The sequence below is a fragment of the Lipophrys pholis genome (genome assembly GCF_963383615.2).
Source record: "Lipophrys pholis genome assembly, chromosome: 11".
In the NCBI taxonomy this organism is placed as follows: domain Eukaryota; kingdom Metazoa; phylum Chordata; class Actinopteri; order Blenniiformes; family Blenniidae; genus Lipophrys; species Lipophrys pholis.
In genome coordinates, this window is record NC_137631.1 from 6,860,569 (window position 1) to 6,982,595 (window position 122,027).

The window sequence follows — 122,027 nt, forward strand, 5'->3', positions numbered from 1 at the left end:
TTAAATGCTCCTTCTCCGTGGAAACACTGTAGGTTTCCTATGTTTGCTCATGTGAATTTTCTGTTTTCTACACATTTTTCTTGAATGATTAGTGTAGTGGGAAAACAAATCTGTGCAATAGAAATAAGTGAATGTAGTTGAAAATCCAGGAAACACTTTCACACTTTATTTCACAGTCATTTATAAAGAGAAACACTTTGTTCCTTTTAGACAGATGCTGAAACCCCTTTTACAACAAAAGAGGAGTCCATGTAGTTAAAATATGCAGCGTAGGCAAGAGGCAAAGTCCAAACAGTCTCCAACAAGTTGCCAAAAAAAGGCAACTGACGTGCTACCTTTCACATCCTGCACAGAAGTAAGATGGAGTGAGTGTAAGTGTATCTTTGGGGGAGGGGCGTGCTGAACCCAACGTGTGGTGCACATTTTACGTTTGCGTTTTGTTTTTTAATTTTATGAAATGAAGCCCTCTTTGTCCTCCGTAGCTTTGGCCCTGAAGTTTGATCAAAATCTCACGTTGAAGCAGGAAAATATGAACGGATTTAATTCACATCTCAACAGAATTCCACGTTATAATTTATTTTCACTGTCTTTTGACACTTTTATAATTTGATTATTATTCACATTTTATTGAAATAAATAACTTACCGAACACTCCGATTACGTACATGTATGACGTCATCACCTGGCGCCCTACGGAGCTCTCTATAGCTGTTCGAGGTAAATACTTACATGTTCTTTTTAAGAAAATGCAGATGTTTCTTATTTCACCTGAATCTTTCCTCTATCTGCTTGATAGTGAATGGTTTTAGTAAAGTTACGAGGTGTGTGAAAGAGTAAAAGGCGGCTGCTGGCTGAAAATGTGTTGAATCATCGCGGTTTGTTATGGAGTTAGCTGTTAGCCGAGCTGTGCTAAATAAACACATTTAATCGACAATAATGACTTTGTATGGCATTAGCCTCTGTTTGAATGATTAAAGTGTTGTAATACTAGCTTCTCAATCTGTTTTTAAAGACATTTGGGTGATTTTGTCTCCACAGTGTGACTTCCGTCTGTAAGAATGGTGAGTTTATGGAATAAAAAACAAACACACTACTGTACCTTGGTAAAGTTAACATTCCCATCATTCAAGACCATCCATCCATCCTGAGTCTCATAACGATGTGAAACAGTGTTGTCTCAATGCCCAGCTCTACATGTAAATACAAAACCTTATAGGTTTTTCATTTACTGATCAGTTTCATCTTTCTTTGTTTTGCTTGCAGTCGCGTCGATATGATTCTCGAACAACCATCTTCTCACCGGAAGGTAAAAAATCACTCTTGGTCCGCCGTGTTTACGTTTTCATCTCCTACTTTTCTCATGTGTGTAACTTTTATGCATTTTATATGAAGATCAAAGAAACCTTGAAGGGCGAGGATACAGTTAGAAGGAAACATTTATGATTGGAGCTCTGCTTCTGACTCAGTCAAATAATATGACTGTCACTACAGTGATGATCACAATAATGACACTTAAAGCATTCACAGAACAAGAACCCCATTAATGAGGCATATATTGTCATTATCAAACTTTTCAAATCAATATGGGAAAAAAATGACCTCACACAAGTAATTTTGGCCATAAATGTTCTTCCTGCATCCCGACTTGCAGAGCGTTGTGTCTGTGTCTTCGCCTCAGTGACACTCTTTCGTCTGCAGGCCGCCTCTACCAGGTGGAGTACGCCATGGAGGCCATCGGGCACGCCGGCACATGCCTCGGAATATTGGCCAAGGACGGCGTGCTGCTGGCCGCCGAGAGGAGGAACATCCACAAGCTGCTGGATGAAGTATTTTTCTCAGAGAAAATCTACAAGCTGAATGAGTGAGTGTCTGCCTGACGTGTTGGAGGAGGTACCGGCACCCTGCGAGTCCACTGATAGCCTGTCCGCTGTCGTTTTCCACCATCTCACAGGGACATGGCGTGCAGCGTGGCGGGAATCACATCCGATGCCAACGTACTGACCAACGAGCTGAGGCTGATCGCACAGAGGTGAGCTCCAGCCGAACCAAGAGATATTGATGCATACCTGCATCAGAGGGAGGTTTTTAATGGACATCGGTGCTGATTAAAAATGGTCTACAATTAGTGCAACATAAAAACTGATGAAGAGGAGGAGAGAGTAGCAGTAGAATCTCTGGGTGACTGTTCAGTTCTTCTCAAATGTTTGTTCTGGACCAAAGCTGCTTTGTATTTGTTTGACTACACAGTATTGAGAGTCTCCTGGTGTCTGTGCCGGTCTTCATTAAGTCTCGTATACCTGGAAATATGTCCATTTTCATGGGATATCTATCTGAGTGCTTCCCTGCTTTGCAAAATGATTTCAGATCAAACATTTTTGATTTTCATGCCTATATTTTACATCAAACTATCCATCTATAAGTTGATCTGATCATAGCTTGATTCTGCCACATCAGACATTTTTGTGGAAATAAGTTGATGTCTTAATATCGACCAAGAAAAGAGTAAAGAGCACAAATAGTGCAGTTTTGTGCATTGTTGGAGACCTGCTCACTTAAATGTAGTCAAATGTTGTTTCCCACTGGAACCGAAGCCAAGAGTCTTGTCTTCTGCAGGTACCTGCTGCAGTACCAGGAGCCGATCCCCTGTGAGCAGCTGGTCACGACACTCTGCGACATCAAACAGGCCTACACGCAGTTCGGAGGTAGGAAACGTCTCACGCCGAAGGGAGGGATTCTAAAAGGGCTTTAGTCACGTGGTTTCATTTTGCAGTCTCAGTGAATTGACATCATCTGTAACCCGCAGCTGTGGAAGCACATGCGGCTCTTTGGTCCTCCTGCAGTGGCTCCCCAAGCCTTTCACAGAATCATCCCTAAATAAACATTTTATCTTGTTTTTATTTATGCACACAGAAGGACTTTAAACTCTTGGCAAAAAAAAAAGGGGGGGGGGGGGGCGATGCTAAAATAGCTTTTAAAAAAGCCTAAAATTACTAGGATTTCTAATAGAAGAAAAGCTTAAAAATGGAAGGGAAAAACTCCTAAAACAGCTTAAAATAAATGAGTAAAATAAAACACTACTGGGTACGACAGGCTTCTGGCCCAGAACAGACAAAAGTGATGATCCTTGGCTGCTGCCCTACATGGGACTGACTGACTGACTGACTGACTGACTGACTGACTGACTGACTGACTGTAGAAATGACTGACAAAATAGGCAAATGTTGTTGGACCCGTGTCAGTTCGTTTGATGAGCCAGCAGGGGGCAGAAGCCGCTCATAATCCTCCTTTTCCCTGAAGGTGCAGTCTTGTTTGGGGTGTCACTTTAATGTTGCTGGCCTTTTGTTAATCAGCTCATTTAACTTAAACTCCACTACCTCTATCAAATTAATTTAATATATTAGACGTTTCAACGTGTTTATTATAATGTAGATCGGAGGTGTTAAACAAAAGGCCTGTGAGCCAAAACCGGTCGAACCACCAAGAAAATGGTCAATGAAAATAAAGTTTTTTTTTAAGAGTAGCAGACACAACACAGCGCTGAGATCCGAGCTGAGATATCAGTGCTGCTGCCATGAAAGATATCTACCTCGTTGCTATCAAAGTTTGTAAAGACACCCATAATGCAACACTATAGGAGATGTTTTTTTGGACATTCCACTGTATCATTGTATTTCATTAGAATAGTTTTGATGTTGAGATTGTTGTCGGTTTCTTTTCTTTAATTATAGGCATTTTCATCTTGAATACTCTTCACTACAACAAAGACAAATGTCCAAATTTTAATTTAAAGGTTCTTACGGCACTGTTTTACCAGTCCGACCCACACAAGGTGAATCTTGGCTGTATGTGACTCCTGAACTAAAATGCGTTTGACCTCCCTGATGGAGAGCTTCATCTCTTCATGTCCAACGTCCTCTGTCCCGTCAATCCACCACTTGTCGACCTCAGCTGACCACACACACACACACACACACACACACACACACACACACACACACACACACACACACACACACACAGACATTTACATTTTGATAAGTAACACATATGACATACATCAGGATAAAAGTTCCTGACAGTGTTTTTTTGCAACGCCTCAGCTGAGTGAAGGTTTGTTTCCTCTCTCGCAGGGAAGCGTCCGTTCGGAGTCTCGCTCCTCTACATGGGCTGGGACAAACACTACGGCTTCCAGCTCTACCAGAGCGACCCCAGCGGGAACTACGGAGGCTGGAAGGCCACGTGCATCGGAAACAACAGCGCCGTGAGTCCCTTGCGGCTCCGCAGCCGCTCATACGGCTCAAACGGTCGTTCCACTTTGTGCCACTAGAAGGCGGAAGCTGCACTAGAGCCAGCCAATGACGCTCCCTCACAATAAACACATTGACTGGCCTACTTTACACAGCCTCTCAAGAGACACGCTAATTGTGTAACTCTGAATTTACACGGGTTTTTTTGCTTATCTCGGCAGGTCTGCACACAAAGCATTGTGGGTAACTGAAGCTCTTCTGAGCATTGTGATCCCTTCTTTTTATTTTTTTTGTCCTTGTGGAAACATGAGTAGGGAGGAAACCACACACCTGATCCTGACAGCGGGGCTGTTGTTTCTGAACACAGCGGGGCTTGTAGCAGATTAAAAGACTGTAAAAAAAAAACAAACTCAGTATATGTTGATTCATTGGTGGACAACAAGGACGAGGCCTGTTCCCGGAGCGGGCCCAGATGACTTTGTGTTGAAACGTTGTGTTTGTGCCTCCCAGGCGGCCGTCTCCATGCTGAAGCAGGACTACAAGGAGGGAGAGATGAGCCTGTCCTCGGCGCTCGCCCTCGCCGTCAAAGTCCTCAATAAAACCATGGACGTCAGCAAGCTGTCTGCTGAGAAAGGTTGGGGTCCCCCACACCGGAACATTTCTAATCACGGCAGATGAACGACACACCCGGGCCGTGTTTACACCACACCACGTTTCGAGTGAAAGCGCATCGTTGTTGCGTTTTTGTTTCAGAAAAGTTTCACGTTTACACGGCAGCGTTTTGAAGACGATGTCCGTTTATACAGAGACACTGGAAACTATGCAGTAACTATGTTGTTTGTTTTTGTAATGAAACCACACGTGTGGAGACAACAATACGCTCTAAACATAAACAATGGCGAGCGCACACACGTTTTCATGGACAGACGACGAAGTTGGATCGTTATTACGACGACTTCCAAACATAAAACGACCAAGACCCAGGAGAATATGGCCTGGGGGGGGGAGTCATGACACTCGGGACGCCGCCATTGTTTTTACTTTCCTGCGTGTGCAGGAGAACTACAGTATTTACTAAGCATTCGCAGTAGCAGCGTTTCTGCCGCCTACACGGCAACGGAGCGGGAGCGTTTTTCAATAGTTCCGCCGTTGTGCGAACAGACACCAGAAACAGTTTAGCGTTGTCACTTTAAATGGTTTCCGTGTAAACTGGGCCTCGACCCCTCGGTGTTTCCCCTCGTCTGAAGCCTCGTGACGTCGTCGCATTCGTTCGGCGCCTCCGGCCGCCCGTTTCATCTACTTTGTTTTTGTATTTTCTTGTGCGCAGCTCGTCTCCCCCCCCCCCCCCCCCCCCCCCCCCCCCAAGCCTTTTAAGCCTCTTTCACGTCAGAGCCAGGACACTTTTATGACACAAAATAACTGTCTGTGAAATATCGTCACACATAATCAGAAACAAAAGTTCCGTTCAACATGCGGACGGATTTTTACGAGCACATTTTTTTGAGTTCAAAACAAAACAGTTGAGGTTATTAAGGGTGGACGATCTTGTTTAAGGCTTAGATCATGTTTTATTTAATATGTTTGGAGTGGAGAATCTGAGTTTGGAGGTCTTGTAGTAGACAGACATTATAGCCTTATAGAAGGCCAGTCCAGTCTTGGGAATGAACATTTTGAAATTCACCGCATCACAAAAAACAGAAATTACAACAATTAACAGGTGAGACTGAGCAACGTCGAGATTAACCAAAAGTGGACAAAAGTATAACGTTGTCTCCTGGTAGCATTTTCTAAAGGGTTAAAAAACATGGAGATGAAAGCAGATTTAAGACAAAAAAAGTTACGTAAAGACAAAAAAAATTTTTTCCCCAAGTACGATTACCTTGTGTGGTATCGGACCGATAACTGATACTGTTATCGGTATCGGTACGTCTCTCAGTCATAATGAAGCACTAATACTGCTTTAAAATGGATTTTCAAAGAAATGCTAACTTCAGATAAAACAGCTCCAGCTAAAGTCACTTTATCTTTCGGAATATAACTTGCATGTCGCATTCTAAAGAGTGAACAATAGCGTGTTGAACCTCAGTCGATGCTGCTTCCAGAGCTCATTCTGAAGGGTTTGAGAAATAAAGGGTTAAATAATGCTTAAACGGCAGTGTTCCAGTCAGTAGGTCACATTTGACATGTTTGTAAAGCGTCCCAACACTCCGAGGTGTAACGACGGATCGGCACGTCAAAACCTGAAACGCTGGCAGGAGGCCAAGCCCGGCGCCTGGTAGCGTAGTCGGACTTGTTTGTACTGGAGGGCGGGGGCGGGAAGACGGGGGCGGGAGGACGGGGGCGGGGGGGCTGGGGGCAGGGCGGCCGCCGGCTTTCAACCGGCCGAGTTGCCTGGAGGCTTCTGGCATCGTGACCCGGTCTCTGTGCTTTCAGTGGAGATCGCCACGCTGACGCGCAAGAGCGGAAAGACCTGCATCAAGGTGCTGAAGCTGAAGGAGGTGGAGGAGCTGATCAAGAAGCACGAGGCGGAGGAGGCCAAGGTGGAGAAGGACAAGAAGGAGAAGGAGCAGAAGGAGAAAGACAAGCAGTGAGCGTGTATGCGTGTGTTTGTGTGTGTTTTCTTTCAAATAAACCTGCGTCATGAACCACACAGTCTGATTCAAGGTGTTTTTTCATTATTTGTTATATGAAATGGTTTGAGTAGTGAATATTGGTCACAGTACAACACGTTGGTTTTTTTTTTATATTATTCTGGACAGTTTTTACATTTCTTTGTAGTCTGAACCAGAATTAGTTCCTCAGTGTATTTATTCCTAACATTGTCTCTCTGTTGGTTTATAATGGAAGTTTAACAACCAACAATGCCACAATTTGTGCTTTTTTCATTGTACTAAAGCCAAAGATATTAAAAGATATTTGATCCAATATTGTAACTAGAGCTACACTCGGTAGAGCGCAGGCCTCCGCCAATGCCACATTTGTTTGCCGGATCGGAGTTACCATCGCGAGCAATACAGCCGTTAGCTCATAGCGATGCTAACTAGCCTGTCAGGCTACATCCCTGTGAAACACTGAGCAGGGAGCGTCTCCATGGTAACAGGCGCTGATCTCCCATGATCTCCATGAGGTGCCTCTCTCATCCACTTTGGATGGGACATTTTCTTTCGCAGTTTTGGGGGATTTATTCGGAAGCGGTTTGTCGTTAACGCCCCTAAATCTAATAACTTGGTTCTTGGATGATGAGAAATCTTCCCTGAAAGTTTCATGGCAATTCGGGTGAGTAGTTTTTGCGAAAGGTTTGGTGAAATACACACAAACCAATACATAAAAACCTTCTCAACCAGGTCACCGAAAGTTGTTGGTCGGTAATAATATTTTTGCCTATAATGTATTAACTTATTACATGATTGAAGTAACTTAAAAAGTCCTTTAAAAATCTAATAAATGCAGCCAATAATGTCATAATATAGAAATAAAACTGCATTTCTGGGAAATAAATTTAAATTGCACAAGAAATTATAAAGGATTCTTTTTCTTGAAATGACCTCTTTCTTTTTTATTATGTTTCTACTCGATTTACAGGCGGACTGCATGCGTGCCTGGGGGATTAGAGATAAACATGTTCTAATGTATCCTGCATTAAGTGTGTGAAACATCCTGTTATGAAAGTGGAGAATTACAGCTCCGCCTGGTGTGGGTCAGTCCTGTAAAGAAACAAACTGTATTCATGTTATTTAATGACATCTGGTCTCTTTTTCTGTGTTAAATAGTTCTATAGGCTGCCGTCGTTAAATATGGTGGAACGCTTCGGATGTGATTTGACATCTTAAGATATTAATGTTGAAATAACGCCCACCTGCACTGCAACCCATGATTGTTTTGTATATTCTGGATATGAGCTCCTTCCAGCAGTCACATGCACACAGACAGGCGGTTTCTCTTGACCAATCAACCTCAAATTCAGTTTTTTTTGGGATCTAACATTCCTGCTGTGACGTGGGCGTCCTTTCCACTTCACTACCATCACGTAAAGTGCAGGTAAATGGTCTAATGTTTATCGTTTGGTATCAAATTAGAGTAATTCTGAAGAAGAAAGCTTCAAAATCATAATAATTCAATCCAACATCATTAATACCTTTGTTTATTTTTCATGTTGTTTATTGAGAAGAGCTCCAAAAACTGTATTTTCCTGAAAACGTACTTCATTTAAGAAAAAAAAATGTATTTTTTTTCTTATGTTAGAAACCTTAATGAGAATATTAACTTTTCTATGAAGTTGATCAGCAGATTTATTGAAAATAGACTTTGAGGATACCGTCGGTTTGAATCCCTGAAACTTTCAAAATAGGTTATGTAAATATCCATTTTGTTTATTAATAATAATAATAATAATAATAATAATATTTCATGAAAAATGTAAAAATAAAAGGGAAAATTTTAAATAAAAGGAAATGTTTATTTAAAAAATGAAGAAAATAATGCTAGATAGCTAAAACTCCTCGTACAGTTAGGAAACACAGCAGCTTTTGTTTGTTTTTGTATTTTTCTTCATATCAGGTAAATAGCATGTTTTCTCCACACATTTCATTTGAAGTCAAATGTTGAAAATGGCTCTTTTGATCATAACAGTAACAAACCCTTGGTCTGGATGAAGTTGTACAGAAGACGGATGAAAGTCTCAAACCATCAAAAGAATCACAGTAACTTTGGTATAGAAACGTTGGTAGAAAATCTACGATCCATCTACCCTGACCCCCGTCAGCCGCTAACAACGGTGCCTTTTTAATTCATGTTGACACGTTTGTGGATTCCCTCCCAGTAAAGGATAACAACATCACAGGATAACTTCTGCTCCAACAGTCTCCAGAACTTTCTCCACATGTTCGAACAAGTTTAATTTCTTTGTATTTTTACATATCATCCTCCCATCTCTCCTCTGAACATGAAAACATGCTTCCTGTTTTGTGCAGCTGGAGGGATTGTGAGTGGATTGAGGGAGTGGTTGTTATCTGTGGCCTGTCGATTCGAGGGTTCCTGGAGACTTCTGAGAAAAGACTGACGTAACGGCTTCATCGGCCTCCGTCTGACATCTGAGGTGAGTTTATGTAAAGTCACCGTCAGATTAAGGCCAGGAGGAGACTATCCCGGGGATTAGTGACACGGCTTCGCTTTTTCAACCACGCTGACAGAAACGATCCTGCTGGTTAGAGGAGACCCCCCCCCCCCCCCACACACACACACACACACACACACACACACACACACACACACACACACACACAGAGCCACCCCCCAGCAGGTCCATCTATCCCCTCTTTTAAACTGGAAACACCTGGTCAGGTAACTCTGGAACCCCGCCCCTTTCCTCCATCAACCAATCACTGCAAAGCACACGACCGCGCCTACGGTGGATTAAGAGGTTTAAATAAAAATCGAATACAGAAAAGTGCAGTATCATTTAAGTTACTGGATTATATATTCTGACATACATATGACACGACTTCAATCCTCCATTCGTTTTTTTAAATATTTTTTTTTTTATCAGGATTACTTAGATTTATTATCCAGCCGACCTGAGGCCAACAATGGAGAGAATCTAACTTAACATGAGCGACAAACAGATCTTGAGAAACTGAGTAATAACTGGCGTGTTTACATGCAACATACCTTCGATTATTTTACCGACCAAACAGACGGAATCTGACTCCATGTGAAATTCACCCAGTAAAGTAGAACACACTTCTGTGATAAATAGTTAAAAAGTGGTAAATATTCAGCTTTTTGTAAATGTTTTGATACATATTTGGTTGCACTGTGTTCCATGCTGAGCATATAACAAATAAACCATTTTTAGGATGTGTGTTTTTTTAGTTTAATAAGTAATTTTACAAATAATTTGACATTATTGTGGTAAGATATTAATTTTTGCTGTTTTTAGTGCGCTGTGACTGTTTTTGTTTTGTCTTCTGGTGCTTGCACAGTATTAATGCTCTCTGCTATTGAAGCAGCATCGGATCCAAACTGTGGATCTGCAAGAACATGCGTGTTAAAAGCTGCAAAATGAAATGATAGGAGGACCCGATTTTTTTTTGAGATTTCACCATATTCTACAGCAGATGAACAGATGACAACTATTCACCACAAATGTATTTAAAGGTTGTTGCTGATGCAGCCTCATCGATATCCAATGAGAACAAGGTACAAGCAATGTGAGCATTTCTCTGGCAGCATTCGGGCCCAAGAATATTCACAGAAGTCAAAGAAATACATTCAAACAAAGCGAATAAAAACAGCATGAAAAGGAGGAAAAAATAAAAACTAAGGTAAATGAATTAAGTCACATCTATTGTTTACTGGAAAGTCTGAGTTAATGTTAGTGTTTTGAGTCCTGATTTAGAAGAAGTGAGTGCATCAGCAGGAAGTTTGTTCCACAGGTGAGGAGCGTAGGAACTAAAAGCTGCTTCACCTTGTTTCTTCTGACTCCGGGAAGGTTTAGTAAACGTCTTCCTGAGGAGCTCAGGGGTCTGAATGAAGTCAATCTGAGACGTATCGAGACTGAAGTTCAGGTTCCACTCGTTAATTTCATTGATCCACTCGCGCGGCTGGTAGACGAGGCCGCGGTCATTCACTCACGCTGATGTGAGGCTTCGTTTCTTTTCCTCCTCAGGATTCAACTCATCTGAAAGCTGGTGCAGGAACAAGGAGTTTTTTTTCCTTCTTCCTCCAGTGGACAAAGGTTTTAAAAACAGGCCTCCGCTGTATTAGTGAGCCTGATTTAGGGCAGCTGAGCTGAGAATAGACATGAATAGATGAACCGAGCCGGGAGCTGGCTGCCGTGTTTGGCCTGAGGCCAGCGGCATGATGAGCTGCTGGGAGATTAACGCCCGACAGAGCTGCTGATTTTATTTATTTTTTAATCAAGTCATCACCACCGCTGTCGCTTCCTGATTGTTTTTAGTGAAACTAAACTAAGACTTTGTCACAACTTCATGTTTTAGTAAAAGAATGAAAAAGAAATGTGTTCAAAACTGTGTTAAACTTCATGTAATGAAGTTCATGCAAATCGAGAATTCAACCGTAACAAGTGGAGTTTAGAGATGGACCCTGTTCACGCGACACTGTTTCAAGTGAAAACGCATCGTTTTTGTTTCGGAAAAGTTTCCGCGGCAACATTGTCCGTTTACATGGAAACGATAGAAACGCTGAACAAGATGCAGTTAGCATGTTGGGCCACTAGGGTGGGGGTGGGGGGGGGGTGCTGCTTGTTTTTGTTATGAAACCAGACACGTTGAGAACAACACGGTGTAGACATTATGGACTGGGGCGTCATGACACGCCCAGTGTTTCCAGAAAGTGTCATTTTCGCCTGTTTACATGAGTGTTTTCGAAAAGCAGTTTCCGCAAAAATTGTCTTCAGTGGCTCTGAGTAACGTCGTGTAAACCGACCCCCAAAACACGGCCAAAGTTGAGCATTTTTTCCACTCGAAATCGTTTCAGAAGCCACAGTGTCATTCCACAAATGACTGAACTTCTCCTCTAATCACGAGCTGCAGCAGCATTTTCATCGAAGCCACACGACACCAAAGCAGTTTCAGTTAGCAACCTTTATTGATTTCCTCATTCCCCGAGACATAGACAACAAAATGTGAATATACATGTATGGATTGTCACTGAAATGTTGCTAAACTAAAATCCAAAAAAAAAAATCCCCATCCCGCCCGCTTTTAACTATCACAATACACAATAGAGAAATATATGTACAGAAAAATAGACCTCTGAAAAACTTCATATAATGACATAATTTCCTAACAGCTTATAGTCGGGGCTCCGTCAGACTGGTTGGACCTGCACGCATGCAAGCAGCAGGAGGAGAAGAAAAACCCTCAGTGGTGGAACAGTAAGTACGGCCGGCACGGGGAATGTAGGCTAATATTGCTTTTACACACCGAGACTGGGACGAGCTGGAGGCGGGTTCTTTGGCGTATTGGTTGAAGAACTTTAAAATAAGAAATCAAGCTCTGCTTTGCATAATAAAATCAGCTGAATCTGATGAAAACATTCGTCCAATAAGACTCACCAGTACAGAAGAGCGGGGGGGGGGGGGGGGGGTTAAATTGCACTCCTCTCCATTTTAGGCACAAGATGCCAGGTTTTACCCACTGCTGAAGGCTTTACCTGCAGAGAAACATGCGGTGACGCTCATTACTCCTCACTATCAGGGTATTTGTGTGAAGAGAAAACAAATCAAACTGGAATGATACCTCTAACACTAAGTTTACGCTGGTGGAGTGTGTTAAAGAGCAACCATCGTCTCGTACGGAGTGGATCGCAGCTCGTTTTTTTTAAGCCGGACAAGGATGTCGGTGCGGTAGGCACGCCGACTGTCTTCTGAGAAAAAAAAACCCCCCACAAACAAAACAAAAAGGTGGAGATATGCTGCAGAAGCCATATGTTCAAACTCCTCCTGGATGTGCAGCTGCTCTCTTTGTCCTGTTTGTCGCAGCCCAAACAAACGAGAGAGAAAAACCAAAAGGAGGAGAAATTGAGTCTCCTGATGTCTGTAAGGAGAAGTAGGTGACACCTCCAGAGTCTGGTGAGGGGAGGAGGGGGAGGAGGAGAGGGGTGGGGGGGTGGGGGGTGGGAGAGGGAGGCGTCAGTCACTCCTCATCTGAGCTGCTGGTGTCCAGAGAGTAGACCATGAAGGCCAGATCGGACCGGGCCGGAACCAGAGGGTTACCCGGCTTCACCATCTCAAAGCCCATGTAGTGGAAGGTCCTGATGATGGACACTGAGGGGGAGAGAGAGAGAGACAGAGAGAGAGAGCGAGAGATCAGAAACAAACCTGTATTCACCCACTTCCATCACCAGGTTTACTCCCGAGTGCTTTCACGCAGCCATGTGGGAAAATCATTTAATAAGTCAAATATCTTCTACATCAGTGTACGAATACGTCGACATATTCATCCATCCCTTTGTCGACTCAACTTTTATTTCCCTTCCAAAGAAGTCTCCGTCCAAAGCATTTTTAGGTCTAATTTTCTCCAACGTGCACATGTCCCCCGTCAGTCTCATATGCAGCGACGCACCGATACTAAACACTAGGCCGATACTGATAACCGATATTTACCGATATCGATGTGTATTAAAAAAAAAAAAAAAGCTGCTCCTATAATCAGCTTGTGTAGAAACTGAAAATGAGACACAAGCAGTGAATTTGAAAAATCTCTGTTTTTCTTCGTGCAAAACATGTCTTTTTTTTTTTTTTTTTTTTTTTTAACATCTACAAAATGTGTAAATTGAGATATTCCCCGACTATATCCATGTCTTATCCACCCACCACTCATTCAATTCCTTCTACATAATGAGCGTGTTAAGCATAAAGAAATCTCACTTTTGCTTCTCGGGCAAGACACATCTCAAACTGGTGGATTACGACATGATGGGTGACACATATGATGGTCCCTGGTCCAGCTGGACAAAAGTCCTGATTTGAGGACAAACTGACGCTTCTCTTCAGGTAACGGATTCAATCGGCTGCACCACGACAGACGGTTTAAAGTCAAGACAATGGACTTATTCTTCCGCTGCAACAACGACAAGTCGAGGTGACTTTTTTTTAACCTTCACGTCAAATCAAATCAAATTTAGCTGCTTTAAATCATTTTCAGCCTCATTTGCTCGGCGAGTTGATGTTTGACCTTGAACTGCTGAAACTTTCTGCTCAAGTTTCTTCTGTTTCCATTCAAAAGCTGAACAAACAGAAACATCTGATCGTTTTCATTGCCATGTCGCGTCCAGGAGAGTGGAGACGGGAGCTCTTACATCGATCCTCTCTGTTTTTCTGGAACCACAGGATGATGTAGTTAACCTTGAGCTTCTCTTCGGCAAACTCCAGCAGAGCGGTGAGCCTGCGAAGGACACAAACACAGAGAGCGAGAGAGAGAGAGAGAGAGAGAGAGAGAGAGAGAGAGAGTTGATGAGGGGAGAGGAAAGAGGAGTGATGGTGACACACTATGTTTTTTTTTTTTACATAAGTGCTGCAACTTTACATAATAATGCAGTGGCAGCTGTAAAGCTGGCTGGACGCCTGCAGCAGACGAGGTTACTCTGTCCTGATATTGATTTTACCCACACACACTGACAATGTGGACTCATTTGCATCCTCTTCAGCTCTGCACGCTTTGAAGGGTCGGGATTACTTTTTTTAAAAGACGGCATCTTTGATGCTGAAGACAATCGGGATGTTCCAAGTCCAGCTCAAGCCGGAGCTGCAACATCCCACATTCCCGCTCTGCTTCAGTCCAGCTACAATATGCGACAACGCCGTCGCTTTCAGTGCGACGTTCCCGCGGGGAACGAGCCAAAAAATGTCATCCACTCAGGCGAGCTCAGGTAGCATCGTGACATTATTCATTCTGTATTCAAATCATGCCAAGTATGACACCTGGCTCATGTAAAGGATGAACATTAAAAACTAGAGTTATCAGTTTTTGTCAGCACGTAGCATGTAGCACGGCTCGGAGTAAAAACCTCCTGATCCACTGAGCAGTTAAAACTAATGAGTGACATCAGAGTGACTCTGCTGCTCCGAATGTCTCTGGTGATTAAGTTGCTGCTGTTTTACAAACTCTTTCTCCTCCTCTTTCTCCCTAGTACGAATACGAGTACGAATCCTCATGCGGTATCGAACCTGATTAATAAAACTACTAACTGCTATTCTTAATTTGTCCACACGGTATCTCAATTTGTTCACAATGTCTTTGTATTGATGTTCTCTTTTAAGTGAAAGCCACTAAACAAATAGTTTTTGACTCCTTTTTCCTTGATTTGGAAACGGATTACTGAAGTTCAGTCGGTCTCAAGTCAACATTTGTGACATACTGTACACGTGGCGACGAGATGGAATACTCTCGTCTTCTTTAGTTTTCCTGAGCCCGTGGTTGAACCTACCCCTCCTTGCTCCCCTCGGCCAGCAGCCCTCCGGGGATCCCCAGGAAGAGGCTGCCTGCCGTCAGCGCCGTGTCCCAGGAGACGGAGCGCCGCTCGCTCAGCTGGTAGCGGAAGTGGAGAAACGACGGGCTCCCGCTCGGTGGAGCGGCCTGCGTCACGGTTAACTGGTCATCCTGCGGGGAGAGCGCGTGCAACGTTAGTCAGCTCTGCAGATCAATTCTTCACCGGCTGCTGCCTGACTGCACCACTGAAGCACAAACTGAAGCGAAGAGGAAGCGCCTGCAGTCTGCTTTGACCATCGGGAACTCTCTGTGGCGGGACGCCGCCTCCTTTGCGAATACTGATCCGTGTCGTCGCCGCCACACACGGAGCCGGTTTTTCTGCGTGACTTGTGTAAACCGGCCTGAAAGCAAATCAACACTCTGGGCCTTGTGACCGCGTCTGCTGAACCGGTAACGTCAGAGAGGAGAGAGGGTTTTTTTTTTTTTTATTCGCCGTAGACAAATGAGGACGGAAATATGGCCGTTGAGCCGTCTGACCCTAAATCTTTAATCTGGCTGGAACACTCAAGACACATGGAATTCAAACTGAGGCGTTTATCCGTCCCAGAGGAAAACCAGCTGATTTAGTAAACTCACATGCAGGTGATGAGCGAGATTAAAGGATTTATTTATTTATTTTTCTTTTGTAAAATGAGGGTACGAGTCATTAATGCGGCAGAAAGGTCCTGGAGGGACGAAGCACTGAACACAATTACGAACCAAAGTGCTTAGAGTGAATTAGAGCAACACGTGCCGACTCTTTATTCTGACTCATGGCTCTTTACAAGCATTTAGCTCCTTTTAAACTGTGAGCAAAAAGCCTCTAGAACCATCCGGGACAAAGACAGAGTCACTTCTTTTAATAAAAGGTGCAGTTTGAAAATCACTCGCTGTCGCCCAGCTGCCAACCAGCAGTCACTGGGAAAGTTGCAGTTTCAGAAAAAGGAGAATAAAAAAAACAAAAAAAAAAAAACACGTGACAGCAAAGGAAGTTAAACCTTATTTTGGAACATAAGTTCCAGTTCTCTCCCCATTTCGTTTGACTGTTTGTTAGCTGTTTTGTTATTTTATTAGATTTCAGTAGGATTTTGTTTAGCACTACAGTTAGAATTTCACTTTGCATTTTAATGGAAATATCAGTAACGTCTGTATATCAGCAATATTGTGTGTGTGTGTGTGTGTGTGTGGACCTTCACCTTGTGCAGTAGCACACTGAGGGAGTGATCCCTGACCGTCCCTCGCCCACCCGGGATCTTCAGCTGTGGGTGAGGGGCATCAGGAGCACCACAGAGGCCCTGGAGACTGAGGGGTGGAGCTGGGCAGCAGGGTGGGCAGCAGGGTGGGCAGCAGGGACCCTGTTAACCAGGAACTGGAGGAGGCAGAGACAGGAACTGGTTAGTGATGCGGCGTAGACAAGTGGCCAGAGTAAATCTTTCTAGTCACCGACACATAAAAGCAACTCAATCTAGAAGACGTCTGCAGCCTGGAGCTGCTGCACCAACACACAGATACACAAAGCAAACGGCTGAGGTGTGCAAAAGCTAACAGTGCTGACGACTTCTGGATCATTCAAGAGTCCACACGCTAGATTAGAGGTTCTGCCCTCAGACTGCAGGTACTAATCAACAAATTCTGCATTCTGCAGGGAAGCGCATCGTTTTTATGCTTTCGTTCCAGAAAGGTTTCAAGTTTACATAGTAATGTTCTGAAAAAGATTACATGAAACATCAGGAACACTGAAAACTATGGAGTTTGCATGCCAGGTCATGAGTTGGCGGTGTTGGTTGTTTTTGTAAGAAAAGCACACACACACATGCTGAGAACAATGCGCTAGGAACATTAACAATGGCGAGTACACAGACATTCGTATGGACATTACAGGTGACTGTTCACACCAGAATGCCGGTTCACGTAAACAAGCCGTTTTTGCTCCCTGTCTTCTTCTGCTTTTTTGGTGTATTTGGTGAGTCACAGCGCCTCTAAAGGCCTGACGTATGTACTACATGCCCTGAAGCCTCATGTTGAGCCGTGTTCATAGAGAACCCCAGGGAGAAAAAAAGATCATTTTGGCTCGTAGGGGCAAGGCCTCAGGTATGAAACTACCAAGTTCCAGGAGAATCTGGACTGGGAGTCATGACACTCTGGAGGCAAACGTTGTTATTGTTCCTCTACTTCATGTATGTGCAGAATTATTAACTACGACCGTGGTGTGCATGCACGGTAGCAGTGCTTCTACCGTCTGTCACGACAGAGCCTGAGCACTTCCAGAAAGTCTCATTTTCGCCCGTCTGTACGGTGACGGAGTGCGAGCGTTTTCAAAAAGTTCCACCTTGGGAGCCATTTTCAAAAAGGAAAATTTTCAGTGGCTTCGAGCGCCGCTGTCAAGTGAATCCTCATCCAAAACGCAACGAAGGTTTGGCATTTTCACTTGAACTGGTTGCCTGGTAAACAGGGCCGTTATCAATCATGTTTGATATGAGACAGAAATGCAGCACACACACATCCACACACACACACACCCTCTTCATTAACGACCTCTCAGTCTTGAGTCAGCTTCAAGCAGCTGCAGCAACACGTTCCTCCTCCTCGGCGTACTCGGGCTGCCGGAGGGATTTCACATAATTACATCGTTTGCTCATGCGTTGGATCCCACTTTACGCAACCAAAAGTTTCGTTTGCGTAACACTGTAGGATCCTCCACGCAAGCTTCACCCATCGGGAGACATTTCGATGAGCAGCTCTCAGCAGAATGCATCCACAAAGACCAGCGCGGGCACGCGACTTCGACGAGCACCGCGCAGCGATCTAATTTCATTGCACTCTCCCGTTTGCAGCCAAGCCGACAGAATTAAAGCCTGTGATTAATGGCGGCCTTCAAACGGGTCCTGATGGGTTGTGCGTGTGGAGAAGGAAGGGCACATATCATAAACAAGCGCGTGGTGTGTAAACACCTCTGCAAATAGCTCGTCGGGCTGCCGGGAACACGCAGCGTCTGCGGTTTGAGTTTCGCTCATGTTGAAGCTCAGCTTGAGCCGGGAGCGATGGCAGGGCCGAGGTCTGTTCCGGTCTGCCAGCTCGGGTTTGGGCTTTGAAGCTGCGCTGGCGACCTGCCACTATCACACATTCACCTGCGAGTGCTGCAGGTGGGCCGACGTGCCTGTGCAGACATGGCGTATCTAAACCCGGCTCCATCGGGGAGCACCGGCCCGTTTCCCTGCCGACCAGACAGGTAACCTGCACGACCTGATCTGCATAGCTCCGAGCCAGGAGAGGGAGCAGTGGAAAACACGGCGCTTCATTCACTGCTCCTCAGCTTTATTTTGAAGATAATGTTGTACAGATTGCATTTGAGTGAATTAAAGCACTTACAAGGGTCTCGAGCAGTTTAGCTCAGGAGCCACAGACGGCCTCATATGATCTCAGCTGGACTGAACCAGCAAAAATATGAAATGGTGCCGTGGGAAACGCCATCTGGCTGAACCAGAATGGAAACGAGGAAGCATGTAGGGCATGCCCCAAAAAAAACAGGCATATACAGACAATAGACAAATCAGTTTCCAGATGAATCCCTATTTCTGTGTTTCATTATGATCTTTATTCGCCGCCAGTGGACACTTGGTGATTTTGCAGGGTCAGGGGCCAGCTTTAAACCTTCAGCCAAATGGTGAACACGTTTATAATTCAGCTTTTTTTATTGTAATAGTTCCTTTTGGTAGCAATTTGGCTAAAGTTAAAGGAAGTTATTGAAATATTTTGAGCCTGAATACAAAGCAAAAGAAAAAAAAAAGTTTAAGTAACTGTTTGACTAGTTAATCAGCATTCTGTTTGGCTGAGACAGTAATCAGTCTGCAGGAACCTGCAGAGGAAAGGTGGAGAGGAGGAAAGAACACTCGTCGAGACGTGAAGAGCTGCTCCTGCTTTTCCGTCCTGCCTCTCACGTACAGTCTGCCCTTGATGGAAATGCCAGCTTGTTTTGAAAGGCGACACTCTTGTCCTCTGACATTTCAATTCAACGCCAAGCCGACCCATCACTCGATGCCCCTCCGTTATGATGGAGATGAGCTTCTCGCTCCTCAGATAGTTCACGAGGTCGCACTAAAAACAGAATATGGGTTACTTTCTTCAGGGCGAGGACTCAACACGTCTGCATGCCCGGGCAGCTCGAGTACATTGGTGAGGATTTATTTGCATCTATGTGGCAGGAGGGTGGGAGGAAGTGTGTGTGTGTGCATGCAGAAAGAGTGCGGTCTCCCCGGGCAGAAGTCTGGTGGGAGGACTGTTCCAGGTGGATTGTTTCGGGAGGAGGATGGCCCTGGGTTGGACAGGCCGCTGAGGCAAGGTTTGGCCTAAACCCAAAAAAACACACAATTCAAACAAAACAGGAAGTGCTTCGGCAGGTCCTCCGAGAAGACCGCGTCACACCAAAACCGACGACCAGCTCTGTAACTACCAGCTCAGTAATGGAAACTGTCGACTCGAACCCGAGCTGTGAACATAAACAAGTTTACTGGCACCACAAATTCTTGGGGGCGTTTCAGCTCCCAACATGTAAACAACCTGCGGCTGTAAACAGGAGAGCCCGCCCCAGACCTGCCCCGACCCCTGGAACAGGAAAGGCACACGTGCGCAGAGACCAGAAAGTCAGCGGACACGTCACTGTCAAAACACGTTGTACCGTCCCCCAGACCCAACGGGAGGCTGTGCACGGCTGCTCAGAAAGAACAAAAACAAGCCAAGGACTCGTTAAACAATCGCAGCGCTTCAAAAAGCCTCAAGACTTCAGAGCAAAGCTCAGCAGACAAAGTGATACTCGTTCATCTGCTAGTGTAAATTACAAGGCTCACAAGACACTTAGGTTTTTTTTTTTTTTTTTAATGATCATAGACATAAGAGGCTCACTGTACCATAACTCGTCAACAACTGACAAGTTTATTTTTCCCGAGCGCGTGACGTCCCTGTCAGCGCATCTCAGCCACTGCTGACATTTCAGAGACGATAAGCGTTATGGAGCAGGACTAAAATAAGACCCAAAGTCTGCAGCCACATGCTCAAGAACAGCTTTCAGCTAAATGCTAAAGGTGACACACTGAGCTGCACCAGAATCAACTGTGGAGCTGAATTGAGCTTTCCACAGTGATTAACATGAATGAACAGAAAAGTGTTGTGTGAAAAGCCTCTAATAAGCTTTGATGTCCTCTGGCACTACATGACTGGCACGTTGAGCAGATCAGAGAAAGCAGCGGCGAGGATCCCAGGGTCCACAAAGGACAATTTCAGGTGTCGTGCTTCAGGGTAAGTCGGCCACGTCGTAAGAGGACCTGATTTAGGAACTCTAGCTGAGAGTGGACACGAAAGGCAACCGATTTCTTTGAGGGGCAGAAACTAACCAGCTGAATCTGAGAAAAATCTACACCGACACATTTTTCCCCCCCCAGTGAACTGAGCACCCGTTTACAACAGTCTTTCAAGTGAAAACTGAAAACTTGTGTTGCATTTTGGGTGTCTGCTTACACCATGGACGGTGTTTGGAGCCACTGCAAACACAACTCTTTGAAAACGCTGCGATTCCGTCCCCGTTATAAATGAGGGGAAAACGCAACTTTTCTAAAACGCTGCTACTGCGCATTTTTGCAGAGTACGTAGTTGCACACGTGCGAGTAGATGGACAATAACAACAACGGTGGCCCCCACAGCGTCATGACTCCCAGTCCAGGTTCTCCTGAGACTTTTTAGAGTAGAGTTGCCCGTAATCGCACTCCAACTCTACCTTTCATTGTTAAGAGTTAAAAAACAACAGCACCCAGTTGTGGTCCAACAGGAAAACTACATGGTTGTCAGCGTTTCTGTATAAACTGACATTTTCAAAATGCTGTTGTGTAAATTAAAATTTTTCTTAAAGGGAAAAAAAAAAAAAAAAAAAAACATTTTCATTCGAAGTCGTGTTAACAAGACCTGAATTATCTCATATTGTTTATTTCACCTGAATAAGTCGATCAATCAACCCAATACACAACTTTCACTGGATTTTAAAACTTCTGGATCACAATCTGGGCTTTTTTTTTTTTTTTTGCTGACAGGACACAAATCAACTTCCACCACTTCTGTCCAAAGTCACATGCAAGTGATTAGGTTGGTGAGAGGGAGAATTCCTCACATGTGAGGGGTGGAGAAAAGACATCCCGCAACATTCGATCTAAATTCCAGTCAATTACAGGATGAACACTAAATCCCTGCCACCTTGTCAGTGTCCGTCCTGCGTGCCAATGTGACCGCTGACGTTTGCAAAATCCAGATGTCGGCTAAAACCGACCGGGACAGTTCATGTTTTGGTTTTGTTATGGAAAAAAAAAAAAAAAAAAAAAAAAAAAAAACTGAACGACGCCTGCACTCCCGTGCTGACCCAGATTCTCCCGGCAACCACGGCGATCCGTCTGTCAGCCACTTTAAAACGGGCACTTAGCGGAACTCAGGTAGGCCGGGACAGATTCCACAGATGCTGGAGAAGGGGACAGTGGAGGAGGAGGGTGTGTGGGGGGGGGGGGGGGGCTGGACATTATGTAACCCACCCGATGTAGGCCAGTTGATGCCTTCAGCCGACAGAGCTGTAGCAGTCGGGAGCGCTAATATAGTAACTGCTCTGGCTCACAGCATCAATGGAGCGCTGTGCCCGTCTGGCTGCGTGTCAAATGATAAACCCGCAGAGGACACATACATAAAGGCTGACAGAGGCGGGCATGTTACAACCCAACCATGCAATCGTCCCTATAAATATTTATCTTTGCCAATACAGGAACATCCAGTCTTGTCTCGCATCGAAACACAAGCAAGCGGTGCAAGGAAACAAAGGCGTATTTCAACAACACAGGCCCCGTGGGGCCGAGGCGGCCGAACTGAAAGGAGGAACGTGCAAGTGCAAAAAAAAAAAAAAAAAAAAAAAACACAAGAAAGCAGAAGTTGTGATGTGTGCGTGCAGGGGTAGACAAAATAACCCTGGAACCAAACTGTCACATAAACTGTTCTCACATGTGTGCAGTGTGGTTACTTTATAAAATACATGAAAATAGACTCCACAGTTCTCCAAAGTAAAAAATTTTTTAGGTCATCCCAGAAAATCGATGAACCTTTAGGTGAGCAAACATGCACCATATTTTCAAATTGCTACAATGCATTAGAGATTAGACAGATTAAGATTACCACAATAAGAAAACAACAAACAGGTCCACAGTGAGAAATGCATGACCCGTTATTAGGTTGTGAAAGAACATTTATGGACTTTATCTCTTTAAAGCCTCAACACGCAAAACAAGAACTGTGTTTTACATGTCTTTTGATGAATCCACCTAATCCAGTTATTCCTGTTGGCACCATGTCAACAAGCTGGATTCTTTTTCTACACAATAGTAAATTATTTATAATTTCTGGACTTTAGGATTACAATACAATAAATACATTGACAATTTCTAGTTAATATGGTCCGCTTATCTGTGATGTTTACATTTCCTACTGCACATATGATTGAAATTTGTCCCCGATCTTGTCTCACCATTGGTTTGGGACTTCGGATTGAAGTTTATTTCCTCCAAACAGGAACTTCTCACTACATTATTAGTTATTTAAAAGTGAATAAGCAAGGCGATAGCATAACCTTCATAATAATGATCACGATGGTGCTTTCAGAAAAACACGAAGGAACGTGTATGTATGTAAGGAACTAGTTAAGTGCAGATAAATAGCTTTCAGAAGTCTAATCGTCAACAAATACAATTTATATTTGGTGTAAACACTGTTAGCTCTAGTGGTTATTACATGTTAAGTCATCATTCCTGGGATAAACACAGTCATAATAAGGCAGAATTCATCCCACATTAGGAATCTGTCTGAACTTGCCGACGGCATGCAACAGAGGGCAAACATTTGGGTAAAATAACAGCTTTTGCCCCTGTCTGTCTGAGGTTTATGTTTCGTTTTGTTGCCCCTCTTGTAAGGCACACTTCAGAGCCCGTCGTGGTGCGTTCACTGAACCCCCGGTATCTCATTTCCCCATCATCTTAACAGCGACTTTTACAAACTCAAACCACTCCAAGACTACTTAAAAGTCCAGCAACTAAAACCGAGCATTCTGAACTGGTTCAACCACAAACGGCGGAGGCATTGCAAGCCGGTCTGAAGGCGTGTTTTCGGGCGTGAACGTCTCCCTACCTTTCCTCCGTGTTGAGCATGATAGCTTCGAGGAAGCGCGGAAACGGACGTTCTTTTTTACAACCAAACGAGTTACTGTTCAGCAAAACCTCCACAGACGTGTTGAGCATCCGTAAATGATACGGAGAGCCGGGTTGTGTTGGATTCTACAGCGGCTGTGTTGAGTGAAGAAGAGCTTTGACGTGAACGCGTCCCCGATCCGGCAGAGACTGCGCTGCCCGGAGACAGGACGCAGCTTTTATACCCGCAGCAAGGCATTGTGGGTAACACAGCCCAAGCTCCTTTGTACAGGATGTGAACAGAATGTAAACACACTGATAAAAACATTTTAGAAAGTCACATAATCACAGCGGTTGAGAGCTATTTTTAGACAAGCAAAGCGTTATGACATGTAACCACGGCTTTGACTGACCTCCCACAAAAGACGGGATGTGCGATCGTTAAAATGTGAATAGAATAAAGCAGAAGTGGGCTTGGTTAAGATTTTTTTTTTTTTTACTTGTTTGAACTATGAGGCACTGTTGGATAGCATTATTAATATTACAATGATGGTTAGTATCTATCCATCCATCCATGCATCAATCCATCCATCCATCCATCCATCCATCCATGCATCCATGCATCCATCCATGCATCCATGCATCCATCCATCCATCCATCCATCCATCCATCCATCCATCCATCACAAGGCACACACACACACACAGAGACTGACAACCACACACACACTCATATTCCCAACTCGAGCAATTTAGGGTCACCAATTAACCTTGCATTTTTGGACCTTGGGAAGAAACCCACAAACATAGGGGGGAGAACATGCAAATTCCACACAGAAAGGAGCACATTACCTCACTGTGAGGGTAGACTGCTAACCACTGCACCACTTATGAAGACAAAGGTAATAAACATAAGTATAAGCTAAGGTTTAATGGAAAGCCTGAGCAAATAACGGTGTTTGAAGTCCTGATATAAAACAAGTGAGTGTGTCAGCATTTCTCAGGTGTTCAGGAAGTTTGTTCCACGGGTGAGTCTTCTGACTCTGGGAGCACTTAGTAAACCTCTTCCTGAGGACATGAGGGGTCTGGATGTTTCATATTCTACAAGTAAATCTGAGATGTCCTCAGGCCTGAGACCATTCAAAGCTTGACATGAATTGAGGTTTTGAAGACACAGGTCAGCGTGTCAGCAGCGACTGATGCAAAAATCATTGATTCAAGTTGAGGCAAAGAATTTTTTGTGTGGAGTTTGCATGTTGTCCCTGTGTATTCGTGTGTTTCCTCAGGATTCTCTGGTTTCCCCTGGACAATAAAAAAAAAAAAAAAAATCTAATTACCATGCCATTTTTTAATAAAGCCATTTCATACAACTGTGATTGAAATAGAGTACTGTTTACAAAGTCTCCACCGTATTAGATACTATATTATCTTTGAACCAGAACATCTCATTCTAAAATAAGTCACTACTCGCAGTGAGTTGTGCTGCAATATGTTTCAAGTCCTCAACTCAAACGCCATCACTTACTTTATAGGGCATCTTTATTGCTTAAGTATAAATGTTATTCAACAGATCTACTTATTAAGCCCCCCACTCCCCATTCCCCACAACGCTTAAATCAGTGGATTAATTCCTGAGAGTTAATCTACTTGAGGCTCTTTTCTACAAACTAATGCACCATCCAGATGACTGCCTTACTCGTGTCATTAAAGCATCATATTTTGTATAACTTCTAAATGGTGTTGTTGCCATAGAAACCCTTCAGGGATAAAAGTGTTGATCTTTCCAGGTGGGGAATCCAGAAAGGACAAAATATGATTTTAAAATATAGTCTGAAAACCACTCTCTGAATTAGATGTTTATACCAAGGCTGCTTGAGACTGTGTGGTATTTTAATGAAGGGATCCTGATCTATTGTGACTCTCATTTTGGAGTAACACTTCACCTGTCAGCAGCTGAAACTGACACCTTTAAATTTAGTCCGGAGCTCTACATTTTGGCTGACTGTGACCTCTGACCCTTCTGCAGACCGAGAGCGTGAAACCTGAAGACCAGACTCCTGTTCTGACTCACAGAAGTGACCCTGGCAGTGGTGGGCCGGCGTGTATCTGAACATAAAGACAGTTATGTAAGGAGGAATGGAAAGGAGCCCCTTTGCCAAACAGATTATCAGATTAGTAACAAGATAGCAGCCGGGCTACTTGATCCTGGCACATCACAGCGGTAATGTTGGCGGTCCAGCAGAGGACACGGGGGTCAACGCCACCCGCCTGCCGACATGCAACAGCACCTTCATGATGTAACGCAGTGGAAAACACACAGAGGGGGGACTCAGTCCTGCAGGTCTAGATGCTTTCACTCACTCGCTCGCTCGCTCACTCACTCACTCACTCACTCACTCACTCACTCACTCACTCACTCACTCACTCACTCACTCACATATCATGTCACATCATTTTTAATGGATCTCAGTGACTGCACGGTGCATCTTAAACACTGTAATCCATTTCTTGATCCACATCTCCTCCTCTGGGTTGATGGAGCTCAGATGTCTTTCCAGGAATCGCCACCTCAGTTTACGTCACGACAACGGGGCCTCGTCCAAAAACAGTCACACTCAGATCCAAAGGCTAACAAAAGAATCCTTATAGCAACGTACAGATTGGATTGTGTGGTAGAAAATGCGTCAATCACAGTGTTAAGCATGTTAAAGATAATCTGGAAATATGTGTCACTTCTTTCTGGGAACTAATGCTATTTAATGTCAAAATATATTTTGCTTGCATTTTATTTATTAGATTTTTTTTTGAATATTCTAGCTTCTTAGCAGAAATTTCAAATTAAAAACCTCCAGCTTGTTTGAAAAGAGTCATGTTTTCTTATTAACATTGGATCCTAGCAGCCATTCATACCTCATAATATGACGTTGGATTAGGAAATGTGGGCGTTGGGAACTTCTGATTCAGTTCAGGTGAAGTTAGTGGGAGAAAGATGCTCTAAAATGTAGATGTTATCTGAAGTTGCATTAGTTACTGGGAGGAAGACGCTCTATAACCTGGATGGTAGCTCTTCTTAATATATATTGATAAACTGAGATAAAGAGAAACAAAACATTCAGACAGCATATTTGTTATTTGTAGACCAGGTGGCAGTTATGAGTCCGTGTGCAGCTTTAAATCCTTGCACTGGAAATTTTTGCCTGCCACAAAGTCGAGGTCGAAAAAAAGTGAGTAAGCCTTTTTTTAAAATCAGGAATGCTCACCTTTGTAGAAACCTGCCCGTGGAGATATGACGGAAAGTAGGAAAGTACAGATTCTGCCTATTCAGAGTTTTAGTTTTTAGGCGATATCATCTTTTGACTACACACTTTGAATCTTTCCCACATAAATGTGTTTTTAGTTCTACTTGATTTTCTTTCAAAGCGCTTTGGAAACTGCTATTTTTAAAACAATGCTCTCTGAAGGATGATTATGATGACGATGACGTGATGTTTAATTCATTCCCATGAAAATCTAATACAAGAATAGCTTTCGTTCTCATAAGGTCTTCAACTGGGGCACTACGACCCGCCTTATCCAACGAAGTGCAATGACATGGAAAAAAGAAATCTCAAGCTCCCAAACAACATTAGTATGAAATGGGATGATGACTTGGTACGTACCAAGGAGATGAAACAAAGATGCTGTTCATGAACAGATTTATTAACTTGAATCAAGTTAAAACCACAGAAAAGCAAAAACTGATTGAACATGTATAAATAGTGAATTTACATTCTTAGATTTGAATATAACTGCATTTAATGTTTGTTTACATAGAAGCCACATGCATGCCAGAATAACATCACAAACACATAAGTAGTCATTCATGAGCAAATACAAACAAGAATCAGACTCGTGACCTATTTCTGCTGCGAGACAGAGTCTATCAGAGATTTTCATTCCAGTCACACTGAGCCTGAGAACAACTACTGTGACGGAGGTTAAATTCTTGCCCTCATTTTTCGCTACTCAAAGAAATGTGCTGAGTCGTCCTCATTGCCCTATTTGTGTTGTTTTCCCCCTTTTGCCCCTGTTTCCAACATGCCGAGCTCAAAACTGTGTCACACTTTCTGTTGTGTGGAAATATCCTGTCATGTAAACATCACAATGATAACATATAACAAAATATTTCATATCATTATAAATATGAGGTTATAAATTACATTAGCGCTAGTGCAAAGCCAAAAATAAATAAAAATGTTAGTGGCCCCCTGGTGGATGGATGCTGCACTGAGCTTACGTTAACATACGGGAAATGAGTCAAACTGAAAGAACATCAAACAACCCATGCAAATGAAGTACATTTGAAGTTCAGCACTTCTGGATCCTTGGTTTCAAAGTGTTTGTGTGGTTTTAAACCGACTTTGTGTTAAGTCAGTCAGAACTGAGATGAGGGCAGGTCACAGTCAAGTCAGCATTTATTAGGTTTGTTTATGTTCCCTCTGACACTGTTATGGTGGTGTTTATGATTCTTGTTTTTGTTTCAGGTCAGGTTTCACCCTTTGGTTGATGTTGATGTCTAGTTTCTGCTTTATGTCTATGTTCTCACTATCTCTGTGCATGCGCCCCCTCATGTGTCTCACTTGAGTGTTCACCTTGATGGTTTCCACCTGGGTCTTGCCCATGCCGTACCTCCTGGTGTGAGTATAAAAGTCTCAAGCCACATTTACACGTACCTGGGTTTTTACAAAAATGTATATTTACGTTTACATAAAAGTCTTCATCGACACGGGCCTGCTTATACTGTCAGGATTCGGTGGGTCCGGTCCTGGCAGTTTTGTGTTCTGTTTGTTTTGGTGGGTGTGGTCTTTCTGTTCTGTGTGTAGTGTTCCTTCCTCCCCCTCGCATTTGGACAACAAAGCAGGCGCAGCCGTGTGAGAGGATAAGTCGTTTCACCTGTGGCTCATCAGCCGCTCCGCCCTTAAAAGCCTGGAGCTGCCAGCTGGTCGTCGCCAGTCCGTACTCCTGGGATGGTAATCGTTTGGTCCAGCGCTCTGCAGAGTTTTTCTCTAGTGGTGATCACTGAGCTCGCAAGTCGTAGTATTGAGCCAAGACTAATCAATACTGATTTTTGTGCCCTTGGATTTTTGTTGATCTTCGGCTTTCCCCCTTCCCTGATTTTGCAGCATTTCCTGTTCCCCTGCAGACTCCCGGTCCTCGCCATCCTCTCCCATCCTGCGCTGTGGAGAAGCTTCTCCACGGTGGTCGTCGACTGGGAGCTGAAGTATCCCCCTCTTCAATAAATGTTTGATTTTTTTCCCTTTCAAATCTGTCCCACCTTGTGTCGTGTTTTCTGCATCTTGGGTCTGCCCGTCCGGAGTCATGACATATACACTGGGTTCAGCCCTCCTATGAGCATGCCAAACCGGAAGGGGGCAGTGTAACGAGAAGAATGAAGCCATAATAACCAGTCAGAATCCTGGAGAAAAAAAACACATCACTAATTGTGATTTAAATATCCGCCTACCCCTCTTTAGATGCAACCGGAGACACTCAGACTTTTTCCAGATCTGCACTGTGGCCAGAGTTTTCAGGAATCCTCGTTTGTGGTCACTCGTAGCTGCGGTTATGTGTAAATACAAAGCTCAAACATGAAGAAATATATCACTTTTTTAAAAACCCGGGTACGTGTAAACGTGGCCTCAGACCTTGTTGACATGACATTTCAAGTGAAACCGTATAGTTTTTTTGTTTTAGTTTCCAAAACTTTTCCCATTCATGTAATGTTTTGAAAGCAATGTCCCATTTGTATGGAAATTATGGACTGGGAGTCATGAAACTCTAGAGCCAAACATTGTTGTTGGTGTCCACCTACTCGTGCATGTGCAGAAGAACTATTTACTACGGCCTGCGCAGTAGCAGCATGTAAGCAAAGTTTTACCCCAATTCCTCGAAGACTGATTGTCGTAAATAAGTTGCATTTCAGTGGCCTTGAGCACGGTTGTCATGTAAACGCCACCCAAAAACGCGACGAAAAGTTTTCGGTTTTCTCTTGTCGTGCAAATGGGGCACAAGTGCGTTGCAGCTGGGAGAGACCCAGAACATGCCAGACGGTGGCCCTCCAGGACCAGGACTGGTCCCCCTTATTTAAATACCCTGGAAGGCAAGGCTTGATGAGACACACCAGACAACAATCAAGGCTAATCAGGGGAGGAGAGGTACACAGAGGACAGCAAAAACAGAGAGAGTTACACTACACATTAGGGAAGGGGATAAAAGACACGAAGACAGGACAAGACACGAAACAACAGAACTATATCAGTCTCATCCAGATTGGACCATGAGCGCGACATGGTGACATTGCAACGTCATTATCCTTGAGCTGTCTTCCCCACATGTCTATGGACGTCACCGATTCAGTTCAGGTCGACTTCAAGCTGTGAAACATGTTGTTGTACCCAAGGTATTAAAATCCACATTGCACAGTTTGTCAAAAAAAATTCTTTTTAAGACTGTTGAACCCGTACACTCTGTAGAAGACTCTAGGCGGGATTGAATGAAGCAGGTACAAAAGATGGATGAGGCAGGGGCACTTTGTACACTTTCAGAGCAGCCTTTCACTGACGTAGGGTGGCCATACGTGAGTGTGACTGTTTCCTGCGATCGACTACCGACAAAGTGTACGAAGGTGTAAAACATGGTTGAGTAGAAGGTAACCCGAAGGCCATTGTTTTAACATGGAGGGATAGCTCAGTGGTTGCATTTATCAGGTCATTGTATTTCATCAACACAGTTTGGCTCACAACACTCCGGAGCCAAGGTCCTGTCATTAATTTTACAGAGAACAATAGGTGGAGAGGAGGGACTCCGGCTTCACAACAGGGGGATGCATTGTAGCAATTTGGCATCCTCTCTTCATCGTCTCTCTGACTCTCTGCGGAGCCTGATTCATCTTCGTGGCAGCATCCGCCGTATGTGGCTTTCACCAAGTGCGGCTCGAAGACGTCTTCTGTGAAACAAAAGCTGACAACTTGAGCTTCCTGCGTACGCCTACATGCTCTGCCCCATTGTTGGGGAGGACCTCGCCCACAACAGTTACTGTCATCTCAACCTCCATTTGAGTTTTGGCAAAGAGCAAAAATCCAAATATGCAGAAACTGTGGGGCATGGTTGTTGCCATACCTCTGCCGGCGGATGAGACAGCAGATGAAGGTGGAAACTTCAGCACGCCATGTCAGTTGTGGTTTTACCTGAACAAATAAATCAACATTTCCCCGTACAAAAACAAGGTGAGAGGCTGCCAGAGAAGAACAATGGGAACTTAAATTAGATTGTGAGTTTGTTTGGGGATTGTCACTGCATACTTCCATGCCTGAGTGTCGAGATACACAATCACACAAAGCGGCAGATACAACATCTCTGGTCTTTATCCTTTTCTCCGTGCATTATACAGAATGTTTTGCAACAGGCATGAAACCTGAAGACGGATTCACGTGAGTGTCCCAGTTCTTCTGTTCTCCACCCAACCCTGTACACAGGGACGGGTGACCTTAGAAGTTAGGATGTTTTCCACAATCTGATCTGACTTGAAACGAGCCCCTCACGCTGTAAACCAAGTACGGAATATACATGTATTTGAAAGACATAGATGATCTAATGCCCTTTATGGAAGCTCTGTTGATTGTTGACTGTATTGTGAGAATTGACCTGGTCAGCATCAGATCACCCCTCACACCAAACCCCAACTACATAGCCTGTTAGCTTGCACATTAAACAGATACAACTCAACTGTAACACCAGAAAAATAATAAATAATGAAATAAACGCAGTTACCATTCCTTCTTAACTCCTTACGACGACGTGAGGAATCTTTGCTCCTATATGTGAGACAAATTGAAAAAGTTGGACAACCTTGTTGTATGTGATGGACACAGTTCTACAGAGATCGTGGTGTGGAAACGAGAGAGCAGGAGAAACCTTGTAGAATGTGCAAAATGCAGGAAATAATCAGAGATAAACCTTATTTAAGTAAGGCCACAAATCTGGAGCTGCTGGGTATAAATAGGAAAACCGTTGTGGAGTCGGTTGAATAACAAGGAGAACAGTGAACAGTGATGTCCCTGACTGAAACCCTTTCAAAAGGACTGTGGGCCACAGCGACCGCAACATTAAGTGTGATCCGCTGAAAGACGGTGTCTGAAATACATATCTATATTTAACCCTTTACATGGTAAATGGATTTTCACTTATATTGCCCTTTTCCACCACAGAAGAAGTCCCCAAAGTGCTTTACACTGGTCACAGTCACCCATTCACACACACATTCACACACCAATGGAGGCAGCTACCATGCAAGGCACATCGGTCCAGAGCACTTAATAAAATACTTGATATCCATGTGCTCTCGTCAAGTGTTACAAACTACTCACACTCTATAGAAACCGCAGCAGAAAGTGATGCTACCAGAGCCGAAACAATAAATTCCCAAATAGGTAAAATGTACAGTGTTTTGCACTGTTTGCCCTGAAGAGAACCCACTTTAAGGAGTGGTACAAAATCAGAATAAAAAAAACAACAATTTTACTTATAGGCTAAATCCATAAGACGACCACATAAACCTTAAAACGTTCTAAAAGTATGAAGAAAATTAAATTACATCAGTGACCCCAGCCATCTCTACTTTTTCAAGGCAGATAATAAAGACTTTGTGGCTGGAGAAGCTTATTTGTGCATGAAAAAAAAAAAAAAGAAAAACACTATAAAAAGCCCTTCAAGATTGTAGTTCAGCTACTCATGTCTGTCTGAGTCATTTTGTGATCATTTCGCTCTGCACCAATGTGCACTTTACATGTTCGCTGCAAAAAGGATAAACAACAAAAAGAAAACTACTTACCTATTTAACCTATGTAACCTATCTGTTACTATTGAACTGACACATAACTTTGACTTCTTCTAGTTTTGGACATGGTTCCATTCCGATATCTTAAATACAGTTTTTTCTCCATTATTAAAGCCGAACCCTTCTCCTGCTGCATATTTCATCCTCACAGCAGAGATAGAGTGTCCCTCATTGTTCACATGATCTGGCCTTTGTCTTCAGTTTGCGGGGCGAAATCCCAGCTCAGAGGTGTTGGTCTCAAACTGAATCGAGGCGACGACTTGAAACCCGAGAGTGGTTTGGTTTTTCAGCCGGTGTCTCGTGTGCGAGCTTGTGACGCTACACAGGAGTTCACGATAGGGGTGGGTGGGGAGGTTCAGTCCTGAAAACTAAGACGTTCAGTGTTCACCTGAGATTCAGCCCGGGCTCAGATTACTAACCGCCTGCTGCTGATGTACATACAGTACGAAGCACTCCGTCAAAGTAGACAATCAATTGATATTCTAAATAGCACTGGTGAAATAAATGTGTTAAAGTCGATTAATCCCTCATCGTGATTAATCTGATTAAAGATTTTAAGCACTATTTTTAAACTAAACGTCATTAACTAGCACAAGAAAAGAGCCTCAGCTGTAAAACAACATTTTTAAGGCCACTTTTGCAGACAATGCTTCCTCTTAGCTTGATTGTGAAAATACTTTGAAATGTTAAATCAACCAGCAAGTTCAGTTTTTTTGTTCGGTTTCAGTTTTTACATGAATCCGCCTTCCCTTTACTGTATACCCTCCTCATTGTGTTTGTTTTTTGTGGTTTTTCCTTTGGCATGCTGTGGTCTTTTCCCCTCACGTGCCCTTTATTCTCTCTCTCTCTCTCTCTCTCTCTCTCTCTCTCTCTCTCTCTCTCTCTCTCTCTCTCTCTCTCTCTCACTTCCCATTCCTTACTTAAGTAGGACTGCACATTCTTTCTGGTAACAGTAAAGGAACTAACTCAACTCCTTTATTTATGCAGAAGTATAAAAGTAACATCAGTAGTTCTTTAATTGAAAAGTGAAACTACATTTTGAATCCACATGATAGGCAAGGCCTCATTCAAGGCGATGTCAGTCTTCATTTCTTTGGAAGTCTAGGTTGGTATCCTTACAGCTGGGATCTGCACCAGCTCCATTTAAAAAAACAAAAACATTTTTATAGCATAGAAATTCCTTCCCGAATGAATTCATCGGGGGGGGGGGGAGGCACACATGGGGAGAACATGCAAATTCAGAAAGGCCCCGGGCCATATTTCTGAGGCGAGAGCACGAACCACTGCAACGGCCGGTTTGATGAAATGGAGGCAACAATGGATGATTGATCCAACAAGAATGTTTTGGCACTGTGAGAGAAAGCCATAGCAACTAGAGAAAAGAACATGCAAAGGTTCCACAGAAAGGTTTAAAATGATAAAGTCCCACAAATTCGATGTCTGTTTTTCCTATTTCTAATGATTTATAGATTTAAAATTTTGTTACACGGCATGAAAACATAATATCTAGTTACATCAGCCTTTTAGCCACGGTTGTCCTGAATGGATAGAGATGCGAGATATTCACTTTGCAGAGAGAAATGAGAACACAGTGACTAAAAATGTAACAGAAGCGAAGAAATGACAGCGATTGAGATTCAGAGGGTTAACTCTGGAAAAAAGCCGGGCTGTGAAGGCGAGAGTGCTAAACCACCGTACAACCGTGGGTGGGAATATATAGATAGGAATGACAATCACATAATTATAAAGTGTTTTGTTGAAAGTGAAAGTTTGACCCACAGACATGGATCATATTGAAATGATGACAAGCTTGTCCGTGTCAGTCGTGGCTCCTCCAAAACAAACTCTCACGTTGAGCTGAGCTCACAGAGGAGAGGCTGTCTGCTCACACTCAGCAGCTTTATAAGCTGATAGAGTCTCAGCGTTTCCAGGTAGATCCGTCAGCGTGCCGCGCAGCTGATCTGATCTGCAGACACGTGTAATCTCAGTCGGGACGCATCAATTAATAACCGTGATGAATTAAGAACGGCTTGTCGGCTGCATGAAGAGCTTGCACTGTCGCTCCAACTGACTGTTAGTTATTCACTAGAACATAATTATGAATGGTATTTGAGGTCAAGATCTATTTCCTATTAGGATAAGCATAGCAGAGCAACAAAGTAGTTTCTGGTTGTCTGAGGATAAAATAAATCAAACTGGACTGGAGGCAGGCAGAAGAGGGCCATTTTCATTCACTGTCACCTCACAGCAGGAAGGTTCCAGTTAAGATCCAGATCATGACCTCTCTGTCACAGCTTTGCATGTTCCTTTTGGTTTTCCCTGAGATTTTAATATGTCAGTCTAAATTGGCTGAAGGTATGATGGACTGCCTGCACAAGAGACTGTAACCCTTGTTTCCCCTTCACTGTCAGCTGTGGCGGCGATCACAGGAGCATATGAAAGATGGCTTACTGCGGGAGGCAACCTCAGGGCCGGGTGTCACTGCCGGCACAACACAACATTACCATAGACACGCTTTTGGTCGTTGCACTTTTCCCAAATATTTGAAGTCAAAATGTGGATGTTTCATATGTCTTTTTCTCTTTTCGATGTGTCCTCTCGTCACAACGTCTCAGGATGAAAGATGTGATTTCATTCTGTTTCAGCCTGCTGGTGATCACAGACGTGAGGACTTTAAACTTTGGCTCCACATGAGAGGCAAATCTTTTCAGGAACAATCGTCCGTGTGACAAAACTGCATTAAACTATTTGTGCATTTGTGTCAAGTAGAAGCAATATCTATGGTGGCACAGTGACGTTAGAACATATTTGCATGTTCTCCCTGTGTTTGCATGGTGCTCGCTGGAACTTAAAGTTCACTGGTGGGTGTGTGTATTGTGTCTCTGTGTTGGTCCTGTGATGGACTGACCAATCCAGGATGGATAGGATGCAGGTATTGATGGAAGCAAGAGCCTGTTTATTACAGTGAAAGAGGGAGAAATTCATTTAAGATAATAAGCATTTTCTCTGTTCTTGCTTTCAACATTGTGAGAACGGTATTAGCATGGAATTCAGCGAGAAAAGCAAGAATTGCACATTTTGCTGGACTGACAGAACAATTCAAGGTATATTTAGTTTAGTTTAGTTTATTTATTTTTCAGGGTCCATTTACAAAAACACATTAATCCTAAAGAAAAGATGCTTTGTCATATTAACAAGCTTCTCTGAAGTCATCTGGACACATTATAATACATATTACAGATATAGCCGACAGTAGCATTGGTAACATCAGAATTCATCACCTGGTTTCCTAAAATTCACACGGAATGCTGAAAAATCTAATCAAATTAAGATGTAATGTGTCCAGATGACTTCAGAGAAACTTATTATTATACTCTGCTTATGTCCCCCACCATAGAAAAGACAGCAAAAGACCAGGAAACATTGATGTTGAAGGGAAATGACCGTGGAACCGAAAGTACCAGAAATACTATGACAGTGTTTCAAAATTGACTTTCAAAACAAAAAGAAAGATGAACTCTCCACCTGGTTTTTCTGCATGTTTCTCATGCCTCAGTCTGGTAGCAGTGAGCTCAACTGCAGTATTTTGGTCGTCTCGCTGTGGATGACGGCGCCTGCAGGAACCGTGCAAGTGGTGTAATCTCTCCACAGGCTGCGTATCGCCTGGGTAAGCCGGAGCCTGAAGTGCCAGCAGAGCTGCTCTTTCTAAAAGAAGCCCATCTCGGCCTTCAGGCTCTGTGCTTTATTACGTAAGTACCACTGTCCCATTTGCTCTTTCCGCCCATCATATACACTGCAGGCAAAGGCCCGGATGGGCTGAGAGAGCACTTTTAGTGCCAATATCACAAGTTACAGTGCCTCACTTCTGCAGCTCTGCTCATAAATACTGAATTCAGAGAGGCTACGTGCACTCGTCTTCCCCTTTTTACTCTTTCTTGAACTCATATCAGACTCTGAAAATCTGGCACCGAGGGCCGAGGAAGTACAGTGAGATAAATCTTTCATGTCGTTACGCAATCCCTCAGAATTAGCTCGTTGGCGTAACCTGTCGCCGCAGCTGCTATTTGCCGGCTCCATGAGCAGGAATGCAGCAGAACCTTTACTGTACCCTGACAGAGCACCGAATGTTTCTCTCTCCACAGCTTTATTGTTTTGAAAAGAAATATGCACGCAGGCCTGGGGCGTGGGGGTTACTCCAATTAGCCACAGAGCGTGGAGAGGAGTGAGGACACAAGAGAGTGGACGACTTTGGTGTCCACTCCAGTTTTGCCAATTAACTCCACTTTGTTTTTAATCCTGAGGCTGAGATGGAGGTGATGTGGAGACGACGCCCGGTCAAAGGGGGATTAGTAAAGCATGGAGACAGAGGGAAAGTGCTGAGGAAAATGTGGCGCGATGAAGCTTTTGCACTCTCTTCGGTTTAAAGAAAGAGAAAGAAAGCAAAGAAAATGAAAGATTTAAAATACAATGGTCACATAGAGGCACGACAACCAAAGATAGGAGAGATAAGAAGTCGCTTCAAAGAACTCCTGATACCAATCAATCAAACCATCCATCCATCCAAAAAACACCTCTGTTATCTCTATATTGTTGTCTGTAATGCTGAACTATTTAGCTTAGATTCCTATCGTTGTCTTGAGTTTGCACTTTTTCATGCTTTTATTCTCTAAACTCTCTGTCTCCGTATGTTGCTGGTCCTTGATAACAAATTTAGTTTGTAAGTGGAAACTTGGCGGCGACAATAAAGACCTTGAACGTTGAAGCTTAGTATTAGCAACCACTTTGACCAGCAGCTTGGTCTCAGCCGGTAGAGGGTGTCGTCCTAAAATTGGTTGTTTCATCCCTCATCGGTGTTTGTCTATGTGCTGAAGTGTCCTTGGCAGAGACACTGAAGTCCGAGTTGGTCTCAGTGGGGTGTGACCACGAGGAGAAACCATTGGAGAACTGTGTTTTCATCCAGTGGAAACACACTTGACACTTTGTTATTCCTAGAATAGAGTAATTTATGATAGTAATACTGTTTATTCTGTACTTTAAGATTCACTGGACAAATACATCAAAGAATGAACCACTTATTAATGATTATGTCATGATTTGTCAGAAAATTCAATGTTGGTCAGTCTTCTTGGGGATTTATTGTCTGTGGATTAGGAATACAACATGACTGTCTATCATCATCTTTTATTGCTATATTTCAGTCGTGTGCAAATGAACAGCCTAAAGAATAGAACTAAAGAGGACAATTGAGCAACCATTCTGGGGAAAAAAAACTTCTTCAGCAGTTCAACCTCCAGGGTTGAGAATCTCTGTTTCGTGGGATAAAGTTAAGAGGAAATGCTGTGTTGTCTCACCACTAACCCTGACCTTACCCCTCCACTAGAAACGTTCTCACTAGTTTGCAAGACAACCCCCCCCCCCCCCCCCCCCCCCCCCCCCCCCCCCCCCCCACACACACACACACACACACACACACTTGCTGAGTCATTTGACGCCTGTGCTTTACTTGGATTTACTGGCGCTGAGCTTCGGATGAAACGCAGGCTCGCGGTCTCATGTAACTCCCATGTGAGACAACGGAGGGCCGAGTAGAGCCCCCACTTCAATTAGCACGCCATCTCTGTGGCCCCGTTGCTCCGTCTTCCTGTCCGGAGAGGTGAGCAAGCAGTAACTCTGGAGGAAGGGCAGGAGATCGTGGGAACCGGCGTGTCACCGCAGAGAAAGCTCCCTGCGACGCGACAAACTCAGCCGGCGAGCAATAGGAGGGGGAAAGCAACCAGAGAGGAAGCCCGAGAACAATGAAGAAATGGACGTGACACTGCCGCTCGACGGCAGGTCTGGGTGGGAACCCGAAAGTCTGCCGCGCTGGAGTCCGAGCCGCTCTCTCTGAAACCCATTGACAAAAAACAAGCCCCAGTTCCCACAGTGACCTTTCCCACGCTGCTGCGCAGATTGTATATTTATACTTCTCTTGTTGGACCGTTTCCCCTCTGACTCGTACACTGCCTGTTTGTCTTTCCTTATCTTTGTGGACGTGCCTCGGCTGTTGTTGTTTTGAACTTGATCTCGGCTTTATTCAGGCCGTCTCCGCTGCCGGGACTTCTGTGAAGTTGTCTCCATCGGAGCTGGCGACCGTCCCGGCAGTTGCAGGAAGAAGCAATGGAGTCGAAAAGTCTTTTGTAAAGAATCCCTTCCTTCATAATAGGAGGCGTTTCGGAACAATACAAATTCAGCGTTAAACTATACCGCCGGGCTATCTAACTAGTATTCTACAACAAAGTCACAATATCTCATTGTCATTTTAGCACTTCTTACATGCATGTGTGCAACTTCAGGGACGACTGCTGTGTTGAAGCAGCCCTCGGTATTTGATGCAGAGAGAAGCTTATAGAAACTGGGACCTCAGAGAGCAGTTTCATATTCCCGCAAAACAATGAGAGAAAATGCAAAGAAAGGCAACACCAGAGAGGCTCCAGGAATAATCTCTCGGTGTTGGAGGGGAAGCCCGACGTCTGTTCACAGCCACAGGATATAAACACTGAAAATAACAGTTTGCAATCAAAGTTTCACAAAGCAGGCTGACGGATCTGCAGGGACTCCAGAAAGCTGAAGATATATAAGGTGATAAATGACGAAGCTTCAGCTTCAGGTCGCTGTGGAGCATTCTCTAGTTCAGCTGCTATAGGTTTTTGCCCGTTTACACAACGTTTTCAAGTGAAAATGGAAAACTTCCGTTGCATCGTGGGTGTTTTTACAGGACAACGGAGCTCGGAGCCACCGACAACGTTTTGAAAACTGCTCCCTCGGTTGAATTTTTCAAATCTTTTTCGACTGTGTCTCCTTGTAAACAGGGGGAAAAGTAATTTTTGCGAAATGCTGCTAATAGTTCTTCTGTATGTGTGAGAATAGATGGATGATAACAACATTAACAAACTGAAAACACAACTTTACACTCTGACTACGTCGTTGTATAAACGTGGGAAATGCAACTTTTCTGAAATGTCAGTCAGTAGTTGTTCTGCACGTGTGTTACAAGAAGGACAACAACAATGTTTTCCTCCAGAGTGTCATGACTCTCAGTCCATATTCTTCTCGGACTTGGTACTTTCATAGCTGAGAATCCCAGTAAGAACAATCCAACGTATGAAAATGTCTGTGTGCTCCCCATTGTTCATGGTTACAGCTTATTGTTCTCTGCATATGTGCGTGTGGTTTTACTAAAACCAAAAACAGCACCCACTAGTGGCCCAAAATAAAAACGACATTGTTTTCAGCGTTTCTTGTGGAAATAGACACAATTTTCAAAGCTTTGCCATGTAAAGGTGAGACTTTTCTGAAACAAAAAGGCAAAAACCAATAGTTTTCATTGGAAACGTTTTCACCTAAACTTTGCCTGGGAAAATCTGTGTCTTGTCCTTTTCTCTTTCCTCACGCTTGATGTATTCGTACCGTTACAGGTAACTAACATTCAGTCTCTATCCTCTCTGCAGTTTATATGTTCCTTTCCACTGCTGCTCATGCTTGATTATGTGGATTTTTGTGTGTGTTCTTCTCTGTAGAAGTTGGAACTGATGCTAAATGAATAAAACTAAAAAGAATTAATGAAAAGAAAAGAACCAAACATTGCTAATGAGACATGTAAAATTGAACATGACGGTAAAACCTTTTCTTTGAGATTTTGGTTAAATTTTGCGTGAATACTGCATGAATACGACCATGCTGACGCTTATGTACAGAATACGATTTAGAGAACCAAATATTATGGTTTGACTTAACACTGGTACTAATGTAACTTTAGTATGACTGAGGCCCGTTAATATGAACTGTGAAAACAGCTTTGTTATTTATTTAACAGCTCCCAGATGGGAACATTTCTGAAACAGGAAAATCAAACTTTTCTGAAGCTGAAATAAAATAAAATAAAATAAAATAAAATTGAAATTGAAATTAAATTAAGTTAAATTAAGTTAAATTAAATTAAATTAAATTAAATTAAATTAAATTAAATTAAATTAAATTAAATTAAATTAAATGTGAATTAATTTAATTTAATTGGACTTTATTTATACAGTGCCAAATACAGCAAAGTCATTTGTTGTACTCAACAGTTTTTCTACACACATGTAAAGATCTCAGAGTGTTTGTGCAGCTCACTCTTTTAAGTTACAGAAACACAATACCAACTACTGGCATGACATACAAATTAAAGCATTTTCAGTGTTTCTGACCATCTTTATGCAAAATTTTCTGAAAAGAAAAGTTAAGAAAAAGCTCTTCAGTTCCATTGTTTTTGCCGTGTAAACACGGCCTGAGTAAATTTAGTGAAATGGTAACAGCTCTGACAACAACTTTGGCCAGTTGCTTTGCAACTCCCCGGCTCTTTTCATAGCTGACAAAAGTATCAAGGTGACTGAAACTTCAGAACTAGAAACTGTAATGGTAATTTTATAGTCTTGCTCAGTTACCAGCATGTAACTGCAGCTCTTTAACAACCAATGAATTGATAATGACCAATACAGTAATGGGTGAAGTAGCATTAAAAAGAATCCTTTCAACACGTAATAAGTGCAGCCAATAATGTAATAATATACAGATAAAACTGAGCATTTCTTGGAAATACCATCTTTTTTTTCTGTTTTTGTGCAGTTTCCTCATCAAAAATAGATATCGTGGATAAGATAGTATTCATAATCAAAGGAAACAAACTGTGTATATGAGATGTATTGGCTTTATCAAATTCAGAATGTCCAAAATTATTAAGGTAATGGTTGTTTTACACGTTATTCCCCACACTGAGGCAGGGCTTGATGATACTTGACCTAAGCATTTTATTTCACAAATATTGAATAACGCGTGTATGGATTGATTGGTGACAACTGATTTTGTGCGCCTAATGCCCATATTATTGAAAGGACTGAAAGGTTTTAATGTAAGATAGTGACAGATATGTTATTTTCTTTCCGTCGGATGGCTGCAGGGCAGGATGTGGACGTTTGGTCCTCCGCTGTGACCCCCATGCCTCTCCGCTCCTTGTTGTGATTCTCTTTTAATCTCTCTGACAAAGCCTCTTGCAGGAAGCTATGCCAGATATGTCCGGCCCGTCACGGCCTTTCCAGCAAGGCCGGTAAGGGAAGAATAACACAGTTTCACTGGACAATCCCCGATCGCCACAAACGGGGCCGAACCGAACAACAGAGGGTTTAACCGAGAGCTCGGTTGTGCCGACTCCAGGGAATTCTTTCCATATTTTGCTTCTGGTGAGTCATTCCATGCCTGAGTGAATCTGGGCAAAACAAGAGCTGGCGAGGCCGGAGAGCTCGCCAAACTGAGCTTCTCCGGGCCAGAATCCACGACCAAACATCACAGAGAGGACAATCGTGAGCCACATGTCTTCACAATACGGTCATATCCTCTCTCCAAACGCTGGCAAATTGATGCACGATGTAATGCAGCAGTGTGGTGGTCCGCTGTGTGGAGTTTGCATGTTCTACCTGTGCCTGGTCCTACTTATTTGGGTAATCAGTGGCCAAATATGGCGTGAGGGAGTGTGTGAGTGGTGAGTTCCTGCTTTCAGCCAAACTTTGACTGGGACCGAATCCCTCAGCTCTAAACTGTATGAAGTGGCTTTATAGAAGTTGGACTGATGAAGGAAGAAGATGATATTGAACTTATTTACTTTCACATTTCTTCCTGTTTTTTGCAGCCGCACTTTGCTGAGTTGGTGACACTGACTGAATAACGTTGCAGTAAATTTTGAGATGAGCGTTGCCTCTGTAAGATTTCGAAACTCATCCGTTCATCTGACCGATGGCTTCACCTTAAATGCTGACACCGTCATTCACACGTTAACATAATCCGAGTGTACCTCAGTTTTTATTCTAATGATTCATCCGCTCAGCCACATTTGGGTTACTTCCACCTGGTACTGAAAGGATCTGGCAACATGAGTGCACTACATTTCTCAGAAATGGTATCAGACATTTATCCCATTTGAAGAATCCTTGAAGCTTTGAGCTGTGAAATATTTTGGTCAGATTAGTGGAAATGTTTACGTTTATCGTCTATGTCATGCAGAATAATGGTGTTTATATGTACTCACTTTAAAAAGTTACAAAAGTTTTAAAAGGTTGCTTAAAAAGTGGTTGAATATTTAAATTTTAATTTCAAGATTAGTGAGATTCAGGAGATTAGAAAGAAAAGATTTAGACTCAAGTCAGACGTCGAGTGTCCTTTTAGGTTTTTCAAAATAAGAATCAGGTGAAATCTGAAATGTAACGACCGCAAACTACAGAGGTCTTTACTTTAATGTTGGGCTTTAGATTTTTCTTAGGCCCGACATGAGAAAAGTCTTTTCTTTTCTCTTTCCGTGAAGTCAAAACCCATCAGGTGCATTATTGGGCTTTCTTTAGTCACATCACATTGTCACATAACTTTAAAATAGGTCAAGGAGAAGAAAAACAGATTACTCCTGAGTGGAAAGTCAAATGGCATTTGATCTGCTTGCAAAATAGGAACTATAGCAGTGTGACTCAGACCAGAAGAAGCAGAAGAGACCAGGAAATGAAGAAGTCTTACTTTTTACATGTTTAGATCGCAGCAGGTCAAGGACTGTCTGAAGAAGAAAAATGTCCACTTCCGTTACTCTGGAAAACACAGCAAGTCTCAAACAAACAAAAAACAGACGCGGGTGTATGAATGGACGAAAGAAATGTTCACAGGGACAGCGTGGATGGGATATTTTGCAATGGAAGGGCGCCCTCTGCAGGTCATGAAGAGCGCTTCAGCTCTTGCAGGACAGGACCCGTTCTACTGTACTCAGCTCTCATAAGCATGTAGAAGGCTTTATTTTTCCTCAAACAAATGTAATACATACTATTTATATTTCCCATAAATAGAAAAAGTTTCATCAGATTAAATGCCTTTTAACAATTCATCCACGCCAAGGAATTGTGCGATGAAGTGCATGCTTCAGGCAGAAGTGTCCTCAATGTTTCCACCTGCTGCTTACACTTTTAAGGTAGATGGTTTGAATACCACTTATTATTACTGTGGGTCTTGGCAGGATGGGCTGAGAAAGTAATAAGTATATTTGTCTTCACCTTGCCAGATGCCGTATAATCTGTAAAGCGTTTATTTTTCTCCAGAATGATCAGAACATGCAACATTCCACAGTTGTGAATAAGCTGCTAATTTTCTAGTTCTATAGTTTCTTGGACTGAAACGTGCATTTTTAATCTGTGTTCCCTCCCACCTGTTGTCCTGCAGACGTCGTCAAGGCAGACTGTGTATTATGAACATCACACATCACGCTTCCAGGTTATAGCACCTCTAGTGGTCACAAGACGAATCGTCGCACGTTGTGTGGCTGTTCAGTGAACGCCGCTTCTCTCCAGATTAGTTGTGTTAAAAACAATTTACACACCATTTTAACAAAATGTGAAACCTTTATTTCCGATTTCATTCTTTTTTTTTTACAAAACAACGAACAGCTCAGTGCACTTTGGAATGCTCGTCGGTTTCTTTGAATGGACCCAGAGTGTCGTCGTGTTTGATCTTCCGGTGTGTTAAGACAGCGGCCACTTGAACGCCGAGTGATGACCCAAGACTTCCCCCTCCCCCGAAGTGGCACGCATAACTCCCCCCACCCACCCACCGCCAGTCCATTTTTCATCCCACCATCACTTTACTCTTTGGGGATGGCGAACGGTTTGTCCACGTCGATTGTGCCGCAGTCCTCGATGATGACGTCTTTGAGAGGTTTGTCGCGGCCGTCCGTCTTCGTCTTCTCAATTGTTTTCACCACGTCCTGGAGGAAGGAAACGGTTATCAGGATGTCAAATAAATGCACATAAACAACATCCATGCAGTCTTTTTTTTTGTTTTCTACAATCTACATTCAAGATGGATGCTGGAGACGTTACTTTGGCCATTTTTAACATCAAGGCAATGAAGTCATCGTTTGCCAAGAATTCAATACCAACTGCAGCAGTCTGACAATTACAATCGTAATAAAAACAAAAAACAACCTTTTTATTATTTTATCGGTTACTGTACGGGTCATATTTTTGTACTGTGGGGGTTAATTTTTCAATTTTCCACCAGTCTTGACGATCGTGCCAAATTTGGGGAGTTTCTGAGCGTGTTTAGGGGATCAAATTTTGGTCTAATTCCACGTTGGAATGATAAAAAGAATAATAGGGTCTACAGGTCTGCAGGCCTTCTGGGCTCGGTCCCTAAAAATAACTGCAATTTCAACAATAGTCTGCCTCAGTTTCACAACTTACAGATCACAGTGGATTTTTATAAACAATATTTACATCTTCTAGTTCGTCTTCACGTGTAGCTGGAACCAACATGTATAATAACTAGTTCATATTATGATCAGAATAACTTGTCAAATTCTCAAAATTATCTTTAACGTCGACACATCTTTACATCAGTGTAGCAGCCTGATCACCTGAACTGACTCGCCACAGGATACAGACGAAAAGTGCGCCCCTGGTGGGCAAATAAATATACTGCAGTTAATGTCATAAATTGATTCGTCTGCAACTTTGGGTCTGGTGTGCTATATTTGTGACCCTTTGAGGCTGCGGCTTCCCCTCGCCCCCAAAACTTCTTTGAATTTCGTGCCATCAGCACAGCTGATGAAGATGGAGCAACAAAATGAAAAAGGAAGCTCCAGAGGACGGTACTTTCCCAAATAAACTGAAGAACCCCGGCTGTATAACGCTCACATCTGATTGCTATGTTTGCACATCAAGTCATTTTAGAAATTCTGGGCTTTTATAACATTCTACCACTTTTTAGGCATTCAGGTACTGACCCGCACCGTTAAAGCAACAACAGACAGGAAGTTGCACCGTTGTTGCAAATCTTAAAAGCATTTTTCTGAAACGGAAGTGGAACATCGTTCACATAAACCAGAGGCGTCAAACAAAATTGACTCACCAAGCAAATTGTAAAATTTTCAAATAAAAAATTAAGAAACAAATTTCTTTAAAAAGGTTCTTGCATGTTTTTTTAGACACTTCACTGCATTTTGCGTCATTAACATTGGCTTTGTGTTGAGATTGTAGTTAATCTTACGAGTGGATTGGATATTGTGAAAATCTAGAAATTTCCATCACATATACTCCGCGGCAAAATAAAGAAAAACTTTCAAAGTTGAAAGTTAAGACGTGTCCCTCATGTCAACGGGGCCTCCGTGTTTCTTCCCTTCAGGGATCAATGGAGTCTCAAACCGAGTATTTCCGTAGTGCGACGCTCACCATGCCCTCCAGGACTTTGCCGAAGACGACGTGCTTTCCGTCGAGCCAAGTGGTCTGGATGGTGGTGATGAAGAACTGGGAGCCGTTGGTGTCCTTGCCGGCGTTGGCCATGCTGAGCCAGCCGGGCCCGTAGTGCTTCAGCTTGAAGTTCTCGTCGGGGAACCGGTCGCCGTAGATGCTCTTACCTTCACACACACACAAAACCAAACGGGGGGAAAAAATAAATAACTGAAAAAGTGGTTGATCTTTACACTTTAACTCTGCTGCTGCCAAATGTTTGGTTTCTCGGGGCGTGTTCACATTTCCCCCGTTTGATCTGGACCGGAGTCTCTTCAGGGAAAAACCCATTTCGCTTTGATATGACGTCCAGTTTGACAGCACAATGTCAAAGCTAAACTAAATTGGATGGATATCCGCTAAGCCAATACCCACATTATCAGTACACACCACCTGACGAAACATCTGGACTCTTAAAAACACAGATCTCACCTCCGGTGCCGTCTCCTCTGGTGAAGTCTCCACCCTGGATCATGAACTCTTTGATGACTCGGTGGAATTTGCTGCCCTTGTAGCCAAATCCTTTCTGTTCAGATCAAACAGGGAAGAAAAAAAAAAAAAAGACGCCGCCACTGAAAAGAGTCGATGGTAACCTGCCGCTTGCATTTTATACTTTAGACTCCATGGGAATTGGGGACATGGCAGCAGCTCGTGGGACACACATTATTATGTACTCCGCTTCATGTTTCTCACCTCTCCTGTTGCCAGGGCGACAAAGTTTTCAACCGTTTTGGGAACAGTTTTCCCAAAGAGCCCGATCACCACCGTTCCCACCTCTTCATCTCCGATCTTAATCTTAAAGAAAACCTACCAAGGAAAGGCAACAGTCAGCAAGGCACACTCATATTGACCACGTTTGTAAATGATATTTTACATTTGAAAATCATAGTTTCATTAAAGATGTCATATTCTCCAGCTTTTACACTTTTACGTGGTCACGTTGGTCCAAAAACGTTATAGTCAGTATATAAGTTTATTGTCCCAAATCCAGATTTTCATCCATTTGAATGTTGGATCATAGGAGCTACATTCAGAATCTGCTGTGTCTGCGTGACTGGCTCCGCCCACACATAACCATCTTGGGAAGAGGAGGAAGTACTTCCTCTTGTGGTGCCATGTGGCAGAGCAGAGCTGCTTAGTTATGGGAGGGTCAAAGGGAGGAGCCTACCTGGATTGGGATTGGCTAAACCCCTGATGACTTTATATAGGGTTTGATTTCTGATTGGCTCGTTGGAGCAACACACTTTTTTAAAAAACTGAAACAAGCCAGGGAGAGAGAGGACAGACTTTCACTTCTGGAGCTCATTCCAGGTATGGAGACACATATTACTGTTGGAAAACCATCGGGAAGTGAATTTTGCATAGTAGGATCCTTTTAAAAGGTAGTTCAGTTCCTCCAGTCGTCCCCCCGTTCTTGTCACGGTCAAGACGAACTATGTTCACGTCTCTCTTCATCAAACTACTTGATGGTTCGTGAAACTCATGTTTTAAGAGAAAGCACTGCATTTCTGCAACCGTACCTGGAGGCTGGTGTCAAATTACATGCACGCAAATGGTGCATACTGCTGAAAGCGAGCCAATCAGAATCAAACAGAGAGTTGGAAAAAGTGAATTGAAGGAAAGCATAAATGCCCAAGAGTTTCACGTTGAAAGAAATCAGAAATATTCAACTTTGGAGGAATTAAAAACATAAAAAAAAGCACAATAGTGAATATCCTGTTCATTATTTGTCGCGCAGAAGAAATATGCATGCAGGACATTATGCACAACGCATTCTTAAGCTTGCTGTGTCACCCTGGATTACATCTCCCTTTGCTTTGGAGCTGCATGATGGCCACTAACCAGCAGTGTTACTCGTTACTGCCGTGGACAGAAGCACAGGTTAGGTTACATCCATCTTGATAAAATGCAGTGATTTTCTATGTGGGAGGATTTTTGGGGCCCGAACAGCTTCATGTTAACAGCTGGAGGCAGAGGAAAGCCCAATTCATGCAGATGTGCATGAATTCAAGCTGTAAACCACACTAAGAGGCGTTTAACAGCCAGAATGATCCACATAACAGAAGTTATGTGGATCATGTTTGTGGTTCGGAGGAAGAACTGAGGGTTAAGAACTCAGGGTTAAGAACTGAGGGTTAAAAACGGAGGGCCATCTTAGTGACGTGGCTCTGCAGCTCCCGGTTAGCACGGCGGGCTAACTGCGAGCTAGCGGACGGGCTCAACTGATTTCTTCCTCCAGGACCGGAGCTAGCAGCCGGCTAACGCCCCTACCTTGGCCGTTACTTTGGGGCCTTTCTTCTCCGCAGATGATCCTCCGGGAAAGGTAAAGAAGATCAGGGATCCCACGATGACCGTGACAGCAACAAGGAACTTCATCCTCCTCTCGCACAGTCTAACCATCAACAAAGGAGCCAAACGACCCGGAGGGGACGGCCTGCCAGTCCTGCTACCTCTTTATAGGGTGGAGGTGGGGGGCGGGAGTGCTGGGGCCGTGTATCCGGGGGACGGAGAGCCGTATCCGGGGAGGAGACTGCTGCTGCTGCCGCCGCCGCTTCTCCTCCGCTCTGGCTCCGAGCTGCAGTTTGCGGCCTCCACGACAGCGCCGGGGGCGGGGCTTAGAGACGCACAGAGCTCCGATTGGCTCACGAAGCGGAGGCTGTCAGCCAATCAGAGGCAGACGCGTAAGAGCGCTCAGGAATGTGCGCAGTTGTCCAGAAAATCCATCCTTTTCTGACATGCAACGAATGGAGGAACGACTGCGTGATTCAATGTCCTAAATTCATGACTTCACAAATTAAAATGTCTTTTTTGTCAAACATACCTTGATAAGTGGGAAGAGAAAATCTTGAAATCCTACAGGTCATTTTTATAGTCCACTATTGTCTCTGTTACACTTTCAACAAATTCATATAGAAAAATTTGTTTGAAGGAATGGATTATTTTCCCCTTTATTTAGAATCATTAAAAAAAAAAAAATTAATTTGGAAAATGCGTCCCCTTGACTCATATTTCTCTATTTGAGAACCTCTGCCTTACAGCAATATTGTACATGTGTAGTACATTTAAATCTACTTGGAAAATAATGCTAATGAGAATCCAAGTAGGAACATAAAGACAAATCAGGGGTAAAAAAAAAGGTGTACCTGCTTTATGGAGGCATGAAAAACACACAAACTAAAAGTTGGAGATGATTTCTATTGAAAATTATTCATTTTAAATGTTTAAATAAGGACAAACCAGTACAATAATCCATACCACCACAACCAAACAAAGACTGTGTACACTTTTTTTTTTTAATGACAAACTACAAATAAATGAGTTGTCGACAGTTACATAACAACATGAGACACGGAGTATGTAATGAGAAACAGATTGTACTTGCTAAACATCGGGGTTTGGAGTTAAGATTACATTCACCTGCAACGTCTACTAGTGCAAAAAAAACAACTTCTGTTTTGACAAAACGCAGCTTCTTTTCCTTGTACGTTTGCATTAAGACTATTATTATTATTGCATGCCTTTCGAGGCAGTTTGAGGTATACAATCACAGTTCTGACACTTAGGTATTGTACAACTATCACAATGCAGGTGCGTCAAATAACTGGTCAGGAGGCGGGGTGGATTTCTGAGCTGAGGAGGCTCATGGTGGATTGATGGATCGTTTTGTTTTGTAGAATTTCCAGGCAGTGTCGTCGCATGGCAACTCCATGATCATTTTTAGCACTTCTGGCTCATGAATTGACAAATTGGAGATTCTTGGTTGTTTCCCCAGACTCTAATAACTTTCCCTCCAAAGAACTTAAACCAACAATCAAAACGAAGCAGTGAGTGCTAGAAAATTACAGTTGGGTAAAGATGAGCGTTGGGTTTTGCCGTGACAGGATTACCATATTTTCTGGACTATAAAACACAGTGATAATTTGCACTGGTGTACAAGATATTAATTTCTGCATGGCGTAGATAATCCTCGGCAAACAAGCAGTTTAGAAATTTTTAGCTTGAATTTTGTTCTGTAGTTATTTATTGATTTATTTCTTGCGATATCAAATACGGTAATATTTGAGGTTTTACTGTGTTATTTGAGCAGCATTTTGTCACAGTGCCATCTAGTGGTTGATAAGATTCACTGATTTATTCCTATTTTTGAAAATTGAGTCACATGATCAGCAAAATAAGCAAAAAAGCGACTTATAGTCCGGAAAATACGGTAGTTAATTTCTGCTCTGTATGTTTTCAAAAGGGTATCGGATAAGATGTATTTAATAAAGGCTCAGTAGAGTTTGCATTTCATCCTACAACACAGAATGCATCAGCATGTGAGGATTTGTCAAGTTTGGATTTATATTATATATAAAAAAAAAAAAAAAAAAAGATCGCCGACAAGTGGATAAAGGCCCCGTTTACACATGTTTCAAGTTTTAATTTCGGAAAAAGTTTAGCATCTTCATGGCAATGTTTCGAAAGCGATATCTGTCGACACATGAAATGGCCCAAACGCTGAAAACGAGATCGTTTTCATGTTGGGCCACTAGCAGGTGCTGTTGGTTGTTTTTGTAACGAAACCACACAAGAGCGCAGAGAACAACACGCTACAAACAATAACAATGGTGGTGGACATCCGTATGGACAGACGAAGTAGGATTGCTGTTCAGGGCGACTCTCGGCCAGAAAACTACCAGGTCCCAGGAGGAAAACGGACACGCCAAACTCAAGAAACGTTTTGCATTTTCACTTGAAAACGTCATGTAAACACCCAGAGGGACCAAAGAAGATGTCGGGGCCAATATCCACAAACAAAACTCAGGCAAAAAAATAAAAAAACATAATTTCTTTGAGTGAGGGGGGGAAAAACTCAGCAGATCCAAAACAGAGCAGGCTTTTGGATCCGTTGGGCTTTTTGAACCCATTAACTTTGCATGAAGAGAAAACAATAAGATGTTAAGGCTGAGAATCGGCTGTACAATTAAGAACAGAAAAGAACAAAAGTACAATAACCCTGATAACATGCGGCCTACGGCTGCTTTCCTCCAGCGGCTCTTATGTTAATTAGCTTGCCGAGTTTCACTGCATACGTAAGGATCTGCTCCATAATCTGAGAGTTTTAAAGTGTGATTAAAGAAAAAAGGAAAGATGTTGTTGCGTTTCCAAACATCTTTATGTTTTGGGAGTGTTTTGGTCAAAATATATATATATATATAAAAAAAAAAAGCATAGTCATCACATCCTCTTGGGACAAATAAGAATAAACATCAAGTATAGAGAGAAGAGTTACTACACGTGTTCGAGTCAGACGCTGAGAAATACTGTGGTGGGACGATTTCTCGAGTTTTCTACCGACAAGAAACGGATAGCATGGCGGTTACCGCGGAGACTAGAGCACTTCCAGTTAGTCCCACGACTCGATGATGATAGTTGTTGTTCTCTCAAGGCACAGCATACTGGAGATATGCAGGTCAAAGTGAATTAGCTGAGCCCAGGGAATTCTTTGGAGTTTGTGTCGATGGCTTCGAGCTGTGTGCGGTGCATAGAGTCGCTTCTCCTCACCGCTGGCTCAGGCCCAGCCTTAAAGGAGGAGGAGGAAGAGGAGGAGAAGGAGGAGGAAGAGCCGTCCGGCAGGATTCCAAACCGTCGCCTTCTCCTTCCAGAGGACGCCAGGGTCATGTGACTCCGGCCTCACGACTGCAGCGTCTCGGCTCTTCTCCAGGACAGCGGCCTCAGAACGGCTGCGGGCTCTTCACCTCGGAGTAAACTAGTCCCTCCGCCGAGATGGCGTCCCCGAGCCCGACTGTCCGAAGCGGGTGTCTGCACACCAGCACCGGCGTGAAGTGGAAGGTGACGTTCCCGCGGCGCCACACGGTGACGGGCTCGGCCGGGTCGAGGATCAGCGCCTCCCGCGGCTCGCCGTGGGAGCTGGAGAACTCCAGCGGCGCTTTGAGCTCCACCTTGCTGACGTCGACCGAGCGCAGGCCGCACGCCTGGCTGCTGGCCACCCGCGCTCCCGCCATCACCGCCGCCGCCTGGTTGCCCCAGTGCCCCTCCACCGTGGCCAGGATGTGGTAGGCCAGCGTGTGGAAGTGGATGCGGGTGAGGTCGGCCTCGGACGACGGGTCGCTGCGGCCGTGCTCCTCCAGGATCCACAGCAGGATGTCGCTGACCCGCCCCACGTCCGGGACGCCCTTCCAGGCGGACAGCTCGGCGTGCGGCCCCGCCCCGGCCTGGGACAGGAAGAGCAGCTCCTGCTCGTTCAGCCCGATGGAGCTCACGATGGGCATAACCTGCTAACGAGAAGCAGAGAGAGGAAGGCTTTAGTCACATTCGCGGAGGTCCGAGCGCGTCCTCCCGCTCCGCCTTTCAGGACTCTTTCCCACATGTACCTCCTGCATGATGCTGTTCATGAAGTCTTTGTCGGTCAGGCTCGCTAGCTCCAGGTGGATGGGAATGTCTCTGGGGATGTCAGATATGGCCGCCACCGCCTGCGGAGGAGACACAAAGTGAAATGTTGGTTGCATGGTTCAGAAAGTCAACACAGTTTATGTTAGTATGTTGTTTTTTTTTAACTTTGGTTCATCAAAAGAAGCCATTAAATTACAAACTTCTGCAATTTCTAGTGAGATATGATAGAAATTTGTTTGTGATATATTAAATGTTGATATCAAAACACTGCAATTTGAACTGAATTAACTAAATTTGAAATACAAGATTTGTAATGGAAGGTTTAGGGTTGACGTCCTGCTGCTGCAGCCATATTGGATGACATAAGTTTTAGCAAAATTGAACTTTGAATGCACATGCAAAGTAATCTTGATATAGGCAGCTGGATTTGTAATACACAAAATGTGCAGCTGACGAATGTTTGAAAAAAAATTCGATGTCTCTTATCTGAATGTACAAAATAACATAAATCCAATTGGATTGGTTGAGGTGATTAACTCTTTCTCCCTATGTACAGGTTAGAAAAGGAAACGATCCTACGTTGAAATAAAGAGTTGACCTCTTTCAGCCTCTGCTCCCACAGCGCTCGGCCCTGCCCCTCCATCATGTGCAGCCCCGACAGGACAACCAGGTCGGGCTCGAACTCCTCCAGACTGGCCACGAAGGTCTCCAGCGAGCTCATGCCGCCGTTGGACACGTCATGGGAGAAGATGAAGCGGTTGGCTTGCGGCGCCTGCGTGGAGCCCCACTGTTCGCCTGCGGGGTCGAACACATTGTTCCGTCACCTGAAGAATCTCGCCGAGGAGACGGATACTGACCGGGCGGCTGCTTCCTCGCCGTCACCTGCTTTGTATTCCAGGATGAGGTGGTACTCGTCTGTCTCCTGGAGCGATTCTGGAGGGACGACGATCTGCTCATCCAGCATCTCGTGAAGTTTAGGACCGACTGGGCCGCACAGCAGAACCTGTGGGCGGGAAACGTTCACACTGATGGAAGGTTCCCACGGTTTTATGAAGAACGAGAGAAGAAGACGCAGAAGAGGTTTGACAAGAGTACCATCAGGTCGGGGTAGGTGGCGAACTTCTGGCCGATGAGGGCGGCGTTTCCTCCCACGTACAGCTGGAGGAGCACAACAGAACGGTCAGACAGGCGACCACAGAACGATCACATTGGTGAATCCCTGGGAGGAGCGAGCCTTGCCTTCGCACCGGGGTACTCTGCGGCGGCGCGGGCGATCCTGTGGAAGACCTCCTGGTCGCTGAAGAAGCGCTCGGCCGCCGCACCGCGGCCCATGTAGTGGATGAAGGCCTCCTTCAGGTCCTCCTTGGAGTGCAGCACTTCGTGGTCTGAGCCGGCGCCGGGATCCACAGCCAGAGCCTGCAGCAGGCCCACTCCGGACACCACCACGTCCACGCAGGCATTCACCCTGCAGACACATTCACCCCGTCACTGCTACAACTGCTCAGTGCTGCGGTTTCAGCTCAGGTGACGGAAGCTATGAAAGCACTGTTGTTAGGGAAATCTTGTTTTGTCTCATAAAGAATGATGTGTATTTTTGCAGTCTGTGTTCAAGGAGGACCTGTGTCAGCACTCTTGGAACCTCTGTGCTGCATTTGGTGTTCTTCAATGCAGGCTGAAAACAACTCAGCCTTTAAGAAGGTGCTGTCTGAGTTAGACAAACTCCTGGACAATCATACAACGGTTGTATTGTGACTTTGTCGCTTCTTGCAAGAATAATGTAGTAATGTACAGTGAGATTCCTGTGTATTTTGTCTCTCTGAGGTTTTCTTACGAGGAAAATTCTCCAGTGGAAACGTTATACTTTCTAACGGCTGCTTTCGACCCACAGACTTTATGTTTCGCCGCCCTGTTATGATCGAATGCCACAGGCGGAGAGCGACAGTCCTCCACAGGCCAGAATCACCTTGTACACCCCATCAGAAGCAATAAAATCCTATTTATCTCTGAGTAGCGGTCTGTTTCGCCGTCTGGATTTACCCTGATTCATGACGGTGGTTCTCTCCGCATCACAAAAGGACAAAAACAAAGACGTGAACTGTCTCCACCCAGTGACTCACCCCACTGCCACTTTGCTCCACTGCCGGCTGGGTAAGGTTATGAGGGCCTCCCAGGCGGAGGAGATCACCTCCTCCAGGCCGCTCGGAGGCGACGTGGACGTCTGGAGGCCTGGCAGGCTGACGTACCGCAGGATGTGCTCCGGCAGCTCCGGGCTGCCGTAGTAGAAATATCCAACGGCCAACGCCAGCAGGGCCGCTGCTGAAGCCTTCCTCCACATGATGCTTCCACACACTCCTGTGCACGCACACACACACACACACGCACACACACACACACACACACACACACACAAGGGCTGGTCAGTCCTTCCCAGCACACTCATCGCTTTGTGTTGCTGCTGCTTTCTGAAGAGCCTGAAGCCCCTCGCGAAACAGACGCACAGCGAGTGAATCAAGATATTGTGATAATGCGGACTACAGATTGAAAAATGGATTTCTTCGATTTCACAGTCTGGCATCAACAGAAACACACACACAGTGTGCTCATCAAAGGTAACTAAAGAAAAATAGCTGCTTCCTCCTTTTGGCCACTAGGCGGCAGTGTGGTAAAATATCTGCAGCAAGATCTTCCAGAGAGAAAGTCAGCGACAAAGGGCATGAACGAACAAATGTTAAATTGAAAGGAACTCAAAACAGAAAGGGACTGCCAGACGCATCCGGTCGAAACATTTCAAAACAAAAGTCCTCGTTGACATTTTATTCACGATCCGAATTCTACGCTAGTTCGTGAATGTTGTTAATCCAAGACATTAACTCTAATCCTTTCTGAGATTCCGTTTGGGAATAGTTTCACGTTTACATGGCAATGTTTTGAAAACGATGTCTGTTTACGCAGAAATACTGAAAATTATGTAGTTTGCATGCCAGTCCACAAGTTGGCGATGTTGGTTGTTTTTGTAATGAAAACACACACACACACACACACACAAACACAGGAGAGGAAGTTTAAAGAGCGATCTTTTTGACATGATAAAATAACTCCTCGTCACTGAAGCTTTGAAGGATGATCTTGTTCTTGACTTGTTTCCAAGTCTGTTTAGCTTCATGAGGCTTGACCTGTAATAATGAGGTTAATAATAATGGACAAACCTGACAACTGCAGAAGCATGAATTTATGGAAAGCAGAACTACTCGTGCCGTCACGCTGAAGAGGAAATATTCCGACACAAAACTCGCTCACACGCGGAGCCTCAGAATTACTCAATGGAAAATATAGGACACGTTTGTGCCATAAAAATGTGAAATTGAGTGATCAGTGACGCGATGTCCATTTATATTGTCAGATGAGTTAATGTTGTATAATCTCACGAGGTTACACGATACCATATAGGGGATTTTCTGGCTTTTGATGCAGAAACAGTGTTACTTTTAGCCTGGTGGATGCCTTTGAATTCTTCCAATCTTCTGAGAATAATTCATCTTCCATTACTGCTCTGAAGGGTTTCTCGATGTCTGCGACTGGACAGACGCCACAAACTCCGCCCCTTTCCTGTGAACCAGCTTCTTGTTAACACTTATCAGGATCACCATGTCTGGGTGAGTTAACCAGGTAGCGGAGAGATATCCTGGGTATGTTAATCACGATTCTTCCAAATAACAGTTCTCTTTCTCTTGCTCCTGAATTGCACCGGCAGTTTGTTTTACCCGTCCATCACACGTTCACCTGCAGCTTCTCAGATTATAAAACATTTTGTTGACTTTTTTGGGGGAAATTCTTCCATAGTTGTAATGTTATGACCTCTGTCCTGTGGCCACCAGATATGAAATACTTAATACTGTCAATTAATTAAAACTGAGAAATGAGTCAACCACCTCATGTGGTGGCTTTTGTATTCAAATTGTAAATTTGAGTTTTGAGAGCAATGAAACAAATGATTGCCAGTCTTTTGTGGTGTGTACATTGTGCATGTTGATATGACAGTAACTACATGCAAGTTAATGTTCAGCCCCGGAGGCCTTAGACCTGATCAAGTCCCTTTAAATAGAAATGGGTTCTAGCAGCAGATTAATGAAACGTTTGATGGACTTGTTAAAACAGACACAGGATCTGTTTAACTTCATTTCTTCCATTTAGTTTTCAGCCTCTTTCAAGTAAACTTTAATTCTCGAAGTGGACACTTCCAACTGAACCCACACAAACCCTGAAATCTTTCAGTCAGACCCTTCGAGTGGCTGAAGTGATGAAGAGTTTAGTGGATTCAGCAGCACAGAGTGAGCAGTAATGGATGTTTGAGCAGTGTGTCGAGAGGCAGAGCTCCAGGTATGTTACAGGAGGAAGAGCTCCCCGGGGGACCGAGCTTGCAGCTCGGTCCCCCGGGGAGCTCTCCTCCCACCTCCCGCTGATCCGCAGCTCGGTCCCCGGTGTGAGGAGAGCTCACCGGGTTAAGTTACTGCTAACGTGGACACGTTCAGCCTGCTAAGCTAACAGGCTAACAGCAGCAACTGTCCCTTCCTACTTTATTCCAGCTAATCTGACACGAACAAGCCGCTTCAGTCTGACGGGTTTAGCCAATTTAGCGACGTAATCCGACACGGAGACACAACTGGCCATTTTTTTTTTTTTTTTTTTATAGGGGTGGGGGGAAGAAGCAGCCAAAAGCCGACGGACAGTTTGGAGGAGTTAGCGGCACGTACCGACACCGTGCGGGCTTCAAGTTAGTTTTACTCCGGAAGGGGAACCGGGGTCCGGCGCAGGCACTCTGTGGGCATCCAGTCCGGTGGATTCCGCCGGTGGAAGGTCAGCTCGGTGAAGAAGTGAGCGTCTGTAGGTACCGGTAATTGGAGGAGGAGGAGCAGTGGAGGAGGGCGGAGGAACACCGGAGAAGCAGCACAGCCAAGCGCCGAGCCGCGGCATCCGTCCGCCAGTATTGCGCATGCGCCGGTCCGGGGTACATGCTGCGTTCACGTAAGGTCTGTGATTTGTTTAATGACCGGACAGGTAACTTAATCTTAACTTAATGTCAGCCGCTATTTCAACAAAACATATTCATCCTTGTGCATGTATTAAATTATGGTGATCCTGATGTAAACTGCGCAGTCACACGCCACTTAAATGTACATTAGCTGTTCCTGTATGTTGTTTATGAGCATCAGCAAATTCCAATTTCAGCAAACGGAAAAGCAGGGCTTTTGAAAAAAGTCAAATTGTGATGTGAATAATTTGATTTGTATGTGCTTCAACTACGATAAGATGTATTTCCAAAAGCTTAACTTGGACCAATGTCGGCTAATGTTCTGTACTGGGGGCAGGCTGAGGTGAACTCTAATTTTAACCATGACACGTAAAGGTAGCACCATCCTTCGTACGTATACGGTACATGATGTTTTGAACAGAGTGTCAAACTCAGGCCATTAACACGTCAAGATAAACTATTTTTCATAACTCCAGATATTTGCCATTTCTTAATGAGTTAGAGAGTATTGTTTTCTGCAAATAGAAATGATAGAGGACAATATATGTGCAATAACTAAATAAAAGTACCAGTGAAAGTTCAAAAGTATCATTATGAAGCCTCCTGGCATTAAAGAGGGAAGATTCTTTTGTGTTTTACACCAAAATCCCATCTGCTTTGTTAGGGAAATCACATTTGAAAAAGTATACTCCGCCTCCTGAAAGCATCACTTTTAAAACACTCCATTATCTTCGCCGTGGACAGTAGCTTCACGGGAAAATCTGGGAATAAGTTTCAGAGTTAAATATTTCTGTAGAAAGTGTCACATCGCTGACATATTTTTAGGTCAACCAATAAGTTATCGTAACTTTCTTTCCTGCAGTATTATAGACTGTTCTAGATCTGTTCAGCATTATGAAGATCAAGCGAGGCTTTCATGTGATTTTGCACATTCACCTCCTCTCAAGTCTTCTCCTGGTGTAATCTGAAACATTAATCAATCTGTTGGAGGTGCAATAGTGCAGTGTTCTTTATGTATATTCTAATGTGTTTTCTCCTCCTTTGGCAGTCCTTCTTAATTCTACTTTATCGTCATTCTACAAATTAAATTCTCATCCTTTTGCACACAGGGACACAGGAAGCTGCTTCGTTCTGATCGTCCAAATGCTTGAATTATAATAAAATGAGCCTGTGGCTTTTCATCCACGTGAAGTATTGTCATATTTCTTTGCTCAGATGTATAAAATACTAGATGAAAGTAAGCAACGAGTGAAATAATTGTCTGGATGATAATGTGCAGAGTCTACAGTGTGCAGTATAAATAAATTTTATGTGCATTTTCTCACCTTTCACGATATTTTTTGTACTTATGTTGTCATTTTTTTTGTTAATTTCCCCATATTTTAGTGTCTATATTGTACAATGAAGAGTTCAAGTGCCCATTTCTATTCCTTTACAAACACTTTGACAGTTTGACACACTTTTCACACACACAAAAAAAATCACCTTGTACCTATAAGTAAATGGAGATAAAGATCTAATCGGATCCAGTATTTTAGGGAAAATGAGCCTTGTTGATAATGCTACTCGTTTAGTAGTACTCCATTATTAGTTTAATCAAAGAACTCATATTTAATAGTACAAGCAGCTGCTATTAAATCCACCTACACTGTGATGTGAACTGTTTGACCTGTAAGAAGAAGTCTGAGTACATGAGAGGAGCTCAAGAACTCAAAGTGACCCGAGCAGCAAACTCTACTTTCAGTCTTTTAGTAAGGCGAGTGAGCCTGCGTGTCCCGGCTCCAGCGCTTGTTGCTGCACGTCAAGTATTTTGCTCACAGTTGACACAAGGTGTGGCAGCTAGGGAGGGGGGGGACTAAAACTTGAGCTACAGCTCTTGTGCCTGTAAAGTTACATGACAGTCATGTCATCCCAGTGCAGACCGTTCACTATGATCAAATGTCTCGCAGCGTTCAGGGGAGATTTTCCACTGGAAATCACGGAGAATTCTTTACTAGAATTCACATTAAAACTTTATTAAAATACAAATATACAAAAGCATTGTGTGGCATAAAAAAAGTGCTTCGTAGTCACATGATTTTAAAGCTAAAATGGTAAAAATTGTACATGCATGCTTCCGAATCAGAAACCCTATAAGCCAAAAACTAACAAAAGTAATATAAAAAAAGTCATTTAAAAAACAAAACAAAACAACATTTTAAAGTTCCAAAAACATGATCAGCTCAGTAAAAGGTTTGTTTTAAAGGTAATTCCCCACTTATGAAGCTAAAGAGACATTAAAAAAAAACCCCATTGTTGCTAATATTAAGTCAGACTTATGTTCAGGCTGGAGTCTGTTTGAAGACCACTTAAAAGAAAATGACGGCTTTAGACCAGTTATTTTCAAACTGCTGCACAGTGAGCTGAGCGTTGCTGGGTTTCACTCCCACGGGCCTCAGACACACTTTTTACATGTATATGTTATTTTCCATCAGCTGACGCATTCCTTGATAGGTCGGTCAGTATTGTGTGTTTGAGGTGCTGATGTTCAGGCCTCTATAGGAGGAACTGGACCGAGAGCAGTGAAGCTGACGTCTGGCGTGTAAAAACCCTGCAGAACCCCGTCGACAACAACGTCCGGGAGACCTGCAAGACACAGCTCAGGGTTTATCACCCGCCCACACAACTAAATATTGTGGATCATAATGTATCTGTCGAAGATTTTCCTACCTGACGTGCCATCGGAGAGATACGGGTCGTGGAAGAATCCCATCACTCGCTGATGTGGCGTCTGATAGCTGATAGAGGAAGCAGAAACAGGACTGAGCGGGTTTTCACACCAAGGTTAAGAAATAAAATAGCAGTTTTTCTAAATACCCGGGTATGTGTAAACGTGGCTGGAGTCAGAATGTATTCAACAATTTTGCATTTTCCCCTCCGTTTCCACTGAGTCGGAGTGTTTTCAAAAAGTTCCACCTTGGCAGCCATTCTCAGAAAGTTGCGTTTTCAGTCGCCCCCACAAAATGCAACACAATTTTTTTTTTTTTTGCATTTTCACTTGAAAACGTTGTTGTTAAAACGGGGCAATAGTCGACACGTGATGCATCCCTGTCGCGGTGGTTTGATCCACTTTCAAAAGTGCAGTGTAAAAGTGACCGAATGAAGGCAATGAAAGTTTTCGACCATCGACCATCGACCTCTTAAATTACAATCCGACTCCGGTTCCTCCAACTTCAGCATTTCTTATTTGGTGTGTTAATTTTTCATTACTTTGTTGTGACTGTAGCAGTTCAGTATATGTCCATGTATAAAAATCACAACCTGTTTGGGGTTGAAGTGTTAAAAATCAAAATGACAAAGTTTGATATATACTGTGTATATATATATATATATATATATATATATATATATATATATATACACACAGTATATATCACTCAACTCCATCCTATATATATATATATATATATATATATAGGATGGAGTTGAGTGAATGCGTGGTTCTCGGGAGAAACGTGGATGATGTGAACCTTTGTCTTCTCCAGACCCAACGTAGGCCTCAGCGACACTGGTTTGAGTGTTGATGTAGGTAATTTGACAGAATAACTGTTTTGGCTGGAATTTTCCAGTCAACGTCAAGATAATGTATTCATCTGCAGATTTTTGCCCAAAAATCACAAATTCAAGTGAAAATCTTACTTGTAATCCTGGCTGTCCAAGTCATCAAGTGATCTGGAATTAGAGCACAAAACTGTTAGATCGGGGGTGTCAGGAGCGTTTTAGTTCAGGAAGCACATACAGCCCAGTTTCATCCAGAGTGGGACGGATCGATCAAACAGTGCCGTCATAGCCTTTAGAGTTAAACTTTAATGGTTCTCTTTGTGGTGACGCAAAACATACATGTTGAAAATGTCGATATTTTCTCCAAAATAAATAAATAAATAAATGATTACGGGTGAAAATGACTACAATCTCAACAAAAAGCCATTTTGAATGAAACCTTCTGGTGCAAAATACAGTGAAATGTCCCAAAATACTTCTAGAGCTGTTGCATTATGGGTATTTTTACAAACTCACGCTGACAGCTTGGCGTTGGGGCGAATGCTCGTCGGCCATCTTTCACGGCATCACTACTCTTAATAAAAAAAAAATTTTTTTAAATAATTTTTTTTTATTTATTTTTATTCTTACAATTTGATGGTGAATTGCTGGGCCAAGAAACCCGCTTTAGACATACACTTAGCCCTTCAAACCCTGTTTGATTTAGTTTCCCTTGAATGAGAAAATGCTTGGAATTAGAATTAAATCTGGTCATCCAACTAAAATCAACTTGTCAGTGTCCTCGGTGACGAAGAGCTGCTGTCGGCAATGTTTCTGAAGTTTTATCATGTTGCTGCATTGCCCCCAATCCCAAAATAGAAGGCTCTGAATATAGCCCAACATCTCCGGGTGCAGAGAGAAGTGCGAGGGAGACGGCGGGACTCACTCCATGCTGCCGACCTTGTTCCCCGTGTGAAAGTGTTTGAGGTGGAGGAAGTCCAGCAGCACCTGCGGCACATCCTCGTTCTGATAGATGACGTCCTGCAAGACAAACGTATTCTTCATGAGGACCAGATGAGCAGATTTATGTATACATACTGTACATCAGATCAAATTCATGTTTCGCAGATGGAAACAGAATTGGAGTTCAGGTTTCTGCTTGGTTATTGCCGGGTGTGCCACAGGGGAAACAAGAGATTAAGCTGACTTTGTTTCCTGGCAAACTACAATCCGGGAGAGGAGAGATTTTGTGAATTCATTCGGATTTGTATCCAGTTCTGGTCTGTGCGGTGATCTTCCATAACTCAACAAGCCAGGGTGCGTCTTTTCGTGGAGAAAAAAAATTGTTTTTAGACAAGTTGCTCGTCGCCGAATATAAATGGAAAGATTTCTCACCGCACATCAGAGCAGGAGTGTCAAACACATTTTAGTTCAGGATCCACACACAGTCCAATTCCACCTTGAGTGGGCCCAACTGGTAAAATAGTGCCATAATAACTTTTGAATGTAATTTTGAAAAGTTTGTTTGTTGTGGTGCAGAGTACACACAATGAAAATGTCTATATGTTCACAAAACCAAACAATTTCCACATGAAGCCAATTTTAGTGAAACCTTCTGGTGCACAATATAGTGAAATGTCCAAAGAAACAACAACATGTGGTGATGGTAGTTTATTATCTTTCATGGCAGCATCGCCACTATCTCAGCTCAGGTGTCGGTGTGGTGTTGTGTCCGTTACTCTTAAGATATCTGCTTGAAAATCGCTGTTTTTCCTATTTGCTTGGTGGTCTTGGACCCGGACCGGAGCCTGTTGTGGGACGGTTTTGGGCCTCATGTTTGACACCCCTGCTCTAATGCATAGAAGCTGCTATGTCAAGAGAGAAAGCAACTGAAAACAATGGAGTAAGCATGTTGTGCCACTCGTGGGTGCCGTTTGTTTTTGTAATGAAATACACGTGCGTCATATAATCATGGTTATGATAACATACTAATAATGATAATCATACAATATTATAATTTTGTAACGGAACACATGCGCACCGAGAAAATTACGCAATAAACAACGACGAGAACACGGACATTTGTATGGACAGATGACTAAGTTGCATTGCCATTACAAATTACTCTCAACTATCAAACTACCAAGTCCCAGGAGAGTATGGACTGGGAATCATGACACTCTGGAGGAAACATCATTATTGCCCATCTACATGTGCAGAAGAACTACCGTAATTTCTGGACTATAAGCCGCTACTTTTTTCCACTAGCCTTGAACCCTGTGGCTTAAGACATGACTCGGCTAATTTATGGATTATTACGAGTTAACTGGCTTCATGCCGCCAGATTCTACTTCTGCATGTAGATACATGCTGCTTTGAGCCTCTGCTTCTCCAAAACTTGCCCTAAAAGTGATATTTCTGCTCTTTGGGACCTCGTCTTGTGCTGCTTTTCGTAGTCCAGAACTCCAGCAGCTGACGGCTGTGAGTGATGCGTTCAGGTGCATCATGTAAAGCCGCCCTGCCGGACCCCGAGATTAATCTCTCTCTCGCTCATCCAAAACGCAATGAAAGTTTTGCATTTTCACTTGAAATCATTGCTGTGTACATGAGCCCTTAGTGATGGAAACAAACCGTCTGCCATTTTTAATAAACAAAAGCTTCATGAAGGAATCAGCTTTGTCAGACTATTGTCATTATTGATGAACAGGGATCCACATTCTATTTCATTGCTTCGGATAGTCACCGTGGAGGAAAATGTGACTCAAAGGTCTCGATTCTGGCTTTTTGGACAAAGATTTATGGGTAAAAACATGATTATAATTCACTATTTTTCCGAGTTTACCTGGATATAATCTTCCAGCTCCTGCCTCCTCTGCTCCAGAGGTTTGGTCCTCAGGTGGGGGTTTCTTTTGCTCGGGAAATCCGGGGTCTGGATGATTTTCCTGAGCTGTGGGTGAGACACATCAAGAAACTGTCTATTCAGCAAAAAAAAAAGAGACTGTTAAAGTTAAAGCTCAGCTTGAAGGGATTTCTAGAATATGTCTGAACCTGCAACACGTTTAGTGAAAGGACCCCACACCTATCTACCGTAGAAGCCTGCAGTCACATTAACCCTTTATGGGGCAAGTCACCATATAAGGTTACTTCCAGCTTTTTCTTGTTAAAACTAACCACTGTAAGTCCATTAAAGTTACAGAACACATCATCACTTTCTGCAGGATATTAGTCCCACATGCTGATCAGGAAGACACAACAGAATCATGAAAGCTTTTTGAAGACATCCAGTCAGAATTTCTGCCTTTTAAGATATATTCTTAAACTCACAGTTGTAAAATATAGTGCCATTTCAGTCAGTTTGACACTTTTATAACAGACTTTCATTACAAATACCTTAAAAAAGAAAAAAAAACTACCTTTAGGTGTCTTTTTTATGACAGTCAAAAAAGTTAAATTATAAAGAAAAGACACAAAGATATTATAAATATGTTATAAATATTCTTTAACAAATTGACCATTGTTGAATGTTTCAATGAGTGGTTAAAGAAATGGACACAAAAACAGCTGCAATCAAAGCTGACATGTATTGTTGCACTTTGCATTTGTTTTTTAGCCACTGTTGGGCTATTTCATGGTGTATATATATACACACACTGCATCTTTGATGAATACAAACAATAGATTTGGATTGTTTGCACTTATTTGGTCATTTACATCATTTCTGGTTAATTTCTATCTACTATTTGCTATTTTTTATTAAACCATTAGAGTTTCTTAAAATATCCTCATGTGCCAACTGGTTGAAAAGTTATTTATAGCGTCATCTAAAATCCGAGTGAAACAAACAGAAACTCTCTCTCCTGTTTGTAAGTAACATCTAATCCCTTGAGAGGTGCAGTTACATATTGTTTCCAGTAGGTGGAGCTTAATGTTGCTCTTCTATCAAGCTGTATTATCCAAACAAGCCATTATGTGACAGGCTGTATGTGGATGGACGTTTTACATAGTGTGCGTTTGTCATTGTCTAAATAACACCACTCATGACAATTTCAAAGATAATGACTTATAATGTTTATTTCCTTAATCATAATAACAGAAGAAAAGTCACAAGTCTCAGCCAGTTGCATTTGTATGTAGTTGGTTTTCATTTCTTCAGATCTTCAGTCATATTCATTTGCCTGTTTTCTGCTTTCTTCACAATCTAACATAAATAAATAAATTCAAACTTCCAAAAAAAGGGACATTTGTATTTATGTTCACCAGAGTTGCTAAATGTACTCATTCTTCATTTCAGTAGAAGTACACTATGTCAAAGCAAGTAGTCAAATTTCTTAGATGTTGGACCGTTAGTGGGTTCTGTTTGTTTTTGTATTAAAACAACACACTCACACACAGACCTATCGAAGTACATGGGCATTCGTATGGACAGACTGAGTCACTGTTACACAAAGTTTTATTAGTTTGTCGTTGAGTGTCAGCTCTCAAGATATCTTGTACGAGAATTTTCTGGTTTATTTTTTGCTGAATTGTTCAGGTTTGTGGTAAAACGATCTGATTAATGGAAAAACTACAGATATTCACTTTTTTTATACTCACATTTCTCCATATCTGAATGAAAACTAATAACGGCTGACATCTGAAGCACATTTCTATCTGTGTTTGTGACATCCATTTTCTTTTTTTTTATGTTTGAAGTGAAGGCTCGCTCAAAAGAAAAGGTGAATATGGATGATTCATACGAGGAAAGAGAGGTAGAGAAGTGATTTTTGCTGTCAGAATGAAGATGGAGAAGTACAGACGAGGCCAGAAGGAGGTGGATTTGGCGAAAGCATATGACGGAGCGCCCAGAGAGGAAGTGTGGCACGATGGAGTCACGGGTGACTGAAGTACAGTTATCTGCAAAGTACCAAAGGTGCTCAACTTTTTCCACATTTTATGACGCGGCAGCCTTAAACCACAATGTATTAAACTCATTCGTTTCCCTGAAGAATCTACACACTGCACCATATAATGGCCAAGTCAAAGGATTCAAAGCCTTCGCCACGACGCCAGGACTCATCATGGTTCCACTGATCATCCTCCGACGTTCCCACAGCTCTCCTGGCGGTCATTTGTGGTGAATTAATTTGTATGTACATGATTTAGGTATGTGCTCACATCTTCCATTATAAAAAGGTACCATACTTAACTGTGCATATCAGAGCACAAAACAAGCCATTCTTATGCCCATGAATGGCGTCAGGCATGTAGGGCAGCAACATAGGATCACCACTCAATTAGTTTTGGAGTTCAAGACTTCCATCTTCCCATCAGTGGCGTCCTTACAGCATTCCCCACTGCCAATTCCTAGGAGTATGATTCCACAGGTGCGTCGGAATATCGCCTTTAGGAAGTCTCCTAACCCTTCTTTAACCCCGTGATGTCATACATAGGGTTAAGGAAAAGTAGATAGGAAAGGAGAAAGGAGGGACTATTTGGAAGCACCCCACGTCTCTCGAAGCCTGTCGCACCCTGTAGTGCTGATTTCCTCTGTTGCCGTTTCTGTAACAGGAGTGTTGTAAGGAACGGGATTGTTAGTCCTGTGTCCAAACCCCAACCCGGAGGCCCAGTGGATCACGCTTCGTTGGGACTCTACTCTGTGACCTATCTGGCATGGGCGACTCTACCAAGAGACAAACTTCTCGTCAGCGTAGCTCTAGGGCTCATTGAAACATGCAAGGCCACAAACTACTGCAAGGTGGTGATCCTTTGGTGAAACCAAGCCTTAAGGTCCACAGAATTGTCTACACACGTCCGAGACAGGGTTGTATTGAGGATTTCTGGTGGGGAAAAGTTTTTGTTTTCTTTCCTGGAGCATGAGCAGGAAGAGTCAGCACCTTAAGTAAATGCAGCATTGCTGGTGTGTGAGCCCCAAAACTCATTAGCATGTAGCACGTAGCATGGCTCGAAGTAAAATCCTCCCGGATCCACGGAGCAGTTGAACAAATGAGTGACATCGGGGTAACTCAACATCGGAGTCGTACGAACTGGCTTTCTCCTCCTCTTGATATCTTGACAGGGCATAATTCACAGGTTGTCATTGTCATCAATATTAATCTCAAAACCGCTTAAATCGCTTGGTCTCTGATGCATACCAGCAACGCTGTTGATGCGCGTTATGCTGGTGGGTTGTATCGGGGATCTTTTTCTGAGTACGAGTACTCAGTGTTGTATCGGACCCGTTTACATGACACTGGTATCAGTATCGGTGAATCCCGACAACAGAGGACATAAACGTTTGCCCCCTCGCAGCTCCACTGTACGCACCTTTCTGTGTAGACTGTGGAATTCACTGTTTCTTCTGAGCACAAAGTGTTTCCGCTCATTGAACAGCACTTCGACCCTGAAAAGCTGCAGGAAAAACAAAGAAAAACTCTTAAAATATGTTGGCAAAGAGCAATTTAGCTTCATCGGAGGATAAAAACTTGGTGCGAACTGAGAATAGATTATTTGTTTTAAATTAGTTTAGACTGCTACTGTGTCATTCAGTCACAGGATCTGCCCAGTTGATAGTATTGATAAATATTACTAATTCGCTCGGAAGGGAGAAATTTGAATAAAATTTAAATTTGAAATTTAAAAAACTGGGATAGATTCTGTCCAGCGGCTTAATGGGACAGTGGTTAAATAGTATGAGGAGGAGGTGGTGGTGGTGGTCTTCTTGGTGGTCCATGGTGGCCAAAGCAAAATCTTTCACTCACAGCAATTTGTTCTGAAGTTGACGTCATCGTTACTTAAAAGTACCAATATCGCTCCAAAGCCTCCGATCAGACAGTTACAGTCATCTGTATTAACTCATGTGTGTGTTGTGGCCATTTCTTCAACTACTAAAACACACTGAATTATATAATCATTTTAAAATATTGCACTATTTTTCAAATTGGCTGCCTGTGTGTTTTTGTGCTCATTACTGCCCCCTGCAGTGCTGCCATGAGTTTTCTGTTTCTATCAATCTTTGATTGGAAGTCTGAACACTTTCTTTTATCGGTGGCTTTGATGGCTGACCTGTAGAGGACAGCAACTGCTGGACTGGGAATAAATAAATAAAGCCGGGAGTCCTGCCACTCTGGAGGCCGCCATTGTTGTTATATTTTCCATCTACTCGAGTATGTGCAAGAGAACTAGTTACTACAGCAGTGGTGCACATCAGCAGTAGCAGCATTTACACCATCTAAGGAGCCTGAGCATTTCTAGAAAGATGTGTTTTCCTCCGTTTACACAACGATGGGAGTCTGAGCATTTTCGAAAAAATTTCACCTTGGGAGCCGTTTTCAAAAAGTTGCATTTTCAGTGGCCCCGAGCACTGTTGTTGTTTTAATGGAAACCAAAACACTACTATATGTGTAAATAGACAATATGTTGGGACACCCTCACTCCTGTCTGTTTAGTGGCTTGTAGAGTTTAGTTGTTAGATTGCAACTTTTAAAGCTGGAAAATATTTTCTCATTATTCACAATGAGTTGGTTTTTTTTTTTTTTTTTTATCTTATTTGTATAATCTAAGCTGTGTGTTGATATCTGCATGCAGTGCATTCAGTTGCGGGACCTCCAAGGTGTTTCTTCACCACAGTTTATAGACACGTCCCTGTTCACCACTACAGTGTATTTAGTGAGTTTTAACTAAAGCAACTTCATCACGAAATCGGAATAATGTCTCTTCAGTTTCAGCGAGTTGTGTTTAAGTGTCGGCGGAGGATCCGGTCGGTTCACTTTCACTCTGCGCGCAGGTAAACGGACACACCTGATGACACCAGTGGCAGGTTGCGGTGGCGAATGAAGTGAGACGTCACTGTCTCTGGCCGGCCTGTTTATCATTTCACGTGGAACAAAGAGAACGAGCAGAGGAGTCCTCACCTTTTTCGTTTTCCCAGATTCGTCCTCCTCCTTCTCCATGGACGGTATCGACACTTCAATCATGATCTCACTCTTGTCATCAGAGATTTACTTCCAGATTGTTGCTGTTGTTCACGCACCCGGATCGCAAAACACAGACACACTGTTTCTCTGCACCGACAAGCTGAAAACAACCTGATCCGCGCGCGCTTCCTTGTGCGCTCCGCCGTGCGCCCTTGCGCTCCACCTACACATTAATTGGACGTTTGGAGAGTTTGAGCCACTCCAAAAGGTGCGGTTCAACATTTAAAGGTGCAGGGACACTGTGGATCGTCACGCGATCGTCATGCACGGCCCCCTGTCTCCTTGTTGGAGTGAAACGTCGACGTTCGTCACCCACTACGTGTGGAAACGGCTTCTTCTGCAGACGTCCACAGGCTGTGTCTGGTAATCTGATCTGCACCATCACACAATCACAGATAGACACACTGCGAAACTTTAATTCAACTTGATTTGTTTTCTCAAAGAGGAAGACTCCAATTCGAGTTAAACCCAAAAGTACTGATGTTTCTCTTTAAAATGTAGACTCCCATAGTGACATGAACCTTAATCCTCCCAAAACAAAAGTATTAACAATTGTTGAGATCCAGTGTGCTCCTTCACATTCAATTCATCATAAATGTCCAGCAAGTCTCTAAATATAGTCTGATGCTGTTGTTGTGTGTCGTTTTTTTATTTTATTTACTATTGCATCCACAATAAAATCAGTGTTGAATAAGTGTGTTCTAATAAGAGTAATCTTTTATTTTATTTGATGGACATTTTTTTTTCTTTCTTGGCTGAGTGAATCTTTGGTTCCAGAAGCAGGGTACTTCCGACTTCTTCTGTTGAACAATTACCAATTATATTAGCTTCAGAATGTCCTGAGTTGCATGTTCTCCCTGTGCATATGTGTTTATTCTCCAGGTATCTACTCCGGTTTGCTCCCACACTCCAAAAACACGCTTTGTGAGGTTACCTGGTGACTGTAAACAGTCCTGCGACTGACGGGTTATTCAGCATGAATCAACTCCTGGACCCCGAAGTGGATAAAGAATGACTGAAGATGATCTTTGGTTACGTTGTGCTTTTGAACATCTGCTTCTCGAGTAGTTAGTGAGCCATTCAAGAGAATCTGAAGCAGCTCAAGCGGTGCAAAACAAGACACACCTGGCCTGAAAACACACTTCGACGCTGATATGTGTGTAAAAGAATACGCAGACTTTTTGAAGTAAGCCTTTGTTGTAGCGTTTCAGTATGTTTGATAACTTCTATGTTTCAAGTGCAACTTACCAAAACATTTGAAAACATGGGATCAAGTAAATTATAGGTCTGCACTCACACTTCCTGTTCTAATTGTATTTTTCTTTCTTTGCTACGTACAATGACAAAAAGTCTATAAATAATCAGTCCATGATTCACTGGTGAGTAACCTAACCCTAATAAGTGGGTTAGGTTATTATTATTGTGAAGACAATGCAATACCACATCAGCTTCTTCTTTTTTTTGTCTCCAAATGAAACACTCGATACCTTTTAATACTTTTCTGCAGTCTTACATAAATGTATAACACATAGTGTCCTTAAGCTGCTTACCGGTAGTTTATGTACACAACTACATGAGGTTTACTCTTGATGACTGTCACTATGCAAACTGCATGAATGCATAAAACCCAAACACACACCTTTAAAAAGATGACAGTAATGGTAATACTTATTATTGACCCATTAAATCTGTGAAAAATTCTGAAGAAGTCTTTAGAATGTAGGAAAATCAAGCAAAGACAATGATAATCTATTTCATGGATTTTAGACATACAGTGTAAATCATAACCTTAAAAAAGAACAAATTTACATTCACAATTCAGCGTCCATGTAGTAGCTGTAGTTCAGCGACGCTGTATAGAAAGTCAAACATACCACACATGAGCAAAAACAGTAATCATGCTATGATATATACATGATTTATATACATTTTATACAGGTATTTACAGAAATTTTTGGATTATTTGTTTATTTATGTTAGTTATTTACTATTGCGTTTGTAGATCTGTACATATGTGTTCTGTTTGTAAATATGTACACAAATAACTATGGTACTGAGTGACCGATGGTCAAGGCGGAGAAGGATTCGGAGTAAATAAGCTGATGCGTCATCCTGCTCCTTTTCGGATATGTTGGGTCACTATTGTTCGCGGTTGCTTGTTTTGATTTGTTATGTTTGTTTGTTTGTTGTTGAGTTTCATTTTGTCTTGAATATTCTCATTTGTTTCTCACATGTCCAAAATAAACTTTCATTCCGAATTATATCCATATATTGAAAGAAATATTAGTGACGACAACGACAACAATCATACGACAAGAAAAAAACTACTCAAAAATAAACAGGCACATACATACATACATACATACATACATACATACATACATACATACATGCACAATATGAGCAATATTGTCCCATTAATTCACTATTGGTAGAAATTAAAAACTAATCTTGAGGCCAACCTACAGCGAGTAGAAGAACTACTGCGAGTAATAATTCATGGGCACTGAGTTTTAAACCGACAACCTTCACAGGGCACTTTCAAATCCAGGTTCACTTCCACTTACTGTGCTGGAAACGCAAAGTAAATAAGGGATGTAAAGTCGGACCACTCAGCACACATCTCTTTTCACATCCTCTGCGAGCCACGGCCTCATTTCAGACTGTCAGACAGGAACAAGTGAGAAACACAACCACCCGACTGACACTGCGTTTCCCATTATCCGATTTTCCTTTTTTTTCCCCCCAGGACACACAGGACAGTTTTTCAGGATTTTATCTGACCCGGAGTCACATGCCCCGTCTGTGAGCCGTCGTCATGGGATTTATATCTTCCCCTTCCTTGCTGTTGCTCACCGCGTTTTGAATTTGAGCACGCAGGAAGAGCTGAGGGCAGCAGAGCTATAAGAGGATATATGTGACCTCACTGTCCACTTTTAAAACTAATCTTAAAACCCACTTTTATTCCTTGGCTTTTAACCACGTTTGAGACTCTGTCCCTGGTTTTATTGTTGCCAATCTATTGTTTGTTTATTGTATTTCACTGTTTTTACTCTTTACTCTTTGCTGTACTTTTTTTATCTTGTCTTTTATCGTAAAGCACTTTGGCCTCAGCCACAACTGTTTTAAAGTGCTGTATAAATAAAGCTGACTTGACTTGACTTGACCTCATGGAGTCACTGATCACGGCAGGGTAAAAATATAACGGTGATTTTCTGGCCGGCGTGTTGCGTCACCGTTTTACTACGGCTCATGTGAGCCTTTGTCTGAAGTCAGCGTCAGCAGATATGGTACACATTAACAGAGAGGAAGTCGGTGTCGGCTTTGTGTCGCCAATAGCAACACTCGGTTGAGCCAACATCACAAAAAGCTTTTTCTTTTTTTTTTTTCTTTTTGAACCAAAAGATTTCACACAATGAAAAATCCTTTTTATTCAGATTTCCTCAATGATTTCTTTTGCATTGGAAACATCAGTTGTTATGTTGACTGCTGTTGTGTTAATTGAACGGTTTGACGAAGTTTTGAAAGGCGTCCCTTCCTTTTGCTTTACGGCAGGTGTGTCAAACTTTTACTTCAGGCTCCATGAACTGACCAGTTTCATCCTGAGTCGGCCGCCCTGGTAAAAACCATAAATAGTAACCTTTATATTTAAACTTTACGGGTTTTCTTGGTTGTGACGCATAGTACACTTCATCAAAATGTCTATTTATTTCAACGACAAACAATTACTACCAAGAATTACTACAATGTCAACATGATTTTAATGAAACAAGCAAAATACATTGAAATGGCCCAAAAAACTTCTCATATAGCTGTTAAATTCTTTTTACAGTCTCGCCCTGACAGCATGGCTTGGAGGCTAATGCGAGTTTTCTAGCTTTCATGGCAGCATCACTGACATCTCACTTGGGTCTGAGTGTTTTGTTGTGTCTGCGACGACTCTTAAGAAATTTTGTTAAAAATATCAATGTTTTCTTTGAAATATTTACAATTTGCTTGGTGGTTTGGAGCCTGGTTTGGCCCATGGGCCTGACGATGTTGGACACCCCTGCTTTACACTCTTCATGCAAACACAAATGTGCTGCAGCACAAACTGTTGCTGAATATTAAAATAAAATATACTTGATCGATCCCTCAGGGGTGAAACTAGGTTGTCACGGCATCTGATTCCTTCATGGCATCAGCAGATTTGCCAAATCGCAGCAGGAACCAGAGAACACGATGCCCTGTTGCTGCAGCTGCAGTAAATAAACCGCCACAGGAGACACTAGATAAATAGAGATGTATCTAAGATATGGTTTACATCTCATTCTATCGGGAGATTGTGGCTCGATGTCCTAATTAAGGATTTGTACTCTTTAGACAAGTCATTCCCAACTTGTGGCTCAGGACTTCCTTGGTGAGGCGCCAGAATGCACAGGAAGCTCCCAACACTTTGAATGAGTGCCGGTTGTTACTATGAGATCTGCACATGTCAAAGAAAAGAACAACAAGCTGTTCACACCTGTGGCGCCAGTAGTAAAGTGCGTCGTCTTCCAACCATGAGGTTGAGAGTTCAAATCCATGAAGGCCTAAACCTGAATGATTGGAGGTTCAGTTTGCTATTTGTGTGTCTGAAATGCTTTCATTTGCTGAAAATGTGGAATGTGTTACTACTACTATGTCTAAATTCAGGTGAAAGCTTCTCACTGATCTGAAAGTGAGTGTATCTGCCCTCATTTGGTTTCACTTTAACATCTCAACAAATAGTGTCAGTCGAGGCAATCTGTTTACGGGCTCCAAGAAAAACAAAAGGTTGGAATCTATTTCTTCATCAAATGTTTACTATGCTTTCATGACCCAACCAAAATTAAGACCTTGTACTCTTTGAAAGATTTCCACCTGTTGACAAGGAACGAACAAGAATCTTTTATTTTTTTTAATTTTTTTTTACTAACTTAAAGTGATAATCATTTGTATTGAGTTGAAATGGTAAATGACAGATGCTCACTGTATCTTTAGATAACAAACAACTTTAACCCTGATCTGGTTCTGGTTGTTGTTCTGGTTCTGGTTCTGGTTCTGGTTTTGGGATGAAAAGAACCTCAGCTGCAGATCTCATCAGACCCCCGGTACTAATCTGGCTACAACCAACCCTGTAAACTGGATGCATTGTTGTAAAGAACCAAAAAGTTTCATGCATGTATACCGCAGCATTCAGTTCTTCCTCTTTTGATTTGGGCAGGAATGTGAGGACGAGCCACTGTGCCAATGAAAGAAAGCACTGTCGTCCAGAATCACCGAGATCGTCGAGGCGTTCTTCAGGTCTGTGCGTCACATTTGTAGCTGTTTACTCCCGCGGCTCATTCACACACACCCAAGTGCAACACAAGCACAACTGTGCAACACCAGAAGTCGACACTTAATGTAAACCAAATACACATTCACAGATCACTACAGTAATCTGCATTTGACAATTTTAACTGTTGTACATGGTCAGATTTGTTGGTTTATAAATATTATGATGTGGTGCATAACTCTTGGCCAGGTCACCCGTGTAAAAGAGATTTGAATTGGGTTTCCTCCTGGTTAAATAAAGATAAAATAAAAGACGTAGTGTATGATCTGCTGGTCCAGTCCACATAATGACCCCGCCAAGTGTAAAAATGAAAGGGATTTCACTTTATCAGTTATTTCAACTGTTTTAGGAAGAACATTAAAGTGTTAAGTCACATTTATAGATTCAAACACACACACACACACACACACACACACACACACACACACACACACACACACACACACACACACACACACACACACACACAGTGTGGGTCCAAATGTGTGTTTTGGATGCAAAACAGAAATAATATGCAAATCTGACACAGAAAGGTCCGGAACCTGGAATCCAACCAGGGATTTTCTCAAGGGGGCATGGTAGTGCAAACCACTGCACCACTACGAGACCAAGTCTGCATAGTTAATGTAGAAATGCTCATTTCCAACATTAAATGAGTCTCCCTGTGGGTTAATAATTTAAACTGTTTTGAATAAAGCCGCCACATGAAATGAATGGAGATTTTGGATTATTGATCACATTCACTATTTTGTCCCTTAAAACATTCCTACGTTGTTGGCAGGATTTGAACCTGCGAGGGGAAACCCCAATGGATTTCAAGTCCATCGCCTTAACCACTCGGCCACAACAACCCTGTCTGCCTCTTCAATCTATATACACTGATCTATAAGGGCTATATACTTCACTACACTAAATCTCCATTGATTAAGTAATACAGCTAATTAGATAAAAACATTTCAGATGATGTTGGGATGATTAAACATCAGTATATTTACCAAATATAGAGCAGTTGAGATCAGAATCAACAATTAACGTTCTGGAGAAACACATTTTGAGACTCAATATATTTATTACAGCTTTGTCTGTTGCTTTATGATTTAAGGTTCATTACACTGGTTTCTCCACTAGATGGCAGCAGATATTTGAGTTCAAAAACCAGCAAGCGAGTCGAATTTGGTTTTTTTTCAAAGCAATATCTAGAACTTTTGTTTTGGATCATTTCTGCTGAGTCATCACCGACTCTGTAATTTGGAAATAATCCACAATTCAAACTTCATTAATGTAGAAAAATTCCCTTCAGCCATTTTGGACATCTTGGCTATGGTCAAGTGTTTGTTTCTTTGTTTTTTGAATATCATTTTCTCAATGGAAAGTCTAATGACCAAAACAAACAGAAAATAAGTGGTTATTTCATTTTTATTTTGAAATTCAATTTAATTGATATTGGAGGTATATTTCTTCAGGGTCAAGAAGAGATAAAGAAAACTTTAAAAACTTGCTTACAGCAGTTACTAAAATTGACCAGCAGGTGTCGCGCTGTGTGGACCTCCTCATCACTATATTTGCACACTCAATGTCTTAAATTATAAATAGAAATGTGGATATGGTGGGGGCAAAAAAATTTTTTTTGTCATTAATCAATTGTCAGTGGACTGTAACTTCCATCAGCTGTGATCACAGTGTAGTTCTGGAGATTTTTATTATATTATTATCAGCATGTGTTATTAAGTAAATATCATAAAACCAGGATAAAAACTAGCTTCAACATTTGAAACAGGATTTTTAATCAAGAATTAAACTTCATTTCCACATATGACCTGAACCTGGAAGCTGTTGCATGTTGAATGGAGACAGAATCAGAATCAGTCTTAGTTTTTGGTTCATTTTGGCCGCGCACCTTTTCCTGGATTATAACATATAATCTGAGGTGGGTGGACATCAGTCCTCTTTATCTGTGCTTGGGAATGGTCAGCAGCCTTCCCGGTGGTCAGTAGCCTTACTGATGGTCAGTAGTCTCCAATGAATATGAAGTCTCGCCATGAAAGAGGAAGTGATGTGCAACTCTACTCTACATGCTGAAACTTCACGTGTCATCACAGTGCTGCCTTGAACACATCCATACGATAATGTATGTTCATAGCTATAGCACCACCTATTGGTAAGAGGACGTTTAAGGAATTATATTTTTACATACCATGGCCCAAAAACTGCCCCTCGGCTGGCTCAGTTGGTAGAGCATGAGACTCACAATCTCAGGGTAGTGGGTTCATGTCCCACGCCAGGCACCACCTTCCCGTGGGCTCACCACCCGCAGGAAAAGTTCCTAATCAGTGCAATGTGGTCTTGGTTGACAGTGCTCAGACTGCCACCCGGAAACAGATAAGTGGGATAAAATGGATGGATGGATGGGTGGCCCCAAACTTTGTGACATCATCCTTGAGACTGGTCAGGATACAAAGAACATCAGGACACACAAAGATATAGCAGAGAATTTAGTTTTGACAATAATGAACCATTCAAGGTGAATGTCATTCTATTTGGCTGAATCATTACAAATAATCCAGTAGGTAACATCTATGTTTGAGTTCATGCCAAACCATCCTGATCAGCAGGTTTTTAAACATGACTATGGAACTATAACCACAACTTTAACCACTTTAATCTTATTTTCATAACTTCAAGTTATGCAGAAATGCGCTCTGTTGCACGTTTTGATACTAGAATGGTCAAAACTGGAAAAAAAACCTGTATTTTTTCAGAATTCAGACAATTCTGTGTATATGACATCACAGCGTGTGGCTTCATTTGCATACGACATCTGGAGACGAGGCTAAAGCCCCAAGATCAACGGTTGATGAAATCACATAGTGAACTTTGTCTTTGATCTTAAAAGAGGTATACTGTATATAGAGTATCACATCAAGTTCACATCAACAGTAGTTTCTCATGAACTGGTTGGATCGGCTTTTTTGTGTTTCTCACAATTTTACAAAAGAGCATCTCAACTGTGCAGACATTGTGATGACTACAAGCACCTGCTTACCAAAAGCTACAAGGTTAGTAATTTTTAACCCTAGAACACGAACATTGGGTGATTTTTACCCAGCTATTATTGACATTTGATTGTGTTGCCTACATGTATAAAAAATTTGGTTTTGTTTTGTTGTTGTTTTTTTTCTGATATCAGTGAGAGTCCTGAACTATATAACCTACTGGGTTTAAGGCCCAGAACTACTTCACAGCGTCACTTCAGACACAGCAGCAAGACAATGACCGGCCACACAGACGACTGCTACTTCTATTACTACTCCACCTGCAGTAAAGTGAGAAAGCTTCCTCTTCATGCACGCTCAGCGGTCGGACAGTGAGACGAACAAAGAGTCTCAACTGTGGTTTATCTTGCAGGGAGATGGCTGTCCATTTAGACACTGCGAGGCCGCGAAGGGGAGCGAAACCATCTGCACCCTCTGGCTAGAGGGACGCTGCTCCGGACCCATGTGCAAGTTTCGCCACATGATGATCCAAGTAAGCTATTCGGATATAATTTGGACACAAACGTCAGTCAGATATAGAGTAAAGGTTATTTTATCTTTTTCACTCTTCACTTAAATGTTCTTGACTTGGATCCATTTGAGAGCGATGTGTCCGTCTCCCCTGTTCCCAACAGAAAATTCGTAAGGACATCCCGTGCTACTGGGAGAAACAGCCGGCCGGGTGTCAGAAGCCACACTGTGCCTTCTTTCACGTAAAGCCGCGCTGCAACGAAGGCGACGTCATCCCGCCAAATACAAGTAAGCTGAGTTTATTTTGAACGAACGCCTTGAAACTAGTTATGACTTGTGTAAAACAGCACTGGCAACAGGACAGTCTGATTCCACTTGTCCCTGTCGGGATAACGGAGAAGAAATGAGATGCTCATCATTTGTCTCTGCTTTAGATGTGAAGAGAGAAGGTCTTCCCCTGAAGACGAGTCTGGCCCAGCGTCTGGGTGCAGTGGTGGATGAGCCTCCTCAGAAAGGTGAGGATGGGGACAAACTCTGCAGGCTTTAACACTGAACTCATCATAATGATCCCACGGTGTCTCTTTTTTTTTTTCTGTCTTCAGTATTGAAAGCTGTGAAAGGGCGACGTGTCCCGTCCCCTGTTCACGCTGTTCCTGCTCAGCCAGGTAAGGAGTCCGAGGAGTCCGAGCAGCTCCACTGTGTGTGTGCGTGGACTCGCATCCCTCACAGAAACGTCATCTATTGTCTTACAGCTGATACAAGTGAGGCTCCACAAAAGGTTCCAGGAAGGCTTTACATTAAAGCCCTGGAGGAGCTCAGACGGGAAAAGGTCATGAAGGCTCAGCACCAGAGCCAAAGGACTCCTGCGACTCCAGAAATCCCTGTAACTGGCACCAGCTCTGGCAAAAGTCCCAAGCAAAAGAAGCTGTCCAACCCCGCCAAAGACTCACCTATTGACGATGTGAAGACCTTCTCAAAAAACCTCCGGGCCAAGAGGACGAGGCAGGAGGATGAACCGAGCCAGAGACCCAGCCCAAAGAAGGCCAGGACCACCGTGGAGAACCAGGAGCCTTCGGACAAAGCAGCACCTCCTCAGGAGACAGCAGACGTGGGGAACATCCGAGTGAAGACCCTGGAGGAGATCCTTAGAGAGAAGGCAGCAAGACTGCAGGTCCAGCAGGCCGTAGAGGTACGATCCCACACAGAAGCCTCATGAAGAGTTAATAATGTCAAAAGTTCATCCTAAATGTTTTGACCTCACTCCTGACGTTTTAACTGAAATCACAAAGTCTCAGTGTCAATAACACCATGAATCATTTTCCTCAGTCCTTCTAAAATCTTTATTGTCCTTTTCATGGTAGAGTTGGGCAGTAATTCACATTTTCATACCGGTAAACGTTCTGCACATTTGCCCTGACTACACAGTATTACTGTCAATGATTAAAAATTATTATAGGTTTTCCGGATTTTAACTCTTTAAATGACAGGCAATCAAAGCTTTAGTAATCCCACTAAAAAAACAGAAGAATGACTTTCTCCATGAAATAGAAGGACGAGGGGGCTTTGGTGCTGTATCGTTATCTCTTCCTGGGCAGAAATGTCCCATTGACTTCCATTAAAACCACTTTTTTTATTCTCTCTGCCGTTACGGTATGAAATCATGCATTTTGCTGTGTATTAGTGCAGCAGCTTTCTCATCAAACACTCTTGTGTTGTCAGGTTGTGGCGTCCTTCAGTGCCGAGGCTCAGCCGAGCTCGGCTGTACCTGGCAGTCCCAGCAGCCTGCTGGAGGCTGCCTCCAGCTCCGGCCTGCTGATGGAGAAGCTCCAGACCTTCTCCATCTCCGAGAAGAGTTTGAGTCAGGAGAGCCAGCCAGCTGCCAAAGAGGCCTGTGCTGTCCCCCAGAGGTACAAGTCCAATACCCCTTCCATACCCGTTCAATACCCGTCAATACAGACACAGTCTTCAGCTCTGCTCTCAACACATTCCAGCTCTTCATGAACTCTGTAGGGTTCTCACCAGGATTTTCTGACAGCGTAGCGATGAGACCACTATAAGTTAGGCCGGGGTGCAGGTGAAGCGCCTTGGTGGTGGGCCCAGGGGGGGCGAAGGACCCCAGAGGCTCTTAAGTTTTTTGACCATTGAAGGCTTATTTGGCAGCTTGGAGGACTATAATCAGTGGCACATATTGAACCTTCTGCATAAAGTTGATGTCAATTAGCAGAACATTGACATGATTCTATAAGTTCAGAAATAACACACAATCATAGGTCACATTTATTCAGAATTAACAAAGGAAAAGATGTCGTGTTTGTAGGACATGTCCTGCTCTTTTCATCATGCTTCCTCACTAATAAATGTTGTTTGTGTTTTCCAGTCCGGTCCTGACGTCTCCCACTCAGCCAAAGTCCAGGGGACCCAGCATGGCGGCATCTCTCTCCGCTTGCAGCGCCGCCGCCTCCTCTTCTTCGGCCGCGGACGACATGGACGACCTCATTGACGAGTTCATGGTGGACTACGTGGAGGACGACATGGACGTCGACGTCGAAGAGGACGACCTGCTGCAGGAGCTGTGGGAGATGATCGACTGCTAAGAACTGCATGGAGGCTCTTCTCATCCTTAGAATAGAGAATAGAATTTTATTCATTCATTCATTCATTTTCTTCCGCTTATCCGTTTCCGGGTCGCGGGGGTGACAGTCTGAGCACTGTCACCCAGATCACAATGCACCGATTAAGAACCTTACTGCAGGTGGTGAGCCCACAGGAAGGTGACGCCCGGCGTGGGACACACACCCACTACCTCTGAGATTGTGAGTCTCATGCTCTACCAACTGAGCTAGCCGGGGGACAATACATAATAAAAATAAAATTTTCAACAAATATTACAACAATTTACTACTCTACTGCTGGTTGTTATTTTTTTTCTGCACACATGTAAGTGATTTTCACTGAAATCTCCAGGGGTCTACATAGCCTCCACTGGACATAAAAGAGCTGAGGGACTGAGACATTTGGGAATGAACACATCCAGGCTGTCATCCCTTTTTTGACTCTGTGTGTGTGTGTGTGTGTGTGTGTGTGTGTGTGTGTGTGTGTGTGTGTGTGTGTGTGTGTGTGTGTGTGTGTGTGTGTGCGTGTGTGCGTGTGTGCGCGTGTGTGCGTGTGTGTGTGTGTGTGTGTGTTGTGAATAATCATCGAAGGAGCATCAGAGCCATACATGTACCGTCCCGCCTCCAGCAGCGCAGTCTGATTGTGTTTACATGCTCTGAGAAAACACTCGCATCACATCATGCCTTGTTGTGCTCAGGAGAGAGAGAGAGAGAGAGAGAGAGAGAGAGAGAGAGAGAGAGAGAGAGAGATCTTTGTGTGTCCTGATGTTGTTGATGACGTCATCTTCAAGTGGAATCACAGATATCAGAAGAAATTCCTTGATTTCTCTGCAGAGATCCCTTTTCTCTGATGCAGAGGCGCCGGACCCCCACAGGGGGCGCCAAAGATTCATGGGGGGGTTGTGAAGCACTCTTGAATTCAAGGCAAGACTTGCCAGTGGGGAAAACCAAGATGGCGGTGTTGCGGGCGCCGCCATATTTGTTTCTGGGTCGCCGCCATCTTGAAATGGTGCTCTGCGGAAGCATGGACGGAAATGACACTCAATGACGCACCGAAAGGGACGTATTTAGAGAGAGGCTGCCAGTGGGGAATCCAAAATGGCCGACAATATGGCGGCTCCCTAGAGATTGCCGCCATAATGTTCCGCCATTTTGTTCTGAATCACCACCACAGCGATATGAAATATCAAGAGATGCCAGTGGGGAAAACCAAGATGGCGGTGTTGCGGGCGCCGCCGTATTTATTTCTAGGTCGCCGCCATCTTGAAATGGTGCTATGCAGAAGCATGGACAGAAATGACGCAAAATGACTCACCGGAAGTGACGTATGTAGAAGCCGACCCACAGGAAGTGACGAAATGGTCTGAACGTGAAGGAAGATACGTACCCGAAAGCCGACCCACAGGAAGTGACGTGCTTGACCAAACATGCAGGAAGTTACGTAGACAACACGCAAATGCCGGAAGTGACGTGGCGGGACCCACTCGACCTAAATTAAATCGGCGCACATTTGTTTTTTCGTCTTTGGTTTCTTCACACGTGTTCTCGAAGCTCAACAGAGTAAAGGATTTTCTTCTGTTAAGGGAAACAATTTCTTTCTTGTCTATGTATAAAATATCAGCCTGCACTAATAAGAATTAAATGGTAGCTGTAATTATATCAGTATTAATGAGAGTAGGAATAGTTTTATAGTTTTGTTAGGAGCAATGCACGTAAGATCAGCTGGAAGTTTGTGTTGCTCTTTCTATCTTTGTTCCATGTGTTGGTTTATTAAAAACGTGTAATTTATTACCACAAGAAAACTTGCTAAAGTAAAGGTGGGTTGAAAAGCTGTTTGTTGAAATTAAAAGAAATGGCAAAAGGACCTTCTCACTTCTTCAACCGCATCACTCAGGCCTCCAGCATGGAGCCAGACTCTGCTCAGCCTTGTTGGCTTTTTCAGTTAAAGAGTCTGACACAGCCTCTAATTTGAAGGTTAGGATGAAGACTTTTCTATTAAGTTAAGTTTACAGTGAGAGCTGCTTCAGGACACCTGAGACCATTTTCTAGTGAAGCTGCCAGAGGTTAAGACTGCTGGAGGACCTAAACTGAGCTTCTTTCCTTTTTTATTCACCACTATTACATGTCACTAACATTTGCCTTTCTCTCCTGTAGTCTGTGCTCTCAACCTCCCTGCTGGATGTCTGACAGTGGAGCTGAAGGTGGATTGAAGCCTCCTGTCCTGATCAGTCTTCACAGAGTGGATCTCTCTCTTATCTGTCTGTCTGTCTGTATGGAGATGTCCTCTCCTCTGTCATCTCCTCTGTCCTCTCACCCCACCCGGCCAGCAGGAAGCCTCCACCTCTGAGTCTGGTTTCCGCAGGTCTCTTCCTATTAGAGGGAGTTCTTCCTTTTGTTTTTAAAGGACATTTACTTTTTTGCTGTTTGCCTGTTGAAAATGTTTCCCTTGAAGTTACTGACAGAGCCATAACAAAATATTGCTTTATTCATTTAATGTACAGGACATGAGATTTTTCTTTGAAGGAAGTTCGTTTTTGTCTGTTTGCCTGTTGAAAAATATTTTCACTTGAAATTTCTGACAGATCCATAAGAAAATATTGCTTTATTCATTTAATCATTAAATAATATACACTGTGTTAGGTCTTGGTTCAATAGGCTATGTGCAATCATTTCAATATGTTTTAATAAACATTGAACCGGTCCGGCCCTCGGCTTGTAGCAAATTAGTTTTTTTGGCCCTCGGTGTATTTGACTTTGACATCCCTGCTACAGACGATTAGTTGATAGAAAGCTGTTGGATTCCGCTGAGAAACATACAAGAGAGCCTCCATATGTTAATGAAACACAGAGAGGTGAAAATGATGAAACTCCGAGAAGAAACTCTGGTCCAAGACGGGCCCACCTATTGTTTCCTCTGGTCCTGGTCTGGTTGGGTCTACCTATTGTTTCCTCTGGTCCTGGTCTGGTTGGGTCTACCTATTGTTTCCTCTGGTCCTGGTCTGGTTGGGTCTACCTATTGTTTCCTCTGGTCCTGGTCTGGCTGGGTCTACCTATTGCTGAGAAGAAAGTTCATCACTATGGTGAAAGAGCATTGATGCTTCAAACTCCGGGTAATGGAACTGAAATACCAAGGTTGTCTTTGAGAAAACAGGAACATCACACTGCGGTCATTAAGAGCCCTGGTACTGATGTGGCAGTCGTTGCTTTAAGTCTGGAGAAAGATCTACCATGTCGGCTGTACTTTCACACAGGAGTTTCTAACAAAACAAGAATCGTTGACTTAAGCCAATTTGACCTCACTGCATTTACAAATCTGAGTCGAAGCTTTTATCTGGACCAGTCCGCCTTTGAAGTACTATACAAATATGTGTGCCACCTGTACGTCCAGTCATCTGCTGAAAATGTGAACAATGCAAGATCCAGAGCGTTCTGCATGGCATCTTCAGCTTTGTCAGAACTAGCCATGCCTCCCAGCATGTGACGCTCTACACCAACACTGCAAAAGGACAAACTACCAAGCAGCAATAATGAATCGTTGTCTGAAAAGTATCGTGTGTTCACCCTCACCCATTAGTAGTGGATGGCACATTGAAGATGGGGAGTTAACAGGGACCGGGAGGACTACAAGTCCTGCTCCTCAAGGTGTGTTGCAGTTCGTCCACTGCACCTGCCAGCAAGTCAAATGTGATCCAGACAGATGTTCATGTATGTCAACAAGACTGATTGATAGGGTGCCAGCACTGTGAATGTTCTGAAGGAAACAGAAGATATAGTGACATGAGAGGATATTTCTGACAGTGATGGAGATGAACCATGAAACATCCTGTAAAAACAGTAGGTTTTAGAGATAAAAGTTTTAGAAATAAAAGCCTAGGAGGTCTATTAAAAAAACATGAACTGTAAAGTGACAAAAGCATCTATTGTTAAAAGAAGAATGAAACTGTGCCGCTGTAAACACTGTAAATAACAAACAATGCTGTTACAGTGATGTTCTGTGTTTGTGTGGCAAAGTTCTCCATGGTTCATATATGACATTAGTTGAAGAAGCATTTTTCCACAAATGTGCAAGGTTTCATGGTCTAAGTTCACATTTCATGGTAAATAATTCCTCAAGACTTTTCTAAAATGTTATCATAAATATATAAGTGAATCAAGTATCACAGAAACTTTGTTTTTTAAACTTATACTTGTATAATAAGTATAATTCTTCTGACACATATTTAACTGCTTTGGATTTCCTGCTGGGGGGTCCAGGATCCAAGGGGAATTGATCTTTTTTTTCTCTCTACACAAATCACAGTTGAAATCCCCTCCTGGGATTATTCTGCCTTTACTTCCTTTGTCATCGTCACCGAAATGTCTTTAAACAATGTGGGCAGGGCGGCATGGCTCGGTTGGTAGAGCGCTCGTCTCCCAATTGGAATGTAGCAACTTCAATTCCCATCTCTGCCTGCCAACATGCCGAAGTGTCCTTGGGCAAAACACTGAACCCCAAACTGCCTGGGTGAATGCAGTGTGATAGTGAGTGGTTGGTGGTTGTTGCTGATGGTGCAGATTGCCACTAGATGGCACTGTTGGTTTAAAGATAGAGTCTGAAAGACTGGCGATGAATTGGACTTTCAAACGTTTGTTGAACAGACAGCGCCATCTAGTGGCTTTAGAAAATAAATTCAGTGTTTCATGAAGCTTCATTTGGCCATCACTCTCTGGGCAGCTGAGGCTTCAACGTCCAGTATGGACTGAATGAGTAAAGCAAAGTAAAGCGTCTTTGAGTCTCCCAGAAAAAAGAGATATATAAAAAATTCCAGTGTCGTTCATTCATGACATATTTCTGCTCAAACTATTTACGGATCTGTCAGGTTTCCAATATGTGTCCACCCCAATGTTAAAGTCATTCCTATACCCTTGATTAGAAGAACACGTAGTAGTGGACTGTGTGTGTGTGTGTGTGTGTGTGTGTGTGTGTGTGTGTGTGTGTGTGTGTGTGTGTGTGTGTGTGTGTGTGTGTGTGTGTGTGTGTGTGTGTGTGTGTGTGTGTGTGTGTGTGTGTGTGTGTGTGTGTGTGTGTGTGTGTGTGTAGGGGGTCTGGAGTGATGAGGGTGAATAATATAAAATATAGAGATTAACAATAGTGCAGAGTTTCTTGTCATTGAATTCAAAATAGGTAATAAAGTTTTTCTCTTCAATATTAACTTCACGTGTTGTTTTGTACAGAATATAGTTCTCCGGTTCTTTTCAAAATGTAATACTGTATGAGTAACCATAAACTGTTCCTGAGCGATCGCGTGACGTCAGACCGGAAACAGGAAAGGGAGGAGCGGAGCAAACGCGAGTGGAGTTCGAGGATCCGAAGTAGGAAGCGGCCATATTTCATGTACTACCGCCTCCCACCAAGGGTGGCGCTGTGGTGGTAATTCAGAACAAAATGGCGGAACTATATGGCGGCGATCTCTCAGGAGCCGCCATATTGTCTGCCATTTTGGATTCCCCACTGGCAGCCTCTCATTCAAGGAGAATATTTGTTTGTTTACATTAAAACTGTAAGCAGCGGGGCAATTCCAGCTGTTTTAGCTGCTTTAGATATTTAACTCTTTATAGCTGCTTCAGAGCAGTTTTAACTAAACCAGCAATACTTTTCTAATTCTTCTTTCTGTCTTCGGCTTTTCTTTTCCTCATTCTTCCTTTACCTATTTTCCTTTTTCTTTCCATAAACAAAACCTCTGGTTGAAATTTTAATGATTTTAGTTGAATTATTTTTATTGTATTTTTGAAATTATTTTCATTTGAGTAGTTTTAGCTATTTATTTAGGCAATTACAGCGATGCGTTCTAATTTATTTCACTGATTTGAGCCTGGATCAGTGTTACGGTTTGTGGTGAGTGTCGGACCCAAAAGCTGACGAGGAGATGGACTGCAGAGAATAAAAGTCAGTTTATTGGAACAGGTGGTTCCACCAGAGCGGTAGAGGCCTGGCGGGGGTCAGGCAGCTGGAGTCGAGAACCGGAGATCCAAAAACGGAGCAGCACACACTGAGTCTGAAGAGAGGAGGGAAAACATGAGTCAGCAAAACGAGGTCCAAAAGGGCACAAAAGTTTATTTTCCAAAACGTTGAGCTGGTCGAGCAAAGTACCACTTGGGTGAACGGACGATCTGGTGACGAGAGTAGAGTGATCCAGAGACTTTATGGAGGATGATGATGATGATGATGAAGCTCTCAGGTGTGCAGCTCAGCTCCAGTGCAGCGCATGTCGACTCCGCCCACCATAGACACACAAGGTGAGGAAGACCACAGGAGGAAGACCACAGGAGAAGACTGGGACAGACTAGATCAGTTTTGAAAATCAGTGTTTGCAAATAAAATAATCAATTCATTGAAAAACAAATCTCCTTCTTTAGCGTCAAGCTAAAGTCCATTGCTCATTTTTCATAACCAGGAATTCTCCTTCCCTAAACCCTCAGCCTGCCTCTTTATCCTCCTCCTCCTCCTCCTCCTCCTCCTCCTCCTCCTCCTCCTACACCGTCTCAACCTCAACCTCCTCCAATGCATTCTCCTCCTCCTGCTCCTCCTTAACCTCCTCAACCGTCTCAACATCAACCTCCTCCTCCTCCTGCTGCTCCTCCTCCTCCTCCTCTCCCTCCTCTTCCTCCTCTTCCTCCTCCTCCTCCTTCACCTCCTCAACGATCTCAACATCAACCTCCTCCTTCACCTCCTCAACCTCCTCCTTCACAACATCAACCTCCTCCTCCTCCTTCACCTCAACAATCTCAACCTCCTCCTCCTCCTTCACCTCCTCAACCGTCTCAACATCAACCTCCTCCTCCTCCTTCACCTCCTCAACCGTCTCAACATCAACTTCCTCCTCCTCCTCCTCTTCCTCTTCCTCCTTCCACCTTCTCAACCTCCTCCTCCTCCTCCTCCTCCTCCTCCTCTTCATCTTCCTCCTTCCACCTTCTCAACCTCCTCCTTCCTCCTCCTCCTCCAAGTCTTCAGGACATGGCAGCCATGGTTGACCTGCATCATGCCAGATAACAACAACAGCTCTGTCTGGTTCCTCCTCTTCATTCCCCAAATAAAACTGAAAAAAAAGTCTCGAAGGCTTGATAGCACTCTGCATCCTCAAACGCAACACCAAACTCAATCTTAATCTTAATCTCAACCTCCTCCTCCTCCTCCTCCTCCTCCTCCTCCTCCTCCTCCTCCTCAACCTCCTCAATTGTCTCAACATCAACCTCCTCATCCTTCTCCTCCTCCTTCTCCTCATCCTCCTCATCCTCCTCCTTCTCCCTCTCAACGTCCTCAACCGTCTCAACATCCTCCTCCTCAATCGTCTCAATATCAACCTCCTCATCCTCATCCTCCTCCCTCATCCATGAAAGAGCCGAGGCCCAAGATGAAGGTCTTTCACCATCTGGACCAGTGCCCGACTCCCACCTGGCTCTCTTACTCACCTGAGACCCTGGGCTCTCCTCGCGACTCCTCTTGGCGCTGAAGTCGGCATGTTGCTCTGCAAGAGACAAAAAGAGTTGGTGAGAAGACGTGAACGAGGGAGAACCTGGTTGAGTCACGGGTGAAACATGGAGAAACGATCTGCCTCATCTCTGCACTAAACAAACCCACATCCAACAATTCTTCATTCAACAAATTGGTGCCATGTTGCTATTTTGGTTTGTTGGAGTCTGGAACATCAAACGCTCAACAAGTGAATTTTTAAATGACATATGATCTACAGCCAAGCCCGTCACATCTACTTCAGTTTCTTTTTAAAAGTCAGACTTTTGTGGAATGTCACGTATGTCATTTTAGTTTTTCCAGATGTTCAGGAAGAGTCTGAGCTCAACGTTACCTCCTTTAAATTGTGCTGGAAACCAGACAAAAACAGCAAATTTCAGGTGTCTGATTTTGCTCCCCCTGTATTTTTTTAATAATTTTTTTACCTGTACAGCAACAGACAAAATGCAACATGTTCACCAGAGGTTGGACCTGCAGGCAGCTGCACACCCAATCACACCCAATAAAGAATATGTGTCCCAATAAGTCTGTGCAGTACTGTGTAAACTTACAACTGAGGTGCACTTGAACGCACCATGAGGCTGTGGGCTTTACCGTAATAAGCAATGTGAACAGGCATTTTAGTTTAAAACGTTGCGCGCGGCAAACGGAGACATCCAGGACGCACAGAGGGCTGTTCACTGATAATTCCCTCTGTAATAGTTCAGTTGAAGGCTTCATGCATTGAAACAGTGTGAGGCGGATGATCACCTGCTGCAGAGATCAGACCTGCGTGTTTTAACGCCTCCAGCGCACCAAATAACCGTTTGGCATTTTTTAGATTAACCCCGCTCCACTTATTCTATAAATACATAAACAGCTTTAGGAACTTTTCTACTCACCCAAACACCAATAAAAATACGTTTTTCAAATTAATATTGGGCTGTAAACTGCATGTAACACATCCCACAAAACTTTGTTGTTGGGTTTTTTCTTTACGTGTGATTCCATCAAATCCGACACTTTGACACATGATGTTAACTGTCTGAGCACAAAGTCAACTCATCAGTGTTCTATTAGTCAGTGAGATGCTGAGGCAAAGTTAAAGGGTGGAGGAAAAGTTGAGCTCCATACCTGCAGCGTCTCCTCTCAGCAGGTGCGGCTCCTCCGGCGCTCCGTTGAAATCCATCTCGAGTCTCCGGCTTCACCGATCTAGTAGATATCAAGTCTTTTCCAGCACTTTTCCTCCGCAGCAGGTTTGGGCTCCGCAGTGGGTCAATGTCCGGGGGCAGAAAGGTGAATCTGAAAGACGCGCTGGCCTTTTATACTCAGCAGCGGCCCGTTACCATGACAACGACGCAGTTGACGATCACGCAGGTTATCATGATTATTATGCATTAAATAAATGTAGATGTATTTTAAGCAACACAAGACGCACAACAGCCATCAACAGCTGGACTTTAATTCAACGTTGTACAAGACAAATAAGTTAAAATAAAGAAAAATGAATAAAGAGATATTTATACAAATAACGTTTTGGCAATCCCGTACAAAAAAATGGTGCAAATACACAAACAGAATTCTCAGAAGCTTGAAAAGGCACTGAAGTAACTACCGACTCTCCACCAACTCTGTATTATTAACATTATATTAGTATCAGAAAAATGTAAACAGTCAAACACAAATTACAGCAGTGGCCCACTCCTCACCTCAACTTGCATTAACTTTTTAAGTAATGATGTCAAAACAGGTCAACAGCTCTCTCCAGACAACAGGAATAAAATCTTTAAAAAATGATACTCCTTCCCCCATCTTTCATTCTTTCATTTTATTGTGACTGAAAGTACATTTGTTGTGAGCAATGACTGCAGATCCATGTTAACAGTTCGAAGTTCTTTGCAGCTTCAGCTGAGCACAAGAACAGTTTGGTAGTTTTGGAAAATGTCCAGGCACACATTAATGTGCTCAAGGAATGAGCCATTTGATGTTATTTGTATATTTAACAGCGGTTCTGAGGGATGACATTATTTTAACCAGGCTCAGATTGGGGCATTGCTATCTGGCAAGTAGTTTAAAAGTGATAGGTAAACATCTGAATGGTTTGTGTGAGTGTGGGGAATCAGAGACGGTGGTTCATGTGTTGTTTGTTTGCAAGTTGTACTCTTGCCATAGGAAGAAGTTGTTTGAAAATCTGTCGGATCTGGTGATGTTTTCCCTGAAGATGGTTTTATAGTGTGGGAAAAAATCTGACTCTATTGGGAAGGCTGTGTTAAAATGATTCCACTCCTCTGGGTTATAAGTAGGATTTGAGTTGATGGTGTAATATCTTGTTTGGTCGGTGAGGGGCAGCATTATGCAGTACGGCGTACAGCCAGCCGGAATACGAGAAGAAGAAACTATTGAGTTTACGGTCACTCCTGGAAAATACAAAAACTCGGCGGGAGAAGTGTCAAGGTATTTATCGCTCGAATTAACGCATCGTTTCAGTAAAATACGTCTTAATAGTAGCTTTGCTTCGTCTCTTTATTTTGGAATGAGCGTCTTTCCGCTTTGTGTGCGAAAAACAAAGTTTTTTCTCGGCGGTGTGTATGCAGTTATGGAAACTGAGTCAGAGGGAGCAGAAAGCGTCCGAAAACCGCTAGTTTTCTTCGACTTGGAGACAACAGGTCTGGGTATGCACACCTCCTGTTACTACATTGTTTATTTTTGGAGAAATGGTGTAAAAACGAACAAGTTATAACGCGTTGGAAGACAAAAAAGTGAGTCAAAACTTTGCTAGTGACTTTAGGACTACAAATCCCAGTCGGCCATGACAGCTTCATTGAGCGGAAGCTTCGCCCATGCGCCGCTCTTTTGTAGTCCGTCTGGAGTTTGAAGACGACTAAACTTCAGGAAGGATTTGAGGTAATGTTTAATCACAAAGTATACAAGCTAAGGTCAGTCACGTCCTTCTACTCCTCGGTGTTGCAGCAACAACTTAAAGGTTTAGCGCATCTAAATGAGGGACGAGCTCGACGATCGACCTGCAAACAGGAGGTTCATCCACCGGACGCCTGGCGAGCCCGTACAGGGAAAATTCCACGATTAAGAAGAAGAAGCCACTTCACGATCAACCCAAACGAACTCTCACACACACACACACACACACACACACACACACACACACACACACACACACACACACACACACACACACACACACACACACAGGTAGTTTCACCGTGTTCTGCACGCTCACCTGACCTGCCCTCTTCTCGACTCTCAGCCAATCACAGGCCAACTCGCTCTAACGGTGCGTTCAGGTTAACACAAAAGAATCGGAACTGACAAACATCATCAATAAACCTTGTCCTTGCAACAAGAACACAACTGCAGAGATGTGACACTATTTTTGTAATTTTCCTGAGTAAAAAGATATATTGGCAGGAAGCCCCGCCCCCTTTTTCAATCAATCAATTAAATGGCAATCAAATGGTAGTTTAGAGCAGGCAGTGCAAAAAAATAAATAGATAAATAATGAAACAACGGACAACAACTACACCACCGGGTAAATAAATGCCAGTAATTGTAAAAATGTAATAATAAAACTGTGAGTCAGATATAAATACAACAAGGAATCTAGGTTAAAGGTTAAAATATGTATAAACACGGTGCAGGAGGCAGTGATCTGCAGAGTTTTTTTCATTTTCATGTTGAGACGATGTTGGGTGTTGGGGTTGCGGCTGAAAGCAACTCAAAAAGTAACTTGTAATTTAACTTAGTTACTTTTAAAAACAAGTAATAAAGTAACTAAGGTACTTTTTAAAGGAGTAACTAGTTATCAGTAACCAGATTACTTTTTCAAGGTAACTGTGGCAACAATGACAGTATTTACACCGAGCACGACCAGGGGAGCTCCGATATGCGGGATATTAAGGACGGTATTGCTGCTCGCACGCAAAAATGAAGATGAAGATGTTCCAGCGATGTTCTCACACATCGCTGCTTATACAAGTGCAAACACACTTCAGAACATGTTTGGGTGCAGATTTCTGCAGCTGGATGATAGGAGGAAGTTTTCATAAGCTAAATCACACACACACACACACACACACACACACACACACACACACACACACACACACACACACACACACACACACACACACACACACACACACACACACACACACACACAAACCACAGGGTATTTTGAAAACCAAGTGTACTTTTTTTATGTTTTTTTACTTTATTTTTTAACTAATTTCAAGCAGAACATTAACGAAACAAAAAAAAATAAAGACGTAAATGGACAATAAACAATCAAACATAACAATAAAGAAACCAAGCCTGTAGGAAAGAACTAATTGTAACAGAAAAAAAGTACCATGAACAGTATTTGCTTTATAATTCAGTGTGGATAGAGCAAGTTTACAGTTTTAATGGATAAGAGGCCTCACAAACAGAACTAATCAAAGCCCCTGAAATGTGTTGCATTATGTTCTAAATACAACTCTCAGTGGCCGTCTTCTTCCTCTCACCTGTGGCTCCTCTTGCAGGTGAAGTTGAGTCGGTTGTGTGAACAGGACAAGACCCTCAAGGACCTGGAGGCAAAGATCAGCTCGCTGAAGGACGACAAGGTAAACACAAGAAGAGCTTGCCTGGTTCAGCTATCTGACCTCGTCTGAAACAAAAGTCTTTCTCACTTCAGAGGAGAGCTGGTCGGGCTCAGGATTGACTGTGTCAGCATGCTGCCCTCTGGAGGAGGACTTCAGTATTTCTTCTAATCAGACGCACGATCCAGCGCGTGCTGGACGTGTCCCACCAGCAGATGGAGCAGCCAGCCCACGCTCACATGCTCGCCTACCAGCAGAGGCTGCTGCAGGAGGACCTGGGGCCTCATTTATAAAGATTGCTTACGTACAAAACGTGTCTGAAGGATGCTTTTACGCCACTTCCCACGCAAAGTTTGTGATCTAAAAAAAAAAAAAAAAACTTTGCTGGAGAATGTGTGTACTGGTCTCAAGCAAACTTTGAACCTTGAGCAGCACAGAGAAACCTGGTAGTGCTGATTATGAGGTGGAGAAAGGAAGCCAGATTTCTCTAATACATTTATTATCTTCAAATATCAGACTTACAGATCCACGTAATCATAAACAGCCAAGCTGCAGTGGTGTAGATGTTTCTTTAGTGGAACATTACTACTGAATCAGCAGCACCATGTTCATACGTCATAGTTTGATCTTCAAATCATACAGAGCGCTGGATAGAACTGATTATCAACTGTGACAAAATGTGTAACAATCAGTCTAATTTAATGCATTTTCACTTGAAATGTAAACAGGACTTCAGTCTCAAAGCAAATGAAATCAGGTTGTATGAATTTGGTCACGTGTCTAAGAAGACATTTCACTATATTCAAGTGGCTTCATCAGGTCATGCTAGTGAAACACCTTCAGTAAAATGTTGGAGGCGTTTCCTGTGTTCCTGTCAAACACGAGTTTATTTGTACTGTCCCACCACCTCCACAGAGGCACCGCGGATTAAAGTTCAGAAATGACACACAAGCATAGGTCACATTTATTCAGAATTAACAAAGGAAAAGATGTCGTGTTTGTCGGACATGTCCTGCTCCCTTCACCCTGCTTCCTCACTAATAAATGCTGTGTGTGTTTTCCAGTCCGGTCCTGACGTCTCCCACTCTGCCAAAGTCCAGGGGACCCAGCATGGCGAAGTCTCGCTCCGCCTGCAACGCCGCCGCCTCCTCTTCTTCAGCCGTGGACGACATCGACGACCTCATTATACGTGGAGGACGACCTGCTGCAACAGCTGTGGGAGAAAAGTAAAAAACCCTAATTCAGATTTTCTTTAAAAAAATTTTTGATTAAATTCAATTCTTTGAAGCAGTCAAAATTGAGACAGTAGGGGACTTTATAATACTGAAACCAAACTTTTTTTTTCAATTCTTGTTTCTCTTTAGCAACATGTTCAAATGTGATGTAAACAAGAAGCAAATTTAGCAGTTTGAATTATTGCCATTGCCTCTAGGAAGTACTGTTGTCAAAGACATGTTAAATAAAATCAAGTTGTAAGCTAATTTCTATTGAGGTACAGTTTCATTGCATGAGCTTCATGACTGATATTCATTAGGGACCGAGCACTAAAGGCCTGGACCTCTGACCCCGACGGGAGTTCAAGGTCCTGATCAAGGCTGCTGAAGCTTTAATCTTTACTTATATTTACTTACCGAAAACGCTCCGACTTCGTTGCCATGTAAGAGGGCGAAAATGACATTTTCCGGAAACACTTGGATCCCGTCTCGCTGCAGACGGCGGAAACGTTGCTACGACGCATGCGCATCACAATCGCAGTTAATAATTCTTCTGCACATGTGTGATAAGATGGACAATAACAGCAATGGCGTCCTCCAGAGTGCCATGGCTCCCAGTCCAGATTCTCCTGGGACCAGGTAGTTATTTAGGTGACAGTCACTGAAATAACAATCCAACTTCATCATCTGTCCATATGAATGTCAGAGTACTCGCCATTATTAATGTCTATTGCATATTATTCTCTGTGCATGCATGTGTGATTTCCTTACAAAAACAAACAACAGCTCCCCCTAGTGGCCCGACATGACACTTCATTTCCGGTGTTTCTGCCGTTGCTGTGTAAGCGGGCATCGCGCCAAACTTTTCTGTGAGGAAAACACAAAATCTGTGCGTTTCCACTTGAAACTTTGTTGTGTAAACGGGGCCTGTATCTTATGACGGAGACGAGCCCAAATGGTGAGACTGTTGGAACCATTAGTCCGATTGGTGTCCCGGTAAAAACTGTTTAAAACAGCTCATGATATCATGCGATACCATTATTTTTTCAATCAAGGAGATTGTTGTGAAACTTAAAATTGACACTTTCCTTGCACTTGAAAGCATTTATAAAGAATCAGTCATCCATTTAATGCTGTCAGATATTCTATTCAAACTGTCTAATTCTATGTTTTAGTACTATGAGGATATTCCCGGCCCCCACACAACAGGAGGGGGTGAAATATGACAATATGGATAGAAACAGTGAAAATTTCTCAGCTTTCAAATGAAATATCAGGCTGAATCAGGACTTTGAAGAAAACCAAGAGGTTTTCCTTTTTTCCGTCCTTTCTCGCTCTCCTGTTGTGACGCTGTACAAAGTGGCTGCAGTTTAATGCATCGCTTGATCCATCTGGTGTGTTTTGGATCCAACAAAGTATCAGTCTGTCTGCGTGTGTTATTCTCTCCATTCCCCAGAATCCACCCGGGGGTCCAGCGACTGCACCTTTTCAGCTTTGCTCTTTTCTCGTTTCAGTGAATCGCAACGTCTGACGGGGTTTTCCATCATCAGGCGGGATGAAGGAAACTTTAAAAGATTGTGTCACGCTGTCTTATTGCTGAGACGTGGGGAGGACTATCTGTGGTCATTTTCATGTGGCCGACTAAACCCCTCTCAGGCCAGGAATGCCTGTGTGATCCTCGTCAGGCTCAAAGAGCTGGATCAGGTTCAGCTTACTGAAACAATATGGCAGGACGACTGAGATTTCACCGATGGAAACAAAAATAATTCACATAGTTGAAGTCCGGTGTAAGACTAATAGTCAAAATATGAAATTAAATCGTTATTATTGAGCTGCACAGCTGGAAGGTATGTGTAGGTGTATAGGTGTATTTCTGCACTATTGGAAATCATCAGAAATATTAGAAGATAGGATAATATATTCATTCTAAAAGAAAAACAACTGGCAGATATCAACATGTCAAAATTCTGATATTTCTCTGTGTTTTTGTATGAATTGCAATGATTCTTGTTTTTCCTATTTTATAGTTTAAAATATCATATTTGAAAGCTGGTACACTATCTAGGGCCAATCATCTGCTGGTTGGCAAACCTACTTCTTCTGCCTGTGATTAGTGATGCCAATGCAGCTGTATAAAGCTCAGGGTGGTCTTGTCAGAGCCTGAGATGTGTTCAGATGATGGTTGAAGTCTAAAACAAACTTGCTTAAAGAAATTGCAGAAATTGAGGACAACTAAAATTTTTGTTTACCTTGGTTTATTTTTATTAGCTGTGTTTTGAAAGTAAATACATTAAACTTCTTGCTGTTACACACAAGCTTCGGGTTAACCGCACACATTGGGCTCTTGGATAAATTATGTGTTTCATATTGTATCAGTATCGGTACTGTACCTGTGTTAGTATCATGATTGGTAACTGTATTTGTATCAGTATTGGTATTGTATATATTATCAGTATTGATGTTGCATTGTATTGGTATCAGTATCGGTTATCTGTATCATGACGGTATCAGTACTGTATTGTATCGATGTCAACATCGGTATCGTATTGTTATCGTATAAGTATCAGCATTGGTATCATATCTGTATTGGTATTGTATCCGTGTTCATATCAGGATCAGTTTCTGTATCAGTATTGGCAATATATGTAGTATCAACATTGATTTTGCATTTTATTGGTATCAGTATCAAGATCATATTTGCATTGGTTTTGGTATCTTATAATTCTCGGTATCTGTATCAATATCAGTATCAATATCAGTATCAGTATCGCTATCAGTGTTGTATTGGTTTCAATATTGTATTGGCATCATCATCTGTATTGTATTGGTATAAGTATTATTATCATATCAGCATCTTTATCAGTATAAGAACGGTATTGGTATCAGTTTCAGTATTGTATCGGTATCAGCATCAACATTGTATTGGTACTAGTATTGGATCGATATGTTATTGGTTTCAAAACAAAATCAGATCAGTATCGGCGCTATCAACAATGCTTCCACTTGGTATATGATAAGAAAAGAGATCAGTGGTATCGGCTGGCATCACTACAAAACAAGACCTTTATTGGAGTCCGTTCACTGGCCCCGCCTCCACCTCTTACCCATCCACCAATCACTGCCAAGCACATGGCTGGTAACGTTTCAGAGTTCCCAGAGAGTGTCAGAGAACAGATTGATCTATGAACTAAACATTGTGATGTGGTGAAAACAGTTTATTTTTTTCACCGTTCATCCACCGACAGCATCATACACGAGCAGAGGATGATCATTTGATTCACTGATCCAGGTACCGAAGTGAACGCCCCTGCCAATGGCCATGCAGCGTATCAGCATTTATGTTTTTGTCCTTGAAAGTTCAATGAAGCATCTCAATACATTTCAAATCCAAAGACACTATAGTTCAGCTTTTAGAATCCCTAAAGTACAAATACGAGCTGACACGCAGTGAATAAAGAAATCTCTACGTATAGCTTGCTTTTGTTGCACCTATAATTTTTTGTATTAATCTCAATCCCACCAGTGCCAGCAAGCTTTTTCCACCCAAATCCACACTATTTAAAGCCTTCCAGATTATCACGTCTAAATTATTGGGCAGGTTTTCTGGCTTTTGTCACCATTTTAGTATTTAATTGACTTCTACTGAAGTGGAAATCAGATGTGCAACCCTCACACTGCTCCTGGATGAAATACATACTTATTGACTTCACTTTAATATGTTGGAGAAAATCGGGTGCATATTAAATGTCTTCATCAAAAAAATTTTATCGAACATATAGATTAGATCACCAACAAATTCCAGCCGTTTCTCTGTCCTGTATAGTTCGTTCAATTTGATGTTTTTTTTCTTTGTTTTTAAATTATTTGCTCTTGAATGATAAAAAAGAACTGAGAAAATGAACGTTATATTTTTCCAATTTGTCTTCAAATCGCATTTAGATTACATTAATTTGAATTTGTAATTAAATACAGATTAGTTTTCCCCGAAACTTTATTTTGATTTCTTCTCAAGACGTATGCGAAAAACGTTAAATTGATGACGATGGGAAAAAAAAAAACCCCGCATTCTCTTTGTTATTTTAGTGTGTGTGTGTGTGTGTGTGTGTGTGTGTGTGTGTGTTTTTCCCCCCATATCATCTCAGTTTTCTGGCCTCCTGGCTACTCCGTCCAACGATTGAATATTCTCCAGCAGCCCACCCTCTGCCCTCAGCTACTGTCTCTGTTATGTTACGTGAGGCCGCTGTCACCGTGGCCCCCGGAGCCCAGGGGCCCCACGACGTGGAGTTGGATTCCAGCTTCCAGGAGCCGAAGGGAGGATTTCTTTTTCAACGTGTCTGCCTGGTAAATATGTCACCGGGATGGAAACCGATCCCGTGAAAAACAGGTGGGATGTTTTCGTGTGTGTGTGTGTGCGTGTGTGTGTGTGTGAGCTGCCTCTTCCCTCACACACCGACGCACTGCGAGGGAAAAGAGAGAGAGAGGAGCTCCTGCCAGCAGAGGCATTGTCAGTCGAGAGTGAGCAGCCCTGGAGCAGTTCATCTGAGACCTCCAGCTTAATCTTCCCTAATTAGATTTAGCAAAGATTGGCGGCTGTATGTCTTCAGGTTTTTTTTTCCGGTTTTTTTTCCACCTCCAGATGATTTGGGTTTCTCTGAACGCCCCCCCCCCCCCCATGTACGGTGATCATGGGAATAGACTGACACTGACCTTTGAAAAGACAAAGCGCCCTCTGACGGGGAGGTGTGCTGACGTGAAGACAATGTTTGACTCACGGCGAGCCTGTTGTTACTACACACCTCAAATAGCTGTTACACACTCCAGTGATTCAGCCACGCACATACTTAACCGACAAATGAAGTGAAAATCCACTCTGAACACTGCGAACTCACACTGCTGGGTTTAATTTGAAATTAACTAAAGATTAGTTCAGAAAGGTTCAGTCCATCTTGGCCTAACTGGTCCGACAAGGTCACAACAATGAAAAACAGGATCACGCTGTAATCATTTCAATCAAACATAGACAGTTGGTTGACCTTTCTCAAGTGCATTTCTAATAATTCACCACATCCAAACACAATATTGAAAGCATTATTTCTTAAAGTGGAGATTACCATGGTAAATGTGTACTTTTTGGTTCTTTAAGGTTCACTTACAGCCATTCAGTCAGACCGTTCCATAGATACTATTGACGACTCTGCAGCACTATCAAAGTTACACCTTCCCGATGATACGCGTGTTCATGTTCTCCCTGTGCATGAGCTTTTCCCAGGCCAAAAACATGCACTAGCGCCGGGGCGTCAAACATCAGTCCCGTGGGGGAAAAAAAGTCCAGCAGTTAGACATTTCACTGTATTTTACACCAGACGATGCCATTAAAATTAAAAGCTGATTTTTTTTTATGTTGAGATTGTAGTTATTTTCAGTTGTAATTATTTGGTTTCGAGAGAATATATATACATTTTGATCAAGTATAATGTGTACCACGACAAAGAAAAACTCTAAAGTTTAAATTTAAAGGTAGTTATTATTTTTCCTCGATTGTCCAAAGGTTCAAAACATATTCAAAATAAAGAAAACACAGCTCATAAACATTTCAATATAGCTATTAGTTAGTTAGCGTTGAGAGGACAGTGTCGTTTTGGGCACTCTATAAACTGAATTGAAATAGCTTTGCTCCAGACAGACAAAGTTGTAGTTCATGTTGCATTTAGAGCTACAGACAGGCAGCCTTATGCATACAGGTTATGTTTTGTTCTTGTGGTTTGAATTAAGGGATTAGTCACTATGGGAACAACAAACATTACCTGGAAATGGTCCAGGAGCAACGGTCATGGTTAGACGGTGCATTCAAGACTTCTAGTAGCTATGCATGTCGCTTAGATGGAGATCAGAATAGCAAAAAAAGCTGTTTTAGATTGTATTTTATGGTCTTATATAACCATCAGCTTTATGTTTACACCTGTGGAAATGAACGGTTTGAGATGATGTCTTGGCTGTTCTTCATTCAACCCAGGCTGAGCGGACATTTTAGATATATGACTGGCAATAACATATGAGCGTACGTTCCAACAAACTATAATACGTGTATTAATAATAGGTCATTTATTTGCCATGTGTGGTAAAAGCTTGACTTGGCCGAGTTGGAAAACATCCAGCCAGAAGGAAATACTGTAAAACGAAGAAGGAGAAGTCATGTTTGTGTGGAAGTACAAAGGGAGAAACATCCTCAGAGGTACTATTGTCAAGTGACATGAATTGTTGTTAAGTTGTACGTCTTCCCACTTCTCTTCAGACATGCAGCCTCATTATATTTTTCTTCTGTTACTTATTCAGTTTGATTGGTGAAATAACTTTAGTTGATTGTTGTGCACTGGTCATTTTGATATTTGAATCTGAGCATGTTCAAAGAAAAAGAAATGAAAAATGAATCGCACTGATGGTCTCCGGTCATGGTACCTGTTAATGAGAGAGGAACCGTAGACAGTTCTGACCTCATACTTGTGTTAGAAGCAGAAAAATGGGCGAGTATAAGGAACTGAGTGAGTCTGAGCAAAGGATCGAGTGAGAACAACTAAAAAACTGCTGCTTCTGAGGCCCAATCTGACAGGCGATCTTGACTAGGGATGTCAAACATAAGGCCCGTCGTCCAAAACGGGCCCACAAAAGGCTCCAATCCGGCCAAACCAACAAGAAATAGTAACAAATTTCAATGCAAACAATCCTTTTTAAAAACATATTTCTTAAGACTTGAGACCTGAGCTGAGATATCGGTGATTTAAACTTGAAACTTTAAATTTTAAATGTATTATGGCCCTATTTTACCACTCTCAGGTGGTTTTAATAATCTGGTTGATCGCTGTAAAAAAAAAAAAATCCCCACATCTTTTCAGGCTTTAATGATACTCTTGTTTGCTTACGTTGATAGTGGAGCCGCTGAACATCACAGCGATCCATTTATTAGGTGTTTAATTGTGCCACTTCACGAGGCTTCGCTCTCAGAAGGATCAAACTGAATTTCATGCTCGTCCGCCCGAGTCACGACCACAGACGGGATGGTCCTCAGAGGCCCCCGCCGCCATGACTCGGATGAAGTGCCCGGAGGTGACTCGGGGTAAGTTGGATGATGTCACGCAGCAGCAGGCACAGAGACGCGGATCCGTCCTGACGTTTGCACATGAATGTTTGAACATAATTTTACGTCTCCTGAAAACAGCAGCAGCCGAGGGGAGTCACGTTGCAGCTTTCATTTCTGCTTCGCAGGCAGCGTTTGGTCCGTCCCACACAACAAGATGAAAAGCGCACACACAACAAACAACACGTTTGATGCCAGTTTACAAACAGCTGAAGCCAATGTGACCAAATAATGTGAGCATTTCAAGCTACCCACATCAACTGATTTGAGATCGGAGAAGCTGTTTGAGATCCTCCGTGATCCTCCACAGTGAAGCTCAACTGCACGTACCAGAGCAGTGAGCTGCTTTTACACAGGATGACAGAACTTGCTCATTACAAAAGCAAAAGTGGAACTTACAGATTTGTCAAAAAAAAAAAACTCAAGGTGTTTTCCTTCTAACAAACTCTGTTTTTAGTCCTTTTTCTAACTGAAAATGAGTCATTTTCTATTAAAACGACCCACCCGTCGATCCCAACCTCCCCCCGACATGATAAGATCTTTTCCTTTCGTTATATATACATTTAAAGTACTGGAACATTTGTCGTTCCGACAGAAGATTCAGAATGAGCTTTTCATGAACATACTTTAGGTCGAGATCAGAAAAGCTTTCAGAAAATCCTATGTAAATAAACGTTTTGCTTTCATTTTGAGTTTATGTGAATACGACACCGTTTTTCAAAAATGGTCTACTTTCCAGAGTAAAAAAAAAGGAAGAGCCAGAACTGCAAAAAACGGATAAAATAGTAAAAAAAAAACAACAACAGGGAAAACAGCTATAATGGCAATGGTAAATTCACAGTAAAAAAAAAAAAAAAGGGTTAAAATTGCCGATATAGCTAAAACTGTTTTAACTATCAGGAAATGGCTAAAATGGTAAAATTTCACCAAAACAAAAGAGGAAAAATGCTGAAATAGGCTCCAAAATCAAAACAAACATTATAAATATTGTTAAATTGTAGCTTTTCAACATGAATGTAAGGTTATTGTTTATGTGTTGCTTCTTCATCGTTGATGATTTGCTTGTTTTATGGCTCCAACAAATTTTATCTGGTGGAAAATCTCACAAAAAACCTTATTTGGTCATAAAGTCTTCCGACTCCTGGTAGGAAGAATGAACCTATGCGCCTATGAATCTATCTATCTATCTATCTATCTATCTATCTATCTATCTATCTATAAAACAAAAAGTTATTCAATCTTAGTCTACATACAATAGTTTATTGATTTATTTAGCCATCATAAATTATTGAAGCCAAAAGAACGTGAACAAAGTGCTTAAGTTTTGTATTATAAGTCGTTGAGGTAAAGGATGTTAAGTTAATGTATGGGTGTTTTTGCAGTGTGTTATGAATAAAAGATGGACTGATAAACATCTAGTAAAGCATTGTATAAATCACATGTTTAGGGACGTGTGCGTGTGTGTGTGTTGCGCCCTGGCCACGCCCCGCCTCCTGTCAGTCACGCGCTGAGTGACACCCCCACTTATCAGACTCGACGTGTTCATTCTGCACAAAACAACAACAACAACAACAAAAAACAACAACAAATAAAACCGCACACAATCCGAGCAGCTCGTCTTCACATGAATAAACAATTGCGAGTTGTTCCTCAGGAGGATCCTCAGGACTCGCACCCACCCTCCTCTCCACCCTCCTCGCTCTGTCACTGCAGCTAGGCGCCCACCCTGCTCCGCGTGGACGCGCACACGGCGGGTACACGCGCGGCAGCGGCTCCGAGACTTGCGGCGTTTGTATCGGAGGAGGAGGAGGAGGAGGGAAAAAAAAAAAAAAAAAGGAGAGAGGAGCTGAGAGAGGAGGGCGACGTTGCGGGAGGACTCCTCGCAGAAGCTCCCGGGACTCCCACACGGAGAGAAAAGAAAGTGGATCATACGCGCGGCGCGTTTTGCGGAGGTTGGACGTGGATCGGATACGCGGCGCGGACCGTTTTACGCACGACAGCTTCGCGTTTCTAACCACCCACCCTGCGGTAAAAACAGCTTCTTTTTTTTTTTTTGCCTGCTTCTCCTCGTCAAGAGAGGAAAAAAAAAAAAAAGCGGAGAGGGGTTTACGGAGCAGCGGACTGAAGGCGCAGAGGAGGAGGAGGTAAGGGGAGGCTCTCCTGTTTTCTCATGTCAGTGTGTGGTGTCGGAGTGGGGAATGTCACAGCTCCGTCCCGCTGTTCGGCGTGTCTCCTCTGTCAGCCCATCAGCAGCTGCTGCAGATCTCCATTCAAACCGCGCGTCAGGGCGCAGAACACGTAGTTCCCTTTTTTTTTTTCATTCTTGAATTAAGGCCACACGCTCCGAATGTCCTTCCAGCAGCTGCCCGTGCGCACCCAGGGCTGCAGGCATCCCCCACCCTCCTCATCCTCGCCACCAACACCTCGGATAAATGTCACTCTGTTTCCTTACATAATGCGTAAATGTGCAGATGTGAGTGTCGGGGACGCCACATTCATCTGAGGTGTGTGTGTGTGTGTGTGTGTGTGTGTGTGTGTGTGTGTGTGTGTGTGAGTGGAGTCTGACACAGCAGCAGCAGCAGTAAACGTGACGCACTGGTGGAAATAGACGAGATCCCTGCAGAGAAGGATCTGCTGCTGCAGAGGCAGCAGGGCTGGAAGGTCCCGTTCCTCATGTGTCACGTTGTGGACGAGCACAAGGCTTTGTTTTTGTCCTCTCTCCTCACGGTGGGGGGGGGGGGGGGGGGGGGGGGGGGGGGGGGGGGGGGGCTGTGACGGAGGGTTGTGACATTTTTCATCATGTGTGCTCCCTACATCACCCTGCTGCTGCTGCTGCTACTGCTGCTTTCTGCTCAGGCATGGCTGATCAGTATTTGTCTCTGTCTCCACAGCAGGACACATGGATGTTGAGCTGCTAGTGATGAAAAATAGACCAGGCCTGATTATGGACACTTGCTCCGCATTCCGTTGATCACAACAAACGACCTCAGACAAACAAAAACACAGCTTTGTTTAGCAGTCTCCTCACTCGTGTGTGAAATCAACCTCGCTGTATGAGGCTTTTCTTTTGGAACACCGATTGGAGCAGGTTGGTCACTCAAAGCCGTCATCCTGTTAATTTCTACATGAAGGCTTATTGAGATGCAAAATCACCAGATCAGCTCATGAACTCGGCGGGTCATTTTGGATCATGGCACGCATGCAGGGTAATCAAACAAACAATACTCTGGCAGACTTAACTCCGCTTAGCAAACTCAAATGTTTTGAATTGAAATAACTGTGACCAGAGCAGATGCATGTGACTTTGGTAAGATGGAATAAACAGCAGTAAGACATCATCGGTGCAGGTTACAATGCCGGGAATCTGCAATCATACGTAGAAACACATGGGAAACCAGGGTCCGTACCCAGTCATTCCTTGGAAAACAAAGGCTTGTGGACCTGCCAGGCCCCCCCTCCCAAAAAACAATTAGAAAATAAAAAAAGTCCAGATTTAAGCACTGCTCGGCATGCTGTTGATCACAGCAGACTGTACAGCAGCTTATTGATCTGCAAAATCCCCAGATCTGCTGGAATCTCTGTAGTTTGTCAACCGCCTGAACAAAAACTCTCCTTAACGGCAGTGTTTCAATGTCTTTTAAGACCTCTCAAATCAATAGAAGAGTGTTGTTTTTTTTTGTTTTTCTTTTTTGTGAAAGGAATCAACGTACAACATAGTTTTATTATTTACCGTCAAATCTACCTCTTAGGAGTGCACTAAAGCTTGACGACCATCTCTAGAACCTTTCGACCAAAATAGTAGCTGTCTTCCAGGAATCTTGCTCGCCGAACCGCAGCGTTCTCATTTATGTCGTCATTTCTAAAGTTTAGCTCATAAAGCCTTGTTAAAGGTCAGTGCACGTTGTGGGTTTGTTCTTTGCATCCGGCATCTTTTCCCCGACAAAAGCGTTTAGAGCAGCAGTAACCAAAGCTTGTTCTCAGAACTTCAGATGAAGCGGAAATGTGGTCGTTTCAAACTCAACATGTCATAACCTGCTTGGCCTTAGCCAGACCAGACCAGACCAGACCAGACCAGACCCGACCACCAGTGCCCCCAAGGTCTCCGTCCGTGAGCCCAGAAGCCCTCGGCAGAGCTACCCCACCCCCGCCTGCATGCGACTCGTCTCTGTGGACCCGTCGCAATCTCCATTGAACACCAGAGTGGTGGCATTGTCAATGAGGAGAGATAAAGGCATGACTGGGACACATTATTTTTTAAAAATGCCACTGGAACAGAGGGGCGGGTCGCCTCTCGAGCAGTCGGGTTGTGCGACCACCCCTGCCCCGCTTCCTTCCATCCCGTCACTGGTTCTGTCAGGGAAGATGTCCCTTATTGCCATGTCAACTTTGCTGACATTAACATTTCATTCCGGTGATTACGTAAGTGGCGAAGCCCCGGAGAGCAGAGCTGCAAACATCGCTCTGACAGCTGCAGCTGCCCAGCAAAAGCAGTGGAGAGCGCCGGGCAGCAGCTGAAAAGCAGCTCCCGCTGTTCAGACGTATGACAGATGAAGACGTCATGGCATTAAGAGAGATTTTTTTTTTCTTTTTTCTCCTCCACAGTCCATATAAATATCACAACAGTAATCGCGAGCTCGCGGTGCTGTGAAAGAGATATTTACTTGAATAATTCATTTAGAATGAAAGCCTGAAATCTGTTTGAAGCCTCCGCTGATGCTTCTGGCTATGGTTCCTCTCCTGATGTCGCTGCTCTTTCAATACCATGACGTGATCATATGAACCACTTGGGCCCCTTTTCCCCGCAACGCTCCACCACGGGTCCGCCGTTAGCAGTTCATTCAGTATTCATGAAGCCTACTTCATATCCCAAATGTGGAAGAACAGGGGCCCTCATTCATTCATCCGCTGTGATTCAGCGGCAGGATGGATTTTAAAGGCTTATTGACGGTACGAAAGTGATGCAGTTGAGTTTAAGTCTTCAGGTCAGACCAGAAATGATTCCCCCCCAGCTTTCAGACACAACAAGATTATTGTCCAACAATTGATAGTCATTACATTTCTAGTGTGGAACCAGACACAAGTGAAACATCGGATTACTGCTAGATAATAAAATTCTGCTCTCATCAAGTCTTTGTCCCGTTTTCATGAAAGCTACACTCTTTTTTTATTCTTTTTTTTTTTTTTACACCAGCACAGAAAAGGTGAGATGCATTGTGGGTTTCATCATGCGACAGTCCTGATTGGTTGACGCAGGAGACAACGCTGCACTTTAACATATAAAACGATTTAAAAAATGTTTTGAAAAGATTTACAGACGTAAAGTTTCCAACAGTGAGTGGTTTAACAAAGTCCATGAGAAGCCAGTCCAGAGCGAACAAATCCTTCTTTACTGGCAGGCCTTTTTTTGGGTAAAGCTGAATGTGGGATCATGTGATAATTGTTATGGGATCCGTGCACTGACTGAATTAGAAGATATTCATGGCTCATATAAACACTCAAATCAATCGGGTCCCTTTATTCAGTGTTCATGTAAACGAGACGGCTTCAGCTGATGAGTCCGGGTTTTCAATCAGAACGTCGTCCGTCTTGTGGCTTATTGAAGAAAGAGGCTTTGTTTGATGTGACAATCCGAAATCTGGTTCCCAACCTTTTCTCTAATGCGGACCGAGAGATCCCGGCACCTCAATTCAACCAGGCTTAATCAGCCTCCCCGAACTTTCCATTTCTCCGAGAGGACGTATGACCTACCCCCGTGTCATTTTAAGTGACGTACAATCACTTTGCTCAGCGTTTTTGTCGTGAGCTCACGAGCTCCAATCATGATTTCTGTATGCGACCATGGAAGATAAGCTCATCAGCAGATTGAGGGCTGAACCCGTCTCCTGTAAACCGGAGAAAGTCATTTGAAACTACAAATCCACTGACCTTCATTTGGGCCACATGAAGTGATTTCTTTCGGAAGTCTGATGTCCCTGCTCGAGCAGTCGCATCACCCTCCAACCTGCTGCTGCTAAGACAATACCAGGATGAGGTCAGCGATTGACAGACCGTGTCAGTGTGGCGATATACATCTCTAACCAGGTGTATATATAGAGCCGTCCGCAACGGCGGTGGAGGTGGTGGCCGTGTGTAAGTGAGGCGTCTTAAATAGCAGCGGCCTTTTGTCGTGAAACAGACAGGAGGAACTGAGAACACACGGGCGTTAAGTCGTCGGGTTTCCATTGTCCCTATGTGTGGCAGTGCTTGTATGCAGTTTATTTCGTCAAATATTTGTCCTCAGGTCAACCTGGTTTAGCCACCGTTTACCGCTTTCAAGTGAAAATGCAAACTTTTATCATGTTTTGCGTTTCTGTTTCACGAGAGTGGTGATCGAAGTCATTGAAAACACAACTTTTTGAAAACGGCTTCCAAGATGGAACTTTTTTTTAAAAATGCTCCCACTTCGTTATCGTATCAGGGGGAGGCTACTTTCTGGAAACGCTTGGGCCCGGTTTCTGTTGAGATGGCGGAAACACTGCTCCTGCGCATGCAAACCACTTCCGTAGTAAACAGTTCTTCTGCACATGTGCGAGAAGAGAGACAACAACAACAACAACAACGTCTGCCTCCAGAATGTCAGGACTCCCAGTTCACTTGGTAGTTTTAAGGTTGAGAGTCACTGTAATAATCCAACTTGGTTGTTCGTCCATGCGAATGTCTGTGTACTCACCGTTGTTAATATGAGAAGCGTTTTGTTCTCTGCATGAATGTGTGTTTGGAATCATTCCAAAAACAAACAGCACCCACTAGTGGCCCAATGGATTACAGCTGTGTTTTGTTGCATGAGGCTACATCCTTCATGTGTGGTTGATGTGTTTAATCTGTGGATAGTGAGCGAAAACAAATGTACGTTGTTGAAATAAAACTATTAATGGTGCATTGTATTAACTATTGATGCTACAAACGGCCCTCTCGGCATTTGGACGCGGCATTTTCAGAAAATGTGACGCATAAGAGGAATCTTTGGTTTGTGTTCATGTTCAGGATGTTACTTGCTGTCCACACAGAGTATTTTTGGTTTATTTGAGCTGCCTAAAAACACATTCCATCGGCACGATTAACATTAGCACAATAGTTTACTTTGTGCAAATCTCCATCTGGCGAGTAGTGTGCAAAATGTACGTTAGTCCACTGATGAAAATAGTTCCCAAACAACGATCTGTTTGTTTCCTTTGGAGCACCAATTTCTGAAAATCACCCACAAAATACGAGATGTTTTGATCTCTTTTTAACTGGAAGCATTTTAGTGAGGCTATGAACCAAGCAACCACAAAGCTGGGGCTGATGATGGTGACGGCGGTGACTTTGGCTGATGCTTGCTCTGCTAAGAAACAGCTTTACAAACTGACCGGACACAACAGCGACTGACCACTGCCCCTTGGTGCATGAAAGACTGATCGCCTAGGCCAGGGGTGTCGAACACATTTTAGTTGAGGGGGCCACATACTGTCCAATTTCATCTGGAGTGGGTCGCACTGCTGGAATAGGTACATTCAAACTTGTTTACGTGATGAAAATGTCTATTTTCACAAAACCAAACAATTATTATGGAAAATGATTACAGTCTCAACATAAAGCCAACGAAACCTTCTGGTGCAAAATACAGTAAAATGTCTCCTACAGCTATTGCATGATGCATGTTTTTACAAACTCACCCTGACAACATGGCTTTGAGGCTAGTTTGATAGCAGCAAGGCAGCTATTCTTCACGGCAGCATCATTGATATCTCAGAGTTATGTTGTGTCCACTAGTCTATTATTTAGAATTTGTTAAAAAGTCAATGGTTTCTTTGCAATTTTTACAATTGGTTCTTTCTTGGGCTGTGTTGGAGCCTTTTGCGGGCCGGTTCTGGCTTTAGGGTGTTATGTTTGATACCCCTGGTGCAGTATGTCAAGACTCAACCAGGGAAGAAGCAGCAGGTGCCAAAAGCAGAGGATGGAAGGGTAAATATGATGGTTTGAAGCTCTTGGCAGCAGATCACTGTTAAAACTTCATTAGCTGAACTGAAAACAGAATGGATTCAGTATTTTGTTTTGTCATGAAAGAACAAAACATCAGCGCCGTATAGTAAGAATCCAGACTGTTGTTGTTAACCTTGTAGAAAACATATTTATACTGATGCACTGGAAAAAAAACCCTCTGAAGTACGGACCCAGTCAGCTGAATGTGTCAGTGGATCGTGACCACTGACACACTTCTGCTGTTTACGCTGCTGTGGAGGCCGCCCGCTGACCCACTGACCTCTGTCACACTCATGTGACATGAAGACTCAAAGTGATTTGTCACAGTGAGCCTTTAAGTGTTTAAGTGGAGTCTCTCTTATTGACCACAATTGGGATCCAGCACAGGGACACCAGACCCACAATTGCTTTAGCACGCTTTATCGAGGTTACAGGTTTTTTTTTTGAGGAAAACACTGGGGGAAAAAAATTACACCCTAAATAAACAAATAATGCTGCTGGAAAAAAAAAAAGTACACATCCTACCTCCTTGTTGTGCAGCTGTCTGATGACATTAGAGTATGTTTGTGCATTTTTCCACAGCCTCTGCCTTCAAAGAGTCGGCGCAGTGTAAAAAAGTGACACTGCTGCAGATTGTTAGCGTGATAGCAGAAGTCTTTTTGATTGTAATGGGCCGCTGCTGTTTGTTGTTCCTTCAGCTCTTCAAAGCCGGGGCCCTCTGTGAATTTCTGCATCAATTATCTATATCTGTCGTCTATATCTCTCTGTATTATTCGGTTAACCTCACCCTATGGCTGTTGAGTAAAGAGGATTTAGCTCGTGCAAATAAAGCCGTAATGGAGAAGTTATTCCAGCGCTGGGAACTGGAGAGCTCGGTTGTGTTTCTTGCAGCAGGCAGCAGCTGGCAAGGGCATGGATGTGCCCCCTGGCTCCGCCCGGGAGGGGGCAAAGAGCAGCGAGCGGCATCGCTACGCTCCCTGCGTCGTGCTCCAGTGGCTCCTGATGGAGGGACAATGGAGAGGAGGGAGGATTAACACAGAGGCCAATAGTGGTGCTGAGGGATTTCATTAATTTAGGCCCTGTTTTTGCAGCAAGATTTCAAGTGAAAACGCATTGTTTTTGCGTCCAAAGCGTTTCCAGAAATTCTCGTTTTCCCCCTCTTTACATGGCGACGGAGCTTAAGCGTTTTCAAAAAGTTGTGTTTTTAGTGGCTCCGAGCACCGTTGTTGTGTGAACGAGCACCGAAAACGCAACAAAAGTTTTGTGTTTTCTCTCGAAATCATTGCTGTCTAGCTCTTGAAGTTGACTCGGTCTTCTGCACAAATATCCCAAACATTCAATAGAGCTGCACAATAGATCCCACATTTATTGTTATTGCAATATAATAACTGACGTGTTGCTTTTTAAAAAAATGTTGTATCTTTAACAATTTGAGATATGTATTTTCTTTAATAGCTTTGGATGTAGGCAGCATTACACTGTAGTGTGTGTGTTGCCTGCAAGTAATTATTCATTGATCTATTGTCTGTAATAACATCTAGAACTTTTTTTTTCTCCGATGGCTTTTGTGCTGATTGGCAATAATTCTTTTTTGTTATTTTGCTTCAATAAAAATACAATTCTTTGGCTGCCTCTCACTCTTATCATGATTGTTGACGCTGTGGTCATCAAACCTACAGTTGATGTCTCTCTCCCAGCTTGAACTCACATTTGAAGCTCAGGTTGACTGGAAGCAGTATTTTACACTCAACAATTCAAACCAGAAACACTGAAAAACAGCAGTTTGCATGCCAGGCCACTAGTTGGTGCTGTGTTTTTGTAAAGCAGCCATGTTTGCTTGCGTGCAGAGAACCATATGATAATGGTGCGATTTGATGACGTTGCACTCTGGAAGCCATATTTAAGGGACTTGCACACGTTGTCACATAAAAAGCCAAATTGTTTTTCCTGTAAACAAAACTGGAGTTTGTGATGGACAGAGCTGCATTCCAAATCCAAAAACCGAGTCATCGTTGATTAAAACTTCACCGGTTTCTGGTCAGTTTTCTATTTCCTGTGTGATCACTGGGTTTTACCCTAGCCTGACTGCTAACGATCTTTTTGATCAGTTTGACCGAGATGAAACAATTCCAACTTTCGGTCTTTGATGCAAGATATTAAAATTCCGTTTGTTGCCTTCGGAGATGAATTAGCATTCGGTGTGCTGACATTTTAAATGTTGGCAGGTAAACGTTTGGGTTGCACAACGTTACTGGCACAGTGTGGTTGTCTAAGTGGAAACATGAAATACTGATCATAAATTAATATTCCTGCCAATATGACAGGTCTGTTCAATGATGCTTCAAGGCCATTGGAATTTAACTTTACTGAGATGAAATGAAATGGGTCAGCTCAATAGACGTAGCATGTTTTACATAAACTAAGCTGAAGTCGGTTATATGATGTGTTTTATGACTGTCAAAGGCCGTCGCAGCAAAAGTAGGTGAAGATCTACTTTGGTTCCACTCATGATGAGACTTAACTAATACCTGCAAAATATTAAATCTCATGAAGATGAAGATATAGTTCGCTGGTCTTTGACCCACATTGGTAAGGTGGATTGGGTTGGACTCGGTCACACATGAGCAAACAAAGTCAGATTTGTTGCAGCGTGTTAGTATAAGCGAGGTAATTTTGCTAATCACAAATATACAAGTTTTTATTTAATCAAGTTTGGGCTTTTCAGCTTATCTGGTGTGCCTGCAATGCTTCAGGCAGTTTTCTTTTGCATCAACTGCAAGTTCAGCAGAACCAGAAACTTTTGAAGTGTAACATCTGACCAGAGACTGTCTGGGTTGTAATTTTAGTGTTAACCTATTTTTTCCACTTCCAAATAACTCTGACTTGTTCTTCCAACTCCGACACTTGTCCCACCACCTGGACTTCAGTGATAACTCGCCATCGAGTGCAGCGGTTTCCCTAACTGAATTGACGGGTGGCCCGAAACACCAAAGACCCAGTATGAATGGCTTTCCCTCAAGGTCTCGCCAGTTTATCTCCTTCCTTTGTTGGTTTGTGAGTCGTTTAGTGTTCTGAGAGCCCGTCCACATGATCCACATGACCTCCGTCCAAGCATTAAGCGAGGAGTCATCTGCCCCCGCTGACGTGTCTTTGATCCGCTCCCTCAATCCCTCCAAGCCTCGAGGTCACAGCGAGACCACCGAGCGTGTCGAGCAAAGAGCATTTCCTGGCAGCCGTCAATGAAATATCCGAGCAGTGGTTCTATTCATCAGCTCGGGACGCTGTTTCTTTCGTCTTGTGTCGATGGAAGACGGATAGCTGAAGGGTGATGCTCAGACACAGAGCAGAGAGAAATGCTCCAGAATTCATTGTGGAGGATGGACAGAGACTTGTGCGAAAAGCCCTGGAGCGGGTTCAGGTGGTCGGTTCAGACTTGGATGCTGACTCTGGCATTGTTCGCCTCACTGTGTTTACCAGCAGATTGATGGAGTCGTTGCCCAGATTGACAGATCTAGTGCAGCCAGCCGCTCTCTTCTGAAGCCGGCCAGACGACTCTGCCTGTGGAAAATTTTTTTAATAAACACCCTGAGAGGTTAAATCAGCAGCAGGGAAAACTTTTGCTCCCCTCAACCCCCCCCCCCCCCCCCCCATGCAATTAGCACCGTGTCATTTTGGGGTTCGGTAATGTCACATCTCCTTTGCGTCTGTGGTCGACTTCGCGAACGTTTCTTGACAGGGCGTCTGCGTTATTCTGCCGCTGCTCCGACAGCCCGGTGGCTGCCTTTAATAAGCGCTTGTCTCATATTTGTGCTGTCAGTTACTTTTGCGAGCGGCGTCTGGTTTCAGTCGGGACTCGCAGCCAAGCGACGCCGCTGGTGAAGAGAGCCGGCGGCCGACGCACGCGAGAGGAATATGAATGCCTGCAACGATACGCCGGACGGGCGTGACGAACATGTGACCCACTGTCTGCCACCGCTTTGTTGCACTGTGCTGTCGGTGTTGTGTGTGTGTTTGTGGGTGGGTGTGGGAGTGTGTGTTGGGGGCCGGAGCCAGAACAAAGCAGCCTCCGTCCACAGGACTCGGGCGTGGTGCTCTCAGTTCGATTAAGCTCACTTTTACTCCTCGACACCCTGCTGGGATACAATTCTCTATGCGTTTCGAGTGCCTCTCTTGTTTAATCAGATATTTCCTGATGTAAAGGTGAAGTTGCATGACATTTTTAGCTGAAATGATCAAGAGATGAGAAAGAAATGACATATCAGATTACAAGTGTTGGCCTTTTATCCTGATCTGATGCTTTAGAATCGAGTGTTTGCTGATCCTGATCTGCTGCTCCTGTTTCCTTGTATACCAACAATACAAAATGACAACCCGTTCTTTGTTTATTCCCATATTTGTTAATCGTCTCCTGCATGTTTTCGTTCACAGCTCTGCTATATGAGACTTGCTAAACTGGAGTGTATGAAACACTTCTGGATTTAACTCACAAGTTAAAGTTCCATCCATTTTGCAGTGAAATGACCTTGTGTGTTGTCACGTACAACTGCAAATCTTCAAAAGATGGCACTCACTTTAATTTTCTGCCGTTGAGTTAGCCTGATGCCATTCATTTCAACAACCTTCACTGTAGTTTTCACTATTTTACTCTCAAGACTTTTTCTTAATATCCAGAGTTCATTGCTTCCGTATAGGATGTGTATAATCAGCTGTGTGTTAATGTATTAAATTGATTATAATAAATCCACACCCCTTGAATCATTGGTATTGTGGATGTTAAGGTATGTCATGCTGGTCTGATCAGTACATCCCTCAAAAAGACGTCATCTCAGGGATGTGTGTGTATGCAGCAGAGGAGATAAAGAACCAATTCTGGCTTCATTAATCTCAGGAGTGATGTTTGTCTTGGCCAGAGTCCTTCATCACGTCAAACTGTTAAAAAGGAGTAAAATGTCCTTTTGATGCAGGATGCCAGTGGGAACTATTTTGCCCTCCTGGAAGAAGGTTCCTGGGTTTAGACTGAGACAAGTTTACATGGCAAAGAATTTAGGTGAATGCGCAAACCTTTCCTTGTGTTTTGGATGTCCGTTTACAACGGCGCGCGGAGCCACTGAAAACTCAACTTTTTGAAGAAGGCTCCCAAAGTGGAACTTATTGAAAGTGTTCAGGCTCTGTCGTCGTGTCGACGAGCGAAAACGACACTTCCCGGAAACGCTCGGGGCTCCGTCTCCTTGTAGATGGCGGGAGCGCTGCCGCCGTGCACCGTGGTAAATAGTGGCCTCCAGAGTGTCATGCCTCCCAGTCCATGTCCTCCTGGGACTCAGTAGTTTTATCATTGAGAGTCGCCCGTAACAGAAATCCAACTCCACCGTCATTCCATATGAATGTCCGTTTCTGTGTGTTTCTGCAGGTTTTACCTGTGTTTCCTTCCACAATACACTGCACTGTCCATCCAGCATATTACAACCAGAGTGTAGACACAGTGGGTGTAGAAGATGGACAGATTTTCATAGATGTCCTCTTATTCTTTGATTAACATGGGTTTGATAGTTGATGTTTTTTTTGTTGTAACCTCCATAGGAGTTTATGGTTTTATGCTGCTCTTCCTGTTAATGATGTTGCATCAGAAAATGTCTCCAAATACATGCTTTTCTTCTTTTTGAGTAACATTTGATTAAAACCCACAATGGGGTGGTTCTTCAGAGAATGACGTTGGCTTTTTAACTTAGCTTTCAGTTGAATTTAATCAACCCGTCAATCTGTCTTCATTCAAATTACAGAGACACTTTGGAAAAGAATAAACATTTGTTTGATGCGTTTTTGCTTTGGGATTTGTACTTCCAAATAACAGTGTTTCTTTTCTTCTTCTCGGATCCGGGTTTATCCAGCCGCTGCTCCGTCTGATTGCCCAAATATGTTAACATGCAGAGCATGAATGCACAGTGTATGGAAACATTGAATTTATTGCTCTTCTCTCAGATAATTTTGAGATATATCATGCAGGCTTAGTACACATGGTGATTGAATGTGCTTGGAATATGTTTAAATAAGGAGTTAGAGCCGTAACAGGATGGCTGGTGTCCATCGTTTGATCTATAGTTATGAGTTTTTTGTTCCATGTGAAATATTTCTCACATTTTCTCAAGCTACATACTATACATCGAGGGCTCTTGATTTTGATGCATTGTGCTTGCTGCTGTTTTCAGAGTTTGTAAGATATGTTTTTGGGCTCCTCCGTCAGTGATTGACGGTCTCGTGGTGTAAGATGATGTAGGATTGTTCAAATTGCCTCAAAAAGGCGCCGGAGGTTTACATGTGTGGTTCCCAGTTTGTATATTGCAATTCCTCCAACATTTATCTGAGTATCTTGGGTCTGTTTTCGCCTTTTATAGTATTACCGCATGTTTTCTGTGTAGGATTTAGTCTGGAGTTGGTGAAGACGTGGTGAGAAAGTCAGATGTTCTGAAAGACGGTGTAGTTTGACCGTTTGATCCCAAACATTGTTGCTGGAAATCCAGAAGAAGTCAAAACTGTGACTGAGGAGCAAAGTACACAAATATTAGCTTTAACTTCAAAGCTTCAGCTTGTAATTTGTTTTAACACTTTAAAATTCACTGTAGATAAAAAAAGATAAGAACCTCTTCATATATTTTAATAGATTTTTGAAAACACGTTGCTAAACTTATGGAAAATGTCCTAGACAACCAGTTTATCGTAGTTTAGTCGGTCTTTTGTAATATTTTTATTGCACATGCCTATATTGAGTAATGATACATTTCTGATGTACAGTACTGTGCAGCCCTATATTTAATATTTTCTGATATTTGATGTAATTTTTCTTGCACAAAGAAAACTTTGCACTTTACAGAGAATGGAAACAAAAGCGAGCCCTTTTAAATGCAACCAACTGCTTATTTGATTTAAAAAAACAAACAAACAAATGGCATCAACACACATCAACTGGTTGGTGGAGATGGTTCAGTTTATACCTAACATTGACTTAAGGGTTTCTGAAATAGGGAATTTAAGGGTTAAAACATTCAGAACTACGCCAACATAGTCATCAGAAGGTGAGAAAGCCACAGTTTCCGACAGGATGTCTGCGTGTCAAAACTGCAGTACAGTCTACACACAGAGGAGTTCCAGTTTAAAGTGCATGTTGTGTCTTCTTACGCCTTCCTTCTGTCCACTGATAGTCACCGTAGCAGATGTTCGATCGTGTTGTAGATCAGGCAACGGCTGCTACTTTTAACAGTTAAAACTGACGGGATGCGTCTGTCGTTTGTCACTGCAATTCACTGAGGTGGAATTACTGTGTTTGTAGACCCCGTTTTATTGTTTTTGTTTCAGATAGGTTTCGTGTTCACAAGGCAACACTTTGAAAACAAAGTCCGCTTACACGGAAACGGCAGAAATGCTGAAAAGGATGTTGTTTTCAGGTTGGACCACTTGTGCTGTCGTTTTTATTAAGAAACCACATGAGTGCAGAGAACAATACGCCATAAATTTAACGGGTCGCAGGGTGAGGGACTGTATAACAAAGACATTGTCACCCTGTAATAAAAAAATCTATTTATAACACTCAAAACATATGTAACCACTGTTATCATTCACATTTCAGTTTGTTTTATAGTTTCTGATTGAGTTTCCTCATTTACAATCATTCAACATTTCTTTTTCGACTTTAACGAACAGGTTTTAGTTATTACTGTGCTCAGTACACCTCCAGTTAACATGTGTGCCAAACAACATTGCTTATGATAAAATAACCCCCCCCCCCAAACCTCATTCCTCGCTTAACGGTACACAATTTACACACTGTAAATTATCTTAATGAACCAGAACCTGAAATAATGATTTAAAACACTAAACAATGAATGTGGTGACACGTTTAGGGGTGCCACATAAACACTAACAATGGGTGTAAATGGACATTTGGATGGACAAACGACCAAGTTAGATTGTTATTACAGGTGAACGTCATCTAAAAAACTACCAAGCCCCAAGAGAATATGAACTGGGGGTCATGACACTCTGGAGGTAAACATTGTTAGTGTCCATCTACTCACGCATGTGAGTAAATGTTGTCATGTAAACGTGGCCTCAGTTACCGTAACTTTCAAGTTCAAGTTTTTCCCAATATTGACACAGATATATTACTGATGTATAAAGTAACTCACGGTCTGGAAATTGCTAATAACAATGAGCAAAATCATCCTGAGTTACATCAAATGAAATACCTGAATGGATAAAATGTATTCCGAGGAATGGTTTCGGTGCCTTTTTAACAAGTGTGTCAGCTATTTCCACTTTTATTTATTTGTGGCTTTTTGTTTGTCATATTTTCTCCCCTTTGTTTCCACTCTTCCTGCCTCTTCCTTTGTGTCTGTCTTTGGTCTGTAAAAGCTTAGTCATCCTGCCAAGGTTGTCTGAAAGTTGCTCCGTCCTGCAGTCTGCCCTACATTGGTGGGCTCCTCTAAACTAGGCCGCCACAATACAGATATAGCAGGTAAGAGACGGTCGGTATGGCGGTTCAGAGTCATGAGACATAGACAGACGTCGGATAGTGATGGTCTGCTGACGTCTGCAAGTCAGGGGTCGAGAAAGAGATCAAACCTTCCCATCTGCTATCAAATATTTTGCGTTGAATTACACATTTCCTCCTATTGACACGTGTTGTCGTTCAGCTACCCATCATATTTAGTCATATCTAATTGTCCTGCCTATAGAATTGCAGAAAATATTGATAACGATGCAGCAGAATTTGCTTGAAACAAAACAGTTTATTATTTGAAAAAAAGTTGTCGCACAAGGCCAAAAAAAAAGAAACGTTTGGAACACAATTATATTTAGCCTTTTAGCTTGAAAAAGCTAATATGATTGGATGTTTAATTAGGGATGTACCAATGCCAGTATCGAGTACCCGGCACGATTCTACACAGGAGTACTGGTGCAGCTCGGCGAGTATCATGTGGCGCCATCTATCAGCAACATCGCCTGCAGGTAGACAAGAGACGACGAGCAATGTCTGCGGTGTGGAGATTCTTTGATATTGAGGAACGACAAATGTAAGGCAGACTCTGAACTATGATCTGCCAAAATATCAAGAGGAGGAGAAAGACAGTCTGTAGGACACCAGCATCTTAATCGGCAGAGGCATTTGGACCAACATAGTTAGAATGATGTCGCTTATTAGTTTAACTGGTCAGTGGATCCAGCAGCATAGAGCCGTGCTACATGCTACATGCTACATGCTAAAGGGTTTTGGGGCTCACACGCCATCATATTCTGGAGCCTTCAAGACTGTTGAGTTGTGCTTAACGTTGGTGCAGAGGCTGTGGGGATGTGGTTCACGGCAATGCCCTTAACGTATTGTTTGCGTATGGAGTATAAATTAGGTATTTAAGAACTACTCGGTACTCGTTATTAGCAAGTAGCTAAAAGTTAATTGTCTTACCGGTCCTTTAAAAAAGTGGTATTGGTGCGTTCCTGTTTGATTGATGATAGTAGTGTAGGAATGTGCATCATTCCGTTGGTTAGTTAACTATGAATTATTTCATAGTTAACTAACCAACTATAGTTTTCATTGTTCAATTTCTTTCTTTTGGATTTTTAGGAGGAAATCCTGATGAAGAACAATAAGTAGGGGGTAAAACCAACAGGCTGTCACTTGCACACAGACATGTTTCCATGCTTTTTGAGAGATGTGGTTGGGGGTTGGAGGTGATGTCCGTCTTCTTGATGCTAAATTACTCTATTCATTAGTTGTTTTTGATTCATGGATGAAATTCATGAGGACTTTTTTTTCAAGCCTTGAGGTATTGTAATTTCAAGTTTTTTTGATGAGTTGCATCAAATGATTGTAGCAGCAAATTACAACAAGTATCTCAGAAATGGTATTCTTTTCTTTCTCACAGTCCTCCTCAGCTCCCGTCTGTCTTTCTGGACTCACACAAACACCGTCTGGGACAACAAAGACCCTCCACCTTCACTCGTGTTTTCATCATCGTCCGTTTGCCCGGCTCCGCTTTCCGCGCCTTTTTTTTTTCTTTTTTTTTTTTATCATTGTTATTTGCATGTTAATAAAGCAATTAGCTTGTGTTTGCGGGGCGTTCAATGCTCTTTTCATATCTCCCACCCATTCATCCATCCAGGCTCGTGGTTCCTGTGACGACATAACCTCTTCAACCTTCCCTGTCAGGCGGCAGTTGCTAGGAGCCGGGCTGGCTGCCTCGCCCGCCAATAAGCAGCTCGCTGCTAACAATGAGGGGCACTGCTGATGAGATCCTCTGAGGTGGGCTTTCCTTTCTGGGTTTATTAAGTCCGAACTGGCGTCAGGTGAGGGGGATTCTGTCTTTTTCTTCACCTCGCATCTCTCATCTAACGAGGAGCTACACGCTTTCAGGTTCGGCTCAGGTGTGAGCTTCAAATGAGACGTCTGCAGGTGTGTCAGCCTTGCTTCTCTCTCTGTGGGTATATAAATGACCAGCGACTATTTTTATTTTTTTTCTTTTCTTAGATTGATGTGATTTTGTAAAAAAAATTTTTTAAACGTGTGTGAGGGTTGCAGGAACGTTTCCTTATTCAGAGTAGAAGAAATGGGCACTCGCAGACGTGATGAAATAGACTGCTGAAGCAAAGAGCAGCACAATAGCAGTTTTGCACGGAAGTGTGATGATAAGCAGCGAGTGTGCAGTGGGTATTTGGATGATGAACAGGGAGCGACAGTTGCTAATCTTCGGGAGGTGTACAGTGTGTATTCATGAGGGAGTTCGGGTCGTCGTTACAAAAAGCAGCAGATGCTCTCTGGGAGCAGCGGAGCTGCAGCCTCATCTGGAACAATGATGAAAGCTCCTTGTGTGAAATAAACGAGCTGTGGACGGAGCGTTCTCATTGGACGACGGTGAACGAAGATATGCAGGCGATTGGCCCGCTGCTTCGGGGAGCCCGCGTTGTGGTTGGCTGTTGTCACGGCGCTGAAAATGTCCCACCAGAGAGAGAGAGCGAGAGATGGTGTGTGTGAGCAAAAGGCAGATATGTGACAGCAGTGTGTGTGTGTGTGTGTGTGTGTGTGTGTGTGTGTGTGTGTGTGTGTGTGTGTGTGTGTGTGTGTGTGTGTGTGATGACTCTTCATTCACACCCACGTAGCCACAGTGGGCCTACTTTCACACCCGCTATGACTTGATTAAAACCCCACTGTGCTCACCTGGAGCACACACACACACACACACACACACACACACACACACACACACACACACACACACACACACACACACACACACACACACACACACACACACGATGGGTCACAGATTTCACAATTCTAATGTGCGAACCAGATTAAATTTAAGTTTTATTCTATTTGAATGAAACAGACAAATACAGGAAGTGGTAACGTCAAGGCCAAAGATTCAACCCCGATCCTCATCTAAAGCTGGCGACACTGTGCGACTTTAACAATCCTTTAAGTTCTCAGCGAGCTACACTGTACGACATGAATCTGATTTACATGAAGTTTGCACGACGAAAACACGAGCTGAATCGCAGCCGATGATGTACGTGAGTCGACATGAATACGCAAAAATAAATCGTCCTCAGCGTGCGCCATCCATCCACGAAAAAGAAACTAGTGAAACATAAACAGAGCGCGAGCTCTCATGGTATTTGTGTGTCTGGAGAGAAATTCCAAACAAGGTTTTTTTTTATATCCCACATAATTTTTTAGTCGCGTTTTGCCATCATAGCCAAAAAGCATCTCTTTGGGTTTGGCACCGGTGTCGCACTGATCTGTCATTTCTTACTGCATTTCTATTGGTTAGTTAGTTGACGCAGGTTGCAGCAGCAGACAAATGATCACCCCTAATTTCTGACACAGAATTTTATCGCAGCTCGTCTTTGGTCACAAGACCGTGATGACGGCCGTCCCTGAACCTGCCTGACGGCGTGACGCAGGACCACCGATTCACAGCAAAGACCACAGACATCGTAACCGATTCCCTCGTGATTGTTGTCTTTTGATCTGGGACAGCTGAAAATCGCACAGTGTGGAGCGGCCTTTAGGGTATTTGACCTCACGTACACGAGCCGCACGTACTGATGTGTTTATGTGCCATTATGTTAGACGCTACAGAAAATTCTGCCTGATTCAGGAAGAAATCTCCTCTGTGCTCCTGCAGTCTGTTGCATATCCGTCCTTCAGTATTATATTGTAGGACACGCAGCCCCAGTCCCATTACTGTGTGGTCCACAAGCCAATTCACAAACATTAATAGATTATTGGTTTCACAGGTGACGGTCAGATGAGTCGTTCCAACCACACTGGAAGCCGGTATTTAATGTAATGACACCACATTACTGTATTTATGGCGTTCTTTCAAGGTTAAACATAAAATAAAATGTATGCCCGCCGGTTAAAACCACAGACATACATTCGGTCTTTTTCATTAAATTAGCTGCCGTAATTCACATAAAACTCTCGTGGTGGACGGAGAAGTTTAGACGTTTTTACAGCCCTCGCAATGATTAAAGTGTCCCCTTCTGAGGACAACTTTAAGAGGGATGAGTGAATCAGTCCGAAGACTACATGAGTGACGACGCAGGAGGTAAAGGATGAATCTGCGATGTGGAATAAACGCCTTTCTCGCACACACTCCCATATAGACGTTACCGTGATTTTTCACAAACACACATGGTTAGGGGTTATACATACGTTCATTCTCGCTCAGAGGTTTGAGTGACCTCAACTTTGGCCAGAAATGCCTACAATTATACCTTCTAGCACATTCCTGATGCATTTTACTGAGTGTGGACAGCCGTTAACGTCAATACCATTTAACCACACCGTCGTAAATCCTTTTTTCGCTATTAGCTTTCAGCCATTTAATCTTCCAATGTGTGTGTGTCCCCCACCCCACTCCCCCACCCCCCACAGCGACAGTCTGAAACTTAATTTATATTGATATTAAACAGGGAAATGTCACAAATCCACTCAATAAATCAAATAATTGATTGGCTGCGGCTTCAATCGGGACCACATGCGGGGTTATATGATTTGTTAATTAACGGCGGTTTAACTGTCGGTGGTTAAATGAAGTGCAGGCGGTGTTTGGAGCGTGCGTGAATGTTATTAACGTTGCACCTTTTTCCAACTCTGTGGCGACTCCAACATCGACTGTCAATGGAAACTGAACACGGGCGTCATTTCCAGCTGGAGACAAAATCGGGCCGGACGTCATTTTTTCTGCTTCGGCCCAGTCATTAATGAGTAGATTCACAGTTATGCAACAATTCCTTTTTTTTGGGGGTTTAACTTGCCCTATATTGGATTTCCCCTATGAATAGGACAGAACGTGCCTTTTTCATTTGTGTGGCCCCGTAGGCTCGGCGGGAAAAAGATCACAGAGCCGGGATGTGTTCATTACGGAGGCGAATTTAAATCTGCGACCATTTCAGGCCCTCTCCGACTGACTGACAGTTGATTAGGTGGTCGAGACGCAGGAGGAGGCCGAGCAGCTGCTGCCTGGGAGAAAACAATCACACACGGGCCTCTAAGTGGATTTGGTGGCTGGATGGAGGGAGGAGGGAGGAGGGGGGGGGGGGGGGGGGGGGGGGGGG

General features: G+C 43.1%; 6 protein-coding genes across 16 annotated transcripts in view; 2 read left to right on the forward strand and 4 right to left on the reverse strand.

Moving 5' to 3' along the window:
* The first annotated feature begins 650 nt into the window (after nt 1-650).
* psma4 (proteasome 20S subunit alpha 4) lies at nt 651-6,899 on the forward strand. Of its 2 annotated transcripts, none has more exons than XM_080475254.1 (9): nt 651-717; nt 1,039-1,061; nt 1,264-1,306; nt 1,699-1,861; nt 1,952-2,029; nt 2,614-2,702; nt 4,131-4,261; nt 4,758-4,881; nt 6,681-6,899. In XM_080475254.1, the coding sequence occupies exons 2-9, from the start codon at nt 1,059-1,061 to the stop codon at nt 6,836-6,838; spliced, it is 789 nt and encodes a 262-aa protein (XP_080331380.1). In that variant the 5' UTR covers nt 651-717; nt 1,039-1,058; the 3' UTR covers nt 6,839-6,899. The 2 variants fall into 2 exon arrangements, with proteins under 2 accessions (XP_080331380.1, XP_080331381.1); XM_080475255.1 differs by lacking the exon at nt 651-717 and adding an exon at nt 720-821 and having other exon boundaries at nt 1,013-1,061.
* Nucleotides 6,900-11,833: 4,934 nt separating this feature from the next.
* oaz2a (ornithine decarboxylase antizyme 2a) lies at nt 11,834-28,097 on the reverse strand (the record flags this gene model as incomplete). Its single annotated transcript, XM_080474773.1, is given in 6 exon segments — nt 11,834-13,035; nt 14,070-14,155; nt 15,198-15,370; nt 16,435-16,515; nt 16,517-16,593; nt 28,022-28,097. Coding segments are annotated over 6 exon segments (624 nt in total). The 3' UTR covers nt 11,834-12,904.
* Nucleotides 28,098-43,131: 15,034 nt separating this feature from the next.
* On the reverse strand, nt 43,132-48,244 carry ppib (peptidylprolyl isomerase B (cyclophilin B)). Its single transcript, XM_080474964.1, has 5 exons — nt 47,908-48,244; nt 46,330-46,443; nt 46,069-46,162; nt 45,580-45,764; nt 43,132-44,114 (listed from the first exon to the last, which is right to left on the reverse strand). Exons 1-5 carry the CDS (start codon nt 48,034-48,036, stop codon nt 43,992-43,994), a joined length of 645 nt encoding a protein of 214 aa, XP_080331090.1. The 5' UTR covers nt 48,037-48,244; the 3' UTR covers nt 43,132-43,991.
* Nucleotides 48,245-49,223: 979 nt separating this feature from the next.
* On the reverse strand, nt 49,224-56,914 carry adpgk (ADP-dependent glucokinase). 2 transcript variants are annotated; one of them, XM_080475994.1, is made up of 8 exons: nt 56,781-56,914; nt 54,147-54,381; nt 53,269-53,494; nt 53,125-53,187; nt 52,912-53,032; nt 52,628-52,824; nt 52,011-52,109; nt 49,224-51,911 (listed from the first exon to the last, which is right to left on the reverse strand). In XM_080475994.1, exons 2-8 carry the CDS (start codon nt 54,362-54,364, stop codon nt 51,351-51,353), a joined length of 1,485 nt encoding a protein of 494 aa, XP_080332120.1. In that variant the 5' UTR covers nt 54,365-54,381; nt 56,781-56,914; the 3' UTR covers nt 49,224-51,350. The 2 variants fall into 2 exon arrangements, with proteins under 2 accessions (XP_080332120.1, XP_080332119.1); XM_080475993.1 differs by having other exon boundaries at nt 49,224-51,914.
* A 1,561-nt stretch (nt 56,915-58,475) lies between these two features.
* On the reverse strand, nt 58,476-68,891 carry snx22 (sorting nexin 22). Its single transcript, XM_080475995.1, has 7 exons — nt 68,467-68,891; nt 66,881-66,964; nt 63,420-63,524; nt 61,524-61,618; nt 60,737-60,769; nt 59,768-59,835; nt 58,476-59,683 (listed from the first exon to the last, which is right to left on the reverse strand). Exons 1-7 carry the CDS (start codon nt 68,527-68,529, stop codon nt 59,586-59,588), a joined length of 546 nt encoding a protein of 181 aa, XP_080332121.1. The 5' UTR covers nt 68,530-68,891; the 3' UTR covers nt 58,476-59,585.
* Nucleotides 68,892-102,155: 33,264 nt separating this feature from the next.
* The window catches only part of LOC308116890 (unconventional myosin-IXAa-like), a 155,495-nt gene continuing 135,623 nt past the window's right edge, over nt 102,156-122,027 (forward strand). For 6 of the 9 annotated variants that reach the window (XR_013935798.1, XM_080475359.1, XM_080475362.1 and 3 more), the window contains exon 1: nt 102,171-102,556. The gene's annotated coding sequence lies outside the window, so the exon portion shown is untranslated. Of the gene's footprint in view, nt 102,557-122,027 lie in introns of all 9 variants that reach the window. The other 3 variants (XM_080475360.1, XM_080475366.1, XM_080475365.1) reach the window with 1 other exon arrangement.

What these genes read in the sequence shown, in the direction of transcription:
- psma4 (XM_080475254.1), top strand. An exon ending in AACCATCTTCTCACCGGAAG is followed by an intron (nt 1,307 to 1,698) that starts GTAAAAAATCAC and finishes TTTCGTCTGCAG; the next exon opens with GCCGCCTCTACCAGGTGGAG. An exon ending in GGCCTACACGCAGTTCGGAG is followed by an intron (nt 2,703 to 4,130) that starts GTAGGAAACGTC and finishes CCTCTCTCGCAG; the next exon opens with GGAAGCGTCCGTTCGGAGTC.
- ppib (XM_080474964.1), bottom strand. Translation starts at nt 48,036, where the DNA reads ATGGTTAGACTGTGCGAGAGGAGGATGAAGTTCCTTGTTGCTGTCACG. An exon ending in GCCCCAAAGTAACGGCCAAG is followed by an intron (nt 46,444 to 47,907) that starts GTAGGGGCGTTA and finishes TTTCCTTGGTAG; the next exon opens with GTTTTCTTTAAGATTAAGAT. An exon ending in CAGAGGAGACGGCACCGGAG is followed by an intron (nt 45,765 to 46,068) that starts GTGAGATCTGTG and finishes GTGTGTGTGAAG; the next exon opens with GTAAGAGCATCTACGGCGAC.
- adpgk (XM_080475993.1), bottom strand. Translation starts at nt 54,364, where the DNA reads ATGTGGAGGAAGGCTTCAGCAGCGGCCCTGCTGGCGTTGGCCGTTGGA. An exon ending in CAGAGTACCCCGGTGCGAAG is followed by an intron (nt 53,188 to 53,268) that starts GCAAGGCTCGCT and finishes GTGCTCCTCCAG; the next exon opens with CTGTACGTGGGAGGAAACGC. An exon ending in CATCCTGGAATACAAAGCAG is followed by an intron (nt 52,825 to 52,911) that starts GTGACGGCGAGG and finishes TCGACCCCGCAG; the next exon opens with GCGAACAGTGGGGCTCCACG.
- snx22 (XM_080475995.1), bottom strand. Translation starts at nt 68,529, where the DNA reads ATGATTGAAGTGTCGATACCGTCCATGGAGAAGGAGGAGGACGAATCT. An exon ending in AGCTGGAAGATTATATCCAG is followed by an intron (nt 61,619 to 63,419) that starts GTAAACTCGGAA and finishes TTTGTCTTGCAG; the next exon opens with GACGTCATCTATCAGAACGA. An exon ending in AACAAGGTCGGCAGCATGGA is followed by an intron (nt 60,770 to 61,523) that starts GTGAGTCCCGCC and finishes CTCTAATTCCAG; the next exon opens with ATCACTTGATGACTTGGACA.